We start from the raw sequence: 126,174 nt of genomic DNA on the forward strand, positions 1-126,174 counted from the left end.
TCTGGGGCCCGGCTGGCAAACACCCTGGAGGAGAGACGCCATGGAAATACCATGCTGCTTGGAGTGAGCCTAGCACAGGAGGGGAGGGAAGATCCAGAGAGCCCCTCTGCTGCCTCCCCTGGGCTTGCAGAGGGTAGGAAGGGGGCAGCCAGCCCCAGCTCAATGCTCCCCACAGATGATGGCGCTTTGGGGCAGTATTAGCCCTTCTGCCAAGAGGAGATGGAAGAGTCCGCAGGCCTCCCTGTGCATAGGGAAGGGTTCTCTGCGCTTTCTGCTCTGAAGAGCCCTGTCCCGGCCTTGGCCCAGCCCTGCCTCTCCCCCTCCCCCCGCCAGTGCAGCGGTCAGGCCTGCAGAGTGGGGCCCTGGGAGGGAGGGGCAGGAATGCAGTGGGGAAGTGAGGCCTTGGCACTGCAGAGCTCAGGACAGGGGTGATGGGTAGAGCCCTTGTGTTTGCTAGCCCCACTCATTGACATAGCCACTTAACTTGCCAGCCATACACCAAGGGCACCTCCCCCCATGCTGCAGCTGCCTCTGGGGAGCAGGCTAGTAGCCTCTTAGCACCACGCTGTGACCCTACATGGCAGCTCCGCACAGGGCGCAGGGAATCCCCATTAACAGCAGGCTGCAGCAAGGGCCCCATTCTTCACCAGGGAGCAGGCCCCCGCTACAGAGATCTCCATGGGGCCAAATGAAGGGCCCAGCTCAACCAAACTCCAGCTCACCCTGCCCAGGTCCCGCTCAGCCAGCCTGGCCTCAGTCCCTCCTAGCACTCTGGGACAGCTTGTGGGCCACTCCCTCTGGAGGCCACTCGATGGCGTGATGCCTGTTGCCCAGCTGCAGCCAAGGGGCGAGGCTAATCATCCTGCGGGTGGAGCAGGAGGACATCCCCCTGGAGGGGGAAGATTTGTGGATCTGCTGCTAGTCTTCTTCAGCACCACGTACGGGAGTATGGTGGTGCAGTGCGGGGGGGCTGGGCAGTCAGCACCCGTGGTGAGGTGCCAGCCAACTTGGGCCCAGCTCAGCATCTCGAACCAACCCTGCCCCATGAAGCTGGGGGGAGCCTGGGCCCTTTCTTAGGGGCTCTCAAGTGTGGGCACCAGGCTGGCATGGGCTTACAGTGCCCCCAGCATGTTCCCAGGAGGTTGGCAGTGGGACAGGGAATCTTTCACCTCAGCTCAGTGCTGAGTGTCCACATCACAGGCTTCCCCACTGCCCTGGGCCTTCCCTGGCTGGCTCAGGAGAAAGGCCAAGAACTGACGCTCTGGCACTGGGCTGAGGTGCACTGCAGGAAGGGATGCCCTGCTGGGCTGCAGCCAAGGACATCCTTCTCCACAGCAGCCTGTGGCCACCTCCATGATAGTACTGCCACCGCCCAGATGCAAACCCCCTGCCACCAACAAACATTGGCACAGACCAGTCAGGTGCCAGCTCCTGGCCCTGGCCCGCCTCCCTGCCCATCTCACACTTGGGGACGGGCTGGCTGTGGGAGTTGTGCCCATGGGAGAAAGCTCCTGCTTCCCTCACTGCCTGGCAGGCCAGGTGGCTCCTGTGGTGACTTGGCCTTTGGCCATGACACCAACCTGTGGGCTGGCCTTGGGCCCTGAGGGCGAAGCAAGGCCCAAGCGCATTAGCACCCAGACTAACATGTGCTGGGACTCTGAACTTAGCTACAGCCCTCACTGTGTTATAAGAACACCCGCATTTGGCTCCTCCCACTGAGGGAATGCAAGTCCTTTACAAAGATGGGGAAACTGAGGCACAGATGGGCTGGGACTCACCCATGGTCACAGAGCCCAGTTCCCTGCTCTAACCACTAGACCAGGGATAGGCAACCTATGGCATGCGTGTTGAAGGCAGCACACAAGCTGATTTTCAGTGGCACTCACACTGCCCGGGTCCTGGCCACCGGTCCAGGGGGCTCTGCATTATAATTTAATTTTAAATGAAGCTTCTTAAACATTTTAAAAACCTTCCTTACTTTACATACAACAATAGTTTAGTTACATATTACAGACTTAGAGAAAGAGACCATCTAAAAACGTTAAAATGTATTACTGGCACGCGAAACCATAAATTAGAGTGAATAAATGAAGACTCGGCACATCACTTCTGAAAGGTTGCCGACTCCTGCACTAAACCATACCCTACAGGTGCCCTTGCAGCAGCTTTCAACCAGACTCTTGAGCAAGGGACTGCATTCCCCAGAGCCCCCAGGATCTCACCCGTCCAGGGGCCTGGATGGCAGCTCCCTTCGTCTGTTCCCTCTGCAGCAGACCCATCCTGCTGCCCCCAACCCAGCCTGGAAACACACCGCGCCTCTCCCCCAGTACCTGCAGCTGTTCTCCGGGACGCTGTGTCTGTGGGCCCTGGGGCTGATGCCCTCATTTCTTCCAGGGGATGGTTTGGCTGGGCATAGGCAGGTTTCTTTGGTGCACCCTGCGGCCTTTGGGTAACGGCCAGTGCGCCTGTTGCTCCTCTCCCCACCCCTCATGGTTTCAGGGCGCAGCAGCCCTGCTGGGTGGGAGGACTGGCCTGGGCTGGGGGAACATGGGGTGTAGTGGTCAGTCACCCCGGGGTGGTACTGTGAAACAGTCGGTCGGCTTGAAGGACCCGGAGGGTCTCCCAGCCACAGCTGATGTCTGTGCCGGGAACATGACCTGCTGCAGCGCAGCAACGTTCCTCCTCATCAGACCAAGGCCTGTGCTACACAGCTCCCTGCCCTCCATAGGCAAAAACTGGCATCTGGACACTGCCCAGAGCTGCGGCTGCCAGGGCTGCGATGGCTGGCTCTGGCAAGCCGCAAGGGGACAGCCGGAGTGATTTGATTGCGTGTGTGGCCACAGCATCTTGGAGCCCCATCCCAGAGGAGTTTATTATTATTTGTATTACGGAAGTGACCCCAACAGCTCAGACGCCTCCTGTGTCAGGTGTTGCCCTGAAGGGCTCACGATCTAATACGGGCACCAGACACAGGGTGAGACAGACCCGGAGAAGGGCAGAGGCAGCGTGTCCCAGGCTGACAGGGCTCTTTCTGGTCCAGCCCCACCTGTGCCTGGCTCAGCTCTCCGCCACAGCTGGGGACAGTTAGCACAGCCACATGACAGGGAGCTCCCACAGCTGAATCAGGCCCAGGCCGAGGGCTGACCCAGAAGCCTGCAGGGAGCCCAAGGTAGTGAAGGTGTATCCAGCTTGAAGGAGGCCTGCCTGCCCTCTAGCCAGGCCAGGATTAACGGGGAAGCTGAGCAAAGGCTGCAGCCAGCTGGAGTGATCAGCACAGACTCTGCAGGCCTGAGAGACTGGGTGCAGGCAGGGCCACTTACTGGAGTTATCAGCCTCTCCCAGTTGGGCTAAGGACTAAGCCGAGATGCTGTAAGAAACAAGAGCCCTCACAGCCGAATCTTGTCTAGCATGCCTGCATCTGGGTGCCCAGCAGGGGAGGAGAAGGCAATGCATCTGCAGGGCCATACTGTGCCCCCCAGGGGTGCAGGTCACTCAGTGCCCACCCAGGATCCAGCCCAGCCCACCAGAGCAGGTGGCTTTCAGAGCCAGCTCCCTGGGCCGGCCAGCATGGCCACGTGGCCTGCAACCAGGCCAGAGATTTGGGTTTGAAACCCTTTATTTCAAGAACCTGGCTAGTTCCCTGGTGTACATGGAGTTCCTGACAAGGGGCTCAGCTCCCCCCCACATGCCAGAGCGCCATGGAGCCAGCCTGCTCTGGGCTTTCACTGGCTCAGGGGAGCTGCTTATTCCCTATTAATGGTCATGACTGTTGGTTTCTATTCCAGTAACAGCGAGAGGCCCCCGCTGTGATCAGGGCCTTGTTGCAAACACCCAGGCGGAGGCTGTGCCTGCCCCCAGCAGCAATTCTTTAGATGGAGGAAGGATTATTAGCCCTGCTTCACAGATGGGAAATTGAGGCACAGAGAGATTGTGACTTTCACAAGCTCACACAGGCAGCAAGTCTGAAGCAGAGCAGGGCACTGATCCCAGGTGGCCCAAGCCCCAGGTGGGTGCCAAACCACCAGACACCACACAAGTCTTTTTCCCCAAGGAAGAGCTGTTGTAGGCATCCTGGGAAATGGAGTCATACTACAGGGGGATGAGCATGGCTATTTCCCTGAGGCACAGGGCTGGCACCCAGTGGAGTGTACACAATTTCAGGTAGCTCAGTGTTGGTCAGGTGCACACACGGGACAGATTTAATACTGTTTCCTTGCAGAAACCCAGCAGCCTGCAGCACTTTCTTACAGTAGTATCCGTTAGCTGCAGATCTGGGGGCCTCGAATTCAGTGCTATGCTGTCCTTTGCCCTTTTGAGTTCATTTATCATCTGTCTAGAGAGGAAGGATGGGCCAGTGGGTAGGGTGCTAACCTAGGACTTGGGAGCCCCAGGGCCAAGTCTCTGCTCCCCACAGACTTCCTGTGTGGCCTTGGGTAAGTTAGTCTCCCTAGGCCCTGGTGTAATGGGAATACTAGCACAGCCCTGCCTCAGTGGGACGTTGGCAGGAGTGCAGGCAGAGCGCCAGAGATCAATAGTGCTTAGAAGGGTTTTCTTATTATTTTTAACAGATAAATAGCTAGGACTTTACCTTAGAAACCTCAAGCCCGTCCCTGGTTTTGCTGGAGGGCATCCAGGGGCTGTGTCTTGGAGTCCTTTCGCTCCTAAACGGAAAGTAAGATGTGTTAACGCCTTAACAAAGAGACCCATTCTCCCACACATTGCCAAGGCATTGGCGTTAAATAGGTATTAAAGCTACTGCAAAGCGGGTGGACTACAATCCTCCTGATGGTGGGCAAGTGCTCCATGGCACCATTTCTTGTGTAATCCTGCACAATATGATACTATGGGGAGCTTATTGGGTGGAGGATGTACTATGGGTGCGGGAGCCTGAAAATACAGTGGTCTTCTAAGGACTGGTCTGCCCACAAACATGTACCATAATAACAAAGTCTTGTCTACACCCTACCTTAATTAAACTGGTTTAATTAAACCACTGCACACTCCGGTATGGATGATATGATTTAAGAGGGGCTAGCTTTGGTTTAGCTTACACCTGTTCTTAATCAACATGCATCCGATGAAGTGGGCATTCACCCTCGAAAGCTTATGCTCCAATACATCTGTTAGTCTTAAAGATGCCACAGGACTCTCTGTTGCTTTTTACAGATCCAGACTAACACGGCTATCCCTCTGATCCTTGACACCTGTTCTTAATCAACTGAAGCTAATCCAAGATAAATCTAGTTAAATTGAAATACAAGCATCCACACAACCTTTTGCACAGGTTTACCTAAATCATCTTAAAAGCCCACCTGATGTGAAACTAGGGCATCTCTGTCTGTAGACACATCCTCAGCCAGTTTTATCTCACACCTTTTGTTATTTGGGGGCAGGTCCCTGGGTGGACTGGATACCTATTTTGGACTAAGAGTGGCCTATTTCAATTGGTATCTAAAAAAGAAAGATTAAAGTCAAATAGGACAGTCTTCATCCAAAATAAGGGTGTCCACACAGAGAGACTTTCACTGAAACAACAAAAGATGTGAAATAAAATGGATTTACTTCCAGTGGGGGTGTAGCCCAGCCCTAGTTATCTCCCTGCAAGTGTACGTATAATCAGGCCCTAAGTGTGCCTGGCAATTAACCAGCAGGAGAGAAAAGAGAGCCTCACTGTCTCTGTGGCCGGCATCCCAACAGACTCAGGCCAGCAGAGAATGCTGCATGCTAAAGCTAAAGGATGCAAAACACCCTCCATGCACGCGCCGAAGTACTTGATACAAAGCATGGGTGGGCGGCTTAGCGCTGAACTTGATATCCTTGAAAAAGCCAGCAATGGAAAATTCCTGGAGAAGAGAGGACAGAATGGCAGCTCACTCTGTGACTCCAACAGGGAAGGGATGCTGCTAGGTGGAGAGATCATCTCTTAAAGGAAGCTGGAGCGAAGACCCCTGGATCCTGGGGCCACAAGTGGGTCATGAAATGGCTGGGAGGGATTGAGAGTGTATGATCCCCACCAAGATCTTAGGCCAGAGCCGCAAGGAATTAATGGTGTTAAAGGGCCTTTATTCCTAGGGCACTTCACATGCACTTCTTCATCCTGCAGAACAAATACCAAGAAAGCACAGTGCTTTGGAACCTGCCCCTTTGCTCCGTAGCCTCAAACAGCAGAATTCAGGGGAGGCTTTAATGAGCACAGGCCAACAGTCTGTTACTGTTACATGCTCTTGGGATAAACCAGTAACATGTGGGGTCTGCCTTTCAAGGAGCTCAGCACCCAGGTAGGCTCCCAAATAAGGGGCAGATCTCCCATGTGCTCAGCTCCCAGTGTGACACCAATGGTCTGATTTTCAAAATTGTTCACCACACAAAGTGCTCTTTGAAAGGCCAGCCCCTTATTTTGGTGCTCAGATAGTGCCAGAGGAAAGCTCGGCATCTGATTGTCTTGCCTAATCTCAGAGGACGTCTGACTTAATTCTGAGGTAGCTGCTCCACATAAGCTATGTTTTCTTATCTGGGCTCTGTATTTATTACCCTCTGGATTTTGAGCAGGCTGGTCTAATATGCTTTGGATTGTCTGCTCTGTACCAACAATTGGCAGGTCTTAAGTCTAAGAGGCAGCTGTCTAAAACCTGGCTAAGACAGGGATAGAGAGAGAGATTGTCCAAAAGAGAGAGAAATCCTAGCTTGGAATAATTCAGTAATGTCCCCAACTCCCCTGAAGAGTTATCTAGGAAAGAAAATGAAACAAACTAAAATGGCCAAGGTCTTTGACAACTTTTTTTTTCTGAAAGCTGACAAAATGCTGGAATACCTGCAGTTCAGGAAGAATAATCTTTCAAGCTGTTTGATGGTTTGTAATTTTGTTTAAAGTTTTTAAAAAAAAAGTTAAAAAGAAAAATGAGTGGTGTGAGATGGAAGATCATGATAATAATCATGTTTTCCATCCCGCTAGTCAATTCCACAGCTCACACAACACAACAGTTTAGGACAGGAAGTGAAGAAGAATCCCACATTCCAACTGAAACTGCAGAGGGAATTTTAGGAAAGAGGAAGATGAATTAGGCTAAAACGTCACTGTCTCCCAAGACCTATAATGACTACACCTCAGTCTCAGCCTCACTTTTCTGTCAATTCCAAAGTATAGTTCTTTCCACTGCATAGTGCCCCCTAGCCTCACCCTGGAGTATTAGCACAGTAGGGACACAGAGGAAACAGCGCCACCTATTGAATCAGCTACTTAATTTCTAACAGAACCTGAGTTTTCTCATCCAAGAGCTGACCTACCCTGCTCTGGCTTCTCTTGTAAAATGCCCCGAGCTCTGAGCAGGCACAGCCCAGGGGAACACAGCTGCTGGGCCCATCTCCTCTCACATGATGGGGGGTAGGGCTCTGTGCTCTGCAGTGATCTATTAGCGTCCTCTGGGTGATCTAGCAGGCAAGGTGGGGAAAGAGCAGCTTGGGATCTGCCCAGAAAGGATTAGCTCAGGGGAAAAGGCTCCAGAATGAATGAGATCCAAAAGCTGCACCGTGACCATGGCTTCCACAGTTCTGTGATCAGCTCCTCTCCTGCGGAAGATGTAGCTGCAGGATAGGCTGACAGAAGCCCCTTTGCACTGTGACTGTCCCTGTGCATTTAAAAATGTGACTGTTGCCCCTTTGGCCCAAGCCCTTTGCCAGTATTTGGGGGCTGCAGGTTTGTTTCCGTTAGGAGGAGAAACTGATGCCACACGTCAGGTCTATTCTTTGGTGCAAGCCTGGTAATGAGGGCTGGCCACACAGTCCTGTTTCCCTAACATGTAGGAACAAACAACTGCAGGCAGCATGCTGGCTCAGAATCCCCCATGTCTGCCACTGCAGTGCACTCTGTGCCCAAGAAGGCCTGGCCCCCTGCTTCCTCTCCACCTTTGTCTTCACTGCAGACTTAAGGCTCTGACCCAGGTTTTAGCCCAACCCCCTGCCATCCACACACAAACCCCCTTTAACCTTTGTTCATGCGTGCTTTGAGCCTAGGCTGGCTTGCAGGTTAGATCCCAGGTTTCACTTTAGCGCCACAGTGTGGGTGCAGCTGAAGCCTGGGTAATGGAGCTCAGGTTGTGACAGACCTCCAATGCATTCCCACAATTCCCCAGAGGCTGGGGGTGTGAGTACACCCAGGAGCATGCTTTGGGGAGATGCCCCCAAAACCACCAACTGGCAAGAGCATCTCCAAGAGGCTGGAGGAGGAGAGGAGCATGCAGACAGCAGTTCACCACATTCTACAGGCCATTATCCTCTGACCCCACTGAGGGGTACCAAAAGAAACTGCACCATCTGCTCAAGAAAATCCCTGAAGAAGCACAGGAACAAATCTACATAGACACACCCCTACAGCCCCAACTAGGGGTCTTCTATCTGCTACCCAAGATCCATAAACCTGGGAATCCTGGATGCCCCATCATCTCAGGCATTGGCATCCTCACAGCAGGATTGTCTGGCTATGTGGACTCTCTCCTCAGGCCCTATGCTACCAGTACTCCCAGTTATCTTCAAGACACCACTGACTTCCTGAGGAAACTACAATCCATTGGTGATCTTCCAGAAAACACCATCCTAGCCACTATGGATGCAGAAACTCTCTACACCAACATTCCACACAAAGATGGACTACAAGCCATCAGGAACAGTATCCCCAATAACGTCACGGCAAACCTGGTGGCTGAGCTTTGTGACTTTGTCCTTATCCACAACTATTTCAGATTTGGGGACGATTTACACCTTCAAGCCAGTGGCACTGCTATGGGTACCCGCATGGCCCCACAGTATGCCAACATTTTTATGGTTGACTTAGAACAACACTTCCTCAGCTCTCGTCCCTTAGTGCCCCTACTCTACTTGCACTACATTGATAACATCTTCATCTGAACCCATGGGAAGGAGGCCCTTGAAGATTTCAACAATTTCCACTCTACCATCAACCTTAGCCTGGATCAGTCCACACAAGAGAGCCACTTCCTGGACACTACAGTGCAAATAAGCGATGGTCACATAAACAGCATCCTATGCTGGAAACCTACTGACTGCTATACTTATCTACACGCCTCCAGCTTTCATCCAGACCACATCACACAATCCATTGTCTACAGCCAAGCCCTAAGATACAACCACATTTGTTCCAATCCCTCAGACGGAGACAAATACCTACAGGATCTCTATCAAGCATTCTTAAAACTACAATACCCGCCTAGGGAAGTGAAGAAACAGATTGACAGAGCCAGAAGGGTACCCAGAAGTCACCTACTAAAGGACAGGCCCAACAAAGAAAGTAACAGAATGCCACTAGCCATCACCTTCAGTCCCCAACTAAAACCTCTCCAGCGTATCATCAAGGATCTACAACCTACCCTGAAGGACAATCCCTCACTCACACAGACTTTGGGAGACAGGCCAGTCCTCACTTACAGACAGCCCCCCAACTTGAAGCAAATACTCACCAGCAACAACATACCACATTAGAAACACTAATCCAGGAACCAATCCCTGCAACAAACCCCGTTGCCAACTCTGTCCGCATATCTATTCAAGGGACACCATCATAGGACCTAACCACATCAGCCACACCTTCGGGCTCGTTCACCTGCACATCTCCCAATGTGATATATGCCATCATGTGCCAGCAATACCCCTCTGCCATGTACATTGGCCAGACTGGACAGTCTCTGCGCAAAAGAATAAATGGACACAAATCAGACATCAAGAATTGTAATATTAAAAAATCAGTAGGAGAACACTTCAATCTCCCTGGACACTCAATAACAGACTTAAAAGTGGCCATTCTTCAACAAAAAAACCTTCAAAAACAGACTTCAACGAGAAACTGCAGAACTGGAATTAATTTGCCAACTGGACACCATCAAATTAGGCCTGAATAACATCTGGGAGTGGCTAGGTCACTACAAAAAATAATTTCCCCTCTGTTGAAACTGACACCTTCTTGTCAACTGTTGGGAATGGGCCACATCCCCCATGACTGAATTGGCCTTGTTAGCACTGACCCCCCACTTGGTAAGGCAACTCTCATCTTTTTATGTGCTGTATATTTATACCAGCTTACTGTATTTTTCACTCCATGCATCTGATGAAGTGGGTTATAGCCCACGAAAGCTTATGCCTAAATAAATATGTTAGTCTCTAAGGTGCCACAAGGACTCCTCATTATTTTTACAAACCTCACGGGTACTTACTACAAGGGAAAGGGGGCCAGACGTACATCCAGCAACACCCTGCTCGCTTGGGCTTACTCTGAGGAGTTTGGCTGGGTGCTTGGCACCACCCTGACTACAGATCCCAGTGCCGGGCATGATGGGATTTTGAGGCAACCCGGTCTGGTGTATAGATTGGGGGCAGTGGGGCATTGCCAAAGGATCTCTGAGAGGAGAGGCACCAGGTCAGATCTCAGTCCTGGAACAGATCTTGCTGCCAAAACAACTGGCCGGAGTCCCTGGCCCTATCTGGGGATGTGCCCCAGGAATGGGCAGGAGAGGAAGGGGCATCAGAGCTGGAGCCTCAGCTGAGTAAAATGCAGCTGCCATCTTTGTTATTGTTATGGGCGAAATCAGAGCATAAGTGGGAGGGTCACAAAGGAATTACTGTCCTGGACGAGATGGTGTGCTAAGGGGCGGCCTTCGCATCAGCTGAGGGTGGAAACTGCGCCATTGCTCAGCCCCCTTCCTCCACCCCACCCCCAAGATGGCTTCCAAAGTGGGGAGGAGGGGGGAGAATTTAAACCTGCAGCTAGCGAGTTATTCTAATTAGGATGCATCTGGTTGTACTAGGATGTAACTCTGTCAAAACTGGGACGACAGGCTTAGCAAACACAAATGCATAGCTAAATACACACACACAGGCTGCACTCCATTTATAACCCCGCCATGACTGCAGTGACCCAGAGAGAACATCTGTCCCCCTGGCTGTATTAAGTGGCAAAGTCCCTTGGTGCTGGTGGTGCTTGGCCTCCTGGCATGGCGCACTGTCCGGGTGAGGGTGGTGAAAAGGCATATCTGTGGTTCACAAGCTTTGCATCCTAGTTCAGCATCCTGTTTACATTTCCCCCCCCACACACACACACACACACACTCCTGGCTGATGATGCTTGAGAAGTTTTCATACTAGAGAAACTCAAGTGATAGTGAGATTCTGGGTAGGGCAAACTTCCCATGCCCACCCCTGTGGGCTTACGTGCCCACTCCAGTCATTGCTTTCCTGATTAGTCACCGGGTGACAGAATAGCTTCTTGACAGACAGTCTTCATCCTCTTCCAATATGGAATCACCAGCGATTAACATCTTCCAATGGTGCTGCTGCCTGAAATAGAGTTAAGCCCATAACTGGTAACAGGCCACTGGTCCGGTAGCCCTAATGGCCTCCTCATGAGGCTCAGAGAGCCCTTCTCTGATTTTTGTTTTTAACGAATTAAATATGAAATACCTACTGTAGTCTCTGTGGACTGCTAACATGGGCTGCAGCTGCCCCGACCAGGCAGATGGGTAGAAATGAAATAAAGGCATGCACCGAAGAGATGAAAGTATCCACCTGCGGCCTTGCCATGACAAAGAATGGAGAAGGGAAGATACTTTTCCTTCTTCTTCTCTCTCTTTGACCTCCTGCGCCCTCTGGTGCATAGGGCCTCCCCCATTTCTGACAGTTAGTCCGGTCTTGCGCTGGTCTGTCCAGGGTTCTGAGGATCACATTGGTGGATTTGGCTTCTTTATTGCTCTGCATAATCCTGATCAAGCTATAGTACAAGCTTTCATTGTCTTGGCAGGACCTCGCACCTCTGCCAGGCTGACTCAGCCACAGGACTCTTGGGGAGAGGAGCCCGAATCAGCCAGGGGAGGGGGAGGATCAGGGACAACCTGCTGCAAGAAATGCATAATGACTTTGGATGGAGCTCAGCCAGGCACCTTGAGTGCCAGACCAAACAGCTGGAGGGGGACAGGGAGAGGGAGGAAAAACTGGTCATGGACTTCAGTGAGCACAGCCAAAGGATGAGGGGGCAAGACCGAGAGCAGCAAAGGAAGTTGTTTGTACAGCGTTTTTTCCTGGCGGCAAGCAAGCTGCAGACCCCAGCATCAGTGGGTTCTCCTCCACCCTGTCACATCCCGCAGCCAATACAGGCGCTGGCCAGTTCCAGGGTGGGCTGAGCTATAAGTCAGTGAATACTTGCCTGGCATGTCAGCGTGCCTGGGCAGACGTGCGCTGTTCACGCCACGCCACCCTTGTGCAGCCGGGAGGTAAGAAGGCCAGGTACGCTGCCAACGTGCAGCTCCGTTATCAGTGAGATTGCACCGATTGCCGTCACTGTTGGTTTTCACTGCACATAGCGCGGTCCAGTTTTGTTGCCGTTTACACACTGCGCTTGTTGACTGTGGGCTGCCTGTATGGGTTCTTAGGAGGGGATTTATTGTTTGTTTTATTTTTTAAAACCATGTTTGGTTGTTGTACATTCCCTTGGTGTGTGAATACTTGGAAAACAAGAGAGAGGCAGGAAGTTTTATCCAAGGGTGCACACACACACACAAATTTTAATCGTGAAACTAATATGACACTTGCCACCACCCCATGGCATCAGGAGCACCCCATGCTCCTACTAATGCAGCCCAATATGCCGTTAGCCTTTTTGGCAATAAGGGCACACTGCTGACTCATATCCAGTTTCTCGTCCACTGTAATCCCAAAGTCCTTTTCTGCAGAACTGCCGCTTAGCCAGTCGGTTCAACAAGGACAAGTGCAGAGTCCTGCACTTAGGACGGAAGAATCCCTGCACTGCTACAGGCTAGGGCATTGCCAGTAGATCAAGGGAAGTGATTATTCCCCTCTATTCAGCACTGGTGAGGCCACATCTGGAGTATTGCATCCAGTTTGGGGGGCCCCACTACAGAAAGGATGTGGATAAATTGGAGAGAGTCCAGCGAAGGGCAAAGAAAATGATTAGGGGACTGGGGCACATGACTTATGAGGAGAGGCTGAGGGAACTGGGCTTGTTTAGTCTGCAGAAGAGTGAGGGGGGATTTGATAGCAGCCTTCAGCTACCTGAAGAGGGGTTCCAAAGAGGATGGAGCTGGGCTATTCTCAGTGGTGGCAGATGACAGAACAAGGAGCAATGGTCTCAAATTGCAGTGGGGAGGTTAAAGTTGGATATTAGGAAAAACTATTTCACTAGGAGGGTGGTGAAGCACTGGAATGGGTTACCTAGGGTGGTGGTGGAATCTCCATCCTCAAAGGTTTTTAAGGCTCAGCTTGACAAAACCCTGGCTGGGATGATTTAGTTGGGTTGGTCCTGCTTTGAGCAGGGAGGTTGGACTAGATGACCTCCTGAGGTCTCTTCCAACCTTAGTTTTCTATGATTCTATGATTCCCCAGCCTGTAGCAGTGCATGGGATTCTTCTGTCCTCCATGATTTTTCCAAGGACTGAGATGAGGCTGACTGGTCTGTAGTTCCCCAGATTCTTCTTCTTCCCTTTTTTAAAGATAGGCACTATATTTGCCTTTTTCCAATCATGCGGGACCTCCCCGGATTGCCACAAGTTTTCAAAGATAATGGCCAATGGCTCTGCAATCACGTCAGCCAACTCCCTCAGCACCTTGGATGCATTAGATCCGGACCTATGGACTTGTGCACGTCCAGCTTTTCCAAACAGTCCTTAACCTGTTCTTTCACCACTGAGGGCTGCTCACCTCCTCCCCATACTGTGCTGCCCAGTGCAGCAGTCTGGGAGCTGACTTTGTGAAGACCGAGGCAAAAAAAGCATGGAGTACTTCAACTTTTTATCTGTCATTAGGTTGCCTCCCCCATTCAGTAAGGTTCCCACACTTTCCCTGTACTTCTTCTTGTTGCTAACATACCTGAAGAAACCCTTCTTGTTACCCTTCACATCCCTTGCCAGCTGCAACTCCAATTGTGCTTTGGCCTTCCTGATTACACCCCTGCATGCCTTCCAGTCGATGGGGTCTCCTTCTGATCCCTTCCCTCAGATAAAGGGAAGGGGGGTTGAAGGGACATTGGGCCCCACTGCAGAAGCTGTCACCCCACATCTGCCTGCCCTTGCCCAGCAATTAATCCTGCCCTCCCACCAGCTAAGCCCCCATCAGCCCCCACCCTCACAGTTCAGCTTCCCCCACCCCAATCCTCCTCTTTCCAGTCACCAGTCTCACCTCTGCTCCTCCTGGTATTCTTCTCTCCGCTCTCCCAGGCTGGGAGGGCTGCAGCAGGGCCCCCATCCCCTTCTGGCCCTCCCCCAGCTGGGTGCTGCCTGGGGGGGAGGCAGAGGCACCATCCTGTCCCGGTTGCTCACAGGAGGGGAAAGGGGAGGTGGAGCAGAGCTGCCCTGAGCTGCTGGGGTCTTTGCTCTCCCCCCTCACCCCCCGTGAAAGCAGCGAGCACAGGGGAGAGACTCTGCTGGTTTCTGGCAGGGTTGAGCTTCAGGAGATGCTGGAGCTTCTTGTATATTGCTAGATGAGTCCTGGAGCCCTGCGCAAGCCCATGCCTTGTGAAAGGCTTGTGAGCATTTGCAGTACTGTGTACCCCAGGCGGGCGAGCCAGCCAGGCTCAAAGCACATATCAGCCTGGGTGTGGGGTCTGTGTGAGATGGTACCGGGTTTTGGGCTGACCCCTGTGTAAGAGCCCAGCTTCACTCTGCAGTGTAGACGTAAAAGTGACTCGCTCAATCTCAGAGAGTCTGCGTGAGGGACGAGAACTGAGCCGGGTCCCCTGAACCTCAGGTCAGCACCTCTACCACAAACCCCCTAATCACCTCCTGAGTCCTTCTCTGCCAGCCGGCAGACAGCACCCCAGTCCTGTGGCCAGAGAGTAGCCTCACAATGTGCCAGGCAGGCAGAAGAGGGCTGATCGGACTCACAGGTTGTAACGTCGCTCACAACTGACCTGCAGTTTCAATGAAGCCTAGGAGAGGGCTGTAGGTAGGGTTGCCAACTTTCTACTCGCACAAAATCAAGCACCCTTGCTCCACCCCTCCTCCGAGGCCCCGCTCCTTCTCAGAGGCCCTGCTCACTCCATTGCCCCTCCCTCTCCCCACACTCACTCACTCACTTTCACCAGGCTGGCTCAAGGGCTTGGGGTGCAGGACGCGGCGAGGGCTCTGGCTGGGGGGTGCGGGCTTTGGGGTGGGGCCAGGAATTTGGAGTTCAGGGTGCAGGAAGGGGCTCTGGGCTGAGGCAGTGGGTTGGGATGTGGGAGTGGGTGAGGGCTGGGGGTGCAGGCTCTGGGGTGGGGCTGGGGATGAGGGTGGGGTGGAGGAGGGTGCTCCAGGCTGGGACCAAGGAGTGTGGACAGCGGGAGGGGAATCAGGGCTGGGGCAGAGGGCTGGACATGGGGGGAGTGAGAGCTCTGGGGTGGAGCTAGGGATGAGGAGTTTGCAGTGCAGGAGGGGGCTCTGGGCTGGGGGTGGAGCCAAGGGGTTCGGAGTAGGGGAGGGGGCTTTGGGCTGAGGCATGGGGTTGGGGTGTGGGAGGCGGTACCGTCTCTAGGCTGGGGGTGCAGGTTCCATGGGTGGAGCCAGAAATGAGGGGTTTAGGGTGCAGGGGGGGGCTCTGTGCTGGGGCAGGGCGTTGGGGTGTGGGGTGAGTGAGGGCTCCAGCTGGGAGTGCAGGCTCTGGGGTGCGGCTGGGGATGAGGGGCTTGGGGTGCAGGAGGGTTCTCCAGGCTAGGGATGAGGGGTTCAAAGGGTGGGAGGGGGATCAGGGCTGGAGCAGGGGGTTATGGCACGGGAGGAGATCAGGGGTGCAGGCTCCGGGTGGCGCTTACCTCAGGCAGCTCCCAGAAACAGCAGCATGTTCCCCCTCTCTGGCTCCTATGCGTAGGTGCGGACAGGTGGCTCTGCGCACTGCCCCGTCTGCAGGCACCGACACAGGTGTGTTAAATCCCACTAAAGATCACCATCACCTTACAACTACCCAACCAGAACCTCCTTGCATCCCAACAACTGCCATCCCCTGCTGCTAGGGCCTGCCCAGAAAGCAGCTAGCAGAAGGTGACAGGTAGCTGCAGCAGAGGATGGGACATGGGGCGTACCTGACATGGAGCCCAGAACCCTGTTAAAGAGCAGGTAGCTGTTAAGAAGGAGGGTGAGGAGAGGGAATCAGGCCCCCTGCTTGGGAGTGTCTTCAAACAGCTACAGTGAGGGCTGGGAAGGTGGGAGTGAGCTCATTGCGGGGGCGGGGGGAGGAACTGTGCCGGAGAGGGAGTAAGCCACACATGAGGGGCAGCTGGCCCTATGGTGCTCAGTGCAATGTTCTCAGAACATGAGAGGCCCAGTGGCAAAGGATCCATGAGGGCTATGAACAGATGGACACTACAGCGGGGTAACGAATCTCAGGGCACGCCTTCACTATCCGCCGGATCGGCGGGTAGCAATCGATCTATTGGGGATCGACTTATCACGTCTAGTGAAGACGCGATAAAATCGATCCCTGATCGCTCTGCCGTCGACTCCAGAAATCCACCGCGGCAAGAGGCGGAAGCGGAGTCGACAGCAGCGCGGCAGCGGTCAACTCGCTGCCGTCCTCACAGCCAGGTAAGTCGACCTAAAATACGCAACTTCAGCTACGCTATTCACGTAGCTGAAGCTGCGTATCTTAGGTCGACCCCCCCCATAGTGTAGACCTAGCCTCAGCCCTGGCACATGCCCCTCATACCCACGTTAGTTGTTTCCTATCCACCCTAACAGGAATTTATAAAACAGAGCCAGGATGGTCATAGAATCATAGAATATCAGGGTTGGAAGGGACTTCAGGAGGTCATCTAGTCCAACCCCCTGCTCAAAGCAATCCCCAACTAAATCATGGTCTTGTGACTAAATCACAGACTTTGGATTCAGGAGACTGGGTTCTGTCTCCAGGTCCATCAGTTAGTCTCTTTGTGGCCTTGGACAAGTCCTTTTCTCTCTCTGCGCCTCAGTTTTCTCATACGTACAATGAGGATGACAATATCTCACTTGGGGGGGTGGGAGATATGAGGTGTAGATCATTGGCGCTTTGGGATCTTCAGACAGAAGGTGCTATAGTTGGGCAAAGTATTATTAATTATTATTATTATTAAATACCCAACATAAAAATCTGCATATAAGTTTAAGAGTGTAGGTGTGGCCATGACAATATTAGAATCTTACATTCATACAACACTGTTCAACTGAAAGGTCTTCACAAACAGGTAAGCTAGCCAAGAATCTCTTTGTCCACAGGTGATGCACTGCCTGAAGTACAGATCTGCTTACTGTTGCTCGGTAATGCCATGGGCAGGAAGCAGAGGAGAACACTAACTGGGAGATGGAATTTGCAAGCTCAAATTTGTCCATAGCACCCAGACTCTTCTTGAAAGGGCTGGATACAATTTAATGATTTTAAATAGTCAGGACCTTAGTTTTATAGCTCACTCAATGCCCCCTGACACCAGGCTGGGGGGCATTCCTCCCTGCCAAAAACAAAAAAAAGAGTGCCCCCTCCTAAAACAGCAGCACCTTCCTGCAGCTACTAAGGGGTTCCCCCCAAGCACTGACCCAGTCCGATGTCACTGAGTTTATAAGATTTCAGAAGCTCTCAGCACCAAGTGGCATGTACAAACAGAACACTGAGAATGAGGGATTACAGCGCAACGCTTTTAATCTTTGTTTTGATGCCTTCCGTTCTTACGTTGCACTGCATTTCTTGAGCAGCTTTTTGCTATTGCCCTGGAGTAAGCTCTGGGGAGACTCCTCTCCCCAGTGACTTCAGGGGGTTGGATCATGCTAGAGTGGCCTCATTAGCATGAACTGTGGTGAGAATTCTCCTCTCTCTCCTTCTAGCAGCTGTTGACATGGCAGCAGACAGGCTCTGCCCCCAAATGATGCTCTTTCACTAATGCCAGTGAATGCTGTGCTCCTTCCCGGGTGCCCCTACGATGCATTTCCTGAGGCAGAGTGGACAAGTCCTTGCTAACTTAAAGAGGGACTGTCACATCTGGACAACCTTGATATGAGAAACTATTCAGACATACTGCTGCTGAGTTCCTGGTTTTCCTCTGCAACCTCTGTGCTAGTAAAAGAGCCAACCCCTCTCTCTCCCCAACTCAGCTTCTCCTTCTGCATCACTGCTTTGTGAAATCACAGGTCCTGTATTCATGACATCACAGTTTGCGGCCAGGCTACTGGCAATTCCAATCCTTGCAACTGCAGGATCAAGCAGGCCATGAAGATGAGCTGCTCCCTTGTTCAACTGCCTTGGAGCGTTAGCAAAAGCACGAAGGGAGTTATTAGAAACAGGAAAAGTAAACAGCCCTTGGTTCTAAGAGATTGGGGAATTCTCTCCAGTGCCGCTTTGAGACCAAGTGCTTCTTTCCACTTGGGGCCCTTTCCTGCTCCCATTGAAGTCAACGGCAAAGGGTCAAATTAAGTCTCTTTGAAGTTTTGCTTCATCAGCGCCCCCTAAGAGAGCTGTGGCCTAGAAAACCCTACTTGGTAATGTAGAGGGCTCAGATTTGTAGATTCCAAGGCCAGAAGGGACCAATGTGATCTTCTAGTCTGACCTCCTGCATAAAACAGGCCAGACACCTGCCCTGAAATAATTCCTGTTTGAACTAGAACAGATCTTTTAGACAAACACCCACTCCTAATTTACGAATTGCCAGTGATGGAGAATCCACCACAACCTTTGGTAAGTTGTTCCAGTGATTAATTACCCTCACTGGTAAACATTTACACCTTATTAGGCTTGTTTCCAGACTAAATTTGTCCAGCTCCAACTTCCAGCCATAGGATTTTGTTATACCTTTGTCTGCTAGATTAAAGAGGCCATTAACAAATAGTTGTTCCCCACCTAGATACTTATAAGAACATAAGAACAGCCATATTAGGTCAGACCAAAGGTCCATCTAGCCCAATATCCTGTCTTCTGACAGTGGCCAATGCCAGGTGCCCCAGAGGGAATGAACAGAACAGGTAATCATCAAGTGATCCATCCCGTTGCCCATTCCCAGCTTCTGGCAAACAGAGGCTAAGGACACCATCCCTATCCATCCTGGTTAATAGACATTGATGGACCTATCCTCCATGGATTTATCTAGCTCTTTTTAAAATCCTGTTATAGTCTTGGCCTTCACAACATCCTCTGGCAAGGAGTTCCACAGACTGACTGTGCGTTGTGTGAAGAAATACTTCCTTTTGTTTGTTTTAAACCTGTTGCCTATTAATTTCATTTGGTGACTCCTAGTTCGTGTGTTATGAGGAGTAAATAATACTTCCTTATTTACTTTCTCCACACCAGTCATAATTTTATAGACCTCTATCATATCCCCCCTTAATCACCTCTTTACCAAGCTGAAGGGTCCCAGTCTTAATCTCTCCTCAGATGGAAGCAGTTCCATACCCCAATCATTTTTGGTGCCTTTTTCTGAACCTTTTCCAATTCTAATATATCTTTTTTTGAGATGGGGCAATCACATCTGCACACAGTATTCAAGATGTGGGCATACCATGGATTTATATAGAGGAAATATGATATTTTCTCTTATTATCTATCCATTTCATAATGATTCCCAACATTCTGTTAGCTTTTTTGACTGCCGCTGCACATTGAGTGGATGTTTTCAGAGAACTGTCCACAATGATTTCAAGATCTCTTTCTTGAGTGGTAACAGCTAATTTAGACCCCCATCATTTTATATGTATAGTTGGGATTATGTTTTCCAATGTGCATTACTTTGCATTTATCAACATTGTATTTTAATTGTAGACTGAGATCAAGTCACCCCTTAACCTTCTCTTTGTTAGGCTAAATAGATTGAGCTCCTTGAGTTATCACTAAAAAGCATGTTTTCTAATCCTTTAATCATTCTCCTGGCTCTTAGAATCATAGAATATCAGGGTTGGAAGGGACCTCAGGAGGTCATCTAGTCCAACCCCCTGCTCAAAGCAGGACCAATCCCCAACTATTTTTTTTGCCCCAGATCCCTAAATGAACCCTCTCCAATTATTCCACATCCTTCTTGAATTGGGGACATCAGAACTGGACACATTATTCCAGCAGCCACATCAGTGCCAAATACAGAAGTAAAATAACCTCTCCACTCCTACTCAAGATTCCCGTTTATGCACCCAAGAATCACATTAGCCCTTTTGGCTGCAGTGTCGTACTGGGAGCTCATGTTCAGCTGATTGTCTACAATGACCTCCAAATCTTTTTCAGTCACTGCTTCCCAAGATAGAGTCCCCTATCTTGTAAGTATGGCCTACATTCTTTGTTCCTAGATGTATGACTTACATTTGTCTGTATTAAATGCATATTGTTTGCTTGCCTTACCTAGCGATCCAGATCTCTCTGCCCTCTTCATTATCTACCACTCCCGGACAGCAAATTTTATCAGGGACGATTTTATGTTTTCTTCCAGGTCATTGACAAAAATGTTAAATAGCGTAGGGCCAAGAACTGATCCCTGCGGATCCCCACTAGAAACACACTAACTTAGTGATGACTCCCAGTTTACAATTATATGTTGAGACTTGGCAGTTAGCCAGTTTTTAATCCATTTATATGTGCCATGTCAATTTTGTATTGTTCTAGTTTTGTCATCAAAATGTCATGCAATACAAAGACAAATGTCTTACAGAAGTCTATTATAGCAACACTATACATTTATCAACCAAACTGGTAATCTATGGGGAAAAATTGAGTTAATTTGATGGGATCTATTTCCATAAACCCATGTTGATTGGCATTAATCATATTATCTCTTTTAATTCTTTATTAATCAAGTCCTGTATTAGTTGATTCATTATCTTCCCCAAGATCTGCCAGGCTGACAAGCCTAAAATTATCCATGTTGTCCCATTTACCCTTTTTAAATACTGGTATATTGGCTTTCTTCCAGTTTTCTGTAACTTCCCCAGTATTCCAAGAGTTATTGAAAATCAACATTAATGGTACTGCTGCTGAGCCAGCTCTTTTAAAACTCTCCAATGCAAATTAGCCAGACCTCCCGATTTAAAAGTGTCCAACACTGGTAGCTGCTGTTTAACATCCTCCTGAGTTACTACTGGAGTGGAAAGTGTTTCATCATCATCATCATCATAGGACATGACTTTTTCCCCAAATACTGAGCAGAAATATTATTGAATACTTCTGCCTTTTCTGCATTATTATTATTGATAATTTCACCATTTCCAGCTAGTAATGGACCAATACCATTGTCAGGATTCTTTTTGTTCCTAATACGTTTAAAAACTCTCTTACTGCCCTTAAATCTAATGGGCATAGATTTCTCCTTTGAGCCAGTATGTGGCAGTGTGGCATACATGTTCGTGATGCCTTAAGTTCTTGCTTTCCAGAATCTAAGAAGTCTTCATTGCCCTCTGCCTAACCTCCCCAAATTCCCCCACATCTCTAGCTGATCAGGTTGCTGAGAGCCTTGAAAACCTGAACCAAATGAAACTGATGTGGCGAAGTCTGCCTGGGGAACCACAAATTGCTCTGAGAGATGTGAACTGCCTCTTTCATTTCACTGGTGGCTAACTCATACACCTAGTAATATATGTTGAATGTCAACATTGTGGACTATTTCACCACTCATTAAGGCATGGCAGAAAGGAGACGCAGAATGATAGTATGAAGATCTGCACAACCTCCTCTGAATGACAGCTGACGCCCCCTCACCTATGGGGAAACCAAGGTCAAGAAGCCCAGTGGGCCAGGGTATACCTGCCTCACTGAGCCCAAGATGGTGTTCTTGGATCCCAGTGAGGAGGAGTGCATGGAGACCAGACAGCCTGCAGCATAACTGTAATTTGAACATCTGCACAAACTACAATTAGCAGCATCTCATGTGGGCAGAGTTCATTTTATGGGCAGAGCTTGGAAAAGCACCTGTTTTTCTCCCCAATCTGACCCCTACCTATACCATTCTCATTTCAGACACATTTTGTTCATACTAAGAATTTTTTCCTAAAATTTGCTAGTGGTTGTAGCAAAACTAGGAATGCTAGGGTACCAATGGCTTTTTAAGCAGCAAATTATGCAGATATGCTCCTAGCTGAGTTGAATAGCATGGTGCTTAAAATGCCTGTCTATACTGTTCTTGATGTTACTACCACCAGTGTTAGCAGTGATAAGAAATTTTAAAGAAAAGGGCTAAAACCAGTCAGTGTACTTACAGTTAAATAGTAGGTTATATTAGGCATCTCCAGAAAGGCCCAAACAATCAAAACCAAATAAAAAAATATTTTCAACAAACCAGACAAGAATAGTCAGTTAACTAACACAGTCAATGGACAGACACAATAGTATTATAACCTGGGCCCCAATCCTGTGGATTTATTAACATGGTGCCAGACTCTCAGCTGGTGTGAATTGGCATTAGCTCCAGTGAAGTCTATTCCAGCTGAGATCCAGACCCTCAGAGTAATTTGATGCACGACTATCCCCAATGGGTTTGTAAAGTTACTTTTGTGCTTAAGACTTTGGAGGATTAGGGGATTGAAGTCAATGCTTGCTAGATGTGCATAGGTTGGACTTTGAACACTTAACTGGTCATTTTCCTTAAACTTAAAAATATATTTTAGAGGGCACTCTACACTACACACCTATATTGATACAACTATGTTGCTTGGGCGTGTGAAAAATCTACACCCATGAGTGACATAGTTGTACTGACCTAACCCTTTGTATAGATAGTGCTATGTCAACGGGAGAGCTACCGCCTCCCAGGGAGGTGGATTAACTATGCTGATGGGAGAAGCGCTCCCATCTGCATAGTAGCATCTGCACTAAAGTGCTACAGCTGCACTGGTGCAGTTGCACAACTGTAGCACTGTATGTGAAGACAAGCCCATAGTCACTGAGGGCTGAATCCTGCTATGGATCCATCCAGAATTCTCCTGCCTGCCCATTGGTTCAGGGGGATTTCCCTCTGGAACCTGGCATCCCTGCAGGCTTCACTGTCATGTGAAAGATGAGTGAGGGTCATTGCAACTTGGCTGCATTTTATTGAAATAAAATTAGGTGGGGGGCCCCTGCCAAAATGGCCCTGTGATGCTGTGCTTGGAGTTCTAAGCCATACATGCAAATTCCTAGCAATCCTGATACTTCATGAGTACCCAAAGCCTCATTCAGCCTTCCCATCTGACTGCACACATACCCCAGGCCATGGTGTGAAGAGCAAAGAACAGTGAGGGGTGATAGGGAATGGATTACAGAAGTCCTGGCTCCCAACCCCCTCTGGAGCTGGCACAGAACCCAGGAGTCCTGAGTCCCAGGTCCCTTATTTTAACCAATAGCTCCCCTCCCTGACCTGGGACAGAGACCAGGAATCTGGGCTCACAGCCCCCAACCACTAGACATCACTCCCCTCCTCTCCCAGAGCCAGGGACAGAACCCAGGAGTCCGAGCTCCTAGCCCCTCCGCTCTAACCACTAGGTCCCCCTGCTCTCCTGGAGCCAGGGCAGAAGCTGGGAGTCTGGGCTCCACCGCTGCGCAGCTGCCTACCCAGCCCCGAGAACGAGCGGCGCTCCCTTTAACTGTCCTTAGGGAGAGTCTGCAAACTCCCCGGGGCTGGGGCCCCGCGGCGGGCGCGACGGGTGTGGGCGGGCCGACCGGCCCCGCCCTTTGACGACGCCCCCTGGGCCCCGGGAAGCGGGCGCCGCCTGCGCGGGCGGCTATAAAACCCTCCGGGGCCAAGCAGCGCCCGTTGCTGCTGGTGCGAGAGACCAGCCAGCTCCACCCGCCCCGCAGCGACCCTGCCTGCCCAGCCCCATGGCCTTCCCTCTGGTGAGTCCGCCGCGCCCCTCCCCCCGCCGAGCCCGGGGGGCGGGGTGGCACGTGCTGGCCGGCGCGGAACCGCGTGTTGGCTTTCGCGGGCGGGAGGGGGCGGGGCGCGCGAGACTCCTCGTGACGAAGTGTTGGTGGTAGGTAGAAGGGTGGGGGCGGCTGCTCTAGCGGGGGGCTCCGTCGGGGTGGGGGGCAGACATCACCCCCCGCGCGCTGTGTCTGAGCCCTGCCCAGCCCCCTTGGCTCGCGGTGGGTGGCTCGTGCCTGGCGCGGGGACAGGCCGGCCAGCAGGGGCAGGTCTCGGGGCGCTGCGGCCCGCGGGGAGGGTTCAGGGCACCAGTGGCGCAGCCAGACCCGCTGGGATCTGACCGCGCCAGTTTGCCGCTCTCGCTCTGCGGAAGTTTCTGCGGCCGGCCTGGAGCAGGGGGCGTAGGGTGCAATGGCCAGCAGGTGCCGGCGTCAGCGGCTCGCCGGGCATCGAGACCCGCCCTCTAGCCCCTCCTGCAGCCCAGCTGCGAGCTCTGGTGCTGGGGCCGGTAGAGTGCGTGTGGGCTTCCACCCTCGCTGCGCAACGTCCAGTTCCCCGGGCTCCCCTCTCGGCGGTGCTGCTGGCGTGGCCTGCGCGACCTCGGCCCCCGTGCACGGGCTGTGGGACCCGGCTGCATGTCTGGGAGGGGAGCAGCCTGCCGCCCTGCCCTGCACGCTTTAGCTGGGGAGTTCGCAGGGGCTGGCGGCTCCGGGGCGGTGAGTGGGTGAGGTGCGGGCTCCTGGCTAGGGTGTCCCGGCGCCGGCTGGGGAGCTGGACGGCGCTAACTGCCCGAAGCGGTGGGGCGGGGTCCTGGCGGGGCGCTCCGCGCTCGGCCCCTTTAAGGGCCGGTCCCCGCAGCGCCAGCCGGGCCGCCCCCTCACGTGGTTTCACACGTTCGCTGAGGAGCCCGGAGCAGCAGCCGCGGCGGAGCCGCCGCCCGGGCGCAGACACGCCCAGCCCGGCCGGGGCAGCGGCACCTGTTGGCACCGGTAGGAGGGCGAGCCCGCCAGGTGAGGGCCGGTCGGGGCTGCAGGGCGACCCCCGCCGGAGGATGCTTGGTCATCGCTGTGCCCCGAGGGCGCCCCGGCCTGAGGCCCCGGCGCTGCTGAGGGGAGGGTTCCAGCCGCTCCCTGCGGATCTGTCCGCGGTGGGTGAGGGGCTCTCACTGCCGGCGGGGCGGAGAGGGGCCCGGCCTGCGGGGCAGGGTGAGCCGGTCCTGAGTCCGGGCTACCAGTGGGGCGCTCTCTGTGCCTCCCCCACCCGCGGCTGGGAAGGGCGCTGGGCCGGGTCGGCAGCGGGTCAATCACCCCTGCCGGGCGCTGCTCGGTATGGCGCAGAGGCCCTGGACTCGCACTGTTTCCAGCTTCTCGGGTGAGAGCAGCTGTCAGCGTGGGGCGGGGGAGCCCAGAGGCACCGCTCTCGGCGGGGAAGGCTGGTCCAGCGTGAGCCGCGGTTCCGTGCTGCCGCACCTGCTGCTGCTCTGGGGTAGGGGAGTGAGCACAGCGCTCTGCTTGGACTGACAGGAAAGGGGGTTGGAAAACCAAAGTTTGAATTAACTATTTATGGTAAGAAATTAGCATAAGCACTTGGGCTCAGATCTCTTCTGTAGTGTACCTTACTTTGCTATGATTTCTGCCAGCCCCCCCTTCAGGCTTGGGCTGAAGCCCTACTCCTTTCCCTTATCTTGTCCTACTGTGAGCAAGGAGACTAGCACTTGGTGCTTCACTGCCTGGTATTTTTCCTAGCTAACCTTTAGAGACTCAGATTGTACAGAACCTCTCTTCAAAGGTACAGCTCAATCCGAACATTGGGGGCTTGTGAAGAAAACACTAAATCCCTTAGGAAGAAAGGTCTGCATGCTGTAAGAAGTTGTCAGATAAAACCCTGGCTAGCTTGTCTGCCATAGTTGCTGCTGCCTATTAGGGCACATATGGCTAGGATGTCACCAGGGAAACGTGCAAGCAGACCTCTCAGGATTTGTTTTCCTGTAATGATTGCTGGCTAGAAGGTGTGTATCCAGACTGAGGTTTGGAGAAGTACACAGAGGATATGGGTCCTCAATCCTTCACATTTCATAATGAAAGCTATTCTATGCTCTTCTGACTTTAGAGCTTGTGTAAAGAACCAGATCCTTGCCCCTGGAGATGGAAATACCTGTGCTTAAAACGGAAGACAGTTGTGCAACCTTTTCCTCACACCTAGGGACTGTGGAGCCCCATTTAAAGGTGGGGGCAAATCTGTCTCCCTCTTTACCATTCAGCTGCCCCCAACAGCAGCCTGACCCCTTTGACCCATGAACCCCTACACCAGGTGGTCTCAACCTTTCTAAGCCCCCCAAGTGCTGTAAAAACTCCATGGCCCACCTGTGCCACAACAACACTTTTCCTGCATGTCCATTAGATTAAAAGCCAGGGCTGGCATTAGGGCAGAGGGTAGCAAGCAGGGCAATTTCCCAGGGCCCTGCAAAGCGAAGTTGCTTGTGCTTGGGTTTCAGCCACAAGCAGCAAGGATTGGGCTTCAGCTTTCTACCTTGGGGCCCCAGCGAGTCTAACACCTGTCCTGCTTTCTGATTTATTTTCTGAAACCTACTCACAGCCCCCCAGGGGGCCCTGGGCCCCTGGTTGAGAGCCACTGCTCTACAGTCTGAGTGGCATGGCAACCTGGTGCATGGGGTTAGCAGTTGCTCAGATTTGTTCTGTCCAAAAAGTGGTTGGGCCATGACCATGGTGCCCCTCAACTCCATTGACCGTCTGACTAGCTGAGTGGCTCTGGTGATGCAATATAGTGCTCTAATTATAGCATCACTTATTTGTCTTAGATAAGAAAGTGGGTAACTTGAAGCATTAAATGATATTGGGAATTATGTCCAAAGTGCTGTAATGCCATAATGTAGTGTTTAACAATAGCCATGGGTGTTTATCTTCTCTCCCCCAAAGAACACTGTTGAATTAGATAATCAAAACTCTGTTAGTCCAGGGTCAAACTGAGGGGTGGGGTCAGATGCTTGCTGCAGCAGCTGGAGAGACTCCCAGACTAAGGCCTGGTCTTGTATTTAAAAACTAAGTTGTTGTAGCATGGCCCTCAGAGGTGTGAATGGCACCGGAGCTGTGCCAACCTAACACCTGGTATAGACATAGCTCGGTCAATGGAAGAATTCTGTTGACCTAGGTACTGCTATAGATTACCAACAAGCCTGATCAGTTAAACTGACCTAACCCTGGCCTAGACTGCTCTAGGTCAGTGAAAAAACTCTATTGACCTAGCTACTGCCTCTTGGGGAGGTGGATTACTTGTCCTATGCCAATAGGATTAACCCTCCACATAGATGGGGGTTTAAACTGGCACAGTTGTCTTGTTTATGCTTGAAATGCTACCACAGTAATGGAAGAACACCTTCCATTGCTGTAGGAAGTTTCAGCACTACAGTGCACTGTGGCTGTCCTACTGCAGTGGCTGTAGTGTAGTCAGGGCCAAAGGCCATGAGGGGGAACTCCATAAGCCCCAGCTTCACTTGGCTCCAATGGGCAGCAGCTCTTAGAACTGCCTCCTCTTTGCTGCCACAGCTGAGGGCTGGGCACTCTCCCAAATTAGGTCAATATAGTGGTGTTGCTCAGGGATATGAAACTCACCCTGAGATGTAGTTAAGCCAGAGGTGGGCAAACTATGACCTGCAGGCTACATCCGGCCCATGGGACTATCCTGCCCAACCCTTGAGCTTCTGGCCAGGGAGGCTAACCTCCGGGCCCCTCCCCCACTGTCAACATCTCCTGCAGCCACGCTGCCATGTGGGCAGCACTCTACACAGCAAGGTTGCATACTCCTGCAGGGCAGAGCGGCAGTGTGTCTGGCTCCAGCCAGGTGGCGCGGCTGCCAGACATGTTGCTCTGAGCAGCGTGGTAAGGGGGTTGGGTTAAGGGGTGGGGGGGTCCCAGGGGGCAGTCAGGGAGCAGGGGATGGTTGGATGGGCTGGAGGTTCTGGGGTGGGGGCAGTGGGGGGGTGGGGTCCTGGGGAGGGTTGGATGAGGGGCAAGGGGTCCCAGGAAGGGGCAGTCAGGGGACAAGGAGCAGGGGGCATTGGATAGGTTGGGGGTTCTGAGGGGGGGCAGTCAGGGGGTGGGAAGTGGGAGGGGTCAGAGGGGGCAAGGGCCAGGCTGTTTGGGGAGGCACAGCCTTCCCTACCTGGCCCTCCATACAGTTTTACAACCCCCATGTGGCCCTTGGCCCAAAAAGTTTGCCCACCCCTGAGTTAAGCTGACTGTGTAGTCAGCCAAAAGCCATGGGGGGAGGGGGAAGGGAGATCCATAAGCCCCAACTTCAATGGGCAGCAGCTCTTAGAACTGCCTCCTCTTTGCTGCTGGAGTTCTTCCACTGGCCTAGCTGCGTCTCTGAGGTAACATTACGGCAGTAGTAAGCATCTAAGCTGCCATGGAACAGCTGCTGCTGTGGCCTCTCTAGTGTAGATATACCATGAGCCAATAGTTCTCAACCAGCAGTATGTAGAGGTCTTCCAGGAGATGCATCAAATATCTAGATATTTGCATAGTTTTATAACAGGCCACATGAAAAGCACTAGCAAAGTCGGTACAAACTAAAATTTTATACAACCAGTGACTTGCTTATACTGCTCTAGATACTATGCACTGAAATGTAAGTACAGTATTTATATTCCAATTGATTTATTTTATAATATAGTAAAATGAGAAAGGAAGCAATTTGTCAGTAATTGTGTGCTGTGACTCTTGTATTTATCTGATTTTGTATACACTTAATTTCAAAGTGAGGTGAAACTTTGATTCGTCTTGCATACCCCAACTCCTGAAAGGGGTACTGTAGTCCGGAAAGGATGAGCCACTGCCCTGGGTTATACCGGCCATGATCTCTCCTGTGTCTTTCAACTTAGATGCCATTGTGGACTTCTCTTAAATTGGTACCATTGGAATTTGTTTCCTTTTCCTAATCTGTTCTGCTCCCCATCACTAGTTACCTTACTAATCCAGTTTTCCTGCATTTGGCTCTTCTGAAGCCATGTCACAACTCCTTGCATTTCCTTTCAGAGGGACCTGTAGTCCAAAGTTCTTATTGGGTATCTTAGATATATGTATCAAGGGAATCCTGGGTCTCAAAATAAAAAATCCTGAGAAATGTTAAATACAGAGTATTGTAAATTTCCATCAAACAAAACGTTCAGATCTGTTATGCCCAGCTAGGTTGAGCCTGGTCTCAGGCTGGCCTACAGAGGTCTTTCAGAGCTGCTGTGGATAGGCAACTCTAATCTCAATAAATCAGTAATTGCCAGAATGGTTCAGCATCTTGCTAGCAGGAACTGTTTAACATGGCTTCCTTGCTAGTATAGACAAGATTGACCTATGCAATAGAGTATATCCTCCCTGTGATATATTAATCTTCTGTACTGCCTCTGCTGGCCTGGGAAATGGTATTGAGCATTGTTAGGCAGAGCTATTTAAGACAGTTATGTCACATGATAGAGCAAATTCAGCTTAGTTATGGTTTGGGCTTGAGCATGAATGTGGGAGTCCAAACCCCCTCCACCACAACAGAGCCCCCACTAATGTCCATGGGAAATCTTCATAAAGAAGGGTGGAGTCTGGCCTTTGTTAATATTTAATATTCTACTTTCCCACTCCCTCCACTATCCTGCTCTTCAGCCACTGTTTCTGCCCTATATTTCTTCCTTCTACAGCCTCCTGTCTGCTCACTTTCCCTGTTCTGTATTGCCTTTCTTGCAGCAATTCCTGGGCTTCTGCCTCACCCCTCTCCATTCTGTTTGCTAAAATGCAGTGCAGTAGCTAATCTTGACAGTGCAGTGTCCTACTATTATACCCCAGAGAAATCAGCTGGGCAGGCTCTGGCCCATGGGTACTGACATCCTGGCTTAAAGATAGTTAAGGCAGATGGTCTTGCTTGAGTCCTGTCTACACTACAGAATCCTCCATATGAGGGGAAAGGGGAGGGTTGTCTAAATTGCACAGTAGTTAGTCCCATTTTGCAGTATAATGATGCCACAGCATGCCTTACCCATGTTTCCACAGTATGAAGGCTTTGGACTTAATGTTATTTGGGAACATTATAATCATAATTTGTTCCACTTGACTGGAACAATCATTGGGCTTGTGATTTGTCAGTGTTCCTATGTTCTAACCAGGTCCCTGACAGTTGACTTTGTCTGAAGCTGTACGAGAGCATACATAGCATGTGCTCCACAACAAATTCTCTCTCAACCCTTTGGGCCACCTAATTGGTCATCACAAACTAGTATGATATCCTGAGAGGTAGGTCAAGATAGTTGGGGTGAAAGGGAAATGTTAGCCAGATGGAGGAGGACAGGTTGCCCTGTCCTGTACTATATGAAGAAAGAGGTAGTGAGGAAATGGGGAAACAGGAAGACTATGGACAGGTCTGCATGTAAAATGGTGCCTGGGCACAGCTGCACTGTTTAAGTGAAGCCAATCCTATGCTGGAGCTAATCCATCTCCTGTGGAGGTGGTAGGAGAAGCTCTCCTGTCAGCATAGCACTGGCTACCCCATGGTTCACTAGGTCAGTAGAACTACATGGCTCAGGGATGTGGATTTTTTATCCTCACCTTCCCCAAGCATGTAGTTATACAAATATAGGTCTGTAGTATAGACCTAGCCTATGATGCACAGTGCTTAGGTGACTACTTAGTCATGTTACTGGAGCTGTGGAAACTTCAGGACTCCTGAGTACAGGGAAAGTGAGAACTGGGTCAGACTGCTGCTTACTGACTGTAACTAGGTTAAAAGGGCTAGTATTAATTGCTTTTTGCAGGGCCAGTCACTTTATTGTGCACTCTGCTCCCTGCATTTGGCAAGAATTAACTTGTTTGAAACCAGAGCAGCTGAAGCCAGCATGGCTCTTCCTTCTGTCTGTGCACTAGCATGACAATATTGATGCTGTCAGGAATGTGCTGTGCACATCATTCCACAATTTGTATAGATGTGGTGTTTCATTGTGAACACTAATGAGCCTGGGTTGCTAGGAGAGGCATAACCCAATGTAGTTCCTGTTAACACCAAAATGGCAGCAGCTGGTTTTGGAGGGGAAGAACAGTATGCAAAGCTGGCATCCATAACATCTTACTAAAATCTTGAAGTTCAGGCTGCTCTCACATCTGATCAGGTATGTGGTTCTCATTAATTTGTTTGTATTCCCTTAACTGGGTCTCAACACCAACACTCAGTTTCCAGTAAGCATTAATGGAAACTTCAATGCTACAGTGCCAGATCCTGCAGGAATTAGATTGATGCACTGTTTCCAGGAATGTAGTGCTCTTGTCCTTACTGTGATAGTATGTGAGGCTCCATTTAAACATCTTAAACTTGGTGGTAGGAATTTAAGGAGGCCAAAGTAAAGTTTAGAGAGTGGCTTTTGTATGTCTCCTATCATTGGGCAGTGTCTGTAGAAACACCACAGCAACAGGAGAGAGGCCCCAAGCACTCTTCTCAGCTAGTCAGGGCTCAAGTTGTGTTCCAGACTTGTAACTTTCCACACAGTCAGTACCCCAGGAGAAGTGAAGTGTTTGACTCTAACAAGGCAGCTGGCAGCCAGATTGGAAACACTTCCTTCCATAACCTCATTGGGGGTTTGGTTGAATTTGCATTGGTTCCCTGGAAAAACATGGCTGTTTAGCATGAAGGGCTGAATGGCTTTCCCCTTCACACCTTCAAAACTGTAAACTGCTCCTTTACCTACCAATTGTGAACTGAATGACAAGGCTGGAAAAGCTGTTGATTGTTGGAGGAAGGTCTTGCTACATGAACACTAGTGTCTAGGTCTCGATTATCTAGCTCAATGGCCTCCAAACTTTTTTGATCACGCCCCCCTATCAGTAAAAAAAATTGAGCACGCACCCCCTGCCATACCATGGGGCCAGCTCTACCATTTTTGCTGCCCCAACTGCTGAAGTGCAAAAAAAAAGCTGCTCGGACTCTCGCCCCAACTGTCAAAATGGCGCTGCTCCGGCAGCACTCCTCCTGCCACACCCCCTGAAGGATCCTCTTGCGCACCCCCTGGGGTGCACACACCCCACTTTGGAGACCACTCATCTAGCTGACACTGAGGTAAGAAAAGTCCTCTGAACAACTAAGGACTAACCTACACTGGCAATGTTAAAGCTCTGCAGCAGCAATGCTTTACTGTGGCTTGTGTAGTTGTGGCAGAGCTCTCCCAGTGCTCTTTATTTAAAGTGTCTGCTCCCTGGCATTCTGCATCTGAAACCAGTCTGGTTCCAGTTAGAGCTGTGCAGAGGATAAAAGTTCCATTTTTGCAAAGGACTTTGAGATTAACATTTTGTGGTAGTCTAATTAGGACCAAAATTTTGAAATTCTCAAGAAAATTCTTGAAACTTCACTTTGGGTTGATCAAACTGTGGTGTGTTGGTGTTTGACAAAATCAAAACTGCATATCTTGATTTTACTTTTATTAATGCAATACAAAATTCAAAACAAGTGGTTTCAAAACCAAGTCAAAATACTTGCTCTAAAAATAGCAAATAGGATGTTTTAACATCAGAAATTTCCATTTTTTTCAAAGCAAAACTTTGTCAAAATCAACACAATTGCATGAAGCATTTCAACACCAAAGCTGTGTTCTCTTCCAGAATGGTTCTGAGATTGTTCTGGCCAGCTGTTTCCAGCCAAAGCATTTTCTAAGGGCCTGTCTACACTAGATTGTAAGATTTCCCTCACTAGTTCAGCTCCACTGGCATTAGGAGCATTGAGATACCAGGTATCTTATGTTGAGTTAGACAGCTTAGGGCTTGTCTACACTAACTTATTTTGCTGCCTTAACTATGTCAGTATAGTCAGGGCTTAAGTTTGCTTGGTAAGTGGGGAACAAACCTCACTGTGTTCTAGAGCAGGTAGGGACCTAATCTAAACCTGGTTTTGCCTAGACTACCCTGAGTGACCACACCATGTTCTGTTTCCTTAAACTGTTCAAATCCCACTATAAAACTTCATGTTGCATTCTAAAAAAAATAGCTTTTCCAGCAAGTTTAGATGGAACCAGCTCAGGCTCCAGGGCTGAGAGAGCATTGGTTAAGGGAAGTCCTGCACGAGCAGCATTACTGCAAAGTACCCCTGTACATCAGCATACTTCAGCCCCACAAGTGAGACCCCACTCAGCACAAGAAGGGAGCTCAGTCTCACCGGGCCTCTTGAAATGTGGTTTCAGCTGAAAGTCAGTAAAATCCTGAGTTCTAATTAGTGTCCACTTCACTTCACTTCTGAAGCCTCATAGCTGGCAGATAACTCCCTTTGGTCACGAACTCATGCTGGGCCTCAACTCTGGCTCATTAGTTTGAGGACGTGAACCAGTCTTCTGAGTCATCACTTCCATTGTCTATCTTGAAGCCCCACTACTCCTCTCTAGATTCAATGAAAACCCTTCCTCTCATCATCCCTCAAGACTGAGCCAGTGATCCAGCTTCCCTCCTGCTATGTCAGTCTAGCACATCCTGTTTCCTCTTTCAGTAGTAGTTGTGTGGAAGCACTTCAGGGAGCTTCATATGTCTAAATACATATGTTCTTGGCTGTGAGTGAGGCTGTTAACATGTCTGGTAAACTAAACACATCCTTGCAGTTGCGCTGGCTTGTTTAAGCCCCACCTGGTCAGCCTTTTATGTAGTAATTTGGTTCTGCTCAATCAGTTGGAGACAACCCAGTACAGACCCCTCTCTGCAAAGACTAATGCTTCAGCAGTTCTCCATGCTGTCACTTCATCCTGCATCAGCACAGATGCTGCTTGTTGGAGCTGGTTCTCCAGACCTTCTGTATTGGTGCTTTAGTCTGAGTAGCCCAGTATCACTTTACCTTTATCACTGCTTCCTTGGTCTTGTACCAAAGCTTTTGGCAGCATCGTAGAATATCAGGTTTGGAAGGAACCTCAGGAGGTCATCTAGTCCAACCCCCTGTTCAAAGCAGGACCAATCGCCAACTAAATTATCCCAGCCAGGGCTCTGTCAAGCTGGGCCTTAAATCTACAAGGAATGAGATTCCACCACCTCCCTAGGTAACGCATTCCAATGCTTCACAATCCTCCTAGTGAAAGTTTTTCCTAATATCCAACCTAAACCTCCCCACTGCATCTTGAGACCATTACTCCTTATTCTGTCATTTGCTACCACTGAGAACGGTCTAGATCATCCTCTTTAGAACCCCCTTTCAAGTAGTTGAAAGCAGCTATCAAATCCTCCTCATTCTTCTTTTGCAGACTAAACAATCCCAGTTCCCTCAGCCTCTCCTCATAAGTCATGTGCTCCAGCCCCAATCATTTTTTGTTGCCTTCTGCCGGATTCTTTCCAATTTTTCTACATTCTTGTAGTGTGGGGCCCAAAACTGGACACACTACTCCAGATGAGGTCTCACCAATGCCGAATAGAGAGGAATGATCATGTCCCTCGATCTGCTGGCAATGCTCCTACTTATACAGCCCAAAATGCTGTTAGCCTTCTTGGCAACAAGGGCATACTGACTCATCTCCAGCTTCTCATCCACTGTAACCCCTAGGTCCTTCTCTGCAGAACTGCTGCCTAGCCATTCGGTCCCTAGTCTGTAGCACTGCATGGAATTCTTCCATCTGAAGTGCAGGACTCTGCATTTGTCCTTGTTGAACCTCATCAGATTTCTTTTGGCCCAATCCTCTTATTTGTCTAGGTCCCTCTGTATCCTATCCCTGCCCTCCAGCATATCTACCACTCCTCCCAGTTTAGTGTCCTCTGCAGACTTGCTGAGGGTGCAATCCACACCATCCTCCAGATCATTAATGAAGGTATTGAACAAAACCAGCCCCAGGATCAACCCTTGATACCAGCTGCCAACTAGACATGGAGCCATTGATCACTACCGGCTGAGCCCAATGATCTAGCCAGCTTTCTAACCACCTTCATCCAGCCCATACTTTAACTTGCTGGCAAGAATACTGTGGGAGACTGTATCAAAAGCTTTGCTAAAGTCAAGGAATAACACATCCACTGCTTTTTCCCCCATCCCCAGAGCCAGTTATTTCATCATAGAAGGCAATTAGGTTAGTCAGGCATGACTTGCTCTTGGTGAATCCATGCCGTCTGTTCCTGATCACTTTCCTCTCCTTGAAGTGCTTCAAAATTGATTCCTTGGGGACCTGCTCCATGATTCCCCCCTGCCCCCCGGGACTGAGGTGAGGCTGACTGGCCTGTGGTTCCCTGGATCCTCCTTCCCTTTTTTATAGATGGGCACTACATTAGCCTTTTTCCAGTCATCTAGGACCTGATCGACATGAGTTTTCAAAGATAATGGCCAATGGCTCTGCAATCACATCAGCCAACTCCTTTAGCACTCTCAGATGCAGTGCATCCTGCCCCATGGACTTGTGCTCGTCCAGCTTTTCTAAATAGTTCTGAACCACTTTTCTCCACAGAGGGCTGGTCACCTCCTCCCCATACTGTGCTGCCCAGTGCAGTACTCTGGGAGCTGATCTTGTTTGAAGACGCTCAAAAAAAGCATTGAGTACATTAGCTTTTTCCACATCCTCTGTCGCTAGGTTGCATCCTCCATTCAGTAAGAGGCCCACACTTTCCCTGACCACCTTGTTGCTAACATACCTGTAGAAACCCTTCTTGTTAGTCTTAACATCCCTTGCTAGCTGCAACTCCAAGTGTGACTTGACCATCCTGATTTCACTCCTGCATGCCTGAGCAATATTTTTATACTCCCTGGTCATTTTTCCAAGCTTCCACTTCTTGTAAGCTGCTTTTTTGTGTTTAAGATCAGCAAGGATTTCACTGTTAAGCTAAGGTGATTGCCTGCCATATTTACTATTTCTACACATCAGGATGGTTTGTTCCTGCAACCTCAATAAGGATTCTTTAAAATACAGCCAGCTCTCCTGGACTCCTTTCCCCCTCATGTTCTCCTGGGGGATCCTGCCCATCAGTTCCCTGAGGGAGTCAAAATCTGCCTTTTTTTTTTTTTTTTTTTTTGAAGTCCAGGGTCTGTACTCTTCTGCTCTCCTTTCCTCTGGATCCTGAACTCAACCATCTCATGGTCACAGCCTCCCAGTTCCCATCCACTTTTGCTTCCCCTACTAATTCTTTCCTGTTTGAGCAGCATGTCAAGAAGAGCCCCTAGGTGGTTCCAGCACTTGTACTAGGAAATTGTCCCACTACAGTAATCTGAATCTTACCTCTTTATTTGGTAGGCTTCACTAACAAACAACTTGGGCTAGTGATGTGCAGTCTTTATGCTACCAAGATCTAGAAAACTATATCTAATGTGCATGTGACTCTACATCATATTCCTGGAGTACCCCTCACCATAGTATCAATATACTGAGTGGAAAAGTCTCTTCTGTCCATGACTCAAGGCTGTTCTGAATTGCTGCTCAAATCAGCATGGAAGCTGCTTTACTGAGAGCTTGTATACACTTAAAACACTGCAGTGGTGCTGCTGTAGTGCGTCAGTGAAGACACTACCTATGCTGATGCCAGGGGTTCTCCTGTCTATGTAGGTACTCCACCTTCCAAAGAGGGAGTAGTTAGGTTGACAGGAGAATTCTTCTGTCTACATTCAGGATTAGGTTGGTTTAACTGCATCATTTTGGGAATGTGGATTTTTGCATGGTTATACTAGCTTAATTTCCTAGTGTAGACCAGGCCTGACACTGTAAAGTCTTCCATATGCCCTACAGAATGGCCTTCTGCATGCTTCCTCCCATAGCTTCTGAACTTCCCATATTAGTTAAGCCTAATTAGCACTAACATGGGTTCCCTGCTTTCCACCTGTCCTTCCTCAGAGCTCCCTGGTCTGTATCCCTAGAGATCAAAGTAGGGGAGTAAGTTTTATTCTACTCCATAGATTGAGTCAAATTAAAGGTCTTTAATTTGGGAAAGAAACCATGATCAAGCACCTTTCCTTGGGCACAATGGAGCTGTCGGCTGCACTGGGGTTAAATAGGTGTTAACAGTTTGAATGGATTTTAGTCACACTTATTTGTCTAGCTTCCACCTGGTGATACAGTAGGAGTTGACAAGTCTGCAAGTTCTCCAGTATCATAGTTCAGAGTACAGAATATCTCAATTTCTAATCTAAAAACTAGAAGGAACATGATGAAGGCTTGAAAGTTTTCAAAGTTATAACTGCCCTTGAAACTAGGAAGCAAAGAGAACCGAGAGAGTTGTACTGATTACATTAGTTAAATAATTTAGTTTAAACAGATGCAGAAATACTGGTGCTGGAGCCAGTGGACTGAGGAGCATGGGCTATGTACTTGGGTTTGGGATAAAGTTGTAAAGACTGGCTGGTTCACACCTGCCAGGTGGGTCCTGCCTTCTGAGCCAGTGGTAGCGGCACTTACAGGGGAGAACTTCAACAGGGCTTCTAAAAAAACCCAGTCCAGCATCCGTCTCAGTCTTTGCTTGATCTTGTGCTGATGGCATCATTTCTGGCATACAAGCCTTCCCATATGAACACTAGTCAGACTGCAACCACTGGGTTTAAATAAGGGAGACTGTATGTGTTTTTATATAAAAATATATGGCTGTGTCCAAGATTCCTGAAGAGAAATCTACCGTTTGCATAATTCTAAGTCAATATGTATTGACCAAGCACATGTTCCATCTTAAAAACAGAGCTGAATGCTTCCCTGTTTTCCTTCTGTTTCATGGGAGCAGATTTTTATGGCTGGTAGCTGCAACAGCCTGGCCTGTGCCAGCTTTGCTGCAGTTAATGCATTAGTTCTGTTTTCATGCTAGGAATCTGGCTTTGTTGTAGCCAGCTTGTTAAAGGCGTTGGAATCCAGGGTTGCATAGTGAAAATGACTCCTTTGCCATTCCAGGGGTCAGGACTGCAGGAATTGTATCTTCCTGCCTCCATTTTAAATCTTCACTGCAAGACTCCATCAGTGATAGCTTTTGTGTACCTGTGCATGGAACTTATCCAGACACCCCAACAGGAGCACAGCTCATAGCTGCATTGGCACCTCAGTTGGATGCCTGGGGCAGATGCCCCTAACCAGAATAGCGCAGCAGGGATCAAGCATGGCACCTTGCTCCTGGGTCACCAGGGGGCTTGAGAATGTAGTCCTAACACTTCTGAATGGTGACAAGGAGTACACTGCTCTCTAGTGACCCCTTCCTTCTAGAGGGTCACCATGAGGCAGGGCTTCTGGGAGGACAGGAAAAGCCCAAGACTTTAGTTATGCTTTTCCTCCCTAAAGTCAGGCTAATGCTCAGCTTACTTTGGCTGTCGTTCCAGTTAATAGCTGCTGACTGGAGTGATGGGCAGGGGACTAGCAAACAGTGCTGTCACGTTGCTCTGCAGTGGCTAAAGAGCATGAGTATCAACCTCAGGGCAGACTTAAGAACCAGCATGCAAGCACCAAATTGACTGCAAGTTCTGTACGTACATTTCACCAACCACTTACCAGGCATCAACTCAGGTTCGATTTGCCTTAACATGGAGTCAGACAGTCCCCTTGGGTACCCCAGTCTGTCTCACCACCCAGGTGGAGCTATCTTTGTAATGGTCCCTTACACCATGAATCTCAGCAATATTCAGGTTACTCCCAGTCCCAAAGAACCAGTCACTTACTCCAGGTCAGTTGAACCTTGGATCTCACACCGTAGACTACACTTGTAGATTGGCTAAGGGTTTATTAAATAGGAAAAGAAATGAGTTGCTTCAAACAGTGGTTCTCAATTATTTGTTCTAAAAATAACACACCACTCATATTTTAATATCCTTAGTCTTATGTTTCTAATGCAATGATGTTCTTCTCCCCCCCCAAGCCACAGCAGCCCCTGATCTGAGGCTGGGAAGGAGAACCATCTCTCCCTGGCAGCTGCAGCTGGGGAAAGTGACCTCTTTCTCTGACTGCTGCAGCCCTGCACATCCCCATCCCCTGCCCAAGGCCGCCACCACCACCTCACCTTGCATGTGTATCTTCTCCAGGCACCTAATTAGTGGAGCCACACCTGCATGGCTCCACTAATTAGGTGGGTGGCCCTTCATTCTCTTGTATGGCTACCCAGGTGTGCACCTTAGAAGGAACTATCCGCAGACCACTGGAATCTCAGGCTCATCACTGGCATTCTCTTGCTTATGCCTAGAAAACCTTGCCCTAAGAGTCAACACAATAATGGTATAGTTCCTCCTTGATGAGGGGTTTTGTTCCTTTCCTCCCTTTGGCTTTGAGCTGCAAACTTAGTCAATGGGAGGAATTCACTTGCAAGACTCCTGTGAGACCTCTAATATGCCACTTTCATCTGTCTGTCAATGAACCTTCCTTGTTGGGCATGGGTTAATGCCTTTTTTGTAGGAGACCAGCATTTCATGCTAGTTAATGCTTCTGTCTGATTTACAGTTAGAGGCTTACAATGCAAATGTTCAAACATTACCTTACAATACAATGTTATAAATGAAATATACAGCATCTCTCAAACATTCCATAAAGTCTAAACACATTCATCTAATTCTAGTACCTATTTTAAGAGGTGAGCCAGACTGGTTCCATCTCTGTATTTCAGTATTCAGCTGAGACATGGACCTTGCCAGGAACTAGCACCTGGTCTACCAGGATTAGAAGTGTTCCTTCCTCCCTCTAAGTGAAATCATTCCTGTAGACTTCATGGTTACCTCTCAAAAGCAGGTGTCACCAACTTTTTTGAAAGAGGGTGTGACTTTCTCCCTCACCCCACTGCTATGATTGCTGAGTTGGGCCATAGTACCTGGAATTGCTGTGTCCTGAGCACCATAGTGGAAAATCAAGTGAGGTTCTCCTTCCCCAGCAGCTAGGGGGAGGCTTGGGCAGAGTCTGACTCAATCCTGGTTAGCATTTTCTAACAGTGCATGAACAGGAATTTGCTGTTAATGTGGGCAAGCATGGTTGTGGTTAATCTGTTAGTGGGCTAGCCCTGGGGGAACCACTACAGACAAGGCATGTGAGCTTTGCTGCACCCCAAAATGTCCAAGGTTTCTTTTCCTGTGCCTCTAGCAAATGGAGTGTCCAGCAGCTACAGGTGCTTGTACAGTCTCTTCAGAAGAAACAAGTGTTTATACAGGTACCATCTAGACTGGTGGGTCAGACTATCACCACCTTGTTTGTGTGCAGTTAACGATCAAAGCAATGATGAAAGTGCTACTTCCCATAACTTAAAATCCACCTATGGGCAACCCCCACCCCAGACTATGCAGTGCAGGCAAACTACAGTAGGGCACTTGTGTTCAAGCTGGTGTGTTTGAAAATCATGTATTGGCTCAAATGTACCTGTACCCTGGATATGCCAAATTCCAGGGCCTTGTCAAACCAGAGCTAGGTGGCCTCTTGCACATCCAGTGCTGAAAGGGTTCTCAGTAGCTATTGTGATCTGATCATAGGACTGGTAGACAGGAAAGGAGTCTCATATCCCAGTTATGCTGCTGACTTGTGCAGCCCTAGGCGAGACACTACTTGACTAGGTTCTGTCTCTTACAGAAAAGGGTAAGACTTGAGGAGGGGTGTTCTGATTTCACTAGTCATCCTTTATACTAACAAAAGCTTGCTCACCCATGCTCTTGACCCTCTTTCTCTGACACAAAGGAACTGTACTGAGATGTGGCTCTAAGGGCTTCTCTACCCTGGCAATTAACAGTGCTGTAACTTTCTTGCTCAGGTATGTAAAGTGCCAGGTAAACAGTGCCCCAGTGCTGGGAGCTATGTTCCTTGTGGAGGTGGGTTTTTTAGAGCTGGGAGACCTCTCTCCCAGTGCTGCGCCACAATATACAAGACACATTAAAGCACTGCCGTGGCAGCACTTTAGTGTTGCCAGTGCAGACTAGCTGTAAGTGTAGAGGCCTAAAGGTAAAAGTAACCCAAGTATTTAATGTAAAACCAGACTATAGCTGTAAAAATCATACCTTGGTCAAAGTAGGCCATGTAAATCAGATGTTAGCTGGCAAGATACTAACACTTATCTTTCTGCCTAGAAAGAAGATATTGGGAGGACCACCAAAGACTGCTGGGATAGCCCTGATGCACCTGCTCTCTCTACTTGCAGCAATGCAGATATCTTCCGCAGAATAAATGCCATGCTGGATAACTCTCTGGATTTCAGTGGAGTCTGCACAACACCCATCACAAAAGGAAGACGTGACCTTTTGCCAGGTGACTTGGTTGGCTAGTGCTCATAAGAGCACAGGGAGCAATGTCAGATGGCTGCAATACAGGGATTCCATAGCTGGATATAATATGCAAACCTGTCTTGCTTGGTATTTCTTAATGTCTCTTAAGAGTACTAACAAGTGGGGAGTGTAAAGATGACTTGTCATGGAAACCACTGCAGATCTGTGTGTGCATGCAGCCCTGTGATGCATTAGAGCCTAAGTCTCTTTCAGCAGCTTCTTTCTGTTTCTACTATAGAAATATCAAAAAGGGTCAAGTCTCTTTTCCTGGTCTGGTCAGAGTCTTAATTCTGGCTTACAGACAAACTTGCACTGAAACAATGTAACTGTCTGTCACCTCTTGCAGTGGTGCTAATCTGCTTGGTGCAAGACTTATTTTGGATTCGGTGTCCTACTTTGATGTTTAAACACTTTCTTAGGGTTCATCTTTGTGTACAGCAATGCAGCTGCAACACTTCAGTGATGACACTACTACACTGACAGAGCTTCTCCCATTGGCATAGTTAATCCATCTCCCCAAGAGGTTGTAGCTGTGTCAACAGGAGAAGCTCGCCTGTTAACATAGCACTATCTACTTGGGGGTTGAGTCAGTGTAACTGCATAGCTCAGGAGTAGGGATTCTTCACACCCCTGAGTGATGTAGTTATACCGGTATAGGTCTGTAGTGTAGATCTGACCTTAGGCCTGGTCTTTCCTAGTATAGCTATATTGGCAAAATTTTAGTAAAGTGCTCCTAGTGAAGACTCAGCTTATGCTTGCAAGCCCCAAAGAGGAGTGGATGTCTGTTCATCTAGCCTGCTGCTAGTAAACCTCTCCTGGGTCCTTTCAGCCAGTGGATCCAAGTGTTCTATTTCAGGAACTGTGGGTATGGTTACAGATGTATCCTACTCCCTGGGCAGTGTGAAGCACTGCTGCCATAGCATGGTGTAAGCTAGGAAACTAACTGGGCAGCTTTCGTTTAATGGGCATGTCTGTTACTCAGCCCTGTTTGAGTTCCAGGTTATCCTTGTGGAGAGTCTTCATGATGACACATACAAGGGAAAACTATGGGACTTTGGCATAAGTTTGCCTTGATCGATACACTGGACTTAAAATACCTGAAATGTCATATGTGACTGAAGAGACTTCCATTCCAAGCACCATGTAATTACAATATGTATGCAATATTGTTCCTTGTCTGCCACAGTATGCTGTGGTCTTCGCTGGCTTCTTTCCAAAGTGGCTGAATGAGAAAATAAAAATATTTCAGGGGTCTCTCTACAACCCACTGAGACCAGAGTAAGTTGTCAATATCAGATCTCATTCTCTGCAACAGGAAGCTAAAATCCTTTTTCCTTGAAATAAGAGGTGCCGTTTGCTTAAGTACAGAGGATAAAAACATTGCAAGACTGGTGTGTTTATAAAAACTAATTAATTAAAAACCTAATGACTAATCAGTGTCACCAAGAAGCCAGATTTATAGAATGAAGCTTCTTAAGGTTTCTGCTGCATGAATGCAGGAGGCCATCTGGGATATGGTGGGTCCAAAACATCATTCCCATCTCATTTGCAGCACTACTGTATTTTGAGATGTTTCTAAAGTTGCACACAACATTGTTTTAGGCATTTCACTAACAGTTGAGCTGTAAACTACAATTCCGTGGTGTACTTTTCACCACTTTATGCACTCCTTACACTTTTGCTCAACTTGAACAATGAAAGAAGGCTTGCTTTGCTTTTCAGTCACTTTCACCATGTGGCTTTCATGCATCAGCACAAAGCTGCATGGTTTGGGTTGCAGAGCACTGCAGGACAATACTTAAATCCAAGCTGCCTCTAGTGGCATAAAATTATACGTGTCAGTGTTGGGTCAGTCTCTTTTTAAGCAACCTAAAGTTTAACCTAAACTACTGACATGCCCAACCAAAGGTTAGGGTTCTTCCTCCAGCAGCTACCCATCCTGAGCCAAAGAGGGACATGCTGGAGATTCTGAATTGCAGTAAATGGTAGTCATGGTGCAGTGACAGTCTAGTGCCATGATCTTGTAGCCATATATCACTTAGCTGAGCTCCTGGTAAAAGGGCTTGAGTCAGCATGGTCCATGTGATTTACACAGCTTGGGCAGAGGGCCACAAGACCAAGCTATCATCAGCCACCTAAGTCAGTTTATGGATGGTGTGGCCTCTTCACAAGCATGGGCAGCTTCAGTTACATCTCTTCTCTTGGCAAAGGGGAAGATGGTTTTGCTGAAGGAGCCCTGCCTTATCTAGTTTATATTAGAAAACTTACAGCAAACCAGGTGTTTCCATATTTTGGAAAATGCAGAGTCCTGTATCAGTGAGTGCACACTTACATGGGGACAGGGCATTAGGTGGGGTCTAATCAGTACCAGTTCATGGTACTTCCTTAAGCTAGAAAAGATAACTACATTAACATAGTACAATTAATCACTAGTCAAGAATGCCAAAGCTCATGTTGTCCATGTGATTCTAATTCTACCCCTGTGCAGAAGCAGTAGGATCAAGATCACTTACTGTTCCTTGTAGAGTGTAGTCATAGCTGCTTTGTCCAAACTCTTAAGGACTGAACAAGTCAGGATCCTGGAGGAACTGTTCCTCACTCACCATGCACCTTAGGCCTGATTCCCTATCACCATGTGTTTGACACTAGCGCAAAGTGACTGCAAAATACCACTGTTTGGATTTGGTAGCATTGTGTACCCACTGTGCAGGGCAGTGGAGAGTTAGATCCCTTGTATTGGAAAGATTCCTGAGTTCCCTCTGGTATATAGCACTAGAAGATGCTACATGTATCTGGCTGTAGAAAATCCTATAGTGTAGTTGTATAACTAAATGCTATATCATAATTCACATGTATAAAGTGCAGCATTATGGTTCTGTATGCATTCTCAAGTACTGCCTTTCCTCACTTGAGAGCCTAACTGCAACTGTAAGTTAATGTAGTTTGAATAGATTAAAAACTAACTTAAACACCTGGAAAAAAGCTAGGAAAAAGACTTAACCCAGTAGGGGAATCATTCATGCTTTAATTTGTCTCTGTTGCCAATCTCCATTGACTTTCCCAGCTCAAACAAAATCCAGGATAAGATGCCCCTTTCAGCATGCATAAAAGGATTACACTCCATGTAGAATAAAGATTGTGGACACTTGTGCCCTTTTCACAAATACTTAAATAGTTGACTATTGCTATGAGGAAGTGCACAAATGCATGTAAAGACCCTTCACTTCAAGGGTGGAAAGATGTGCAGACACAGGAAAGGGAACACTATATCCAAGCTTGGTGGTGGTTCTGCAGATAAAGCTTCAAGCTTTCAATTGACTGGTGTAGTTATGGCTGGAGAGATATTTGGACTCTCTAAGTTGTTTCACATGGAGGAAAAACTAATACCAGTGGGGCTGAATGCTCCATACTAAGCCTACCAGTATGTCAGCCTTTTTAAAAGGGTCACTGTTTTCTTTATGGTTAATCTTAACCAGTGTTAAGACAAACAGCTGAGTTTTATGGGGTTGTCCCTAGTAACGGTTTCATAGGTTTAATGAATGAATTGCTCCAGAAGTTGCACAAAACTCAGTTTTAGTCACTAACAAACCAGGTTACACAGACATCCAATACAGCATTATATTGGTTGCTGGCAACACCTGCTGTAGAACCTGACTGATATACTTGCAAGTTCTGTGTTAGAGGCTAACACTCCTGAACACTTGCCTTTTAGTCTGCAGCCTGTGCTTAGTTTCAGAGGTGGCATTTTTGGAAAGACAGTGGCATGGGGGGACCTGTGTGCTAGGAGACAAGCTCTTTGGAGCAGGGACTAAGTCTAAACTGCTCCAATCCTTAATCTCAGCTGAAATATTTATCCTCACTCTACGGGGGGGGGGGGGGATTGAGGCACAGAGATGAAGTGACATGTCAAAGGCAGAGCCAGGAATTTAACTCAGATTTCCTGAATTCCAGTCAGTGTCATACCCACAAGATCATTCCCCTGAGCATAAGGAGAATGCCTTAAGCAACTCTCGTTTTGGGAGAGAAGAAAGTACACTTCCCATTATCTCAAATTTAAACCCCAGTTCTGAGGGTCTGGAATTTGTAATGGGGCATAGCGCTAGTCTGTAAGGCAGTGGTGTCAGATGGCTACCTCACAAGAATTGTTGATCCAGCCCATAAGGGTCATTCTGCAGGATCCAAGCTTTCATTTTAAGGTTCTTCTCAGTCACAAAAGTTAAAAGCTTTTTAAAAACACCACAGATCACCAACTAGCATCGTCACAACTCATACCATTCCCCACCTTATTCAGTCTGCAACTACAGGGGAAATATTCAACTAAAATGCCAGGTGGATTGGATTTCTTCACTTGCACCTTTTGAGTTTGGGCTCTTGAATACTTCTCTAGCATGTTGGTGTCAGAAGCAGTGCCCCAAAATAAAGAACTAGCTTGAAGCCTTCACCATAGTTCTGCAGGGTATAACATGGATATCCTAGTTCAGGCACAGGTAAGAATCAACAGTTGAAGATAACCTGGCACTGGGCTAACATCAGGAAAGCTGAGAATTGTTATCCTTTGCATGTTAGAAATGCATAGCATCTCAAATGTCCAACATTAAAGGGCGACTTTCTGTGTGGACTCAGTAGCTGTTTCCAGCAACTCAGTGAATTGGGTCTCAATCAAATCTGACTTATCAGTGATTGGAAGCCAATCCCCCCTCAACTCTGGGTAGTCTAGTAATTGTGTTAAGGCTTGTCTACAGCATGGGGAGTAACTTCTAAATTAAGTTAACATGTTGCATATTGATCTGTATGGATGCTGTTGGTGTGCATTAAAGAACACTAGGGAACCTTAATGACAGGTTTCAGAGTAGCAGCCGTGATAGTCTGTATCCACAAAAAGAACAGGAGTACTTGTGGCACCTTAGACTAACAAATTCATTAGAGCATAAGCTTTCGTGGTCTACGAAGAAGTGGGCTGTAGTCCACAAAAGCTTATGATCTAATAAATTTGTTAGTCTCTAAGGTGCCACAAGTACTCCTGTTCTTTTTAGGGAACCTTAATGTATTTCTTGTGGTGTGCATCACCTGGTTCTACAGTGACCAATCAATGTGTTACATGTTGGTGCAATTTAAGTCACACCCCGAGGTATAGGCAGGCACTGAGATGATAGCCCCTTCTCCACCAGCTGAGCTGGTAATGTTGGCCTTCTAATATGTTTACGTTGTGCAGTGCTCAGCTGCAGCAGTGTTAGCTGGAATGGCTCCTCTAACTGATGCAGACTTTAGTTTCTCCTGCAGTGGCTTCCTGATGGCTGCTGTAGTAGGGAGTTCTTGCTCTCAGTGAAATGGATTTGCATATGATCAAGGACATACTTGCCTAGGAGTCTGACACCCACTTCCCCCTGCTGCAGAGCCAGGGTCAAAGAATGCTTTTTCTCCTCTGTGGTTCTTGAAATTGTCATTAATCATTTGGCCTTTCAAAGTTTTCAGTTAATTACAAACAAGTAAACCCCCCCACACACACTGGCTCTGAAGCAGTTAATATACCATTAAATGTCAAGTTTTGGCACTATTCAGAGTATGTCTACACAGTAAAGAACCCCATGGCTGCCCTGTGCCAGCCAACTCAGCCCTACGGCCCAAGCCTATTTCATAGCTGTGTAGACTTCCAGGCCCAGGGACTGTCCTACCCCAATGGGTCCCAGAGCTGGGGCTCCAGCCCAAGCCTGGACATCTACAAGCAATGAAGCAGCCCCACAGCTGGAGCCGCACTGGCCAGCTGTGGGTTTTTTCTGTGTAGAGAGACCCTCAGATTATGGGAAAAGCAACACTTAACTGAAAGGCTTTAGAGCAGGTGTGGCCAATCTGTGGCTCCAGAGCCACATGTGGCTCTTCAGAAGTTAATATGCAGCTCCTTGTATAGGCACAGACTCTGGGGCTAGAGCTACAAGCACTAACTTTCCAATGTGCCAGGGAGTGCTCACTGCTCAACCCCTGGCTCTGCCACAGGCCCTGCTCCCACTCCACCCCTTCCTGCCCCCTCCCCTGAGCTGGCTGTGCCTTTGCTCCTCCCCCTCTTTCCCCAGAGCTTCCTGTATGCCACAAAACTGATGGGGAGGTGCTGATTGGCCAAGGTGCTGGGAGCAGGGGGTGGGCTGATCGGGGGCTGCTGATGTACCGTATTACTGTGGCTCTTTGGCAATGTACACTGGTAAATTCTGGCTCCTTCTCAGGCTCAGGTTGGCCACCCCTGCTTTAGGGTTTCTTGCCTGGTCCCTGGCTGCAGAAAGACCCACTAGCTACAAACAATACAGATCTCCAGGATTCCATGCTCTTAAACTAAGGGCTTGTCTACAGTTCATGGCAAACTGGGGTGCAAATCCACCCCCACTAGCCTGCTACAGACTGTCCATGAGGATCCTGCTGAGTTTGTTAATGTGCTTTGAGTTAGTCCCATTTCAGTGAGGATTTGATTTAAAGTGAGTTAATGAACTGTTAATGGTTTGAATAGCAGCAGTGTTATTCTGTATCTGCAAAAAGAACAGGAGTACTTGTGGCACGTTAGACTCAAAAATTTTGAGCATAAGCTTTTGTGGCACTAGCAGTCATCTTCAGCCCCCAACTAAAATCTCTCCAGCGCATCATCAAAGATCTACAACCTATCCTGAAAGACAATCCCTCTGTCTGGTAGATCTTGGGAGACAGACCACTTCTTGCTTACAGACAGCCAGCCCCCCCCAAACCTGAAGCAAATACCAGCAACCACACAACAAAAACACTAACCCAGGAACCTGTCCTTGCAACAAAGCCCAATGCCAACTCTGTCCACCTATCTATTCAAGGGACACCATCATAGTACCTAATCACATCACCCATGCCTTCAGGGGCTCGTTCACCTGCACATCAACCTATGTGCTAGAAATGCCCCTCTGCCATGTACATTGGCCAGACTGGACAGTCTCTACACAAAAGAATAAATGACACACATCTGACATTAGGAATCACAACGTTCAAAAACCAGTAGGCAAACAGTTCAACCTCTCTGGTCACTCAGGGTATGGCTACACTTGCAGCTGTACAGCACTGTGAGTTAAACCTCTCTTCGTACAGCTGAGTAGGGAAAGCACTGCAGTCAGTCCACACTGACAGCCACCAGCGCACTATCGTGGCCACATTTGTGGCACTTGCAGCGGCATTGGGAGTGATGCATTATGGGCAGCTATCCCACAGAGCACCTCTTCCCATTCTGGCACTGGGTTGTGGGAAGGGGGCAGAGGGTGCGGGACACTCTGGGTCCTGTCCCAACACCCTGTGATGCATCGCTTCACATCCCAGCAATCCCTGTTTCCATCCACATTTGGCACCATCTTTCAATGGTTTCTGTGCAGCCTGGTCTGTGTTCTGTTTCGGTCTACGGGAAATGGACTCCTCGATCATTGGATTTTAAGGAATAGCTTGACTGCCAAATGTGACGTGCTGACGAGACTCATCAGCATTTCAGGCTCCGACGATATCGAGTCACATACAACATGAAATTGCTTGTGGCATTCACGGACATGCTCAGCACCGTGGAACGCCACTTTTGGGCTCGGGGAAACAAGCACTGAGTGGTGGGATCACATTGTCATACAAGTCTGGGATGACAAGCAGTGGCTGCAGAACTTTCAGATGAGAAAAGCCCCTTTCATGGGACACTCTGAGGAGCTCACCCCCACCCTGTGGCGCAAGGACACGAGATTGAGAGCTGCCCTGATGGAGAAGCAGGTGGCTATTGCAATCTGGAAGCTGGCAACTTCAGACGGCTACCGATCAGTCCCTAACCAGTTTGGAGAGGGAAAGTCAACTGTTGGAATCGTGGTTGATGCAAGTTTTCAGGGCCATTAATTGCTTCCTGCTCAGAAGAACCGCGACTCTGGGTAACATGCAAGACATTGTGGATGGCTTTGCACAAATTGGTTTCCCTAATTGTGGAGGGGCGACAGATGGGATGCATATTCCTATTCTGGCACCACTCCACCTAGCATCAGAGTACGTTAATCAGAAGGGGTGTTGTGGATCACTGTGGGCGTTTCATTGACATTAACACAGGCTGGCCCAGAAAGGTGCATGGTTCATGTATCTTTCGAAACACTGGTCTGTTCAGGAAGCTGCAGGCCGGGACTCTTTTCTCAGAGCAGAGGATCACAGTAGGAAGTCAAAATGCCCATTGTGATCCTTGGAGATCCCGCTTACCCATTAATGCCATGGCTCATGAAACCCTACACAGGGGGCCTTGACAGCAGCAAGGAATGGTTCAACTACAGGCTGAGCCAGTCCCGAATGACACTGGAGTGTGCTTTCGGCTGTTTAAAGGGCCGCAGGCCATCTCTGTATGGGAAGCTGGACTTGACTGAAAACAGTGTCCCAGTGGTTTTATCCGCATGCTGTACCCTCCATATAATATTTGTGAAGGGAAGGGTGAAAGATTCAGTCAGGCATGGACCCCCAAGTTTCAACACCTGGAGGCTGAATTTGCACAGCCAGAGAGCAGGGCTATTAGAGGGGCCCAGCACAGGGCTGCAAGGATTAGGGATGCCTTGAGGGAGCAATTTGAGGCTGAAAACCAGCAGTAATGTCTGGTGCCCTGCACGGGAGTGAAGTGCAGTGCTTCCAATGTTAGTAGGAATCGGTGTTTGCTAAGCTGACTTGCAGTGGCTGTTTCTTTCCTGGGCTAAGGTATCTTTTACTTTATGCGATAATAGACTGTTTTCAAAGCCAAAAAATCCATTTATTGAAAAGACAACTGCTTGGGAATCAAAGGGCAAGGGGGTGGGGAATGGTACAATCACAGATTTGTATATGTCCTGTCTGGTGTGCTGTGCAATGACTGCTGCACTTCCGGATGGCTATACTGCATGGTGATGGGGGCTGAGTGCAGAGGGTAAGGGTTGTAGTTCCCAGGGCTGGGTGGTGAAGATACAGGTGTTGGAGGCAGCTGGTGGCGGTAAGAACCCAGATGTTGGGGAAAGTGGGTTGGAGGTGACATGGGGGCACAAGGGAAAGAATTTTGGGACAAGGGGTGGGGGGGGCCAGGCACAGTAGTGCTCCACCTGCATGGCTACGAGCGCCTGGATAGTCCGCTTAGCACTCCATGATGCTTATCAGCCGATCCATGCTTTGCTGCCAGTGCTCCGTGCTTTGCTGCCAGTGTGCTGCGTTTTCCTGGTGGATCCTGCTTTCGCTCTCCCTCCACTTCTGCGCTGTTTGATTCTCTTTAAGAGATTGATGCAGCGTGTCTTCTTCCAGAGTTTTTGCAGTGATAACACGGACGGCGGAGATCTAATGGCAAAGATCTGTAAAGGTAAAATGCAACAATTAACAGAGGCAGCATTTTTTTATACCAGACAGAGTAATGATTCCCCCACACTTAAGGAGGGTGCACAGTCTACACAATAGCATAATTTTCCCATTCCAAAGAGCGCACATAACCCACAGGAGCCCCAAAATGGTGAGTAAGGGGGACTGATTGTTTCAGGGCTGTACTGCCCTCTGGGTTTCTGTGCCTTGGGGAGAGCCAACAGCTGCAGGGGGAACCTACGCTGAACACTGTCCCAACATTTTCCACAGGAGTTCATCCTGGAAGATCTCGCTGCTGAGTGACCTTGGGAAGCAAGGAAGGGTCTTCTAATGCAATGTGGCTTCCGCCCTGGCCCATATGCAGCTTGCCTGTGTGCAGCAATGGTCCCCCTCGCAGCACAGTGGATGGACATGTTAGCCTGACTGGGGCAAGGACTATGGTGGCTCTCCCAAGAAACATGCGCAAGCGCATTGCCCATGTTCTAGATGAGACTTTCGAAGAGATTACCGAGGCCAATTACCCCGATGTGATAGACCACATCAATGCGCTATTCCACATCTAGCATGCATGCAGCCCTAACCCTTCTCTCCCAAAAAACCCACACGAAAAAAATTCCTTCCCAGAAAAAAAAAAAAACCCGCTTACCGGGAACCTGCTCTTCTTGTCGTCCTCCACCAAGTACCGGCGACTGGCTACCTTCCTCCTGGCTCGAAGAGCTGCTGGCTGCATGCCTCCAGGGATTCCGGGGTGTCTCCCCTTTGCCCCAGCACCCTCACTCCTGCTTTCCTCTTCCTCCTCCTCCTCCTCCCCCCCGCTCTGAAGTGTCCATGGTGGTGCTCAGAGTGCAGGTGGGGTCACCCCCAAGTATCGCATCCAGCTCTTTGTAGAATCGGCAGGTCGCGGGGGGAGCACCAGAGCGGCCATTTGCCTCGCGGGCTTTGCGGTAGGCATTCTGCAGCTCCTTCATTTAATCCTGCACTGCAGTGCGTCCCAGTCATGGCCCCTTTCCATCATGGCCCTTGATATCTGCCCGAAGGTGTCGTAATTCCTATGGCTGGAGCGCAACTGGGACTGGACAGCTTCCTCCCCCCCAAACACTGAGGTCCAGCAACTCGCCATTGCTCCATGGGGGTTCACTTGGCGCGTGGAGGCATGGTCACCTGGAAAGTTTTGCTAATAGCACTCCACGCCTGGCTGAGCAAACAGGAAGGGGATTTTTAAAATTCTCAGGGAATATAAAGGGCAGGTCTGACGGTTGGTTACCTGAGGCCAGGGCAGTAGAGTTCAAACTGATGACCAGAGTGGCTAGAACAGGCATTGTGGGATACTGCCAAATACTTCTGGAGGCCAATCCGAGCGCATTGGGCGGCCACACTGGCGCCGCAGCACAGCAGTGACAGCACCATACTTGTTGTTCCTCTCGGGGAGGTGGAGTGCCAGCAGTGCTGTAGCTGTGGAGATACAGCACTGTACGTGCCCTGCCAGTGTGGCTGGGGAGTGAGATGCTGTGCTGTACACAGCTTTATTGTGCTGTAACTCACAAGTATAGCTAAGGCCTCAGTAACAGACTTAAAGGTGGCAATTTTGCAACAGAAAAGCTTCAAAAACAGACTCCAACAAGAAACTGCTGAACTAGAATTAATTTGCAAACTAGATACCATTATCTTGGGTTTGAATAGAGACTAGGAGTGGCTGGGTAATTACACAAATTGAATCTATTTCCCCATGTTAAGTATCCTCACCTTCTTGTCAACTGTCTGAAATGGGCCATCTTGATTATCACTAAAGTTTTTTTTCCTCCTGCTTATCTTTATTAATTAGCCTCTTAAAGTTGGTATGGCAGCTCCCACCTTTTCATGTTCTCTGTATATGTATATATCTTCTTACTATATATTCCATTCTATGCATCTGAAGTGGGCTGTAGCCCACAAAAATGTATGCTCAAATAAATGTTAGTCTCTAAGGTGCCACAAGTACTCCTGTTCTCTTTGAGCTGTTAATGTGTCAGCAGGGTCCATACAGTGGCAGGCTAGTGCAGGATGGATTCACACCTCAGCTTGCCACTAACTAATTGTGTAGACAAGCTCTTAGTGTGCTAAACGTGAATTCTCAAAGATCTTGGACACTAACAGCCTTAACTCCTAGTTCAGTTTCATTATGGGCAGAAACCCTTTAGCAAGTGAATTCTCATTCAGTGGCCTAAAATCATGAAAACCAGTGGCCTACAAACCAACCATGAAGTAGAGATGTACACTCAGCTAGTCACAAAGGGATTTAGGTGCCTGGGTCCAAAATTCAGATCCTCTAAACCCTGCCCAGCTGCTATCTAACCTTGCAGGTACATAGTCCCATGGCATTTAAACTGCTGCAGGGCATGTACATAGCCCCTTAGCCTTGAACTGGGTGTGGGTCTCCTGCAAGCACGGCTGCTGCCTCATGCCTCTCCAAAAAACACTGCCATCCGAGGAGGTGGCTCTGATAATTCTTAACCCAGTGGCTAGAGCACTCAGCCAGGATGTGAGGCCTGGTTCACTTTCCTCCTTAGCCTGATGGGGAGCAGGTGCTTGGACCTGGGTCTGACTTATTCTCTCTAGTAGAATGCATGGCTGAATCAGAGCAGAGGGAGTTCCAGTCCTAGGCCTGGTCATCCCTAGAAAATCAGGGAGATGGATTACCTGTCATCAGGAGAATCCCTCCTGGCAACATAGGTCCTGCCTACAGTGAAGCGCTACAGTGGCACAAAACTGAAGGCACCTGACTTCCTTTGAAGGGTGGGGTTACACCACCCCCATTTCCTATTGTCTAGCTTTGGTTGCTCCCCACTCAGCTTGCTGGCTTCTGGGAGCTCCATTCTTAGGTACCAGTGCTCTCATGCAGTGTCTAGGGAGCCTAAAGCCAAACTTGAGGCTGTGGATTTTGCTAGGTGGTAGGGTGTTGCACATTGCAATGTGGCATCTAGGGACCAACATGGATCTAAACCACAGGGTCTTGCAAAGAACTTGAAACTTTTCTTCTGTGAAATGAGGGGCCTTCTAATGGAGGGTTAGCTAAAGATGCCTATCTACATCCTGTACCTCTGGATTTGAATGTTCACTTGACTTTTGTGCTTTATGGGGTCACTTGGGTTGAAAGCTGGAACTTGGCAGGGATGCAGGAGTGCGCTTTGCTAGACTCTCGACTTTTGATTTGATAAGTTGAGTGTGAAGGCAGCAGTTGGAGTGTCTAACTGATCTGTTTGACTGGTGGGTGCAGGTAGAGATGGATTTATGCAACTTAACGGTGCAAAAAAGGCCTTTTCTACATTAGGTCTTAATCACCTAAATCTTACTAGAAGGCTGAATACTGGAGAGCTAGGGAGGTAGTGTTCTCAAGCAGATTCTGGCAGTTGTATTATCTAGCATCTTCCTACATGACCGGTACCCATCTTTTGAAAAGCTGGAACCCTCTTAAAAGTAAAGCATGCTTGTCATACTAATTGTCCATTCATCCATAATGAATGGATGCAGTAAAGCTGTAGATGACCTGAATTGCCAGGCTTAAAAATAAATTTAAAGTTTGAGTGTTTCAGGCTTCTCTCATTATAGGAATGAGTTCATGTCCTCCTTGCTTCCTCTGTAGGTCACCTTAAGATGCCATTGGAAGTGTTAATTACTGGCAGCCTTTCTGCTGAAAAATGTCTTGTCTATAGGGTGTTTAGTTCACACCATACTGGCCCAGAGTGTGCAGAGTCTGACTTGAATATGCTGTCCAGGGCAGTGGTTCTCAGCCTGGGGTATGCAGAGGTCTTCCAGTGGGTACATCAACTCCTCTAGATATTTGCCTAGTTTTACAATAGGCTACATAAAAAGCACCAGCAAAGTCAGTACAAACTAAAATTTCATACAATGACTTGTTTATACTGCTCTGTGTACTAGATACTGAAATATAAGTACAATATAATCTTAAAATCAACTGGAATAGAAGTATGGTAAATGAGAAAGTAAGCCTTTTTCAGTAATAGTGTGCTGTGAAACTTCTGTATTTGTCTGATTTTTTTTTTGTAAGCAAGTAGTTTAAGTGAGGTGAAACTTGGGGGCATGCAAGAGAAATCAGACTACTAAAAGGGGTGCAGTAGTCTGGAAAGGCTGAGCACTGCTCTAATGCATAGCACCCTTTTTCCTTCTATTAAGCTTGGAGGTCAGGACAAGTTGGTGACTGGTGGTTTTAAAGCACAAGTCATCAGTGGAAAGATGATTCCCACAGACTTGGGCTATGGCACTCCCATAAACGGCATAAGTAGAAATGCTCTATAATCATGAGGGCTGAGTTCTAGTTGCTGTGGGAACAAACTGAATTGCCTGAACAAAGTGTCTAAAAATCTTATGATGCTGTATTAAGTCTCAGGCCTCATCTGAAATAAGTTGCCCCTCCAACTATACTAGAACTAAAGTAGTTCCACACCCTAACACTTTTATTATGTTCTACCTATATCTGCATTTCTTTGGTGTAGTTTACTCCCATGCAGGAAGGAGAATAAGTTGTACCAATATTGCATGGAAAAACTACATGAGACGAACATGCAGGTTGCAAAGACAACCACTCAAAAGTTAGGAAATGCCAGGTTGCCTCTGCAACTTCAGCTCAGTCCCCTTGTGCATATGCCTCATGATAGTCTTCAGCACAATCACATACTATTTTTTTTTCCACCCCTACAGGTCACATTTCAGTCGGTGCCCAGAATGGCTGGTGCTTAGTGAATGAGTAGCTATGTAATATTTTGTGTTCACTGTTCAGTGTAATCCTAGGCCTCATACTGCATGCTAGTCAAACCCTGCTCTAAAGTCAGAATTATTTCCTCATGGGCTCTTCTGTGGTTCTCATCTCCACAGTATGAGGCGTCACAAACATTGCTGTTAGTTGAGGGAGTGGTGGGATCCCTATTGCCCAAGTTAAGGTCAGATGTACCTACTAATTTGGGGTGCCCAATTTGAAACTCCTACAACCTGATTTTGTTTCAGAATCCTCAGCATTATATAGCACTTTGTGTTCACAGCACAGCTCCAATTTGAATTCATTTGTAGCCAAGAGTGGTCACACATGTGTAAATCAAACCAAAGGTTTTAAATTGGGCACCCAGAAAATGAGAAACACTTAGCGACCCCCTGTGAAGTTTTAAGTGACATGCCCAGCTTCACATAAAAATTCTGTGGAAGAGGCAGGGATAGAATTGAATTTCTCAGGAGCATTTAACTGCCATAACCATGAGACCCTCTGTCACAGGTCAGGGGTGTGCAGGCACAACTGTGGGCCTGGGCTCAGGCCTAGTGGCCAGAGTCCATCATGGTCAAGATGGCTGCCACCTCTGAGCTGGTAGCCCAAGATAAGGGGACCTGGGCCCTCCCTCTCCACTGGATCCCAAACCAGAGTCCTGTCAGTGGCGGTGTTATCTGCCACCAGCTCGGCAGGGATCCGGCTGAAACACACTGAGCTAGCCTCCAGTTGTCCAACCAACTCCCTACAAAGACTCGCGGGGTTACTTCCTATCCACTTCTCTGCATCTTGTGGCTTCCTAGTTCCCTGCGTTCCTTCTCCCTCAGTTGTGTCTAGCACCTGGGAGTTGAGGGTTGCTGTCAGCTGGCTGGCCTCTGCATCATGGAGTGCCTGTGGCCCTTCAGCAGGGGCCAGCAGCACACCACCTTCCCCTATGGGGTCCACCAAGACTGAGCCAGGCTGCTCCCTCTTATACTGGTGTTGCATTTTGAGCATGCCCAATAGGGCCGTGGGGGCATGGCTTCCTCAGCCCACAGTGAGGGGTTAACCCCTGTAGTCCCAGTGGGGCATGCATGCCCCATCACACCCTCCTTTCTCTTTCTGCAATCGCCTGCCTCACTCATTACTCACCTTCCAACTTTTCCTACTAATGAGGCAGGGATCCTACAGGCTCCTTCACTAACAGCTCTGACTTGTCCCACAGCAGCTGCATTCCGTGCAGTGAATAAGGCAGGGTCCTGTGGAAAATGGTCTGTTAATGTGATGACTGTTGTAATACATACATGCAAGGGGGCTGAATTAAGGCTGCACCTGAATTCTGGCACTTTTGAACGCTTGAGTGCTTGACTTGGCAGTGTTCTCAAGATAGCTTTTGCATGTAACCACCTGGACTTTATTCAGTTCATTGTTTAAAAAAAACAAGTTAACATCTTGACACCCCATGGGTCCCAAGCTGGGTCAGAGCTTTTGGATCCATGTACTGACCTCTGCCAGTTGAGGGAACAGAGTAACTAACTGACCGCAGTAGTGCCATCCTCTGCATGGAGAAGCACTAGAAGTGGAAGAGTCACCTTGCCAGATATTTGCTGGCTGCAGAGGAATGGTGAGACTTGGGAATTTCAGTTCCATTCCAGGTCCTGGGGGGGAATGTGCTGCCTTTTTTGGCCATTCCCTCCATTTGACCCCTTTGTGCCCCATACCCCTTTTATCTGTACAAGTTCTTTCCCCACCCCATCTTAGTCCCAGCCCTGTTCTTTCTACTTAGTCTCCACTTATCAGGCTTCCAATCCCAGCTTGCTTGCCCAGTAAGTTTTAGTTTCACTGCTCCAAACTACCCCATTCCTAGTCTCCTTGCCCAGCCACTTCCCAGTCCCTCTGCTTGCCCTACCTCTTTCCCAGTCCCTGCCCTCCACCCATGTTCCCATCCCCACTAACTCCTAGTCTCCTTCAGTTTTTTCATCTAATCTGTTCCCCTGGCTCCTTGTCCCAGTCTCCCCCATCTGATCTCGGTTCCCCCTGCCTTGAAATGACTACCTGGATGTCAGCTGAGGGCAGAGGGATTCCATGCTCTGGCCACTGAAACAGCCCTGCCCTGGCCCAGAGCAGCTATTATGGGGAGAGCCATGCTTCACCCCATGGCCAGTGGCATGTGCTCTGAGGCAGGAGCATGTGCAGGATGGAATCTTGTTAAACAAATCCCCTGAAGTCTCTTCTCAGCATGTGCAAACTACAGTTTTCTGAGGCTTGTCATATGGGTGGATCTACAGATGGATGGCAGTAACAGCAGCCTTTGGGTCAGGGATGTGCCTTTTGCCAAATTCCAGGTTTCTGCTCCAAAGCATAGGAAGGGTAGAGCATTTCAAAGAAATCTCCAGAACTTTACCATGGGAAAAACAGCTCTTTTCCCTAGCCTCACTCTTGGAAACAGCTGAATGCTTAGGCTGATCTTCGGGGAAATGTCTGTGGAGGCTGACACGTGGCACAGGAAACTTCAGTCCAAATGGTTACTATTTGGCAAGGTTACATGTAACTGAAAATGGCCTCATTGAGGTTGCCCTAAACATCCCATTATAGGCAGGACTACTAGCCCTGCCTGTAATACGCACCTTTACACCATTGTGTCCACACTAGAGGCTGTACTGGTCTGACAATCAGTTTTTGAAAGTGTACAGTGTTTGTAGACGTTGGTCATGAGGGCAGCGAGGACAGAGTGCTGGCTGCCAGCAGGTGTGGCTGCAGCATTACTATGTTGTATTATCTCTGACCTGCAGGCCCCAGACTTCCCAATGATTGTCAGATACTGTATGTGATGGGGAAACTTTGGGGTGCCCAAATCCCTGTGAGGCTTAGGTAGGGCCCATCTTCTACTGTAGCATAAACCTGGTTCTACCTTAGGATATTTGACTGGTGTCAGCTTCTGGAGCTGTGCTAGGCATGTAGACCAGTAAATCACATAGGATTCTGCTGTGGGGCCGGAAGGGAGGTCACAGGGCTGAGTACCAGACTGGTGGTGATGCCTGGGGTGGCCGTAATTACACGTGACAAATGTGGCAAGCAGGAGTCACTGCAGCACCCTGCTGAAGAAGTGGGTGGGGTGTTCATTGGCTGGCATGCAATGGGAGGGGTTTGGAAGCAGTGTGGAGGAGACTACTGTCATTCTGCTTGGGAGCTGGCTTACAAATGCCCTGAGTGACTCAGATTTTGGGTAAGGTAGCCGAGCATCTTGTGGCTTAATCAGCCCCCAGATTCTGCATCAAACTGGCATTCTCACACCAACTGCCTGCATTTCTCTAGCCTGCTGGCACAGACAACTAAACTAAGGCAGGAATCCAGCCTCTTTAATAGCTCTGGCTTGTGACACCCTTTTCTCCTTCTCCCTCTTCTCGCCTCCCCTCCCCGGGTGGGGAAGGATAGAAGGTCAGTGAGCCATGAAAATTCCTGTCTAAATGTGAATTGGGAATTCTGCTCTTCCTGGCCAAGTTGCTTTCCCAGTGTGACATGCAGGCTCAGACTGGCCTGCAATATAATGCACTTCTCTTCCTAGTGCTGAGGATTTTTTTGAAGGTTATCCATATTATTGAATAGTAAACAATGCAGAGTCAGGGAGGCTCAGTGGCCAAGTTGAAGCAAATAGATTATGCTAGCAGAATTGTGAAGCTTTGCATTGGGTGGCTGAATCGGGGCTGGAGCCAGCAGCTGGAGCCTATCCAGGACTAAAGTGTTTTTGGGTTTGTGGGTGGAGGGGGAGGGGCAGGGACAAGAGAGCTGGATAGCACTAAACTAGTGGGTCTGAGCTGTCGCTGCTGCTGAGGATTGCTGTCTCGAGCTTCTTTTCCTCTGTGCTGTAGCTCACGGCTTATTTGTGCTGTCTGCCTGTCTTGATTTACTGTAGCTGTGCCTTTTCCTTTCTGCATGCTGTCTCGTCTTCCAGGGGAATCTACCCTCTATACCTTTATTTTGTAATAAATGATGCGGTTATATTGCATGCCTGAGTGACGTCACTGTCAGCACAGTAAGCATCAGCAGCCTGATCACATGCTGGCCCAGTCAGTAATGCAGACGGGATAGGAAGGTGGAGGGGGGGCAGAGGAGGGAGGGGGCTGGTTCCTGGACATATGGCAGTCTTCCCCTTTGGGGTGCAGTTTAGTCTCAGTGGCTTCATCATAGGGCAGGGTCTGGCTTGAAGCTTTGGGAAACTCTTCCTAAAAATCCCTGAACTCTTCAGCTTGTGTTTGTTCCACCTGAGCAGACTTCCAGGACTCTGAAGGAGCAGTGGCAAGCAGGATGCTTTTCCCCAGCTCTGCGCAAGAGTCTCCCCGTGGCCTCCCGGACACAAACGACCTGTGCCTTGGCCTGCAGTCTCTCAATCTGACGGGGTGGGACAGACCATGGAGCACCCAGGATTCCGATACTGCAGCACAGACCAGCACACAGTCTGGTGAGTTGCTCTCTGCTTACACACAGCAACAGTTGTTGATTATTTGCTTTTTTTTTTTTTAAAGTGAAGCTATTGCCCAGAAAAGTGGCTGTTACAGGAGCAGGTTGTGACTGGTTGAGGGATTTCTCTTAACCTTATAAATGCTCTGAGTTTAATGGGGTGATGAGTTCGGGGGACAGAATAAGGGGAGGTTTTGGTTCTGACTGTTCTGCAACTACTCCAGTCTTGGCTGGTGAAACAGGAAACATAACTTACAAATACCTAGGCTTCTCCACATCCTGTGAGTCTGGGGATGGATTAATGTGCTGATGGGCAAGAGGCTTTATTAAAAAATCTGCTCATACCTTCCAAGTATGTTAGGGTATATTTGAAGATTGAGCTAAACGCGTACACTGAGAACTCCACTGCAGTGTGGAAGTGGCGTTAAACTCGCTCCACTTCAGATAAATCTACTAGCAAATTGCTACCTGGGCAAAATAGGGTGTGCTGGCAGAAAGTGGTCTCTCTACAGGGAGAGAGCTGCATGCTTGCAGAGGGACCCCCTGCCTGGCAGCAAATGCTGCTGTAGCACACAAGCTTGGGGTGTTGCACTCTCTGGGTCTGCTGCCTACATGCTGCATATGGGGTGTGGTGGGGGTGCAGACTGAGCTCCAAGTACCAAACTCAACCAGAAGGTTCCCAGCTCTTTAAAAGGCTCAGCAGGACGTTCTCTCCATTCTCAAACTAAAACAAATCATGTTCTGGGGAATGGCACTTGGTCTGCAAGAGTTAGTCTCTCCCCCACTAGCAGAGTGAAGGCATGGCAGCAGAGTGAAGGCATGGCAGCAGAGTGAAGGCATGGCAGCAGAGTGAAGGCATGGCAGCAGAGTGAAGGCTTCTTGTTTTGCCCTTCCCCCTTCCAAATGCTGTTCACCCTGGCTTTCGGCTGGGATCTAGCTCAGAGCACCAGCCAGTATGGAGTGCTCTAGATCTGGGCGCTGGTTTTCTCTATAGAAACTGAAGTGAAGAGCAATGCTGTACCGCTCAGTTTTCTAGACCACAATTTAGTGGCATCCTTGTGGTGTGGTTGGGTAGGGTGCAAGAGGGGGATGTGGACTCATCTTTCAGGTCCTTTTATAATAAAGATCTGGAAAGAACAATCTCACAGATGGTGTTACATTCACTGAAGTATCAGTCCATGGAAATATCTCCTGCTTCAGCAGAGTTTGCACAAGTTCAGCCTGGTTGCTACAGAAACTCCTCCTTTTTATAGAAGCAACCTGCTGCTTTGTTAAAAGGCTAGTGCATTGATGGGGGTGACATAAAGGCCCCAGGCACATAGCAGGTACTGATAGGACTGTGGGTTGCAGTGTCTTCTCTCTCTCTTCATGGGGGTGGCCATTCTGGGGTGGTTCTGGAGGAGTGGAAGTGACCCTGCTCAGGGAAGGTAGCAGTGATGTGAAGTGTTGCCAGCTGCTCTGCTGGCAAGCTTCATGCCAAAGCTCCCAATTTCCTTCCCACTGACTAATGCCTGTCACTTGGTTATAGCAGTGGGTCACAGTCTGCCAGAGGCAGTACCAAATGTCACTTCAGATACTGCAAAACTGGTCTGCATGGTACCTCATGCAGCTTCCTCCCATGGCTGGGCGTGGGACTTGTCAGGTGACTGTTGCAGAAGCAATGTAGCCACGTAGGGAGGGAGCAATGAGTGTTAAACAGGCTTATGCACAGACCCCTGGAAAGAACTTCCTGTTGAGGGGTCTTCCTAGGAGCCATTGGCACTCCAATAGGCTTGGGTTCCTGCCCTCCTGTGCAATCCAAAAAATCCAGCTGGCTTCCCCTGGTGACCCTGTAAATGCTCCATGTCGCACCAAACAAGGGACTGTTCTTCCCAGGCTGCAGTTGTGCCTGATCTTCTCCTTCCTTTGCTAATGTCTTGTCTGTCTTGCGCTTGCCAGTGAAGCTGGGAATAGGGAGCTGTTGGCTGACTTTCAATCACTCAAACAGGCCTCCAAAATGGTGGTGGGAGAAATGTGAGTTCTTAATCGGAGCTGAAAGGAGCAGCAGCCTTAGATAATTAATAGCATACAACATTTTGGGAAGTGTCTCTGATAGGCGACTGGGTACTGAAACTGGATCATGGAAGCTTAACTAAGGCCCTGTGAACAGCAGTTGTACATATGTGCTGGAACTGAGGGTGCTGCTACACCCCTTGGATTGAAGTGGTTTCTATCAGATACAGGGTTTACAGTTTGTTAAATGGCTCTCGGCACCCCTGCAGTTGTAACCAATCCAGCAACATCCAGGGTCTGAGTACTTTCTAGTATTGTTATAGCCATAATGTGTATAAGACATAATGCACAATGGCAATGCAAAGCAGTTTTGTGTGACTGCCTCTTGCTGCTGCTCTGGGCCCCACATGATCAGCTGTAGCAGTCTCAGATGTTCCTTCTCAGCCAACATCTTGCCTGGCCCTTTTGACACAGCCTCCATTCTCACTAGCTACTGATACTTGTATGGCAGCTCTCTGCTATTCAGTCGGATGAAATGGTACATTGATCTGTGGAAGGCTTAAAACTGTAAATTGCTGCTTCCTCAACATGCAAACTTAAACTGGATATTTATGCAACACAGATCACACCTCCACTAGGGACTTCATATGAATTCAGATTGTGCAGAGCAAAATAGCCTCTGAATCAATAGAAAATTCAACTGGAAACTAGTCTGGGGTACTCCAGTGACCTTCCTGATCACTTAATTATTTTGGTGTCTGTAGAACGTATCCTTCACAAATGGGGTACTGAACTACCCACAGCTCTAGTGCATCACATATGAGTTCCTCATTAATAGCTCGCGAAGCTCAGTGGAACAGATGGCAGTGAAGAACTAAATACTTGTGATACTAAAATACTCAGGAGCACAGGCCTCCTGAATGCAAGGGTTAAGCATCTTGCAGAGGTGAAACACCCTGTTTGAGGCCGAGCACACAAAATTAAGGCTTGCATTCCTCCTGCCACCCAATCACTATCCATTATGGGGCTTCTACCCCTGTAATTTAGGGGAAGGGAGTTTGTTTTGACAGTGCATAGATTGACCCACATGGGTCAAACTTGCCATCTACACATTGGGGGGGGGGGGGGGTGCATGGTCTACAGGACCCACGTTCATATACCCAGAGCCATTTGTTGGCAGTGCCATTGCAGTCACCATAGTCTTTCCACCCCTGCAGAATGTGCTGGCTACATTCTCCGTCTAACTGCTGTGCATCCTGCACGAAGCAGGGCAGAGGGAAATGGGAGACTAAATGGAAAGGCAGGAGAAGTGGTGCTTGAATGGGCGACCATGGCTTGCCTTGCTGTGGGTATGGCATATGCTTGGCTCAGGAAGTGAAATGCTGGCATTGGTGCGCAGCTGTTCCATTGTTTGCACCTCCACATCTGCAGAGTCTCGTCCATCCCTCCCTCCCTAGGACCAGGGAGTTGCCATGAAAAGCTTTGTGGGAGGTAGGGGTGGGGGGGATTCAGACTGGGTCTGGAACATTTTGGGAAGTGCCATGTGAAATGGCTTCTCCTGTTTGTGTGAGGGGTGGGCATGGGGGAGCGTTTCCCCACTTGAGACCTTCAAGTTTTCAGAGGGGCCAGCAGATATGGTCAGCTGGTATTGCCTGGCCATGCCTTGTGTAGCAAAGGCAGAAAGCAGCATGTGAACGCCAGTCTAGTGCCTGTCTGTAATCTCTGGCACTACAGTGATGCAGGTATTGATTCCCAGCTGGCTGCCTCAGTCACTCGGTGCTGCAGCTGGCATTTCAGCACTGAGCCAGGGGTGATCAGAATCAGGAAATCCTGACTGCAGAGGCACTGGACTCTGCATTGGGTTGTCTGTCTCTAGAGCCTGGCTGGGAGGGGCAGGTGCTTCCAGCAAACTGCAGTTGGGACAGTTCTAGCAGTGACTCAGCTGTATAAATCCACAAGGAGCTGGCCAGGAGGGTGGAAGTGCAAAAAATTAACAATCAGTCTAAAATGATGATTGCTGATTTGGTTTCCTGCAGTGCCAATGCTTGAGCATTGATGAGCTGGAATTCGGGCGCTCTAATCTGCAGGACTTCACTAAATCTGCATACAGCCCCTGCCAGGTGCTGGCTGTACCTCTTCCTGAAAAGGAATGTCTGGCAATAGGGAAACTATACAGGTGTCACCTTGTGCCTCCTGTGGAACTGATGCACAGATATGCTTTATATTGCAGTTGTGTACAGGGACCCAGTCTGGGTCAGGGCCCCATTATGCCAGACACAGCAGACTAGGCAAAAATGCTGCTTTTGTTTTGCAATACCAAGGAGTTTTCTCTTGCAGTCAGACTGCTGCTTCATGCCTCCCCGGGGGCTGGGAAGCTGCTCAGGCCCAGGACATGGGGCTTGCAGTGCATTTTCCTGCTGACTCTACTACATTGTAGAGGAGACAATCCGCCTTTGAGAGGGTGGAAGAAACTTTGCCCCTCTGCCAAGGAGCACCCTCAGCTTCTGAAGCTGCTGTCTTGCCTGGGGAGAGCCTCTACTAGAGGTAGCGGCTGCCGCAGTCTAGAATTGCTGCATCTATTGGCTATAGGATTTAATTGCTGTCTTGTGGCAGGAGAAGAACACTAAACCCACTGCTGCCACTAAAACTGTCTGTCAGACTAGGAATATTGACTCAAGTCCCAGAAACCTGTTCTCATGGAAATAAATGCGGGCCTTGGATGCTTCCAGCTAAGCATCTCCTGTAATGCAGTATTCCCTTCCCAATTTAATAATCATAAATATGCAGTATTCCTAGCATCCAGGGCACCTGTTTCTCCTTGGGGGAGGTAAAGGGACCGTGGAGGAAGGAGCCTAAAGTGCTGGTTTAGTTTGTATGCCTGCATAATAGATGACAGTAGCACACAAGGAGATATGAGGTAGAGCCCTGCAAGGGACTACCTTTTAAATCCTGCTTCCACCCACACAAACCTTAGATCATGAGACACAGCTTCTCCCACTACTTAGAAGAACCACAGTTGGCTAATATAGAATGGAATTCAGATACAATTTTTACCACTAAAAGAATAAAATAAATCTTGCTTAAACCATGTAAAAATATTTAACTCCTGTTATAATAAACATCAAATCTCTATCCCTGTCCTAAATTTAAGAAAAATAAAGGTTTTAATACTTGTTGAAATTCTATTTGAAAAACTGAGACTGTTTTCCCACAAATTACTGCAGTCTGGTTTTTATTTGTTCCTCCACACAATCCTGACCATAACAAAGTACATTTTACCCTCTCCTGCTATTATGGCAGTAGGTCCTGTGGGATCCCAATTGGGCTGCAAGCCTCTGATGGGAGGTTTAACATGTGCTCAGTCTCTCTGCTCTCACTGGATGGTATGAAGCCCTTATGCTGTTAACTGAATACCTGGCATGAGTATGAATGCCAGTATTGCCATACTGGATCAGACCAATGACCCATCTATTCCAGTATCTGCTCTCTAGCTCTAAAAAGTACATCTGACTCCAGATGGACAAAGTGACTAGTCCATGGAGAAACATTCTTAAACGCTGTTAGCAGTGGTTGCTTATGCCCTGTATCATAGGGTCTGTCTTCTTTTAGTCTAGTTTATATAACTAGATGTTATCCATATGGCTGATTAGCAGGATTAAAATAAACTCTTGGCGTCTTGTGGCAGTGCGTTCCATAGTTTGACTATGCATAGTTTCCTTTTATCCATTTCAGACATTGCTTTGCTTTGTTTCCTTGGTTGTCCCCTGGTAAAGAGGAGTGCCCTACTACCTTCCTGAATGCTTGCTTATATACACTGTCCTGTCTCTTCAGAGAAGAAACTGGGCCTGTTCCATTAATAGGTCCCCTTCCGGAAGCCCTTCGATGGCTCTGACCCATTCCCAGTCTCTAGACAAGTCTTCTCTCCCATCAGGGTTTGCCTCTCCCACAACTGGGCTTCCCCCTGTGCTGCAGTTGACTGGGTCTCATTGCCAGTCATTCTTGGCTGGAGATGGAACACTAGATGGGGAAGGCTCTAAGTCGCTACAGGGAATTCTTACTCGGGTGTCTGCCTGGTGGGTCTTGCCCACATGCTCGGGGTCTAACTGATTGCCATATAGGGGGTCAGAAAAGAACTTTCCATCCAGTCAGATTGGCAGAGACCCTGGGGTTTTTTTGCCTTCCTTTGCAGCGTGGGGCATGGGTCACTTGCAGGTTTAAACTAGTGTAAATGGTGGATTCTGTGTAACTTGAAGTATTTAAACTAGGGCTGTCAAGCAATTTAAAAAATTGTGATTAATTGCACTGTAAACAATAGAATACCATTTATTTAAATATTTTTGAATGTGTTCTAAATTTTCAGATACATTTCATTTACAACACAGAATACAAAGTGTACAGTGCTCACTTTATATTTTGGTGGGACGATTTAGTTGGTGTTGGTCCTCCTTTGAGCAGGGGGTTGGACTAGATGACCTCCTGAGGTCTCCTCCAATCCTAATCTGATTTTTTGATTACAAGTATTTGCACTGTAAAAAAAAATAGTTTTCAATTCACCCAGTACAAGTACTGTAATGCAATCTCTTGATCATGAAAGTGCAACTTACAAATGTAGAATTATATAAAAAAAACTGCATTCAAAAATAAAACCATGTAAAACTTCAGAGCCTGCTAGTCCACTCGGTCCTACTTCTCATTCAGCCAAAAGTTTGTTTAAATTTACAAGAGAACGCTGCCCTCTTATTTACAAAGTCACCAGAAAGTGAGCACAGGCATTTGCATGACACTATTGTAGCCAGCATTGCAAGGTATTTATGTGCCGTATATGCTAAACATTTGTATGCTCCATCATGTTTTGCCCACCATTCCAGAGGACATGCTTCCATGTTGATGATGCTTGTTAAAATGTATTAAATTAAATTTGTGACTGAACTCTGTGGGAAAATTGTACATCCCCTGCTCTGTTTTACCTTCATTCTGCCATATATTTCATGTTATAGCAGTCTCGGATGATGACCCAGCACATGTTTGTTTTAAGAACACTTTTGCTGCAGATCTGACAAAACACAAAGGTACTAATGTGAGATTTCTAAAGATAGCTACAGCACTCGACGCAAGGCTTAAGAATCTGAAGTGCCTTCCAAAGTCTGAAAGGGATGAGGTGTGGAGCATACTTTCAGAATTCTTAAAAGAGCAACACTCCGATGCAGAAACTACAGAACCTGAACCACCAGAAAAGAAAATCAACCTTCTGCTGGTGGCATCTGACTTATGATGATGAAAGTGAACATATGCCCGTCCACACTGCTTTTGGATGGTTATCGAGCAGAACCAGTCATCAGCATGGATGCACGGCCCTTGGGATGGTGGTTGAAGCATGAAGGGACATGAATCTTTAGTGCATCTGCCACAAATATCTTGCAACGCTGGCTACGACAGTGCTATGCAAATGCCTGTGCTCACTTTCTGGTGACATTATAAATAAGAAGAGGGCAGCATTATCTCCTGTAAATGTAAACAAACTTTTGTCTGAGCAATTGGCCGAACGAGAAGTAGGACTGAGTGGACTAGCAGGCTCTGAAGTTTTACATGGTTTTATTTTTGAATGCAGTTTTTTGTACATAATTCTACATTTGTAAGTTGCACTTTCATGATCAAGAGATTGCATTACAGTACTTGTACTGGGTGAATTGAAAACTACTATTTTTATAGTGCAAATATTTGAAATAAAAATACACTGATTTTCAATTACAATACGGAATACAATAGATGAAACTTATCAAATACTTTGGATGGTTTTTCTGTGTTTTCAATTGATATTCCATTAAGTGATTAAAACCGCAATTTTTTAAAATCACAATTTAGTTTTTGAGTTAGGCATGAGTTAACTGCAATTAATAAACAGCCCTAATTTAAACCATGATTTGAGGACTTCAGTAACTCAGCAGAGATTAGGGGTCTGTCACAGGGGTCTGTGGGTGAGTTTCTGTGACCTGTGCCGTGCAGGTGGTCAGACTAGATCACGATGGTCCCTTCTGATCTAAAGTCTGAGTCCTCTTCAATAAAAAGAATCTCCAATCTCTGTCCTGCTAAGAGCTGGCTTCCTCCCCTGCTGCCCAACCAACAAAAGTAACTTATCTTAATCAGTGGATCCAGAAAAAATGAAACCCTACCCTTTACAGGATAAAATCTGATTGGGAGAGGTGCCAAGGACTGGACTATATAACCTCTCAAGGTCCCTTCCAGTCCTGTGATTCTAGCTCTTGACTCTACCTGGAAGACACTCAGATACCACAGCAATAGGTGGCAGTGTGTAGACAGTGTAGGAAAATTCTTGCTTGTTAAGAAGGGGTTTAGGTAATGGACATCATCTTAAGTGCATCCCTGGAGGTTCAGTGCTCCCCACTGTGGCAATCTCTGCTGATCTGGGTTTTGGGGGAACTTGTTCCAGGACATACAGCAGTCTCCCTTCCCCCAGAGCCAGAGGGAGCAGACAAGCCTGCCAAAAAGCCATTAGTGTTCCCCTTGTTGCCAGCTTTAGGTATCCATCTTGTGTGCCTAGGAGCAGCCAATACTGTCTTACACCAGTAGCTTGGGGAAGAGACTTCAGCTGTCTGCTACTGGCTCAGCAGCACAACCCTTGAGGGATTGAATTCCAGTCCCATCTTTGCATCTCAACAGTAGTGGCACAGCAGTCTGCTTATGGGGCCTTTCTGGCAGCTGTCACTTCCACATGTGGGGTGTGAGCTGGGGATGCTGACTATGGTATCTCAGAACAGGACCTTACATAGTGACCAGGTAGAGCTGCCTTTCTACCCAGCCTTGGTTCTAAAAGTTGCTGCTGTTCCACAGAGTTCAGGGGTCTCCTTCCTGCAAAAAACCAAACCTCTTCAACCCTGGAACATGCAGACTCCCATAGCTGTTAGTCTGACTGAATTTAAGAAAAATATATGAAGGTTTGATGGTTTTTTTTTTTTTTTTTTTTTTTTTAAACTACTGGGCAATACAGAAGAGACCTCTAATGCATTGAATGCTAGGTGGTTGTGCTGAGGCATACAAGACAAAATAGAAGCTTATCACCAGGTCATGATTTCCTGGACTAAAACCTTTTGCATCCAAAGAGATCTGCAAAGCAGCAGATTGGTCTTCAACTTGTACAATTGTCAGACCATTCCAGCTACAGCCCCTGTGCAGAAAAGCGCTGAAGCATGTGCTTACATGCTGTTTTTAATAGGGATGTTTCCTGAACTGAAGCCTAGATATACAGGTGTTGGCAGACCCAGCCTCTGGTAGGAAGGTACTGCATGTTGTGTTGCTCTGGAAATCCACTAAAGCAAACTGCCATAAACACCTGTGGGAGGGTGTTAATCCCAATAGCAGGGATGGCTAGCAGGGATCCAGAAGTTGGATTCCTGATCCTGTCAAGTATTCAAGCTCACTTTCCTGGACTATCCACTAACTGAATGCGCAAGATCAGTCCAGTGACCACTGTTGACCACTTAATGCTGTTAGAAACACATTGTCTTCTAGTTTAAGAAGCAACTGTTGGTCTTCCTGGAGGAGCTAAGCCTCCTGCCTTGTCATTATTCAATTGCAAAGCCAAGACAAAACCCACTGGTAGGAATGGAATCTAGATAAACAGAGAAATGTATGGGATATCAAAGTCTTTGTCTGCTATGTCTTGAGATATGGGTTGCAAAAGTTGAACTCTGTATCCAAAGCAAGGACCTAACACCAGCAGATACAATGGCATATTATTTCTGGTATTCTCCATCCCACTTGTTATGCATCTCTCTACATTTGCTTTCTTGACAGCTACTGCACCTTAAGTTTAATCAAACTGTTGGCAGTGTCCCTCAGGCCTTTCCCAAGTAAGTACAGCTGACTCTGAAATAAGCAATGTGTAGCAGTGGATGGGAACTCTTTCGATGTGTATTACCATGTATTTGGCAGGTGAAGTTCTGTGTTGACACCAGGCTAGAATAGTATCAGAGGGGTAGCTGTATTAGTCTGGATCTGTAAAAGCAGCAAAGAGTCCCGTGGCACCTTATAGACTAACAGACGTATTGGCGCATGAGCTTTCGTGGGTGAATACCCACTTCGTCGGATGCATCATTTCTTTTCTTGCTTTGTTATTATAATTTGAATTGCACTTTGTTTTATGCTAGGGAAATATGTATGTAAGGACAGACTTGTAATCTACAGGTTTTGGTACTTTATGGGATTACATGTCTTTATTGGTGCTAATCTTTGCCGTAGGATACAAAACCTTGACTAATGTGTAATGCTACTAGAAATTGTTTATCTTTGCCATCTGTTTTCTGAAACATACTGTAGCTCTACAAGATCCTTCACAAGCAAACCAAAAACTATTCTTCATGTATATATTGGACAACAGTGATGAACTAGGGCCCAGTTCTCCTTGGACATACTCCCCGCACAACTCAGATTGTTACCAAAAATTGAGCAATTCAGCTTTCCTTTTTAATTTATATCATATGAAGGTATTTTACTAACTTACTTATTCCANTAAAGACATGTAATCCCATAAAGTACCAAAACCTGTAGATTACAAGTCTGTCCTTACATACATATTTCCCTAGCATAAAACAAAGTGCAATTCAAATTATAATAACAAAGCAAGAAAAGAAATGATGCATCCGACGAAGTGGGTATTCACCCACGAAAGCTCATGCGCCAATACGTCTGTTAGTCTATAAAGTGCCACGGGACTCTTTGCTGCTTTTACAGGCTAGAATAAGCTCTCTAGGTTTATCCGGATTCGGAAAGAGGTCTAGCTTGTCAGTTCTCTAGTACTATTACTGTAGTATCCTAAATGAGCCCTTCTTTGGGTTTTAGTGAAAGGGAGACCTCTGAGATCATGCCAGTGTAACCCTGGGGGAAAAATAAGGAGATCTTTACCCACCATGAGCAAGGAGGAACAAATTTTTGTCCTCTTGTTGGTGCTTAGTTCATACAGATTTTGACTGAAGTCTTAATTTTTCAATGCTTGCTGCAGGTGGCCTTAACTGCCTTCCCCCCCCACCCTTTTAGCCCAGCAGCTACCTCTTTCAAGTTCTAGATGGAGGCCATGTCTACATAGGTGCAATTATACTGGTGCAGACTTAGCACTGATGCAACACATCTCTATTAACCTGGGCTTGCTTACACTGCTGCAGTGAGAGTGAGCCCCATGTAGTGACTTTGCTGCATGCACAGGGACCAACACTGTAGTAGTGCTGAAAGGAAGGACCATTAGTCCTGAGAATGTTGGAATCCACATCTTCCCTCTCGCTATGGGGTTCTGTGCTGCAGCTGCACTTCTGTAAACAGCCTTGCACAAGCACTTGCCCCATCCCACTAGTAATACCTACATTAGCGCTGTTCTAAAACATTGTAAGCACAAATACCTAATGAGGCATTAAACAATTCCTTGAACATGTTTGGCTGTCCAGTTACAGGGCTGCTCAAATTCAGTTCTGGCTGTCAAACAAGTTTAGACTAGTGTCCAGTAGCTGCCAACTGCGCTCATGATGCCATTTTGGATTCTTAACAGAACCAAATCCTGTCTAATATGCATACACATGCTAAAAGTGATGGTGGCTTTGTCAGTGCCTTTTTCCAATGGAAACTGAATTCAGTCCTGCTATGCCTAAAACCTGCAGTCTTAACCCCCTCCTCTTTTGAGACCAGTCATTTGACTGACTTGCATTGATGTAACAGGCAGGGCCGGCTCCAGGCACCAGCTGAGCAAGCAGGTGCTTGGGGCGGCCAAGGGGAAGCACGTCGGGCTCTTCGGCAGAAATTTGGCGGAGGGTCCCTGTCCCTCTCGGAGGGATGGACCTGCCACCAAAGAAGTGGCGCAGTGGAACTGCCCGCTGATCGATAGCGACCCCCCCCCCCATCGCTTGCGGCGGCAAAAACCCTGGAGCAGCCCTGATAACTGGAAACCTATTGCAGCAAAATACATAGGTGCTTGAGTGAACATACCAGTGATATCAGATCTGCTGGTTGTGTTCCAGTTCAGGTGAGATGTCATTTAGTCTGATTTTGCACAATGGGTAAATTTGTGAAAGCACATAGCACAGAATATCCTCCTTCAAGAGCTTCTTTCTCTATACGGTTTCTGCTGCATTGGTGTCTTAAAGCCGTCCTGGTAAGATGTAGCTGCTGTTAGTGCTGACCCTGCCATTGGTCTGTACCAGTGCAGTGCCATTTGGAGATGGTAATGGCTCATCTGCTAGGGTAGAGAACTTTATCGCTGCCTCACCCTGCTCAGAGCAAGGTTAGGCATGATGATGGTATGAATGCTTGCGCAGTCCCTTGTCCTGATGTATGCCAGTGATTTGCCATTGTAGCTGCATAGGTGTGCAAGTAGTAGTCAGTCCACTGTGAATGCACTTGTTGATCGCAGAACCTGAGGTACTTTGTGATTTTTGGGGGCAGTGACATAGCCAAGTTCTGCTATTGGTGCAACTTTATAGGGTGTAGATTGACTGGCAGGCTTCATGGCGTCTCAAAGTTGAACTAGCCTGTAATCTGGTGGAGGAGAACCTCTGCATTCTGAGCTTGCTCCGGTAGCTCTGAACAGCCCTGGCCTGCTAACGCTTACAGATCAGGCTCCCCAATCTGTCTGCTCTGCATTGCCAGTACTGAGAGTGGCAGCATAGCATGGAGCTCAGCTTCTCAAACACTCTTTTGTACTGGGGCTGAAGTCTTGCATGGCCTCGTCCAAACTCCCTTCCACTTGGACAGTTACTCCCAGTTCTGACACCTGGTGGGACCACACTGCTGCACACTTGTCTCAGGCTCACAAGAGGTGGAATGCACGCTTCCAGAGCCAGAAGGGCCCACTGATCATATAGCCTGGACTGTGCAGTACAGGCCAGGAATTATTTCAGGGAAATTCTTAGCACAGATCTTGGTGAAAAACCCACCAATCTTGGTGCACTAGCCCTGGTGACTGAAGCAAGCAGAGGTAAGTCTATATGTGCAACCTGGTCACTATAACATGGTAAACCTGTGGAGGAAGCCCTGTACCTGGCCTCTCAGGCCTTCATTGAGAACCATTAAAAGATTTATGTTGGGGTGTGTACCAGACCAGTCTGTTACCAGAAGCCACAGATCACTGCTGTATCAGCACACAGGGATGGGCGCTATGACATGCTTCTTCCACTATCCATGACTTAAATAGGATTGGTGGGTTCAGATTGTTTGCTGCAGCAAACAGACTTCAGCTCTTTGCATTATGCTGCATTGCACCTGGCCATAATAGCCTGCTGTTAGTTTGGCATAACTAGGCCATATATTGCATGATCCTGCAGAATGGTCACAGCTGTGCCAGTCGGGCTAAAGCCAATTGGTGGGGAATGACGCACATGCACTGCCAGCAGAAGAGCAACTATAGCTGGTCTGTTCAGACAGACGAGTCCCCCCCGTAGTTGGCTCCTTTTACAGACTGCCCACCTGGCTGCCCAGGATCAGATGGACCAGGATCCACGCTTGTCTTTACAACACTGTTGCAAAGGGATTCATTGCATGCTCTGCACAAGGGGGAGGCTCCAAAAGGGTTGCGGTCAGGGTATACCTGCATGACCCTAGGCGTGTGAGATTTCTCAAGGCTGTCCCCAAATATCTGGGAGTGAATGGGTCTCTGCACAGAAAAAGGACAAATGGAAGGGAATTTCCTCTAGGGAGGCTGTAGCAGGTATTCCTGAGCCTCCCCAATGCGGAGTCAATGGGGAAGGGGCATAGTCTTCCTGGGTCTCTGCTGTGACAAAAGCACTTTCAGAACTGAGCTGAGATGCTGGGAGCAGCCACGAATGCTTTTGGGGCTCCCTGTTTGTCTGGTGTGGAGACCTATTAAGGGCAAGTACCAGCTAACCAAGTGACAGGATTGGTGGCATGTATCACTCAGCCCACATTAGTGGACTTGAGCTTGATTAGGGGCATTAGAACACACTTGGTCTCCTCTGCATTGCATATCTTGATGTGTAACTGTATCGGGGGTAGCCATGTTAGTCTGTATCCACAAAAACAACAAGGAGTCTGGTGGCACCTTAAAGGCTAACAGATTTATTTGGGCATAAGCTTTCATAGGTTAAAAACTCCTTGTTTTGATGTGTAACTGAGTCCCTGGACTCCTTTGTCTTCCTAATGTGGCTGGACCTGTAAGTGACAAAACAGCTGACTCACAGGTGATGTGATGGCTGAGCTGCTGCCAGTTCTGGAGAGACAGCTCTCAGGTGCAGCCAGCAGAGTTATCCTTTTAGAGAGCCACAGGACTGCACAGCCTCCCTCCTGCTAAAATGCTCTCCTCCATGGAGTATGAATAGAAAAGGGTGGAATGGAAAGTGAAGTTGAGTGGAGAATACCCTGAATCAGTGTGGCAGACAAGTCACTGCAGGGCTGGAGGTGGTCAGCCATTTATCATTTAGTATCAGAATCTGACTGCTGGGTTAAAATATGTGCTTGGGCAGGATTCTAAGTGGAAGGAAGAGGGCTGGGATCTTAACCTTGAGCGCATTCCTTTTGCAGTGGAAGCTTGTTTGCTTTGTCAGGGGAACTAGATCTGATGTCAGGCTCAGATCAGTTGCAAATGGACTTCAACCAGTCTGGCAATATCTTACAAGCCTGTTTAAATTTAGATGCCTGTTTTAGATGCATTTAAGTTGCTTTTTCTTGCAGTCAGGTATCAAGCTTAAAGGTGCATGGCCAAGCAAACCCATGTTTTCAGACTTGTCCTGCACTATAGAGAATTTTTAATCTAATGGTGGTCTCATGACTAGGCACTCATCTAGGCTGCATATATAACTGGATAGTGGAAATGATACTGCTTCCCCTGTTCTTGCATATATTATCAGTCTCTAGTTTGCACCCTAAGCATTGCAGCAGACACTTGTGAGGAGCGTCTAATTGACACTTATATATAGAAGTGTGTGTTCCTGGGCTCTGCAAAACAGCAAATGTATCAAATTTGACCTGACAGTTTTGCTTTTAAATCTTGGCTGCTGGAACTGATGCTAATGCACAGTGGACACCATGCCATGCTGCATATTTGTCCTGCTCTCTAAAAATAAGCATGCAATTGTGCATGTAGTCTCGCGTTACCTACTTGTGTGTACACTAGGCCTGAAGACATTTGAACTTTCAGCAGAAGCTTGCAAATCTTGCCTATTTCCATAAACTCCATTCTGGCTAGTCTTGAACCCTGACAATCCCTTCCGTCCCTACCCACAACATCCTGGGAAGTTTCTAGACAGCCCCTTGGTCAAGGCATGACTTGAGCCAAGTATTCAGGCCTGCCTCTCGCACCTCACCCACTTGGGACTCTTCTCTTGATCTCCTTGCATGCTGTCCATACAAGGGTCAGTGCTTCCAAACACTGAGTTCAGCCTGCAGATGACCCCTGACATCTTAGGGCCTCATTTCAAAAATAACATCCATGCTGTTGGATGTTCGTTAGCTTTTTTATTGTAAAACACTAATTGGCATTAGGTTTTAGGATTAACACCCATTCCAATGTTAAGGTTGGCCCGATTAGTAGGGAAGAAAGCAAAGCAGAGGCTCCAGTTCTTGGAAGTGAAGTCTTGTGTGTATTTTGACTTCAGTAGTAAGGTGGCTATGTATCAATTCCAAATGCCTTTCCTGAGATTACACAAGGATCAGCTCAGTGTCTCATCCTCAAATTGTGCCATTGCTCTTCCTAGACAGGTTTGGTAACACCAACAAATCCTATAGTGAAAGGGTGGTGGTGGGTTAGCCTGAAGTAGCAGGCCATCTTCCTTCCCTTATGAACTTAGATGTGCCAAGCAAACTTTGAAAATCTCATGCTTCAGACTTAAATGAAAGCTGAAATAGCCTTCCAACTGCTTTTCTATGTCTACAGGGGAATTCCAGCCATTGGCAGGTGGCTGCTGGTGTAGCCGAAATAGTGTAGACGGAGTAAACAGCTATAATCTGCAGTTACTGCAGCAGTGCAAACACTTGCTTGAACCCAGGTGCAAATCAGCTGTACCGGTTTTATTGTTTGCAATATTGGTCACCAACATCTAAATTTGGGTCACATCCCCGATGTGGACTAGAGCTAAGGAGAATTCATTTTGATAGCCACCCTTTGTCCACAGTTCTGGCTCCTTCCATTACAAACAGTCTCTCCCAGCATAGCTATGTTCTCCAGTATTCGGGGCACTAGCCTGGGTGTGATACTGGGTGTGAGGTCTTAAGTACAGTGCAGGTTGCATCATAAGCAAGCTTGGGAGTCCCCAGAGAGGGTCTCTGAGCTCCCACCAAAGAGCCAGGAACTCTGGAGTACTGCTCAGAGAGAGCAGACAGGAAATCTTTAGGCTGAATAGCTTCATGCAGTCAACACAAATGGCTTAAAATCTAGGGCAGGGATAGGTAATCTATGGCACGCATGCCAAAGGCAGCACACAAGCTGATTTTCAGCAGCACTCACACTGCCCGGGTCCTGGCCACTGGTCTGGGGGGCTCTCCATTTTAATTTAATTTTAAATGAAGCTTCTTAAACATTTTAAAAACCTTATTTACTTGACATACAATAGTTTAGATGTCTATTAGACTTATAGAAGGAGGCCTTCTAAAAAAGTTAATGTATTACTGGCATGCGAAACCTTAAATTAGAGTGAATAAATGAAGACTCGGCACATCACTTCTGAAAGGTTGCCGACCCATGATCTAGTGCCTGCAAACATCCTTCAAACACCTGCTGGTTTAGTGCTTAGCAAGTCCCAGTGACCTTGGTCAAACAATGCTCATAACGAGTTTGCAGGATTGGGCCCTCTGCTTTTAACTCAAAGGCTTCTACTTAGTTAATGAACACTGTCTTGAAGGAAAATATTCTCAACCCCACTTGGAAATTAGGATCAGCATCACTATACAGACCTTGCTAACCTGCTAATGTAGCTAGGCACCAACTTAATCTGCCTATAACTGCTCTCCAGTTAGGTAAGCCCAGTCCAACTGCAGAGATAATTGGGCAGTCCACAAACAAATGAGGCAAGTAACTAGTATCTACTGCTCTGCCAAACTTCCACATATCTTAGAGCTGTTAACCTGAACTTTGGTTTAACTCTGTCACTGGTTCTCTAACTGCAGAGATGGCTCGTTAACTCAAACACTAGATATAGGTAGCTGCTAGTGTGTTGGTACAGCTGTGTTCAGGCGGCATAATGCTGGCTGTGGGATTTACATATGGCCCACAAGTAGCAAAACTTTCTCCCTATTTTTTTGTCAAGGAGAAGTCAGCAGTGATGCATTTGGCAGCTCTGAGACTTGGGTGGCAGGACTAGCCTGCTATGCATCAGAGCTTGTAATGAGCAATGACTAATCAGTTTTTTTTTAAGACTCTAACAAATTCAGCTGTCTTCCTTGAACAATACATTAGCTGTATTGCTTTCAAACATGCCACATGACTTCAGAGAAGCCTGAAACCATGCTTACTCTAGCTTGGATAGAATGTCTCCCAACCCATACAACAAACCTATATTCTGGAAAGAGACCCAGTCTCCCCTCATCCCCCTAAACTGACACTAGCATTTTCCTTAATGCTTGATCTGCCAGTGCAGCTCCACCAGCGGTAGCAAAACTCAGCACTAGTACAGAGAAGGCTTCATGGGTCTGCTCAGGCTGGTGGCAGGCACCTGGTCTGTGCTAGCACTCCTGCTGTTCCCCCAGCTAGAGCCGAGCTGGTGTTTGCAGTGAAGGAAAGTCCTGGCAGACAAGGCTGTAGCATAAGGGCAGATTGGGAATTGAAGGGGAATTAACAGAGTAGCAAAAACTGCCCCTCTTGCTTATACTCTAAAAGGGGAAAGTTAAGCTAGTACTGTGCAATACCTGGCCTCCAGTGTCCTGAGGAACCAGAGCTGCAGACTGGAAGGTTCTTGTGCCGTAGGACAGAGGTTAACAACTCTGGGTATGCAGAGATCTTCCAGGGGTACATTAACTCCTCTAGATCAACTTCTCAACCTGGGGGTTGAGCCTCAAAGGGTGGGGATGGGTTAAGGGTGATTGCTAGTGCAGGGATGGCAAACAGGGCAGTTGCTTGGGGCCCCACGCCACAGGTGGCCCCATGAAGGTAAGTTACATGCTTCAACCCCAGGCAATGGGGCTCAAGCTGATCCTGGAAGGGGTACAGAAGTCTGGAAAAGTTGAAAACCACTGCCATAGGGATCATCCATGTCCTATGGACACAGGTGGAGGGAATCCTACTCTAAACCTCTGCATGGTGCTTGCTGTTGGTGACAGTACAGCCCAGACTTCTCAGTGCTTGGTGGGGGAGGATGAGTAAACATTGGAACACTCCAGCATGCCACTAAGGTTTGTCTTAAATAGCCATAATGCCTCTATCAGCTAACTTCTAGCAGTCTCTTGCCGTTCACCTTTTTAAGCTGCAAGTAGGCACTGCGTGGTGCTGACATGGACATAAATTCTGCATTTCCTACTTGTAAGGAGGTGCCTCTGGCCTTGCCTTGACAGGGATTTAAAGGTAGGTGCTGGAATATGTTCAGTGTACTCTAGTATAGGAAAAACGACTGGTCTACCCTAGAACTATAGAACACATCGGCTAATGTTTTCTGTAACACCTCTAGGTCCTAGTCCTGGCGTAAGGAAGGGGTGGGGCGATGGCCACTTGACCAATGTTGAGCTCTCATGAAGGCTCCCTTTCTGAAAACCAGCTCCTCCTCAGGCTAACTAGGCATTGGCTTTGAAGCCACAGCAGACTTTAGACTAGCTATAAATGCTCTTCTAAGTCAGTTGAGCCTTCTGCAAAATTGTCCCCCTGCACCAGTCAGGGCCCTGCAGAGCCTGGCCTGGGTGGTAACTGTCAGCGTTTGATCACGTGCTTGCGTGAGGGAAGTCCCCTCTGTTCGGGGGGGGAGGGGTACGTGTCCAAGGCTTAAACCCATGTGGAGTTCTGGACCAGGTGCTGACAGCAGTTTCAGCAGGTTGCTGACAGGAGATGCTCTGGTAAGGCTTGGCATTGAATTGCAGCGGTGCAGTCTGAAATGGCACTGGGAGGGAATACTTTGCAGCCCACATGCTGCTGTGGAAGGAGTGATGTCAGGAGTGTCTTTCGTCTCCAGAGATGGAAACAAAGGCGATGGGTGATTCCCTGACAACATCAGAAGATGTGCACTTGAGTCTATGGGCTGGCTTCTGGGCACAGGCCTGTTGACGTGTTTATCAGCACGCTCTGGTAGTGTTGGTATCCATGGCAGCTACATATACATGTCTAGCTCTAACCAGTTCAGGGTACTACTTTCAGTGTTCATGGCCACTCCTATATACCTGTTGTAACCAGTCCTTGTTCCTTCCAGCTCTGCAGTAGGGTGTCCCATAATGCATTGCCCCACATGGCACTAGGGTGGTGTGTGTGCCTTACAAGCACTTGACTCCTTGCTGAGACACTAAGGAATAGCTGCCCAGACTTTGCCAGCATGCACTTGTGCAACATGTCTGAGACCAGATGAGCCAAACTGGGAGCAGAACTCTGCTTTTGCAACCAGTGCTAATGGGGCCTTGGCTCTCAATTTCTCGGCTCTCCCTCGGCTGGGACGGCAGCTAATGAGGCAGATAGTGTTAAACATCCATCTGGCCACCCAGGCTAGCATTGCTGACTCTGCACATTAACCATGATGCTGTTGCATCTGTGTTTCAGAGTGGTCCAGCAGTTTTTTCAGGAGCCCACTAGCTTCCAGACACAGCCTGGCCAAAGGAGATTGGAGAAAGCACGTGTCTACCTTCTGTCCAACAAACCTCCCTGTCAGACCAAGCCTCCTCGATGCTGCCTGATACAGAGCCTTTCGGGAGTGCGGGTGGGGAAATGGGCCCAATATGCTAATGAGGGGATTTTCTCTGTTCTAGTTCTCAGCATGCTCAGTAGCCCTCTGGGGAACGTTTTGGGAAAGCCCCCTCTGGGCTTCCTGCCTCTGGACCCAATTGGCTCGGACTTGGGAGAGAAGTTTCCCACACAGACTCTGAGGAGCTCCCGCCTGGACAGTCGCGCTCTCCTGGATTCCCGCTCCAGCAGCCCTTCGGACTCCGATACCAGTGGATTCAGCTCTGGATCTGATCATCTCTCAGACTTAATCGTAAGATGGTTCTTGTTTTTCCTAACCTCACAAATCTTTGCATTGCCCCTCTTAGGTCAAACACTCAACTCCTGGCACCTTAGGTGAACAGCATTGTGCTGCAGGACACCATGACTCTATCCTGAGACAGTAAAAAGGAATTCATTGCTCCATTATTCTCTCAATAGCTCCTAGCCTGAAACTAAGGGAGTTGCTTCCCTTCTGGATCTGCCGTCAGCCAGGATTTGGAAGATAGACTGGCTTACCCAGCACCACCCTCCCAGGGTGAGGGGAGCAGACCATTGTGCCAATTTTTCCTTAAACAATGGACACTAAAGGGGTAATTTACTACTGAGATCTTTTTTTATGGCATTACTCATCAGAGTACTTAGACTTCAAATTCAGTCACTCTATAAAAGTTCCAGGACAAACACTTGCCCTACAATCCCATGCTAATTGAGGTGACTTCAGTCATTTCTCATGTTTAAAGAAGCTTCTTTGGTAAGGCTCAAACAGCTAGAGTAGCAGTTCTCAAACTGTGGGTCGGGACCCCCTTTGAATGGGGTCACTAGGGCTGGCTTAGACTTGCTAGGGCCCAGGGCTGAAGCCCAAGCCCCACTAGACAGGGCGGAAGTCAAAGCCCGAGGGCTTCAGCTGTGGGTGTCCGGACTCAAGTTGCAGGCCCACTGCCTGGGGCAGAAGCCTCTTGAGCTTCAGCTTTGGCCCCCATCCTGGGATTGTGAAGTAATTTTTGTTAGAAGCCCTGAGCTAGAGTGAATGGCCTAAAGGAGGAGGGGGCAGTGAATTGACATGGGGGTGGGAGGATGCCATAAATTGTTGAAAGCAAATAAAGAGAGTAGTCAGGTATGTCTCTTACCTGTCACTTAGTGTTGTGCCTGTTACAAATACCCTTCAGAAGTGTTCTCAAAGTTGTCAGATTTAAAGGATACTGGCCCAAATCTTAAACTGCATTAAACAAGGCTTTAAAACTGAAGGCTGATAACACTTCCCCACGTTTTTCACCAGTTCAGAGAGGAAACGGGTTTCTAAAATTTAACTGCAGTTGATTTCTTTTGATAGTACTTGCCATGTGCTTTCCAAACAAATTGCCCCTGCCCCCAGAATTATTAACTCCTTAAAGGAAGGGGAAATAAGTATTTGACCATGTTAGAGCAGTAAAAGTATTTTAGGATATAGGTTATTGCCTGTGGCATGGCTGGCTGGCTAGCTTCTTTTGTAGCAGTCTTGGAAGGATTTGCAACTTAAACACTGCAGCACTGAAATTTAAAACTGATAGCCTCACCAAGCTGAGGGAAATGCAAAAAGCAAAATTGAGTCTTTAACTTTCACTAATGTGGAGCGCTAGTAACTTGGGAAAGACCTCTTTAATTTTCAGAAGGGACAACAAAATTAGTCTGGTTTGTAGTTATCAAGTAACTTAAACTAGCCACCTTCAGACATTTCTCACTTTTGTGCAGTCGGGCTGCCACTGCCACCACCGATTAATTGGTGCTGGCAACCAGGGGAGATTCTTTCCAAAAAAGGCTGGTGTAGACAAGGCTCTGGCCCTACTCCAGAGGGCTCAATCTAGTTGTCACTGTGGAATGTAAAGGAAACAGTCTTGCTTCTCATGTTCTGTAAGGGTAGCTTTCACATTACAAGTCTCTGCTTATCCTTTTATCACACTCATACACCTGACTTGCAGGGCTTAAAATGGAAGGCCTTTCCTAGTGTGTTAACAGGATTTGTGGGAAAGTCTCTCTCTCTCTCTCTCTCTTCCCCCACCCCATGCTGGGCACTCAGATGCCACAACCAAATGTTGATCTTCATGCCACCTGCTCTCTTGGTGACAATCTCGCAGGACTGTGACACTAAAACTGCAGAAGGAAGCGATTGGCAAAAACATCAGTTCTATGGACCTCCTAATTGTATGTTTTGTGCATGTTGCTCAAAGCTAACTGCTTCCTCATCTGGTGATCAGGGCCCACATACTTACTATCCACAACATGCAGCCAGCTATACAGTGTTCTCCTAATGCACTTGGTTTACAGCTGTGTGCTTTGGATTCTAGATTAGCAGACCAGGGATGGCTAGATGTCTTCAAATTCTAGTCTTAGATACTAAACCCATGTGTCCTGGGAGAATCACTTAGATGATTCTGAGCAGCTCTTTTGAGACTCATTAACTTTGGGTTTGGTATATAAATTCCTCCAAGCCTGTCACACCATGCAATGCCTCTGCTCTGGTTTGCAACTTGCAGTTCTCGCTCACCTCACTTTTCAGACCTCTTCTCCGCATACCCACTTTTTCTGCCGCAAGCAGTCTACTGCTCCGCTAGCCTGAATAGTATGTCATACGAGTTTCCTGTCCTCTTCTGAGGTGTCGCTGGAGATCCCTGTGAGCAGCACTTCCTTGCAGCCTCTGTTTAGCCTAAGCTGCTTTGGGTTTTTCAGACTGGGTGTTCAGAGCATCCCTGTAGCCAAACCCAAAGGAGACCTGCAAGATACTATGTACCTGCCCAAGACTTTTCTCCCCTGAGCCACAAAGGGAAATGGTGCAAAATCCAGCAACAGTAGGTACTTCAGAAGGTCAGGCTCTCCCTGGACTCCAGATAGTCTGTTCAGATGGCCTTTAATCCTTGGAATGCTTTACTCACATGCTCAGGGGCTAACTGATGACCATGAGGGGTGGGAAAGGCATTTCCACCAGGTCAGGATGGCAGTGATCTCGGGGAGGTTTTCACCTTCCCCTGCAGTGTGTGGTTGGGGTTCACTTGCCAGGATGATCTGGGTATCTCTCACTTAATCATTTCCCTGCCATTGCAGGGGCACTGGTGCACCTCTGTCCCTCCTATTCTCTGCCTTTGGCACATCATAGTCCAACCTCCCATGAGCTGTAATACTACTTGCTAATTTTAGAGACAAGGTGGGAGATGTAATCTTCTATTAGACCAACTTCTCGCTGGATTCAGTATACAGGTGCTAGGTGGCATCGATAGCCTGTGAGACACCGATCAGACTAGAAGATCTGCTGGTCCCTTAGGCCGTAAATACTGACTTAGATCCCTACAAGTGACCTGGCCTGGTTGCTATAGTGCAACCTTGCCTGGGACCAGTAGGGAATTAATCTGAGAGGAGAGCGTTTCAGTGTTCAACCCTCTTCCATTTGGAGTGAACTTTGACTCCTTATGGGCAAGACATGCAGCATCCAGAGCATTACTTCTAGCCTGAATGTACTGATGATCCCCATGCCCAGCATGCTTTGCCTGAAAGCGTTCTACTCTAGCTGGTATGTTAGAGCTCTATCTCCTAGATCAATGCTGAGGGGAAGCTGTATTTTGGAGTCTGAAATGGACTTCTCTGGGACCTTCTTCCATAGAACTCTAGGTACTTGGGAAGGAAGGGGGTGGATCAGAGCAACACCTCTGGAATCTCACACACCAGGTGCTAGCTGCAGGCCGGTCACCTGCCTCACACAGTACCCTGCTGTGGAGAAGTGGTGTCTGGAACCCATGCTTGCCCAGCTGAAGAGGCACTGACATAGCTTGCCCAACTGAAGAGTACTGAAAGGCAGTCTAATGTCAGTAGGACTCTGGATTGCACTCTGCCAGTCTGGCCATCATTTGGCTCCCTGTGGACCAAATACTTGTCCTTCTGCAGCCAGCTTACGTGTCAGTGACCACCTTGCACTGATCAGTGGTAGATGCTGTGTAGGAACCTGCCCTGTGCCTGACAGACTAGTACTAGGGCAGCCAGGGGCTTGCCCCATGTGGGTATTGGGAGGGAATTCCTCATCCCCCTCAGTGGGCAGCGTTTCCAGTGTCTGCATTCTTAGTGCAGATGTGCCTGTTGAGATGGCCACACAGCAGCCAGAGTGTTAATGCTACACCAGGTCTCTCTCCCACCCCAGTGGAATCATGACTTAACAGATTTCCTACTTGATGGTGAACTGCAGATTTATGGACCAAATATGCTGGCCACCTTTAAGTAGCTTTGCCACATGGCAGGCAGGGCACAGATTTGCATGCTAGCTGTTCTCCCCTCCACTGCTGTCAGCAGCTGTAAGACTCAGCTATCCAAACATCGCAGCCTTGAGTGCCTGTCCACTTTCTGTGTGGCATTGTGGTAGCACATAGAGGCCATGATGGAGGCCAGGCTCCAGCATGCAATGTGCTGTGCACACAGGTCCCTGACTCCATATCAATGACAAGACAGCCCTAAGGCAGGAGGAGGAATCTGCCTCCTGCAGATGGAACACAGCCCCAGATTAAACGGGGTGCATCCCAGACTAGTGACTTAACCATGCGATTACTTTTCAATCGACATAAATCCACAAGGACCCTACCTTCTGGCTTGCATAATTGGGCAGGAACACCTGCTCCTCTAGTCAAGTAGGAGGGCTGCTGGCTGCCCTGTAGCAGTTCAGGCTGTCATGGGCATCCCTTTGGACTGGGAATTACAGAGCACTTTGTTTCTTGCAGTCAAGCCTTCGGATTTCCCCACCTCTGCCTTTCCTGCCCCTCAGCGGTGTGTCAAGGGACCCCTTAAAGATGGGTGTGGGGTCACGACTGGATCAAGATCAAGCTGCATTGGCTGCAGTAACTTCCTCCCCAGCCAGTGCATCTAAAAGGTGGCCTGGGGCATCTGTGTGGCCTTCCTGGGACCTGCTGGACTCACCAGAGGACCCTTTCAGCATTGAAAGAGAGGCCAGGCTTCATAGGCAAGCAGCAGGTAAGTCAGGGCTTGGGGTCTCGTTGCTTATTTTACATTACTATGGGCCCAGTCTCAGACCACAGCCCCACTGTGCTAGGAGCTGTACAGACAGCTGGAAGATGGTCCTGGCCCCAAGGACCTTAGTCCAAGTTGGCAGTGTGCTCCATAGTCACCTGATTGCTGACCCTCGCTTTTGGGGGAAGGAGGAGACTGTCCTCAATGCAGCAAATGGTGCTGGGATGTGAGAATACTGTTCTTAGCAGTTCTGGGTCTGGTAGGCTGGCAGGAAAGTAGCTTTGAATGGACAAGGGTGCCTACTCTTGACTAGAAGCTGTATCCTTGTTTGAGTGTGGCAGCCTTCTGAGACCAGGGAGCTAGGGAGAAAGTTATTCATAGCTTGAAATGGCTCCAAACAGTCCTATAAAGCTACTTTTACATCTGTTTTAAGCTGTGAACGAGGCAACCTGCACCTGGAGCGGGCAGCTCCCTCCCCGAAACTACAAGAACCCAGTCTATTCCTGCAAAGTCTTTCTGGGAGGTGTTCCATGGGATATCACGGAAGGTAAGTGGCCTCCTGCATTCCTCGGGCTGCAGACCTCTAAAAGAGCCAGCCCTGAAGCTGTCACTAAAGTGTCGGGAAGGGCCTCGATACTGAGGAAAGCTTCTCTACACCCCTTTCCCACAGCTGCCAGCTCACTCCACGCTAGGACAGGTAGGCTCTATGCACCCAGGGTGTTTAACCCGACAGGGCTAGGCTAAATACCAAGGGCTTTCTGTACCCAACTTGGCAGCTGGCAACAACTGGATGTCTCCAAAGGAGTCTGTGAAATACCTTCCCCCAAAACTGCCAGGGCTGGTGTGGGGAGGGTCTTAAAAGCTCACTATTCTCCCCCTCCCCCCCCATGTCCCCAGAAAAATGTCCAGCAAAGAGCTCTAAAGACATCGAGCAGCTGGGGGTTAACCCAATGTTCCCTCTCAGCACAGTACTCAAACACTTAACTCTGAGCATGTGACTCACTGAAGTCACTGCTCTCTGCCTAAAAACATAGTGCTTGTTGGGGGCCCTGGTTGAGCACCAAACTCTGCTGCCTTGGCCATAGCACAGCTCCATTCAGTCTCTCCTCTTAGAGGAGGGTTAGTCATGCACACAGGCATTCGCCCCTGGGGAAGGGATGGCTCCAGGGATCACAGTCCTTGCACCTCCAGGATGGGCTCTCCTGCTGCCTCTGAATGAAACTTTCTTTGTGCAGCTGGACTGATCAACACCTTCCGTGTGTTTGGCTCGCTGAGTGTGGAGTGGCCTGGTAAGGATGGCAAACACCCTCGCTGCCCTCCCAAAGGTAATATGCCTAAAGGTAATAGAGACATGGTAGGCCTACTTTTTTCCCATGCTATGTTACAGCACTGATGCTGGGATCGCACGGCTGCATGCTGGTGACTAGATGGGACAGAGCACTGTAGGGTAAACACTCCACTCTCACACTGTTCTGCACAAGGGTAGCACAGTTTCTTTTCTCTTACTAAATTTCTGCTAACCTGTCCAGAGCAAGGCAATGCATATATAGAGTGTCCGGAAAGCACATGGGGGAACTCCTGCCCAGAGCTAATCTGGTGCTGCAGAACTCTGACGTGGGACTGGATTGCCAGTCACCAGTACTGTGTAAGCATCCCACACTGGCACACACCAGGCAGTTAAATACAGTACATGGCTACTCGTTATGAGCAATGTTGCAATTAATCTACAGCAAGCTGAATTCTGTCCCCTTGGACTGTCTGCCCAAGAGCAGAGTCAAACTAACCAGACTAATGGGTAACTGTTAATCATGAACAGATTGGTTAGGTGCCCAATGGCCTGGCTCTTCTGTGCTGTCCTCAGTGAACTTAGAGCCCTGGATTGATGCATCATAGCAGTGAAGCAAAGGATGCTGGTCTGTTGGGAGCATGTTTTGGCCAGAATAGTTACACCCATCACTCGTGACACTGATACCATCATTCTGTGCCAATCCCAACTACCTAGCTGACAGGGAGGTGTTGAAACTAATTCCATTGAACATATAGAGTGATGGTACAGGTGGAAGGATGAAGCACAGAGCTGAGTGCTAGCTGTTCCTTTGATCTCATTCCATGCAGAAGAAGACTAAAGTGGATGCAGTTCAAATGGGGTGGCTGGGGGGCATTTAAAAAGGCTTGTGCTGGGATGGGGGTGATCCCTTCTTGCAAGTGCTGCTGTTCTAATTCAGTGCTCTTTCCACTGCGCCCCCCAAGGGTACGTCTACTTGGTGTTTGAGTCAGAGAAGTCTGTGCGGGCCCTGCTGCAGGCTTGCTCCCAAGACCTACTGAGCCCTGATGGCCTGAGCGAGTACTACTTCAAGATGTCCAGCCGCAGGATGCGCTGTAAGGAGGTCAGTGGACTTGCTAGCCCTCCAGGTCAACTAAAACAAGACATTGCTGAGCTTGTGCTTGATGTGTCTAGAACCAGTGTCGGTGGCTGCTTATGGTGCAGCAGTGTCCACGGAACTGCCCTGCTAGGAGGCTGCAATCCATAACTCGTTGGCGAGGAAGCCTTTGGAGAACAGCCTCTCTGCAGAAAATATTGGCTGATGGGCAGTCTGCCAGCCTCCTGGCCCTCACCTGCTAATCTGGATGTTAACACAGAGCGGCAGCATGGCCTATAAAAAAGGTCCTCAAATGCTCTCTACTCAACCCCCACCCTCAGTCCCATGAGCCTCGTGCTCCACAGCAAGAAGCCATGGCTGGGTGGGGCAGCTGGGTGAGGTCTGGGAGGGGCGCTGGGGTGTGGGGCAGCTATCCTGCTCCAGGGAAGCACTGCTTAGACATGGAGCTGGCTGAGCATGGAGCAGCAAAGGTCAGGGAAGCAGCTGGCTCCTGGCTACCTTTCCACAGTGCTTTCCTGCAGCAGAGGCAGTGTGGGCAGAGAGGATGGGGAGGAAAGGTGAGAAGTGGCAGCACAGAAGAGCAGAGCTGCTTAGCCTTTAGCCAAAGGCTGGCAGCTCCTAGGATTTCCCTGCTATATTCTGCTCCCGTGTGACTCATGGAGGTTGGGAACCCTCACTTGTGGGCTGGTGGATTGAGCAGGGACCTCTTGGACTCTGATTCTGGATTTGCCATGGACTCTGGCCCCATGCCAGCAGCTGATCTTCTGTTTCAGCATGTATAAAATGAGAACCACTTACCACCTCAGAGAGCCAGGGTTATTTTTACACTGCTCTGTGGGGAGAGGGGCTTGGCTCCCTGGCTCTTGCAGCAGGCAGGCTTGATGGTTGCAGAACGAATGGCCTTCATGCATAATACATATTGCTATTACAACTGTGGATGTGCTTGGTCTCAGATGTAGTCTAGACTACCTGTCTCGATCTGGGGGCTGGTGAAAGGTGCCAGATTGGAATTCCTGAGACAGAAGCCCCCTCTGACCCCAGGGCAGGTGCAGTCTGGCCAGCAGCTGTACAAGTTTGCATGGTTACAGAATTGAGATTCCACTCTTATCTGGACAGGAACAACAGCACTGTGCTCCAGACAGCTCTTCTGTTGTCTGGTCACTGGTAGCACCTTCAGGCTTGTGATTTATCTCTGAGTCCTCTATCAGCTGTCTTGCAGATGGAAGCTCCTGTAGAAATTGACAGTAGGTGGGATGTTGCATTGAGCTGTTCCAACAATAGGTCTCTGCAGGGTGATGTGACTGGGCAGTGAATATAGGTAGACAGTAGGTAAAATCAATCTTGCCTGGCTGGTCCCTGGCTGCCTGCCCCAAGGGACTTGTGCTTTTGATTCCAGCCTAGCACTGCAGTTTGGTGATGGGGCACCGTTCCAACTGATGGGACTGCTCCTGTGGCATGTGGTGCTGGCGTGTGGTGGCTGCGGCCATGCCAATTGAGATCGAGGCACTAATGGAACTGGCTGCTCAAGGGGCAGAAACATTTCCTACTAGAATAGTACCTCTTGCCTGCCAGCAGCTGTGCTGGCTCAGGACAGGTGGGGGAGCCCAGTTAGCTAGCACTGGGGGAAATGGAAAACCCAGTGGAGATGTACTGTCTGTTACCTCTTGGTGGGGCAGTCTTTCAGCACTCCCCCGGAATGGTGCTGTGCTCTGCTCACCCCATTCTGCACTATAGCTTGTGATAATGGGCAAGACCCACATGGTGCAGAGAACTCTGGACTCCAAAGGCAGCAGGCAATGGGTGGGGAGGACCCTGGTATGAGGCCAAAGTGATAAGGCTCCTGAGGGGCCGGAGTCTGTCTTCAATGGACTCCGTAACCCATTGAGATTAGTATTGGGCAGCCCCAGGTTTTAGCTTGCCAGGCTCTAACTCACAGGTGACTTACCTGCTCATGGGCGGTTCCAGGTGCAGGTGATCCCCTGGGTCCTGGCAGACAGCAACTTCGTGCGAAGCCCATCTCAGCGGCTTGATCCCAGTAAGACTGTCTTCGTGGGGGCCCTGCATGGGATGTTGAACGCAGAGGCCCTAGCAGCAATCATGAATGACCTGTTCGGAGGGGTGGTCTATGCTGGTATTGACACGGACAAGCACAAGTATCCTATTGGTAAGTGTCAGAGCCCTGCATCTCCTAGGGCTGCATGTAAACATCCCCTTGACACTTCTTCTGGCAGGGCTTTGTCCACTCCGAGGGGCAGAGAGTAGACTAGCCACTCTGCAAACAAGGAGCCCCCTTTCCCCAATGGCTGGAGTGTGCAGGGGAAGGGAAGAAGGGGAAAAAGGCTATCTGGCTTCCCAGGGCAGAGTCCCGGCAATGTATGAATGACTGAGTGCAGCTCAGTTCCCAGAGTCAGGTGCATCTCCTGATATTCCCTCTGGCTTTCTGCCTCCTGCTGTCCTCCCTGCTGCAGTTCGACATTCCCACAGCTGGTTTCATTGCCTGTTCCCAGCTGAGTCCTGGGGCTACGTCTGCCCTTTGGGAGATGGTCCCTTCAGCTCTGCTCTTGCTGCGAAGATGCTGGTAGTGGCTGGTGCTACGTCAGACTCAAGGAGCAAGGCTGGCTGAGAACCTGAGGCCAAAGGAAGTCTGTCTTCTGCTCCCCCTATTGCGGGGAGCTCAGACAGCTCTGTGGCTAGGCCACAGTACACTCCCCTGCCCTGGGCAGGAAAGGAGGCAGGGTTGGAATAGAACTGACTCCAGGGCAGGTGGCTCCACCTCTGGGAGGGGAGTGATGCCAGAAGGGCAGCATGGCAGGTGGAAGAGGGCACCTGAATCCCTATCACTCTCACCAGTATCTGCACCTCTGACTGCAGAGCTCAGCCACTCCCTCTTCCCTGCAGATCATGGCTGGAGAGCACCTGATGCTGCCAGTGCAGTAAGGGGCCTTCACACCCAGCTCCCTCCCCCTCGGACAGCCCCCCTTGATCCTTGCTCGCATCTGACTGAGACCTCCATGGGGAAACAGCCCTACTTGTCCCTGTGGATCCTGTGCATAGAGGTGTTGAGCTTCTGCGGAGCCTTTCCTTGATGCCACGGCTGGCCTTTGTGGGGGAGGGGAGACTAAGCCTCCAGCCTCTGAGATCACTAGCTATGGGAAGTGTTTTTGGAGCAAACCAAGCCCAGTCTTGTTCCCCTGTGAAGCTGGATTATAGGGACAAACTCCCAAAGGGGAAATGTGTGATCAAACCAGGGCTGGATTCCCACCTTCACAGAATGCAGCAGGGCAGATTGATGCAGAAAAGACCTGGTGTGGACCTGCTGCTTGTGCTAGGTGTGCAGGGACACAGGGAATTCTTCCCATGGGAAGAAGGGCCAGTAGCCTGAACCAGAGTTTGAGGATCAAGTAATAAAATAGCACTGACTGTTGAGCAAGAGTGTACTGACAATACTCAGCTGCGCTGGAGGAGAAAGCTTTCAGTCCTCACACACCTTCCCAGACTGCCGGATTGGGACAGGGATTTCCTGCCATTCCCAGCTGCCAGTGTGGGGCACAGTGCCCTAGAGTCCTGGCTTTCTCCAGCTTCCGTTTCAGGTTGCCATGCCTCACCACCACCTCCTATCCCAGCAAATGGCAATCGGGTGATGAGTAGCAGCTTGGATGTGGAGGAACCAGCAGGCAGTAAAGGGCTGCTAGGCCCACCGTTTCTTCCACCCTCAGGTTGCTTTCTGTAGGGACTGAAGGATCTCAGTATGCACCAGTCAGCTTGTCCTGGGATCACCACCAGAGACATGTACCTATTTTCATGGACTCATACCTGAAAGTTGCCTCCTTGCTTTACTGGCCCTTCACAGGCAGCCAAGTCCTGACAGGACTCATCTCAGCACCCTCCTTCCAGCATGGGAGTTGTCAAGCAGCATCAGGCCAACAAGAATAAAGAACTGTGAGCTGTCATCTGCCCCCTTCTGGGCTCCTGCATGCTCTCACAAGCAGTGCTACCATGGGTGTATGGCCCCTCGCAATCTATAAATCACATGGCCCGAGGGGGTGTCTATGGCAAAAGTGGGTTTCAAATCTGTTTCATGCTGGTATATTAGGCTTTGGTCCTTTGATCAGAGGCTCAGACAGCTGGGAACTCTATATCTTAGTGATACAATGGGAAGTGTTATAGAAAACTGAGGCTATTCAGGGTAATCAGAAAAGGCAATTTCCAATCCTGACTCCTGCCAGATGCATAGAGGAATTCAGGTCACATGGCAAGCTGAAACTATCTGTGAAGTACAACAGGAGAAAATACCTATTTGCAAGTGTTAGCTAGAACAAGTACCAGGTCAGTAGCTGCCTTCTGATGTCAGGTTCTTCGATGGCAAAAAGCCTACATATAGCTTTGATCAAATGAGGTCTGCGCTCACTGTCCAGAGGAGGCACTCACTGAGACTGGGCAAGAATTTCCAAGCCAGCTTTGTCCCAGACCCAGTCTCAGCAACCCATGGAAACATTGCAACATGAATGAAATCAGCTATTGTAGACTTCAGATCAGAGCATTACAACCCACTCCCAATGCTGTTCCAAGCCTCTGCACATCAGAGAAGTAGAACAGGACCCTATCTGAAACATCCAAGTTCCTAATGGAAGCTTGTTTTCAGCATTCCCATTTTACCATCATCTGACAGCTTGTTTTGCAAACAAATGGAAGCCACCTTTCCTTAACTTTGATCGCTTACATTTGATTGTGCATGTGCTCCCAGGGACTCTCCCCAGCATCATAGAGGCAGTAACATTGGCTTTAGGGAAGAAGGAAATTCACTTCGCTGGTCACGAGCAGAGTTTCTGATCAGGATTCTGTATGGAGGAAAGCTGAAGCAAACACTCCAGGAACCATCCCACTGTATCTTGGATTCAGGACAAACATATGGTACCAAGGGAATTCCATTACAAGATTCATCCTCATTTCAGGCCTGCAAGTACAAGCACTCCTCTCAAAGAACATGAATGGAAGATGACGATTCCCACCATGAAAAACAAGTTGGCATCACAAACAAAAGGCCAGTCTGTGTGGTGCGCCTACTGGGAATTCTGATCTTGTATGGCTATGGCCCACAGGGCTTTACCATTTTACTTGGACAACTCGTATCCATAGCAGTCTCATGCATTGAGATCTGCTAAACAGCCACATAGCCATCAGTACATAAGTTCACCAAGTTCTGCTTGTTGGTCATCCAGTTTTCACCAACACCATGTACTTTCTTTTGGCAGAACACTGCTCCTTGCCTTAGTGCATCCATGGAGACTTGCATAGGAAAAACCCCTTGTTTTGGATCATCCTGCCTCCTACCCTGGAGGCACACTATGAAAATCCCATTGTAATGGATCCATGGACCTGAGCTCAAAGACTGGGGAAATATATCCATGTATGTCTGAACTTTCTTCAGGGATCTGACCCACTCTGGAGACAAATGAATCATCCAGCATAGATGGAAACTTGACATCCAAGTATTTAGGTTTGTCACTAGGTAGAACTTGCCTTGCTTTGCAGTAGAAATTCTTTCTTGGAGTACAGTTAGGCTTGGCAGGATTTTTTTATTTTTTCCCTAATTGATAGAATAGTGATGGGCATTTACCAATTTTAAATTATCACAATTGTGGGATATGGAGGGGTCAAACAATTAATAACAGATGCTGAGATTCAAAAAGTTCAATCTTTAGAATTGTCAACATCACTTGTCAAAACATACAATGTAAATACTCTTAAATCAAACTCCTTCTCAAACTGTTCCTTGTTGTGCCTGTCTGTAAATCATAGTTATCATTGGAAACATTATTTCCTCAGTTTGTGCGTACAGTGAAATCGTTGACTGACATTTACTGATAACCATGCATGGGCTTGGAAGGGTTTGATAACACACCTAGTTTAGGAAAATAGACACGAATGATTGTGGCTGCAGAACCTGTCTCAACTGGAAGGAACTCCAGGAGGCAGGGTCTCCTGGTGGCCAGTGACTGGTCTACTTCTGCCCCCAAGCAGGCAGTGTACCCAGTGTATCATCCCTGCAGAACCAACACTGGAACGGACTTTACCATAAACCACATTGAACGCCTATGCTGTACTTCCGTGTGTTTCCCACAAGTTTGGGAAAGGGGGAGGCATAGCCACAAAGCCTTGATATTCTTCTGATGGGAACATGCGCTGATTGCCTCATACTAGGAGAATTAGGCCTGCTGCCATAGTGGCTTTTCCTTGGGCCTGAAAGAGCAAGCCTGGAGATGCTGCAGTTCAGTTCTTGGGGTGGTTCTGGAGTTGGCTTGGTGGCAGCTCACCCTGCAGGTTCTCTCCCAGCCTCTGCATCGTTTCCTCTTGGTGTTGCACTAATGGTCTGGCTCATTTCAGGATCTGGCCGTGTTACCTTTAACAACCAGCGCAGTTACCTGAAGGCAGTCAGCGCTGCATTCGTGGAGATCAAAACCACCAAGTTCACTAAAAAGGTAAGTGAGGTCAGTAGGAGAGGCTCTGCTAGGGCTGCTTGGCACCTGACCTGGTGTGGCAAATGGCACCAGGCTCTACCTCTGGGTGCTCTGTCCGAATACAATTAGTCGGCTCGCTTCCTATGGCCCAGCCTCAGGCCCTCTGTTTGCAGAGGAAACCAAACCGGGACACTGCCAGCTCCATGCTGTAGTCAGTCAAGTCTGTTCCTTGGACTCATCCCCTATAACAGTCATCTGTCCAGAGGCCTGGCTGGGATCCTCCCAGGGGTTGCTGTTGCCTGTCACAAGCAGGTGATGGGGGTGGAAAGGACAAGCAGCGCTCAGGCCTGCCTCCGGATCTCTGTTCCTGTCTCACGTGGCAGCTTGCTCACCTAGCAGTCAAGCTGGGCCTTGGGGTCCTGAGACTGAGTTGCTTTTAGGCTACAGGATGTAGCTGTGACTGAACCATCAAGGGGTCAGTCCACACCCTAAGCATGCTGGGAACACTGACACTAGGCCTTCTGCTGTCAGGCTTAGCTCCTGAAGAGCTCCTTGTGGCTGGCAGGGTCTGCGCTCCAGCACAACTCTGGAGGTGTTGGTCAGTAGTCCAGCTCCAGTACAAGCCCTGGGCTGTCTTCACTAAGTGGCTGAGGTTAGGTCAGGGTAACCCTGCCTAATGACCAGCCCTGAGAGTTCCATTGGAGGCGGGTGAGACTAGTACGTCTGCCAGTGCCAGGAATGCTGCAGGGAGATGTTTGAGAGGCCATGCTCCTGGAAATGCCCAGTCAGTGCTGCTTCAGAGAAGCCCCTTCAGGAGTGCTAGCAAGAGAGCAAATAACCATGAGGCCAGAGAGCAAACACCAGAAATGCTGTACCTGTATCCATCCCTGGGAGTCCCTCTCAAGTGGGAAAAACTACTGTGGGGCTGGCTCTAACTACAGGAACCCAGGTTGCTCACTCAACCAGCGTGGGGGAAGCAAGACTGTGCCAGCTGTCCTGCTGTGGGTGGGTGGGTGCTGGTAACTGTCTCAAGGAGCTGGGTGAGTTTGGCAGGTGGGTTACTAGACAGTCTTTCCCCACTCCCTCAGGCTGTCACCCTGCTCCTGTTAAGCAGTAGTGCTGCTCAGCCCATTCCTGTGCCAAGAGCTCTGGTCCAGGGACAAGCAAAAGCTGCCTGGTGTGGGGAGGGGACCCTGCAGCTGGGACTGATGGGCAGCGGCTCCAGGCCTCACTGGGGCAGATGGGCCAGTGGTGGCCCAAGAGGTTTCCCACTCAAACAGCTGCAGTCTGCCCTGCCTCCAGAGGTGCCTCTGATGGTGTGCCCAGGGCACCTGCTTGGGGCCTTCTGCCCTCTCTTAAATGGCAGCTGTGTTGGGAGGGGAGCACAGCCTATCCTCTAGTGCCATCCACACTGCTGAGCCTTGAGGGTACATGCCATGCTGCATCTGGCCACTCCCCCTCATCCCTGGGGTGAGTAGTGAATCTGAGAGCTGGGTGAACAGGCAGATTCCCCCTCTGCAGGCACCTAGTATCCATCATGTCCATGCACCCTGCACTAGAGCAGTCACTGCCCATGGCCTGGGGAGTGAACATCTCCAGAGACCATTGGGCAGCAACAGCGAAGCTGCTGTGGTTTGAAAGCATTGGAGTAGGACATATCCGCTCTCAGGGGCGGCCTGGTACATGGGCACTGAGTGCAGTGGGCACTAGCCAGATCTTCCTTGACCCCTTGGGATAGGCCCACTGACTTGGGCAGGGGTTACAGAGGAAGATGAAGGCTTCGCCCCCTGTAAATGGGGTTTCTGGACTCTCCGCACAGCAGTCTGGGAATCCCACCCCCAACTTGTTACAGGATGGGCCTTGGCTGTGTCGCCTGAGCCTGATTGTTACTGGCCTCTCTGAAGGTCAAGACCTTGCCAGGTGCTGAGGTGTGCTTGAGACTTCTTCAGTTTGTCCCTGGGGCCATCAGTGCAGGGTGGTTTGGGCCCTTTAACTCTGCCCAGGGAAGAGCGACTCCAGCCCCCTGTTGCAGCTGGTTATGTACTCTCTGTAGGGGAGCTGCTGCTCCTGGATTGTCTGCCCCAGTCAGTCCAACAGGGAACAGCTCCCCCAGTCCAGCCTGGATGGGCTTCTGGGCAAGTGACCGTTATTTCTTTGATCATCCTGGGGTCCCCGGAGCTGAATTTAGGTGGCTCTCACCACCCCTGGTCTGAGCCTGTCTGGAAATAGCGCTGAGAACTGGAGCCCTGTCAATCACACTGTCCCACAGTGCACATAACCTCCCCCAAGCACAGCATTACCTTAACAGTCACCCTCACTGCAGAGCTACTGCTGCACCACCACAGGTCCAGCCAGCTGTGAGCTACAGCCAGAGCAGTGCTGCTCCTGACCTGACCTGACAAGTGTCCTGACTTCAGCCTGATTGACTCTCCTTGCTCTTGTGCAGGTTCAGATTGACCCATATCTAGAAGATTCCATGTGTCAAGTGTGCAGTGCCCAGCCAGGTCCCTTCTTCTGCAGAGACCAGGTAACTCTACCTTCACTGGGGATCATACCTTACCAGCTAGCTGTGCTCAATCCAGGAGCAGGAACTTCATATGCAGCATGTCCATGAGTAGACCGGGGTCTGCCCCCACAGCTCCTGGGCAATACAGTGACAAAGGGGTGCACAGAGGGTGCTACCATACTTGGTGTTTAGAGGTCTGCCACAGAATGTGCATTGGCACTGGGGATGCTTGTTATCTCTCACTCCTGGTCAGGTGCCTCAGATAACCCCCCTGGGGAATCCAGATGCCTTCCCAGCCTGCATAGCTATAAGGACACTAGCCAGGGCTCAGGGATGGGGATGAATATGCGCTTAGGGGCAGGACAGCCCCTTGGTACAGCACATTGGGGCAGGCAAGGTGCCATCTCTTGTGATTTTTTTTTTTTTTTTTTTAATGCAGAATGAGGAATGAATTTACTGGCTGTGGCAGGGCCAGTATTGCTTCAGAAGAGCAAGCCTTGGGTGGAGGCAATAACTAGGATGATTGCACAGTATGATCATGCCCACTTAACACTAAGTTCTGGGAGTGTCTGGTCTGCAGGTAACTAGGGACTGCAGACTGGAGCCCTACAGTCTGCTGCATCTGGCTCAGAGCCAGATGCAGCAATGGCCTGCTGAGCTAAGTCAGTGGCGTATTTGAGGTCTGATATGGAAGCCACCAGGGCTAGAAACAGATGTAAGCTACCTGCATGTGAGGGCTAAAACCGTATCTGTATTGAAGTGGGGTCTGGAGGCAAGAAGCAAGGTGAGAACAGAGAGGAGCCTTAATGCAGGGTTCACTGTGTTCGGTGTCTCAAGACCCTTACATACTTGCACAGACTGAAATGTTTCCAGATTGAAACAAGCTCAGCCAGGGAAGGGCTTCTGGACCCTTCATCTGCTGGGGATCCAGGTGCCACTGCTAACCTAAACTGAGTGGTGACAAATTTGTAAGGTTGATGCAAAAACATGGTTACCTCCACTGTTTGCCTGGGATGCTAGTACTCCCCTGAAAGGAACAACTCGCGTGTGGTAGAACAGGGATCAAGCTGCCTTGAGCTTGCTAGGGAACCAGAGTCTAGAAACACTGATCTACAAGCCTTGCGCAACACCTGGCTGTGAATGCAAACATGTGGTCACTAACACCTACTGTACCACTATGAAATAGGCATGGCCTGTGCTGCAAGCTGCAGTCCATGGATGTAGGCACCTGGGCACTTGGAGGTGCTTTATGCCCCAGAATTAAGGAGTGCATTCAGATGAGCTTCTCTATTCCAAACTCTTTATCTTTTTATTGAAAGGACAGATTTCATTAGGGAATAAAACTACTCAGGAAAGCTGAGTTCAGCAGTTACTTTAACTGTAGCCCCCTCTCAAAGTAATACAACTCTGGGATATAAAGGTTTTCTGACCAGGGGGGAGACTCTGGCTTTTTTTTTTTTTTTTTTAAAGTCTTCACTTTAAACCAGAGGTCTCAAACTCGTGGCCTGCAGGGTTCCAGCAGTTTTGGGACCGGGTCTCTCTTGGCCCCACCTGCCACCCCCAGGCACTCCCCAGGCAATTTAAAATGGCCTGGGGGCCCAGCAGCACAGCAGAGCTGAGCAGTGTCTGCCTGCTTGCTCCATGTATCTGCTGGCCCCTCTCTGTGGCCCAGGGCGGGGTTTTGCCTCTGCAGCCAATGGGAAGCTGCAGAGGCAGTGCTGGGGGCAGCCATGCCCACAGGCCCCCCTGCCCACCCTACCTTGGAGCCCCAGGTAAGTGCTGCACCCCCCAACTCCCTCCCAGAGCCTGCACCCACACCCCCTGCCCCCAGCCCAGAGCCTGCACCCCAGACCCCCTCCCCCATCTAAACTCCCTCCCAGAGGCAGGTGGGGGGTGGAGTTTTGGGGGGGTGGGTTCTGGGCAGCATGAGTGACATTATTGGCCCACTGGGAGGATTTGAGGATTGGTACTGGCCCAAAGGTAAACTGAGTTTGAGACCCCTGCTTTTAAACCCTCCATTTAAATACTTCCAATGTAAGGGGCCAGCGTAATGACCCTGGAGACTGATGTCCCCTCACTACACACCTACTGAGGCAGCATCACAATGTTCCCTCTCGTTGTGACCCCTCTGAAACTCAGAGCATGGATTGAGCAGAGACTGAATTCCTTCAGGAGCAAAGGTCTCATCTATTCTCACCAAAGAGATGAGTGCGGATGCTGTATCACTCCTGGCATGCTCCAATTAACTGGTCTCTAGAGGCAAGATGGCTTATCCCATAAACCAGTCTCTCTCCTTTCAAGAGAGACTCAGCTGCTTGCAGCAGTCTTCTCCCCACCCCCCAGCTCTGCTGTCAACCCCTTCAGTAATCCCTGCCTATTTCTCCCTGTAGGTCTGCTTCAAGTACTTCTGTCGCTCCTGCTGGCACTGGCAACATTCCATGGAGGTCCTGCGTCACCACCGCCCGCTGATGCGCAACCAGAAGAACAGAGACTCCAGCTAGAGAGGCAGCAGATGCACCAGGAGCTGCTGCAGTTACAGGAGAAAGTTCTTTTGTTAACCTGCCAAGTGGAGAGAGCACGAGCGTGCCTGCCAGTGCCAGACCCAGACTGGGAACGCGCTTCCTGAGGACTAATGGGGAAATCTTACATTCACGTTTGCACTTGCTGGTCTTTATTTGTTTCTGCACTAATGCACAGTGAATTTTGTCGGGTTTTGTTTGGGGTTTTTTTGAGGGGGGAGGGCCCCTCAAACGATTCTGCAGTTCCCAGACTTTGGTTCCTCGTTTGCTGACAAGAAGCAAAAAGGGCCATGTTTTGAGAAGGTGTCTATGCAGATGCCTTCACCTAGGTTTTTTATTTATTAAAGGCGCTTTTTTACATTCCTTGCAATACTGATGGTAATAATGCAGGTCTCATTGGCTCCATTTTTTTGCAGTTGCCATACAGTGCCTTTCCATTCATTTAACCCCCATCTGAACGGCATAAACTGAATGTTCAGCTGGCGTTTTTTACTGTAACAACAAAGGAGACTTTGCTCTTCATTTAAACCAAATCATATTTCATATTTTACGCTCGAGGGTTTTTACCAGTTCCTTTTTACACTCTTAAAACGGTTTTTAAGTCGTTTGAAACAAGAATTTTTCTTTCCTGGCAGCTTTTAACATTATTGCAATTTGTGTCTGGGGCTGCTGGTTAGAAGACAAGTTTCACCGTTGTGAATCAAGGGGTTTGCAACAAGAAAAGGACAGGATTTTTGGATTTGAAACTGGACCGGATAAACGATCTCTGAGCTGCTGTATATAGTTTTAAATAGTTTGTTGCACTTTTTTAAGTTGCACTTAAGGGGGGTTGATAGAGGTTTTTAATCACAAAGTCACAGGACTTAATTTTCTTTTGTAACTGAGCTAAAAGGGCTGCGTCTTGGTGGGCAGACAAAGGTTCATAGGAGCCCTTTCTCTTAGAGGGGACAAGTACCTTTCCCTTTGTTTAAGAAATGTAAAAAGCAACAGTGCAGTCAACTGAAATGCTGCTGGGATTTGAGAACTTTATAATTTATTTTTTACTTTCCCCTCTATTGGAAGCTGTGTGCCAAAGAACCAGTGTCATATTTTTTCCCTTTTTCCTGCTGAGCTGATGTTGCATATCCCAGCTGCTCTTTGTGGGGTTTTTGTGAAGCTGTGTGTGAAGTCTCTACCTCATTGTAGTATATGCAGGCAAGACTGCACTCTCCTACAGATGCGTGGAGTAAGCTGTGGTGTAGTTTTTGGCACATAATAAACACGTTGCAGCAGTTCTTAGTCTGTCTCTCTTTAATGGGGATGTGCAGGGAGGTGGAAGGAGCTGCATAGGAGAGCACTGGGGAAACCACTTCCCTATTGAACAGCAGTTGTGTGCACAGGAACTAAGGCCTTGTCTGCACTAAAGTAGTAGGAAAAAACCAACACTAGTCTGTTACTGGTGTAGGTGCTTCTACCAGAATAGCTTATTCTGGTTCAGCAAAGCTAACTAAGCTACACTGCTATACGGTGCCTTATACTAGTACAACAGCATAATAGTCTAGCCTACACCTAGGGCTTGTCGACCTAGTGCTGTCTCCCATGGTGTGAGAATTCTACATACTGAGAGAAGTAGTTGAGCTGACTAACCACCAGTGTAGATGCTGCTAGGTGAATAAAAAGTCTTCTGTTGATCTAGCTACTGCCTCTTCAGAGCACAACTGTATTACAGTGATGGGAAAAACCCCTTCGGTTGTGGTAGCAAGCATTTACACTACAGCACTCTGTGCGCTGCAGTGCTTTTGTGAGGACGTAGCCTGAGTGTTTTTTCCACAGACAACCCAATCAGCAGATCCTTTACTGTTTTGAGTGCAGACCAGGCCTTAGGAGCTTTGATCACTGCTCTTTCCTGTCCTTACACAAAACAGACTCCTGAATCTACAAGTGGGTCCCAGAGCAGTTGGGGAAGGATATGGGTAGGCATTCACTCTGCACTCCTCCCCACAGGGCCCAGCTGACTAGCTGGGCTCTGAAGCTGGCTTTCCTCTGTGGCAGTTCATTGTAAGTCACAAGGCTGCTAGGCCAGCCATGCTTCCCTTCACCAGTTCTAGCAGGGTCTGTGATGGGTTCAGTCACAGAAACCCTCTTGGGACTGTCACCTGATGTGCTGAAACTACCTCTGAACCAGTTTTCTTTGCCAGCTTGGGACTCCAGAACCCTACGTTGTTGAGCCAGACATGCTAGTCTGCTGCAGCACAGACCCAGGGTCTGAACCACACCCCCAAAGCTGCAGACTTAACTGAAAACAGCTCAGCAAGTGCTCCTGTCTCCAGCACCCAGCCATCCAGCTCCCAATGAGATCCAAACTCCAAATCAGTTTTACTCTGTAAAAAGCTTATACAGGGTAAACTCATAAATTGTCTGCCCTCTATATCACTGATAGAGATGCGCAGCTGATTGATCCCCCAAGTATTAATCACTTACTCTGGGTTAATTAATAGTGATTTTATTAAGTATAAAAAGTAGGATTTAAGTGGTTTCAAGTAATAGAACAAAGTTACCAAGCAAAATAAAACAAAACATGCAAGTCTAAGCCTAATACATTAAGAAACTAACTACTAAATCTCACCCTCAGATGTTCCAATAAGCTTTTCAGACTAGCTCCTCCTTAAACTGGACCCAGTCCTTTCCCTTGGTACAGTTCTTGTTCCAGCTCAAGTGGTAACTCAGGGATTTCTCATGACTGGCAACCCCTGTTGTTCTGTTCCACCCCCTTTTATAGCTTTGGCCCAAGGCAGTGTGGAAGCAGGGAAAGAGAGGGTTTAAGTGCAGCCATTTAAGTGTCAGACAGAGCAACTGTTCTATCAGCAGGAATCCTTTGTCTCTTTGGCTTCCCACCCTTCCTTCTGAATAGAAAAGCACCAGGTTTAAAATGGATTCCAGTATCATGTGACAGGATCCATTCTTCCAAGGCTGATCAGCACAGTACCTTGGAAGTTTTGCGAGTAAACAGATCCATTTACAGGTGGTTGATTCTGAAGCACCCTTAATGGCTTCCACCTGACATGTTTACATCAGTAATACAAATGTATATCTTTTCCTAATTCCAGACAGAAATAATGCATGCAAACAAATGGGATGAACACACTCAGTAGATCATAAGCTTTGTAATGATACCTTACAAGAGACCTTTTGCATAAAGCATATTCCAGTTACATTATATTCCCACTCATAAGCATATTTCCATAAACATACGGAGTGCAACATCACACTGACCCTTTACTCAATGTAGGAGATGTAGTTATCTGCTCCCTACTCATGACTAGAGCATGACGCATGAGCTACCTCCTGTGGGCCAGTGCTGTGGCTGCCAGAACAGATCAGCTGCAGCTCTTTGCAAAGCTGCATTTCAATTCAAACCATGAATGCAGCAGTGAGTGATGGGTAGGATGAGGGGTGCTCAGCCCAAAGGAAAAACAATGGGGAGTCCTTGTGGCACTTGACAGACTAATATTTATTTGGCAAACATTGGTCTCTGACAATTTTCTGCCAAATGTCCCTCTGCCATGATGGAGGAAGGATGGGGGTAGACAAGACGATCCTGGATCTGTGCTGTCTCTCGGGAAAGATGGCCTGTAACCCCTCATTGCATAACCTAAAATCTTGTGATGTTTGCAGTGTTTGTTTGTCCGAGCATATTAGGGACAAGGTGGGTGAGGTAGTCTTTTAGTTGGTCCAATAAAAGACCTTGTCTCAGGTCTTTTCAAATGCTTACTCCATAGAACTTGTCTGGTGAAAGCACAAGATACATAGATCAAGTGAGGATAATTGTTGGAGGAGATAGTGGAAGAGGAGAGTTTATCCATATATGGGGGGCATATCCCTTATTATATTGGATGTGATATCCTAATCAGTTAGTAACTCTTGCATACAGATTACCAAATGATTTTCAGAAATTCTCCTGGCCTCTTTCTAGCAGAAACAGCTATGCTCAAAGAAACTAAGAACTGACCTTGCTTGCTAGCTGGTTGATAGCCTTATTGGGTAAAGAATTTCAGAGGAACAGTTTTTTAATAATAATAATAAAAAAACAAAACTAGTTACTCTTGGAAAAATAAATGGTACCAAGCAAGCTAGACAGATGCCAAATACAGACTTAAACGTTTAGTCACCATTTACCCACTCAGCAACATGCCCTGGCCTGAACAACTCCATTGTTTAAGTCTTCAATGCTAGGTTTGACAGTCTGGATTTGTAAATATGAACTGACATGCTTGTTTGTATCCAGTCTGCTATACCATAGAAGATTAGGGTTGGAAGAGATCTTAAGAGGTCATCTAGTCCAACCCCCTGCTCAAAGCAGGACCAACCCCAACTAAATCATCCTAGCCAGGGATTTGTCAAGCTGGGCCTTAAAAACCTCTTAGGATGGAGAATCCATTGCCTCCCTAGATAACCCATTTCAGTGCCTCTTTGGAGCCCTCCTTCAGGTAGTTGAAGGCTGCTATCAAATCCCACCTTACTCTTCTTTTCTGCAGACTAAATAAGCCCAGTTCCTTCAGCCTCTCCTCATAAGTCATGTGCCCCAGCCCCTAATCATTTTCAGTGCTCTCTGCTGGACTCTCTCCAATTTGTCCACATCCTTTCTGTAGTAGGGGGCTCAAAACTGGACACAATGCTCCAGATGTGGCCTCACCATTGCCGCATAGAGGGGAATACTCACTTCCTTCCATCTGCTGGCAATGCTCCTACTAATACAGTCCAACATGCTATTAGCCTTCTTGGCAACAAGAGCACACTGCTGACTCATAGCCAGTTTCTCATCTACTGGAATCCCCAGGTCCTTTTCTGCAGAACTGCTGCTTAGCCAGTCAAGAGCTAGAGTATCAGTTCCTGCTGCTGACCCCTCCTCTGCATGGGTCATAGATTCCAAGGCGAGCAGGGACCACTGTGATCATCTAGTCTGACCTGATGTATCGCACCGGCCCGAGAATTTCCTCAGATAATTCCTAGAGCAGATATGGTCTCCATCTGCTGGAACCACCAGTACCTATTCTGCAGGGAAAGGATTTGGGTGGGACCAAGGCCTGACCTCTGCTGGTATCAGCCTCAGGACTGTGAGGAGACCAGTGTGTACTACCCTGGAGCAGGCTGCATCTACCCACGGAGAAGCCTTGCTACAAGTTGGAGCTTTTGCCATTAACCCTGACTGAGCTGAAACTGACACACCCCCCCCCCCAAAAAAATTTTTTTTGCACCCCCTGCTCTACCCCGAATGTGCCTGTCCCACAGCCCTCCTCCAGCTCTGACAATGACATCTGCCTGCACAGCACACCTTGGCCTGCTCACATCTGGTCACTTTCAGCTTTGACCCAAACTAAGAGCTCTGACTGGCCAAATCATGACTCCCTCAAGATAACCAGCATTTTAGAATGAAAAGCCAGGATCCCTCCCTCTCACTTCCCCCTTTGCTGGATTTAGTTCTCACAAACTGGAATTCTATTACTGTCTAGATCAGTAGTTTTCAGCCTTTTTAGGCTTGGGACCCATTTGCAAATGTTTACAGCCAATAAATAGTCTGGGGGTGGAGGCTCTGGGGTGGTTTTGGTCAAGTCCTGCCCAGCACTCACCCCACTGTGGTGGCTCCTGCAGCTCCTATGCTGTGGGGCTGGCTGGGTTTGGCTCTTTGCTCCAGGGTTGCAGCGCAGCTCAGGTTTGGCCCTGCCCCCCTGACTGGACCAAATTTGTGAAAGTGGAGTTGTGACCCGGAGTTGTCACTCACATTTGTCCTACCTGGACTCCCATCATCATGCCAGCTGGGCCAAACCAGAGTGGTGCTGGGACCCCAGAGGTTGCAGTGCCTAGAGCAGCGAGGGACAGGAGCTGCCAAGTGACCCTTTGAAACTTTCTGCTGACCCCAATTTTGGGTCCCAACCTAGGGGTTGAGAAACCCTAGTTTACAGGATCTAACCGCCCTTACTGCAATAAGCTCATTGCTTCTTGTCCTATCCTCCGACTAAACAAACCCAGTTTTTTCAATCTTCCCTCATAGGTCATATTTTCTAGACCTTTAATCATTTTTGTTGCTCTTCTCTGGACTTTCTCCAATTTGTCCATATCTTTCCTGAAATGTGGCGCCCAGAACTGGACACAATACTCCAGTTGAGGCCTAATCAGTCCAGAGTAGAGCGGAAGAATTACTTTTCGTGTCTTGCTTACAACACTCCTGCTAATACATCCCAGAATGATGTTTGCTTTTTTTGCGTCAGTGTTACATTGTTGACTCATATTTAGCTTGTGATCCACTATGACCCCCAGATCCCTTTTCGGAGTATTCCTTCCTAGGCAGTCATTTCCCATTTTGAATGTGTGCAACTGATTGTTCCTTCCTAAGTGGAGTACTTTGCATTTGTCCTTATTGAATTTCATCCTATTTACTTCAGATCATTTCTCCAGTTTGTCCAGATCATTTTGAATTTTAATCCTATCCTCCAAAGCTCTTGCAACCCCTCCCAGCTTGGTATTGTCGACAAACTTTATAAGTGTACTCTCTATGCCATTATCTAAATCATTGATAAAGATATTGAACAGAACTGGACCCAGAACTGATCTCTGCGGTACCCCACTCATTATGCCCTTCCAGCATGACTGTGAAACACTGATCAGTACTCTCTGGGAATGTTTTTCCAACCAGTTATGCACCCCCTTATAGTAGCTCCATCTAGGTTGTATTTCCTTAGTTTGTTTATGAGGTCATGCGAGACAGTATCAAAAGTCTTACTAAAGTCAAGATAGACCACATTTACTGCTTCCCCCACCCCTCCACAAGGCTTGTTACCCTGTCAAAGAGCGCTATTAGGTTGGTTTGACACAATTCGTTCTTGACAAATCTGTGCTTACTTATCACTTTATTATCTTCTAGGTGTCTGCAAATTGATTGCTTCATTATTTGCTCCATTATCTTTCTGGGTACAGAAGTTAAGCTGACTGGTCTGTAATTCCTCAGGTTGTCCTCTTCCCCCTTTTTATAGATGGGCACTATATTTGCCCTTTTCCAGTCCTCTGGAATCTCTCCCATCTTCCATGACTTTTCGAAGATATTCGCTAATGGCTCAGATATCTCCTCAGTCAGCTCCTTGAGTAGTCTAGGATGCATTTCATCAGGGCCTGGTGCCTTGAAGGCATCTAACTTGTCTTAAGTAATTTTTAACTTGTCCTTTCCCTATTTTAGCGTCTGATCCTACCTCATTTTCACTGGCATTCACAATGTTAGACGTTCAATCACTACTAACCTTTTTGGTGAAAACTGAAGCACTTCTGCCATTTCCACATTTTCTGTTATTGTTTCTCCATCTCATTGAGTAGCGGGCCTACCCTGTGAATGTACATTGTTGTTAAAAAAATTATCCATATATATGGATCCTATGGCCCTATTTTATAGGGTTTCTCTCTGTGTTTTGGGAGGCAGATGACACATTCCTTCCGAGACAGTTTCTGCCAGACCCCTCCAGTGCCGCTCCCTTCTCTAATAAACTGGCTCAGTGTCTCCAGTAGCAGCCAGTTACCTGTCCCTGAGGGAGGATCTGACAGCATTTTGCAGACTGGTTTAATTGCTCCTCACCACACCCTGGGGCAGCAGGTCCCTATGATGACCCTACTTGTACAGACAGAGGCACAGAGCGGGGGAATGACACATGCATGGTCACGCAGAGTCAGTGGCACAGCTGGGAATAGACCCAAGTGGCATGAGTAACTAAAACCCTGGTGAAGCCGTTAGCAGTCTCACAATGCAAGGTCTGCGTTAGTCACCAATGCTCCATTGTGGCTTCATCCCCATGGGGTTTATCTGCAGAGGGTTTAATAGGAAACTTTCCTCTTAAGGCTGCAGCACGTTTCCAGCAGAAGGAAGGAGAATAATTTATAAAGTGCACTGCGGGAAAGTGAATAGAGGAGAAATAGGAGCCGCAGGCGGCCATGGCAATGGACACATGATCAGTGGGAGGCAGCTCGCCCCGGCTCCCAGGAGGAACCACAGGAAGCCAGGTGGCCTCAGCATGGGAAGTGGTTCTTACTGGGAATCAGCTGTGACAGATGCAGGGACTGTCGTGGTTTGGGAGCTCCCCCCAATTTTGCAGCATTTGCTTTGAGCCCATCTCTAGTTACCATTGGCTTTTCTGCACCTCCTGCAGGTGACCCCAGTAATGACGTTCAGTCAAACCCCTGTGTCAGGGCCTGCTCTCCCAGTGTCTGGTTAGCTTCGTGAGGATTTTAGAGAAACAAAAATCAGCTGCCACAAAAGGTGCGTGTTAATTACAGATATCTGTGTGACAGTGAATCTAGTGGTTAGAGTGGCGGCTGGGTGGCAGGACACCTGGGTCCTCATCCCAGCTCTGGGCAAGAGTGTGATCTAGTAGTTAGATCTGGGGCCTGGGAGGCCTCCTGGTTCTTTTCCTGGTTCTGCCACTGACTTACTGTGTGACTCTACGAGCAATTCACGGTTCTGCCTTGTGCCTCAGTTTCCTCCTCTGTCACATGACTAGTCCCAGCGTCCCGGGGGTGCAGGGGGGCATGCCAAGCACCTCAGGTGCTATGTGCCCAGCTGTCTGTACACACTCACTAGCTCTGGCAGCACAGAGCGCCAGCTGGCAGCCGGGAACAGGGTTCATAGTGCCAAAGGAGGCCACCAGCTCCACTTGGCCCTACATAGGTCACCAGCAGCTGCTTGAGCCCTGTGTCACAGGTGGGAGCAGGAGCCAGGCAGGGGGCTTCAGCTCAGGCTTGCGTCTCTCCAGCCATGTCTGGCTTCAGAGGGCAGTGCCCTGTGGGTGGATGGGGTGCTGTCTGCCTGTGGGACCCAGAGCCCGTGGCCAGCCCCAGGGGACTCTGACAAGACCCTCCTGCTCTGCTGCTAGGACCAGATTTTCAACAGCCTTCCAGACAGGTTGGCAAAGCTCTAGGGGAACTTGAGCCTCACGTGGGGTATCAGCACCCAGTGCCCTGGGCTTGGAACCAGGCAGAGCCTGGGGCTCAGGCGAAACTTGACCATCCCAAGAGAAACCTTTGGCTGGGGCCTGTCTTGATCAGCCATGAAGGGAGGCTAGGACCCAGGGGAACAGTCAGTCCCTGCTTCCACCTGGGTCACCTGAACCTCAGCGTCAGCTGGCCTGTGTTTCCTTTGCTCTCCCTGCCTCCTGCGCTTGCTAATAGCCAAGCCCCATAGCTGGGTAGCCCAGCCCCATGTCCCGAGATTACCAGCCCATCTTACCTGCTGCGAGCAGGTACCTGCAGGAGAAATGGGACAAGGCAGCCTATCGCCAGCACAGGAGCAAGGTACGGGACTGGGCGCAGTAGGATGGGGCTGAATGAGGTAGGAGCAAGGAGCCCTGGCCAGTAGTCTGGAAGTTTGGGGCATGCCAGGGATATGTGATCAGGCCCTAGAGAATCTACTCTGTGTGTGTAGCTGGACATGGGGAATCTAGTGGGTCTTTGGGGGAATTTCTACAAGAGGCTGCATGGTCCAATGGAGCAGGTACTGACCTGGACCCCAAAGACCTGGGTTCTTGACCTTTCCTGTCCACACGCCTGAGCTGCTGTGTGAACTTAAGCAGCGAGCTCTAGCTTTGCACTAATCCAGGTTTGTAATTGCACTGACCAGCCGCTGTTAAATAGCTCTGGCAGAGGTGTGGAGCAGAGCCATGCGTGTGCTGGTCTCTATTGAAAGCTGTCAGGTTTGCTAGAGCCAGTCGGCCTGCTTCGTGCATTGCTGTGGCCTGCTGAGCAAACCTTCTGATGGTGCCTGCCACAGGGATGGCTGCCTGAGTCTGCAGAGAGCCTGAAGCAGAGTCTCAGAAGGGGGGACACCCCAACCATTAGTAATCTCTCTGGGTGGTAGCTCTAATGGCCAATGGAGACATTTCAGTGGTACCATGAACAATGGCACTGCTGATCATTTCAGCGCATGGCATGGGGCAGGGGAGGGAGTGGAGCCCAGGGGTGGGAACTGGGAGCTGCTCCAGGACAGGAAATGCAGAGAGAAGAAAAGAGGAACAACAGCAGTTTTGGGATGGCACAGGAAGGGGCAGGGAGAGGAAGCTGGACAAGGAAGTGATCCAACGTGGGAGCTGCCTATCCAGCGCTGCTCAGGGTGACAGTGAGATGGGGACAAGTAGAGAGGGACCCTGAGTGCAGAGGGCAGCTTGGCCCCTGGATTGCTGTACATCCCTGCTTGGGCCAGCAGGGGGAGCCCTACAGTGCACTCGGGGGGAGCAAGCCCTCAATGCTGACGCTGGCCCACACCCCAGGATTAATCATGTCTAAGGCTAAGATTTAGTCATGGATATTTTTAGTAAAAGTCATGGACAGGTCATAGGCAATAATGAAAAAATCATGGAAGCCCATGACCTGTCCCTGGCTTTTACTAAAAATACCCTTGGGGGCTCGCAGCTTGAGGGTCCACCTTCGCTGGCAGCTCTTAGCTGCAGGGTTCCCTCCTGATGCCCACGGGGACCTGAAGCTGTGGGGGTTCCCCCTGTCACCAACAGCTGCCAGGAACTCTAGGGTTCCCCCTGCCGCCAGCCTGGGTGGCCAGGAGCAGCAGGAGTCCCCCTGCCATCTGTGGTGGCCGGGAGCTGCGGCGATTTCCCCTGCTGGCTGTGGTGGCCATCAGGAGCTGCAGAAAGCTCCTGCCGCCTGAGGCAGCGAGTGTACCTCGCAGTTCCCTGCCTCCGCAGACAGCAGGGGACCCTGCAGCTCCCAGCCCACGCTGGCTGACGTCGCGGAGGTCTTTGTAAATCACGGATTCTGTGACCTCCATGACTAAATCGCAGCCTTAATCGTGTCATTTGCTGGGGCCTGTGTGCAGGAGCTGGGGAGCCGTTCCCAGCGCTGGGGGGCAGAGCTGTGACTGGCAGCACCCACCTTGGGGCACCCAGGGCTTCAACTCTTCATTAATGAGCCACCGCTACTAGGCAGCCCTGCTCCCGCTCCCTAGGTGGCCATGACTGATGGGGAGGTGGTGGTGGTGGGGAATTATCCCTGCATTGTTTCAGGGGATGGGGGGGTTAAGGGGGTCAGCAATCCAGCGCAGAGAGTCCTGCGAGAAAGGTGCTGATCAGAGAGGCTCTTACTGTGCAATGTGCTGGCGCCCCCTTTGGGCGCAAGCAACGAAGGGGCCCATGGGTGGCTCCTGACTGCTGGGCGTTGCTCCAGGCCAGAAGTGGGTGGCACGGCTCAAGGCTGCCGTGGGGCCAGCAGGAGGTGAGGGCTGGCCCTGCACTGTGACAGCTGGGGCGAGCCTGGGCTCTAACTGCCAGCGCTCCCAGAGCCGGCTCTGTGTACCCAGCCCTGCAGCCCTTGTGACTCTCCTGTCCGCAGGTGGATCTGGCTTCCCCAGCCGTAGACACCCAAGGACCGCAGCCCCCCAGCCACCTGCAGCTCAACCTGAAAAGGATGCAGGTGAGCAGCATGTGGGCTGGCTGCTCTGGCGGGCGGGGGTAACCGGGGAGCCCAGCGAGGCTGGGGGAGGTGGTTTGGGGAAGACCCGTCCCCACGGATTTGCTGCTGCAGCCCAGGGCTCGCAGGGTAGGGCCAAACAGAAGGCCCCAGCCTGAGGGCCTGGCACTGGCAGACTCCCACTGATGTCAGGATGGGGCCCTTTCAAAGACACAGGCCCTTACCACAGGAGACACCCCCCCAGTGGGCTCTGGGTACTGGCCCCAGAAACCCCTGATGGCAACCCTGGCAGGGGATTTCCTGGCCTGGGCCTCGGGGGGGGGGGGGGCACAGGGAGCTCCCTTTCATCTCCCCCACCCCACCGCTCATCCTGCTCAGAGCCTTTATAAACCACCTGGCAGGGGATTGGCCATGACCTTCCACCTGCCTTTTGCATGCGAGTGATGTAATCACCCAGACATGGGCATTGGCGAGCCAGCAGGGGGTGCTCTTCCCTCGGGGTCACTACTGACCCAATGCCCCAGCATGGCGTTAGGGTGCTGTGCTGCTGGAGGGCCCTTCTGCAGGCTGGTCCTGTCACTTGTGATCATTAAAGATCCCCTGGCACATTTCCCAAGGCTGCCGTTTTAGCTCTGGGGGCCTGGGCAATTCCAGCTCAAGGGCTGCCAGCAGGTTCAATCTGATGCATTATTCCACTTCCATTCCCCTCCTAAGCCCCAGAGCTGGTTGCATTGCACTGGAGCCTCGTCCTGAGATGGTTTGTAAAGTGCTTTGTTGTGAGAGGGTCAGAGAGCGGGCAGAGCTGATGGGGTGACTGATTGATGACGTGATCTGTTAGTTGCCTCAAGGAGGGGGCTGCTTTATGCTCTGGATTTTGTCCCTCTCCAGCTAGACAGAGAGCGCCAGGCCATTAGAGAAAGAGACGACTGCATTCGCTTGGCCAGGCTAGTCGCCATTGTGCAGTCCAGGGGGCGCGTGGACAACTGGAATAGCTACAGTATATGCAGGTCTGTGCCGCTGGCAGGGCATGGGGCTGGCAGTGAGAGCTGGGAACGGCTGGGGGGGGGGCAGGGCAGGATCCGCATGACAAAGGGACCCCTGAGTGGGGAGGAGCCAGCCAGTTCCCCCACCCAGTAACATCATCTCAGCCCCTCTCTGGGTCTGTTTGGACAAGGAAGCGGCCGATGAGCCAGGACTGACAGCAGGTGCTGACTAGACCCATAGTGGGCCACACCTCCTCGGGCCTTAACTTGCTCTAATGTATCTGGATCTTTCAGTCCTTGCGACAGGGGTCCTGAGTCAGCCAGGAAATCTGGGGCAGAGCAGGAGACAGCCCGTAAGAGCAGCTCAACGCCTGAGGACACGCTCCAAAGGGCCCGGGGAAGCCCCGTGGGCTGGGACACTTAAAACTAGATCTGCTGAAGCTCTAGCTGAAGTGCTGGAGGGTGCAAGTCCCACCCGCCCCAGGCCTCTCTGGGGCCTGGGCCGTGTGAGCCCAACAGACAGTTCTCCAGTCCTCTTCCCAGCGGCAGTGCGTGGGGAGAGATGGGCCTGAGCCAGGACCCCAGGCTGGGACCCCCTCATGCGCTACGGGGATTTGTCATCCACAGCCAGGCTCTGGTGTAACTCAGACCCATCGCTGCTCTGGAGGGGGCAGAAAGGAGCAAACTGGGTAGAACATTCAGGCATCCCTGCAGCGAGTGCTGAATGCAGAGGGATCCCGTCGCTCTGCCCCATATGCCCCATCCACCCTCTCCCCAGCTGCCCCACGCCATTCCTTACAGGAGACCCTTCAACGTCTTTGTGCTTCTCAGGCCAGCCACAGTAGTGCCTGTCCTGCTGTCTGCCCAGCCTCTACTGCATTTATAACACCCACCCGATACAAAACCACAATTGGCCCTAGAATCGGCCATGAAAGGTCCAATCCACCCCTTGCTTCTTTCCCCCCACATCCTCCTCCTCTGTCCCTGTCCCAGGCTCCTTCCCTGTCTGCTTGGGAAGGGTTGTGTGAAGAGGTGGAAACTTCTGGGTTGGTCTGATTCCCTGCAGCAGGGAGTTCCACCGCTGGAGCCACCCACTGGCCACACTCCACCCCCTGGCTCCCAGCTGTCTGATGGGCCACGGTGGAGAGTGGGGTGCAGGGCCTTACCCTAGCCCACAGGCCCCCCAGGTGAGGAGCAGGATGATGGAGCATGGGCGGCACTGGGGCAGTCCGTGTGGGAAGTCCAGCTGGGCTTCCTGGAGCTGAGGGAGGGCCTGGAGAAACTGGGGGTGGGAGATGGCGCCTACGGGTCCCAGCTGGCATTGGGTGGATTGATTGGTCTTCCCCCCTGCTCGTCTCTGCCCAGCAAAGGGCGAGGGCAGGGGAACCCTGCATCAGGGAGAATGCTGAGCAGCTGCTGGCCCAGTAGCGTCGGGGCGGGACCTCAAGGTGGAGGAGCCTGCAGAGAGGGCTGGGCCCAGGAGGGGAGGCTAAAAGGGCACCACGGCTCCTCCGCTTGTTCTCTGCCCACAGCCTGAGCAGTGAGAGGCGTCGCCGGGAGCTGGCGCAGATCGGGGTGGAGAACCAGCGGCTCGTGGGGCGGCTGAGGCAGCAGCAGTCGGAGTACGCCCGGGAGCCCTGGGAGCGCCACTGGGAGAGGGTGGAGCTCATCCGCAACAGCATCGCCCGCTACCCCCGCGGCATGCGGGCCGTGCAGGTAACAGGCTGCCAGGGAGGCTGGGGGGAGGGGTCGCTGCTGCCTTGCGGCAGCCCCTAGAGACAGCCTGGGCCGGGCAGTGGCTGAGTCGCTGCTGGGCTGGGAGGGCAGGGAGATCCTTAGAGCCATTGCTGCTTACCCCCCGACATCGCCCGCTCTGCCCTCCCACTTGCTCCCTCTCTGTGGTGCCCACACTCCCTTTCCTCCCCCACTGTGCTCCCCTCTGGCCCCCCCACTTTCCCTCCCTGACTCATCCCCACACTCCCAATGCTCCCCATCTCACCACCCCTCTCCTGCCCTAGGGAGGGGGGAGCCCTGGTCCGAGGCTGCCTGTCCCAGCTAGGTTGTATGCACTCCACTGGGGTCTGGTGGGGATAGAGACGCACAGGCACAGATAGGCTGGATCCTCTGAAGTGGGGAGCACCCACAACTCCCATTGGCGCCAGCTGGAGCCCCGCGTGCTCAGCTGGAAACGTAGCCCCTGGGAACGCAGGGGCCGGGGAGAAGTGGGGCAGCAATTCATAGATTTCAGATCAGACAGGCCCACAGTGACCTACTCTGGCCTCCTGCATAACGCAGGCCAGAGATCCTCCCCCAGGAGCCCCGAGGAGATCCTCTGGAAAGACACCCAGTCTTGACTTAGAGATCTCGAGTGATGAGGAACCCACCCTCTGGCCCAAGGTCAATTCCCTTCATTGTAAGAACACCTCACTTTGTGTCAGCCCAGCCCCATGGGTGCCCTGGAGTGCCCAGCCCCTGTCCCACTGGGCGCTGACAGAATTCACAGCTCTGCTGCCCCCAAGGAACACTACGCACCAGCTTGCAAGTTACACCGCAGGTTCCCCACTCACAGCATGAGGATATGTTTGTAGTCAAAACAAAAGAGGATCATTTAACAGAGCAGAGATTTGAGAAGAAGCAAGTCAATTTAATGGCACCAAATGGTTACACATTTAGGGTTCCCTCCCCACTTTGAACTTTAGGGTACAGATGTGGGGATCCGCATGAAAGACCCCCTATGCTTATTTTTACCAGCTTAGGTTAAAAACTTTCCCAAGGCACAAATTTTTTCTTGTCCTTGGACGGTATGCTGCCACCACCAAGTGAGTTAGACAAAGATTCAGGAAAAGGACCACTTGGAGTTCCTGTTTTCTCCAAATATCCCCCCAAGCTCCTTCACCCCCTTTCCTGGGGAGGCTTGAGAGTAACCAAGGTGAGCACAGACCAGACCCTTGGGTTTTTGGGGCACTAAAAACCCAATCAGATTCTTAAAAACAGAACTTTTATTATAAGGGGAAAAAAGTAAAAGAAACACTTCTGTAAAATCGGGATGGAAGGTAATTTTACAGGGTAATAAGAGTTAAAACAGAGAGGATTTTCCTCTAGGCAAACTTTAAAGTTACAAAAAAACTGGAATAAACCTCCCTCTTAGCATAGGGGAAAATTACAAGCTAAAACAAAAGATACTGTAACGCATTTCCTTGCTATTACTTACTATTTCTGTAATATTAGATGTATCATTTCAGTAGGAGCTGGATTACTTGCTTGATCTCTCCCTTTGTGTCCCAAGAGAACACCCACAGAGCACAAAACAAAGTCTCCCCCCCCCATTTGAAAGTATCTTCTTTCCCCATTGGTCCTTCTGGTCAGGTGCGAACCAGGTTATCTGAGCTTCTTAACCCTTTACAGGTAAAGGAGGGATTTTATGCTATCCTTGGCTGTATGTTTATGACACCCGTAAAGGTTAGCCAGCCCAAAGTGGCTCTCCAACGTCAAACAGCCAGACTGGCTCTGCCCCTCCATTCGTAAGACAAGCCAGCTGGCAGCTTGGACCCCTGGGGTGCCTCTGCAGCCGCAGTTACACTTCTCCATTGTCTTTACCTGTAAACAAGGTGACTCCCTGCTGCTCGGTTTTCCCCTGGAAGACTTTGCAGTCGTGTGATTGGCTTTTTGCTCAGATTCTAGCTAGGCCTCTCTGACAGGATCCCCGGGGTGCAGCCTGGGACTGTGGGACCTCTGTGCCCCCTTAACTCTCTCCAGCCTGGGTTGTCTCTCACAATGCCTTACTAGTGACCAGCAGCAAACCCCTCCAAGTGCTGTTATCACTCAGCACAACCGCATGTGGAGACCCCACACCCAGCTAGATTACATGAATGCTCCCAGGGCCACTCATGAATCACACAGAGAAAGGCACCAGAGCCAAATCCCCCCAGCTCCCAGCACTGTATCCCAGGAATATACCATCTTGCACTGCTCAAGGTGGGCAGTGCAGATTTATTAATTGGTTCACCAGTTCATCAATGGAAAGTGGATATACACCAGGCTTTGCAAAACCTGAGCAGATTTGCTACAAACTTCATGCAAACTCACTGGTAAAAATAAACAGTAAAACAAATTTATTGACTACAAATGATAGATTTTAAGTGATAGGCAAAGAGTCAGAGTTAGTTACCAAAAGAAATAAGTATAAGCACGCAGTCTAAACTCTCAACCCTATTAGATTGGGCAACATCTAGATTAAGCAGTTTTTCTCACCCCACTGGATACTGCAGTTCATAGTATACAGATTTCACCCTTGAAATCTGGGCCAGTCCCCTCAGTTGGCATCTTCAGGGTGTCCTTGTTGCTTGCAGCGTAGGTGGGTGAAGGAGAAAGGCAAAGCATGGGCCCCCCCTATGTTCAGTTTTATACCCTCAGTCCATGTGCTTGGAAAACACAAGTCCAGGCATGTCTGGTGGGCATTGCTGAGTCTCCAGGCAAGGTTGAGCAATTCCCTGGGTGTGGTCTCATGCAGGTGAGTCATTGAATTGTAGCTCCCTTGCTGGACAATGGCTGTTGATGGGTTGTTTGACACCCCGCCCAGGTGTTAGTTACTTTCCTTGCTGTTGTCTCTGGAGGACTAAATATCTGGCTGATTCCCCAACTTACAGCATGTTTTAGTGACAACCATACAACACAATTCTCATCACTACATATGCATTAATGATATACATATATGGATAGAGAAATGACTTTCAGCAGATCATAACCTTTCCCCTGCTACCTTACAAGGCATGCTTTATAGGCCTTTATATGTCATATATAAGTGGGGAATATGGGGGTTACAGGGCACTCCCCCAAGGTACAGAATGTTACAGCCTCCATTGAGAAATAGACAGCATACTCAATCTACACACACTCAGGCAGGTAGAGAAGTGTCTCCTGCCTGAAAGAAACTTGTTGAACACTTGCTGGTGCCCAGCCCCATGTCACAGTGTTAAGAACATGATACCCAGTATAGATACATAATTCCAATATAGAAAGAAGTAAGAAAACTCTTCAATGAACTTTAACCTGTATTTACAAAACATTCCGAATAAAAAATCACTCTGTGGTCTTAAAACATAACTTTTCTTGCTTTAAGTTTTGAAAATTCAGTCACTAGTTCTTTTAGATCCAGTTTTCCAGCTATTTCATGCTCTATTAACGTTGTGGCAAGTCCAACTAGTATCTCTTGCACCATTGTTGAACGCAGATATGTTTTTATCAATTTTAATTTTGAGAAGCTACGTTCCCCACTAGCTATGGAAACTGGCAAAGTTAAAAGAATGCGTAGAACTATAAAAATGTTTGGAAAACTGTCTGTGAGTTTATTTTCACAAACAAACTTCAGTACTTCTTCAGGAGCGGAATGTTTCTTAAGTTGTCTTGAAAAAGCCTGAAGCTCACTACACGAATCTGTAGAATCAATATCTTTTGAATTTTCATGAGTCAATGCCAACTCTAGTTTTATACAAAATTCTCTTATCTGTTTTGCTGTTTTCTTTTACAAGCTGTGGATATCATATAGAAAGCCAAATACTGACTCTAGCTGCTGCATCTATTGAAATCTTTCATCAACCGAGTGAACAGCAGTATCAAGGACTGCAAAGTAGAAATTCACTTTGAACCTTTGTTTTGGGTTCTGAATGGGTGTGTCTCATCCTTCATACAAAAACTGCTGTTTCTTTTGCCAAATGCAAACTGGCTCTGGTTCAAATTCTGTCGGAAAGTCTATTTCTTCAGCAAGCTCGAGAGAATCTACCAGTGTACTTTTGAACCCTTCATCACTTCTGAATTCCTCCAGAATATTTTTGGTTTGCTGCAGTTTTTGAATAGCAGAATGTATGTTCAAGTTCTTTTCCTAAAGCTGCTTACTAGTGAGGTTAATCTCAAAAAGGATATTATACCACAAAATGAGTGAAGTCACAAATTTGAACTTGAAAAGGCCATTTGCAAGTGCTTCTCCATCAGAAGGTGCCGCATTGCCAGATGATCCAATAAAGGTAGTATCATCAGAAATTTCAATTAAGGCATCATAAATGTTTCCAAGTTCATAGCGAAGAGGTTTCAAAGCATCAATGCGACTCTACCGTCTTGTCTAAGTGGTTTCACAGTTAGAGAATTCACATGGCGAGTCAGAATCTCCCAATGGCGTGTTGAGCCTGAGAAAAACACATAAACACATTGCACCAGGTCAAAGAAACTGCTTGCCTCCAAACAGCATCTAGCAGCATCATTGACAACCAAATTCAGAGACTGCGCACTGCAAGGAACGAAAAAGGCCCTAGGATTGATTTCCATCATTCTCATTTGCACACCATTGTCTTTACCCTTCATATTACTCACATTATCATAACCTTGGCCACATAAGTTTTCAACAGATAATGACATTGTTTCAAGCTCTTGTAGAATAGTGTCAGTCATGAATGCTCCAGCCATCTCCTTCAGTGGTACGAAACCCCAAAAATGTTCCTTTATGAGCACTTCAACATTATCTTAATCTGCAGACTTTTCCATATCCACAAAACGAATGATCATTGTCATTTGTTCAACATGACTCACATCTGGTGTACAGTCCAGTATTATTGAAAAGTATTTTGCAGAATGGCCAGCTTCTACAATTTTCTTTTTAATGGCATTTGCTAGGATTTGAATCAGTTCATTCTGCTATTTTTTCCTAAGTAATGAACCTGTGTTTCATGATCAGTAATTTTACGTAGATGCTCCTTCATGACTGGATCAAACAAAGCTAGGTATTCAACAAATTTTAAAAGTTTCCATTACCTGGAGTGTATAATTTTTCATTTCTACTGCGGCCACGGAATGCTAAATTTTGCCTACCGAGAATTCTCACTAAAGCAATCAGATGCTCTAATATTCGTTGCCAATATTCTTCTTTTTCCTTGATCACACGTAAATTTTCTTCATTGATAGTTTTTCCTTTTTTCAATTGTAATTCAAGTTCTTTCCAATTTTGAAAACATTCCAAATGTTCTGTACTTCTTTCATGTGAAGAGAGAATTGAAGATATGTTTTCCAGTCCTTCAAACCATTTTCAGTAAGTGAAAATTTCTTGATTTCTTGCTTGATTTCTAAACAACTTGCAGCAAAAGCAAAACACTGAATATTGTAACCAGTTTCGATGAATTTCTTCCCCATTAATGAGTTTCCTCTTGTAATGCTGAGCAGAGAAGTTTCTTTTATTTCCATCCTTAGGGAAGGGAAATTCATGAACTTGTTTGGGTCCATGTTCCACGAGAATTTGCCGCACACTATCATCACATCTGGGCCATGAAGCTGGGTCCCCATACTGTAACTTGTTTGTAACTTCCTCATCCTTTCTTCCTTCTACTTCATTTACTTCAATTTCTGCATATGTCTCTGAAGGTGAATAAATTTTCTTCACTTCCATATCAGTCTGATGCTGTGAAGTAAGTTTCATCATCTTGAGTTTCCAAACTGCTTTTTTGTGGATATGAGCTTCCCCTCATCTCAAAGTAATATACCTTCATCTTGATGTTCCAAACTGCTTCCATGTGGATGTGAGCTAACCTCCTCTCCAAGTAAAATTCCTTCATCTGGATGCTGTGTACTGCTTCCATCTTTATTTGGATTAAAGAGAAGATATTTTAGGAAGGATCCCTGCTGTTTGGCTTGGTCCTTTTCCTTCTCAGCCTTTCATTTACTCCTGAGGATTTTCTTTTCCTCTTTCTGCCATGGGGCATTTGAATATTGTTATGTACGGTGCTCCCAACTGCAAGCATTATAGCGTTAAGGATGGCTGTCACACCCACCACATGGTTGGCGATTTAAACCACATTGCAGCCATCCCAACACATCTTTTCACTGCTTAAAGGTTCAATGATTAGTAACATACACTCACTTACCTATTAAAACAGTTAGTTACAGCGTTTACACGGAAACACAATGACCTTTTTTTACGTTACAATCCAACACTGATTGTTTGGAAAGTAATCCCCTTCCTCAGGGTTACCTGCTTGGAGTGTGACATCATCGCTTTCGTAGTCTATTAAGCGTTAACGCTGTTACTTTCCTTTTATGGACCTTATTTATTACATGTGAACCAGTTATAACAAAGGAAAGTTCATAATTATACAGCCCGATAATAATGCTAAGGTTTAATAACACTTAAAGATACTCCCATTTTGGATTTATAATGCTGAAAGATGTTATTCTTTATTCTTTGTCACCAAGATACACAATTTTCCACAGTATTCGCTCAATTCTTAACCATCTACCTGCGATGTGTGTTAAAATGACCGTTTGACATGTATCAACTTGTGATATCTCTGCTCTACATGAATTTCCAGCTATGCGACCTTGATGTATATTCGAGTTAGGTGTCACTAGCATAGCAGCTCCTGCTGCCAGCAGATGTGTTTCATTGTGGCTGAGTTATTGCTTATCAAAATTGCGGAATGGGTCATCTTGACCCTATGTCGCAAATTGAAACAAAAATTCACTAAAATGTTATTTATTTTTGCAGTAAATAAAAGATTTGACATATTAATAAATTCTCAGAAATGTAGAGAAATTAATTATAATTCATATTCCCTCCGTATGTGCACAGGAATTGAAATAATGACATCTTCGTTATTTTATTTTATTTATTTATTTTTTTTTTCATTTTTAAAAATAAATTGATTTCCCCCCCTCAAATTTGGCTCCCCATTTCACTTGGCACCCTAGGCGACCGCCTAGTTCGCCTATATGGATGGGCCACCCCTGAGGCCCAGGGCATCCCTATAACCTCTTCCCTCTGGCACTGAGAGGCCCCTGGATCACAGCAGTCCTCGCACATCTCTGGGGTCCCAGCTGGTCAGCAGAACCTAAGATTTCCTTGGTTTAAATCAGGTGTCCAGATGCTCCAGTGAGGGAAACACATCACTTGTGCCAGGCCTGGCTTAGGGGGTGGCTCTAGGCTGTGCTGCCTGGTAGCAGGCTTTGAAGGGCAGGATGGTTAGTTTTTAATTACATCTCCTGGGAAAGAGGCCCAGGGGAGTTGTGCCTTTGACTTCAACAAAGCCAGGATTTTGCCCTGTGGGTTGAATGGCAGGAAGGCGGGGGCTCAAAGACCCGCCCCCCCAGAATAGTGGGAGAGATTCGCAGAACCTGGCCCCCCTTGGCTGAGGTTCTCTGCGTCCCTGGGAGACCCAAGCAGGGTTGCCAACTTTCTACTTGCACAAAACCAAACACCCTTGCCTTGCCCCGCCTCTGAAACCCCGCCCTTACCCCACGCCTTCTGAAGCCCTGCCCCTTGCTCACTCCATCCCCCCCCCCCAATCACTCGCTCTCCCCACCCTCATGCACTCGCTCATTTTCACCAAGCTGGCTCAGAGGGTTGCAGTGCAGAAGAGGGTAGGGGCTCTGGGTGTGGACTCTGGGGTGGGGCCAGAAATGGGCAATTCAGGGTGTGGAAGGGTGCTCCAGGCTGGGGCAGGGGGAATAGAGTGCAGGGGGGCTGAGGGCTCCAGCTGAGGGTACAGACTCTGGGGTGGGGCTGGGGATGAGGGGTTTGGGGTGCAGGAGGGTGCTTCGGGCTGGGATCAAGGGATTCAGAGGCTGGGATGAGGATCAGGGCTTGGACTGGGGGTTGGGGCACAGGAGGGGGTCAGGGTCAGGGCTGGCCTTACCATGAGGCGAACTGAGCCAGTCGCCTCAGGTGCCAGACTGTGGGTGGGTGCCACTAGGACCCAGAGTGTAGAAAATTGTGTCTGCTGCTGGTGCATATATATTCTCTCTGCTCTAGATGCACAGAGATGGTGGAGTGCTGTGCTGGAGGAAGGAGGGCACAAGAGACATAAGAGGCAGGCAGGAGAAAAAGTGAGAGGGAATAACAGAAAGCAGCAGGAGCTGCAGGGAGAGAGGGGAGGAGGAGCCTTTTATGTACCTCTCGATCACCCCCAGGAGCCTGGACTGATTAACACCAGCTTCTCAGGGAACTTCCTGTTTCCTGAAGCTTCCCTGAACCCACTTGAGGAGAACAAGCAATCAACTGAAGTAGTAGGAGCCAGTTAGGCCCTTAAGACACCGATATCTTCCCTCACTCAGGCCCTGCTACCAGCCTGCTTATTTGTCCCCTTCAATTGAGTGTTGAGAGCCACTGGCATAGGATAGCAGTCATGAGTGAAAGAAGAAGACGCCCCTCTGCAGCAGCATTCAGAAAAAGAAAGAAAGCAAAGGAAGCTTTTCTATCTAAGTAGGAAGGAGCTCTCCTGAGATACATATTTCACGGTGAGCCTTCCGGCCCCAGTGAGGATGTGAGTGGTGAGGAGATGCCTGATCTTCCAGTTAGTCAGAGTGCAGGTGACCTGGCAGCTACTGCAGCATCCATATCTCCATCTCACATGGATGTAACCATGCACATTCCTGAAGAAAAGTGTAGCTCAGAGAAGAGGCGCAAGAAACAGCTGCTGCTGAATTTAGTTCCTTAAGTCTAGATGATCCAGGACTGTGGACCCACTTGAGCAGTAGCCTGAGGGACTTCCTTGTACTGCATGTGCTACAGCAAGTGAAAAACTTCATGTTCCCCAAAGACAATGAAAATAGAAGTTTCCATCCAACACATTACTGGCATGAAATCCCCAATGGTGACAAAGTGGAGAGACCATGGCTTATGTACTCAAAAACCCAGAATGCTGCATACTGTTTTTGTTGCAAACTCTTCCAGTCTAATGTTCCAGCCACATTAGGTTCTACAGGAACAAAGGACTGGAAAAATCTGGCTAGAAATCTGGCATGCCATGAGAAGGCAGCAAATCACCAGAGAGGAAAGAACTTGAGATGAGACTAAGGTTAAAGGCCACCATAGATGATCAGCATCAAGAGAAGCTTGCATCAGAGTCTCTTTACTGGCAAAATGTTCTGAAAAGGCTCATTGCCATTGTGAGAATGCTTGCTACATAAAACCTCGCACTGCATGGCACTTCAGATCAGTTGTATGTGCCAAACAATGGAAACTTCCTTAAAATTGTGGAGCTGATGGCTGAGTTTGATGCTGTAATCCAGGAGAATGTAAGAAGAGTCACCACCCAAGAAATGTGCACACACCACTACCTTGGAAAAACAATTCAAAATAAGATCATACAGTTACTGGCAACAAAAGTCAAACAGAAGATTGTGGCAGATCTGAAATCAGCAAGATATTACTCTGTTATTCTGGACTGCACACCTGACATCAGCCATACGGAAAAATGACTTTAATGGTGCGTTTTGTAACAACTACAGAACCTAGTGAAAATGTCCCTGCAATGGTGACTGTCAGAGAGCATTTTCTAGAATGTATTGACATTGATGATACTACAGGAGCTGGTATGAAAAATGTGCTTCTTAAAAAGCTGAAAGATACGGGAATTGCAATAGCTGACATGAGACATCAGGGCTACGATAATGGTGCCAACATGAGAGGAAAGAACAGAGGAGTGCAGACACGGATCCGAGAGTTAAACCCTCGAGCTTTTTTTGTCCCATGTAGTTCTCAGTCATTGAACTTGGTGGTCAGTGATGCAGCATCAGCTTCTAGTGAGGCTGCTGAATTTTTTAATGTAATTCAAAGCATCTATGTATTTTTCTCTGCATCAACTCTTCAACGGCAAATTTTGAAGCAACATCTGGGAACATCCTCTCTGACACTGAAACCACTGAGTGCCACAAGATGGGAAAGTCGAGTGGAGGCAATAAAGCCTATCAAACATGAAATTGGGAAGATAGATGATGCCATAGTTGCCATTATGGAGGATAATGCTATGACGGGAACTGTTCGTGGGAGAAGAGTGGCAGAGGGAAATGGAATCACCAGAAACATACATAACTTCAAATTTCTGTGTGGCTTAGTGTTGTGGCATGACATACTGTTTGAAATAAATGTTGTAAGTAAGAGACTCCAAGGTGTTGACCTTGATATATCTGGAGCAATGGAACAACTAGACAAAGCAAAGTCATACCTACAGTCTTATCGGTCAAATGGGGGATTTCAAAATGTTCTGAAGAGTGCACAGAAGTTGGCAGAGGAACTTTACAGTGAAGCTATTTCCCCACCCAGTCAAGAATACAAGAGTCACCGAAGAAGACATTTTGATTAAGAGGCACGGGATAATCCCAAAAGAGACCGCAAACAACAATTCAAAGTTGAATTCTTTAACCAGGTGCTAGATCAGGGGTCTCAAACACGCGGGGCTCTTGTGTGTGGCCCACCAAGCTCCCCGTGCCCCACCCCTCTGCCTACCCGTGGGATTGCCTCCTGATGCTGCAAGCACCGCACTGCTCTCTGAAGCAGCCGGCAGCACGCCCCTTCGGGCGGGGGGGAGGGGGAAGGAAGCAGAGGGCTCTGGCATTGCCTCCCGCCAGGTACCGCCCCCCCACAGCTCCCATTGGCCGGAAACAGGGAACCGCGGCCAATGGGTGCTTCGTGGGAGGTACCTAGAAGAGCGGCAAGAGCCGCACAAGCAGGGAAGCCTGAGCCTCTCCCACTCCTCCTCCTCCCCCAGGGGCTGCAGGGACACGGTTCCAGGTGCTTCCTGGAATGAAGCAGCACGGAGCTGGGGCCAAGGCAGGCAGGGAGCCTGCCCTGGCCCCAGTGAGCGCTGCTGCCACCCCAGAGCTGCTCTAGGTAAGCGGCACCAGGCTGGAGCTCACACCCTGAACCCCGCCTGCACCCCCAACTCCCTGCTCTGAGCCCCCTGCCACATCCCGCACTCCTTCTGCACCCCCAACTCCCTGCCCTGAGCCCCCTGCCGCATCCCACACCCCAACTCCCTGCCCTGAGTCCCCTGCCGCATCCCACACCCCAACTCCCTGCCCTGAGCCCCCTGCCACATCCCACACCCCAACTTCCTGCCCTGAGCCCCCTGCCACCTCCTGCACCCCCAACTCCCTGCCCTGAGCCCCCTACCACATCCTGCACCCAAACTCTCTGCCCCAGTCCTGATCCCCCTCCCACTCTCCAAACCCCTTGATCCTAGCCCGGAGCACCCTCCTGCACACAACCCCCAACTCCCTGCCCTGAGCCACCTGCTGCACCCTGCACCCCGACCCCCTGCCGCACCCCTCTTGTACCCCACACACCAACTCCCTGCCCTGAACGCCCTGCACACCTCCTGCACCTCAACTCCCTGCCCTCAGCCCCCGCTGCACCCTGCACCCTTTCTGCACCCCCTGGGGGCAGCGTTGGGGTGGGGACTTCAGGGAAGGGATTGGAATGGGGCAGGGAAGGGGTGGAAGAAGTGGGGCAGGGGCGGGGCCTAATTGGAAGGGTTGGCGTGGGGGTGGGGCCAGAGGCAGCCAGGGGGCGGGGTTCAGTGATGCGGCCCTCGGGCCAATGCACTAGTCCTCATGCAGCCCTCAGGGTCATCTGAGTTTGAGACCCCTGTGCTAGATTGTGCAATACAGTCAAAGAACGTTTCATGCAGCTCAAGGAACACAGCAGTATATTTGGGATGTTGTATGATATTCCAAAACTCCTCACTATACCTGAAGAAGACCTACACCAGCAATGCAGGGCACTAGAGACAGTGTTGACACATGATGACATGCGCAATATTGATGCAAGTCATTCAGGTGATGAACTGAAAGCCCTTTCAAGATACATTTCAGCAGGATCAGCTCCAAAGACTGTTCTGGAATATATGTGCACAAATAAGATGACCATCCTCTTTCCAAATGCTTTTGTTGTTCTGCGCATACTTCTAACACTTCCTGTAACAGTTGCCAGTGGAGAACGCAGCTTCTCCAAGCTGAAGTTAATAAAAACACATCTATGCTCCACAATGACACAGGAGAGGCTGGTCGGCCTTGCAACCATCTCAATAGAGCATGAGCTGGCACAGACTGTGGACCTTCAGGAAGCAGTTCAAATCTTTGCAACCAAGAAGGCATGGAAAGCACCACTTTGATTATTCAAACAGATAAAAATGCCAGTGTTTACTATGCAGACAAGAAAAGTTACATTTGCTGTTCAGGCATTTGAAAGTTAAGTGTTACTTAAAATTGTTGAACAAGGCATTTTAAGTTGTTAGTTCTCCTTTATTGGGGTAAGTAGCAGAGCAGTACCAAGAGAGGAGTAGAACAGGAAGAAGGCAGAATTGAGACCTTTCAAAGTTTTGGCCCAAGCGAGGGGCCATAGGGGCGTTATTTGAGTTCCCTGCCTCAGGTGCCAAAATGTTGTGGGCCGGCCTGGTCAGGGTGCAGCCTTCAGGTGGCGCTTACCTCAAGCAGCTTCCAGAAGCAGCATGTTCCCCCTCCGGCTCCTACGCAGATGCGCAGCCAGGCAGCTCTGCGCGCTGCCCTGTCCGCAGGCGCCACTCCCGCAGCTCCCATTGGCTGTGGTTCCCAGCTTGGGGAAAAGGCAGTGTGTGGAGCCCCCTGGCTGCCCCTATATATAGGAGCCAGAGGGGGAACACGCTGCTCCTTCCAGGAGCCATGCGGAGCCACGGCAGGCAGAGGGTGCCTGCCTTAGCCCCGCTGTGCCGCCGACCGGCCTTCTAACGGCCTGGTCAGCAGCACTGACCAGAGCCGCCAGGGTCCCTTTTCAAACGGGCGTTCCTGTCGAAAACCAGACACTTGGCAACCCTAGACCCAAGCCCATGGCAGGCCTGTACTGGCTGAGCAGGGTAGGGCTGGGCTTACTGCATACTCTCCCCAGACAGGGCCCAAGGAACAGAGGCAGGAAGCTCTGAGCAGCAGGTTCCCCTCTTCGGGACACGAGGAGAGGCGGAGGGTGAATGCCACGCCCCTGATGAGAGGAGCAGCCTTGCCACACCAAGGGGCTCCTGGCGATGTGGGGCCATCTCCTCCGCAGAGGCCAGGGGAGCTATGGAGACCTTGTCCTCAGCGATCGGCTCGGTGGGAAGGGATGGTTCCAGCCAGCGGGGCACCTCAGGGCGCTGGAGCCTCAGCCCAACAAACCACCACAGCAGCTGTGCTGTCACCAAGAGGACTGGTCAGGTCGGCTGGGGCCATCGCAGGCAGGAGTACTGGGGGGTCATTGGCTGGTGGGCCACAGCCCCTCGAGCTTGTTGTGAGACATCAAGCTTCAGCTGGGAAACCCAGCGGCTCTTTGCAGCTCTGGAAGTGCAGACAGAATACCCCAGTGCCCTTGTCCAGGGAAATGGGCAGAGCCCGGCTCTCCCAGGCAGGCGGGTGCAGAGGAGCCATGACCGCCATCCAAGGGAGGCTGAGTAGAGCCCACCCGTTCCATCTTGAGACTCTGAAAGGCGGCCCCACCTCTCCCCCATGGAGTGGGGCAGGAGCTTCCATCTCTGCTCCAGAAGGTCTCAGCAGAGCCTGAAGCCCTCCCCAAAACACTCAACCAGGGAGCCACTGAGCAGTTCCCCTCTCCCAGCTAAAGTGTCAAAGGGAAGCTCTGTGCCCTCGGCGTGGGCCTTGGAGCTCACTGCCCCAGAGTCCTAGGGGTGTGGGGGTGGTGTCCCTGCTGCGCAATGCCCATATCCTTGTGGTGCAGGGGACACTGGGCACACAGAGCTTCCCCTGGGACCCCGTCTGGAACTGAGTACTGTCTGTTACAGCTGTCCCCCTGCTGGATTCCTTTCTGTTTGTGCTGAGTGC

At 49.1% G+C, this 126,174-nt stretch overlaps 1 protein-coding gene across 11 annotated transcripts; it reads left to right on the top strand.

Annotated features, from left to right (window-relative positions):
- The first annotated feature begins 23,644 nt into the window (after positions 1-23,644).
- On the top strand, positions 23,645-99,435 carry CPEB1 (cytoplasmic polyadenylation element binding protein 1). 11 transcript variants are annotated; one of them, XM_034783853.1, is made up of 13 exons: positions 23,892-23,921; positions 40,793-40,970; positions 50,255-50,309; positions 59,305-59,493; positions 79,368-79,594; positions 84,054-84,303; positions 84,734-84,847; positions 85,536-85,640; positions 86,551-86,687; positions 88,647-88,845; positions 93,066-93,160; positions 95,586-95,666; positions 98,036-99,435. In XM_034783853.1, exons 2-13 carry the CDS (start codon positions 40,890-40,892, stop codon positions 98,144-98,146), a joined length of 1,644 nt encoding a protein of 547 aa, XP_034639744.1. In that variant the 5' UTR covers positions 23,892-23,921; positions 40,793-40,889; the 3' UTR covers positions 98,147-99,435. The 11 variants fall into 11 exon arrangements, with proteins under 11 accessions (XP_034639741.1, XP_034639742.1, XP_034639751.1 ...); XM_034783852.1 differs by lacking the exon at positions 23,892-23,921 and adding an exon at positions 24,703-24,822; XM_034783854.1 differs by lacking the exon at positions 23,892-23,921 and adding an exon at positions 24,707-24,801.
- Positions 99,436-126,174: the final 26,739 nt, after the last annotated feature.

The sequence above is a fragment of the Trachemys scripta genome, chromosome 10 (assembly GCF_013100865.1).
Source record: "Trachemys scripta elegans isolate TJP31775 chromosome 10, CAS_Tse_1.0, whole genome shotgun sequence".
NCBI classification, from domain to species: Eukaryota; Metazoa; Chordata; order Testudines; family Emydidae; genus Trachemys; species Trachemys scripta.

Bases quoted from the DNA above. Each gene is read 5' to 3' on its own strand.
- CPEB1 (XM_034783850.1), top strand. The intron at 85,641-86,550 runs GTAATAGAGACA...GCGCCCCCCAAG, and splicing joins CAAAGGTAATATGCCTAAAG to GGTACGTCTACTTGGTGTTT. The intron at 86,688-88,646 runs GTCAGTGGACTT...GGGCGGTTCCAG, and splicing joins GCAGGATGCGCTGTAAGGAG to GTGCAGGTGATCCCCTGGGT.